The 129,326-nt window shown below is 40.5% G+C and overlaps 1 protein-coding gene across 2 annotated transcripts; it reads right to left on the reverse strand.

Moving 5' to 3' along the window:
- Positions 1-1,391: 1,391 nt before the first annotated feature.
- On the reverse strand, positions 1,392-112,640 carry stxbp1a (syntaxin binding protein 1a). Of its 2 annotated transcripts, XM_043720004.2 has the most exons (20): positions 112,437-112,640; positions 51,267-51,316; positions 48,767-48,848; positions 43,313-43,389; positions 41,137-41,215; positions 40,363-40,466; positions 38,511-38,659; positions 36,567-36,651; positions 33,413-33,543; positions 31,242-31,349; positions 21,312-21,372; positions 19,240-19,305; positions 18,627-18,707; positions 15,913-16,051; positions 14,733-14,842; positions 9,402-9,503; positions 4,718-4,803; positions 4,248-4,402; positions 3,519-3,644; positions 1,392-2,681 (listed from the first exon to the last, which is right to left on the reverse strand). In XM_043720004.2, exons 1-19 carry the CDS (start codon positions 112,471-112,473, stop codon positions 3,535-3,537), a joined length of 1,812 nt encoding a protein of 603 aa, XP_043575939.1. In that variant the 5' UTR covers positions 112,474-112,640; the 3' UTR covers positions 1,392-2,681; positions 3,519-3,534. The 2 variants fall into 2 exon arrangements, with proteins under 2 accessions (XP_043575939.1, XP_043575940.1); XM_043720005.2 differs by lacking the exon at positions 3,519-3,644 and having other exon boundaries at positions 112,437-112,637.
- Positions 112,641-129,326: the final 16,686 nt, after the last annotated feature.

Genomic DNA, 129,326 nt, shown 5'->3' on the forward strand with positions numbered 1-129,326 from the left:
TCACACAGGTGGGATTTGAACCTAGACCTCATGCCTCAGAATCCCGACAGTGTGGAAGCAGGCCATCCTGCACCGACCCTCTGAAGAGCACCCCACCCAAACTCACCCTCCTACCCTATCCCTGTTAACCCTACAAGAGGCTATTTGAAGGGATACTTTTGTTACTCAAATGTAAATACATTAAATTAACATGTTCGGCTGTGTTGTGGCATGTCTCTGAAGCAGGTAGGGACTTTAACATGGACCTCTTGAAGTACCTGCACCACAATAACCCTAACCAATTGGATTAGCCTTTTCTTTTCCTCTTAGTTTGACCATAAATTGGGAGCAAAATGAATAGTCATTTGGACAATTACAGAGCAATTAGTCTGGATTTGTTAACTAATTTGGTTGCGTTTATCTGATAAGGTAGTGGAGGGGCTCTAGGAGGGTTTCTGTTTGGAGAATGTAAGTGGCTGCTGTCAGTGTGGATCCAGGCAGCAGGGATGGCTGAGCACAGGACCCAGGCTTGGGGGCTGCTGGAGGGGGTAGAAGGAGGTGGCTGCATACAGAGGAGATAAAGGAGGCTCAGGCTTCAACTGCAACAGGAAGAGAAGAATGAGGCTGAAGAGGAAAGGCAGAAAGTGAGCCTACTATCCTGTTATACTCAACTACTTGGGAGTCAGGAAAACTTGAAGTCACTGAGGTAATGAATTCTTTGAAAATGAATGTGCTTATCTCTAGCATGCATACGATTGTGAGCTACTATTGGAGGAGAAAAGATGGTGTTGCAAAAGCACAGTGAATTGTTTCATTAAAACCTGCCTTTGGGGTCTGAGATGCAGTAAATAGGGTAGTAACTGTCTACAAAGAATCCAGCATTGTGTGCACGCAGTAGGAGTTCATTGGTTCTGATCTCACCAGCTTGTGGCAGTGTGTTTAGGATGATGGATTTTAACTCCGTAGAAGTGTTGCTAACTTATGTCAATTGTCTTCTACCAATTTAAATATCATAGGGTCTAGGAATTTAATGCTTTCTTCATGTGTTGTGACTTTATAATGTAACAGAGTATTGATAATTGAGACTATTAATGGATTTTTAAAATCCTGGTTCTGTGTGGGTTTATTATGTCAACTGAAATGTTGAAGATATTTCGATTACATGACCATATCACCTATAAATGTGTTGGTAAGAATGAAAAATGGGCCTGAAAATGAGATAATAGCTGCCAAAAATATAAATTATCCCTCAGTAGCTTGGACCTTCCTGCCCAGAACGGGGTCTTTTGAAGATTTGCATAATGTACTGACAAATTACTCCAGGGTGATTGATATTGTAGAAGCTGCTCATTGACACTGTGCTATTTGAGAAAACTAAAGAAACATTATATTGACCGATTCTACAAGCAATCTCATCAGATTCAATTTATTTGTCCGTTTCAGTACCATAACGTACAGTTTGTGCTTGAACACTTTGAATGCAGAATCCGATTTATTTTAAAGAGACATGGGATCAAGACAGACTAAATTCTCAGATAAATAACTTCAATATAAATATGACTTGACACAGTGATCGTATACAACAGCAAAATAAGCTTTTTGCATCACAAAGCAGTCAGTGCATCACACAGCCTTTGCTCTGGTAACTGAACAAGCAGAGACTGGTAGATAATATGCTTTTCAACAAATGGAAGATGTAGCAATGCCCAGAAGAAAAAAAATTCCTCAGTAACTACAAACAAGCTTAACACAACAACACAGATACAGGGCATAGACGCTCATAAATTAAAGGAGGCTACTTCACATTTTCACCAGTGGACTATACAGTAACAAAATGGCATACACACTACACATTTCAGTGCATAATGTTCTCTGTTGATACTAACCAATGAAACGGCATTTTACTAAATACAATACTGAAATACCATTGGCCCTTTTTGCAAGCATGACTTTGACACTACACATTAAAGATGAGGAATACTTCAGTTTGAAAATTAGTGGAGGAATGTGTTCAAAAATTTTGATTCAAATTCCATCTTTAACAGAAAGGCTTCTCAATGATCTCACACCACTTTGTCAAACATAATTTCGGTAAGCCTTGGTCCAAAGCAAATTGGGATGAACTCTGTTGTACCCCTGGGAGGTAGAAGTCTCCAAAAGGTAGCATTGCACTGAATATTAAACAATCAATCTCATGCTGTGTGGTTAAAGACTATTAAACAAAATATTTCTCATTCATAGTCTCACCAATTCTAACTCAGTTTGAACGGTTTATTAATTAAAAATCAACCTCATGCAACTTGTTCCTCCACTAATAAAAATGTACACTAAATAAACAAACATAACTCTACCATTTACACATGTCCTAGCAGTACTCAGAGCATCCTTATAAGATTTGGTAATTACAGTATTATGTAGCTTTTTTAATTGTTTCAAAACGTTGCATCCATTGTTAAACAGGTTTAGCTGAGTTCACTAGCTTTATTTTTAGCTCAATGCATACATGTTGAATTACAAAGGTTGCAACACCAAAACTTCACAGATAATAATATTCTCCTCACTGGGAAGGAAACATTTGTGAATAAGAATTTGTGAACGTCTTGATGTATAGCTTCAGTCTTAACTGCTAGCTTCTTCATCTGGCTTATTCATTTTCTTTAACGAGTTAAGTAACTTCTGGGGAGTGAGAATGTGTGTGGATCCTGCAGTTTTGAGACATAATGTAGTTTAGATTGGTGGAAAATGCAACTTATATTTCTAAACCATATTAAGGTAACTTTTTAATTTCTTAAAAATGCAGTACCTCTTCTCCTGGAGTTTCAAATTCAACAATCCATTTTACTTATGGAAACTGACTTGGTGCTTGTGAAAGCTTTGAATATTTTTATATCATCTAAATAATGTCTTGTCTCGATAAAACAGTCAGTGATACAGCAAGTACTTCTGATGATAGCATTAATATGAGGCAAAGGGATACTGCAGATTTAATAGCATTGCATAAAATCACTAGAAATCGCAAATTTATTTTTTCCCAAAAAAAACTTTGAAGCTGTTAAAATCTAAGGGCTACACTTTTAACAGGAAGAAAATGTTTCATAAGATTATTTTTATGAAAAGGAAGATATTTTTAAACAAGCAACTTGCATTAACCCTTTGCAGTAGCATTTCTCTGCAGAAATATGCATTTTAAAATTTATTTTGTGAGTTTGATTTTTTAAATCAATAATAGTCCTATCAAAATTTTGTCCCAGCATGATGTCAGGAGCTGTATTTTGTATGCAAGAAAAATGCCTGAACCATCTTAAAAGCATTCAAAGGGTTAAATAGAAAAGTTGTAACTGTAAAGAAGTTATATTATCAAATAACAATTTAAATCTTGTTCTTGTTTAAGCCCTTCTGCTTTAAAAGTTACAAGTTGTACAGACAGTTCATTACACAATTTAAAAAAAATAGAAAAATGCAGTTGTGAAAGAAAAGGTTTGGTAGAGTGAACAAAGAAAACCCTTCAAAAGAGAAGAGTTTCTTTTTTGATGTTTTACTTTTTATTTGCCTTTTTCACTCCTCTTTGGGAGCCTGATCCTCAAATGTAACCCTAGAAGACTCCCTGAAGTCCGGGTGTCTCAGATCCATGAGAAATTTTGTAGGAGTGATAATGTGGGTAGAACCTGTGAGAGAACAGAGGCCAGCTAACACCCTTACAACATGCCCATTTATACCCAAGTTAACTTTCCTGGGAAGAGAAGACAAGTGTGGGATAAGTATACATGCAAATTTACACAAGGTTTGTGTCTTTCTGTTCTCACTGGGTTTCCTCCCCACGCTGAAGTCACCGTGAGGAATTCAAATGAACTCTGCCTTGAAGCCCTGGAGTGGGCCACAACTGTGTTAAGCCAGGGCTTCCAGACAGATGACCCAGAAGCAAAGGAAGGACTCAAACAAGCTTGCACATAGCCACAGAACAATCATTGCTAGAGAGAGCAGAAAACATTTGTGGTTAATGGACAACCGGTCTGTTAAAGTATAGACATAGTAACAATAATAAACATGTGAAATGATATTCAAAAGAAAAGCGAAGCTAAACACTACTAGTTAGACAGATAATATTTAGCATCTATTTTAGTTTTACAGCTAAAAATTCAGTGTATATTAGCAAATGAGAGGTTTTAATAATTAATTGGATAACATGAAACAATACTTGGTAAGAAAATGAACTTAGACTGACTTACCACAGTTAAATCAAGTGACGGCTGATGCTTTGCTATGCTTACCTATTAGCACCTCCCACTTTCCATTGGCCTGTGTGACCTCATAAGCACAGCGCATCTCAGAGCATGAGGTCCCTCCAATGATGAAGATGATGAGACGTGGCCCTGTTCTGTACTCTCCCGGTGTTTTATTTTTATGCCAGTGGCCATATCGGGCACTACATAAAAAGCAGTCACAATAATGTCATCAAGTGTAAAATTCATTACAATCATCAGCCACATGCTCAAACATGTTCATCTCCATCATATTAGTATTACAAACCTATTCCAACACCATATCCTTAAACATTGACCTATAGTTCCAGAATTCTTGGGTTCAGTGTTTTAATTTAGCCACATGTTCAGCTCAATATGCCATATTAGTCTTTGCAGGTTGTTTGAGTCATTATTTGAGTGCAGTGAACATTAAAAGATGTCTTATTGGCAAAACAGCAATATGAGTACCTAATTCAAACATAGTACAGAGACAATACCTGACTGCAGTGGCACTGAAAGAGGCAGTAGAACGGGCAGAAATGTATGGGTAATGTTTAGTGTCCAATTTGTCATCAATGGCATCCTGGAGAGGAAACATTCAGAATGAATATTAATCATTGCACATTACAAGTCACACATTCTCTTTCTGCTTTGGTATATAATTATTCTGAAGAAACAATACTATACATCATTGAGCTACTTTATTTAAAATCTCACCTAATTACACAATTGCAGTTTGTCTTCTTTTCATATATTATGTGTATGTACGTTTTTCACAGGTGAACCCCAATAATAAATCGCTGTTAACCTGTGTAATATCTTCTAGCTCATTAACAGAATCAAAAATCTTTATAAAAAGATCAGTATTGCCTACTAATTAAATCATTCTGTGATATCACCCCCCTCAACCCCCATCATTGCTTTATTTGTAAAGGCAGGGTTCAGTATAAGACCAGACAGTGCAGAACATCTCAGATGTAGCTCCAATTTGGTGCTAAATTAATTGCTGTCAACATGATCAGGACTGGGGAGGAAATGGCCACCAAGTTTGGACACCTTTGCAACTGAGTGGCATAAAGAGTGACAAATGGCCACTCAAAACTACCCCGATATTCATATAGAACCCCTACAGTATAGAAACAGGCCATTCAGCCCAAAGAGTCCACACTAACCCACACCTCCTACCTAGCTCTGTAACCCTGCATTTCTCGTAGCTAATTCACCTAACCTGCACATCCCTGTACACTATGGGAAATTTAACACAGCCAATCCACTTAATCTGCACAGCTTTGGAGTGTGGAAGGAAACTGGAGCACCCAGAGGAAACCCATACAGATACAGGGAGAATGTGCAAACTCCACACAGACAGTCACCCAAAGGTGGAATCGAATCCAGGTCCTTGGCGCTGTGAGGCAGCAGCGATAACCACTGAGCCACTTTGCTGGCCTATGAAGCATTGGATTTAAGATTTGAACCTCTGATCCTACTATAATCCTAATAAAAGGAAGGACCAAATAGAGACAAAATCTGTGGGAACAGGAGAAAAGCCTTATAAAAACAGCACTAAGTTAAATGCCTGTGCTACTAACTTAATTGGTCAAGGCTTTAGTGAGTGTGCAGAGTCTGGATGGCTATGAATGTAATGGGGATAATCTCACCCATTGCTACCCTGAGAGTTAAGTACCACAGTACGCAGTTGCAGCAGCTTGCAGTCCAATTGTATAACTGTTGTTGCCTGGCTCTTCTAAAGTTGTACTTTAGTGGAATTGGACATAAATTACCAAGGCAAATTTGGTTAGGTAATTTTCTAGGGATATTCAAAACAATTCCATTAAATTCTCCAACATTCTGAATTACTATTGTTGTCTAAGGGCTTTAGGACCTTAAAGCAAGCTTACGGTGATATTCTGCATCTGCTCAACACTGGAGCAGTAAAGCAATAGAAATAATCTCTCAGCAAAAATATCCTGCAGAGGAGCCACCAAACCAGTAATAAGGAAAACAAGCTTTCAAAGCAGTTCTTGCAAAAACAGCACATTAGCAAGCGAGAGGACAAATCCAGTTCAAGCATCCATGAAAAGACGTCAATGACCAGTCACCCAAATTCAATGCTTTTGAGAAAAGGAAAAACTTTTTCTGACCTGAAAAACTAATTAAAGGCTTCTAATGTTGATTTAGTTAAAAGTCACACAACACCAGGTTATAGTCCAACAGGTTTAATTGGAAGCACACTAGCTTTCGGGAGCGTCGCACCTTCATCAGGTGATAGTGGAGGGCTCAATCCTAACACACAGAATTTATTGCAAAAATTTACAGTGTTATGTAACTGAAGTTATACATTGAAAAATTGATTGTCAGTTAAGCCTTTCATCTGTTAGAATACCATGATAGTTTCACTTCTTTCATGTGTAAATCACAAAAGCTTTTTTTAAAATGTTGCATTCTCAGGTTAGCTGTTAACAATGGTGATAGCTAGACAATATGTTGAAGGTGCAGCGAAATCAACGTTTTGGGCAAAAGCCCTTCATCAGGAATAAAGGCAGAGAGAACACACCAGATGGCCTCTTTCTTTAGAGACCGCAATTTCCCTTCCCACGTGGTTAAAGATGCCCTCCAATGCATCTCGTCCACATCCCACACCTCCACCCTCAGACCCCACTCTCCAACCGTAACAAGGACAGAACGCCCCTGGTGCTCACCTTACATCCTACCAACCTTCGCATAAACCAAATCATCCGCCGACATTTCCGCCACCTCCAAAAAAGACCCCACCACCAGGGATATATTTCCCTTCCCACCCCTTTCCGTCTTCCGCAAAGACAGTTCCCTCTGTGACTACCTGGTCAGGTCCACGCCCCCCTAAAACCCACCCTCCCATCCTGACACTTTCCCCTGCCACCGCAGGAACTGTAAAACCTGCGCCCACACCTCCTCCCTCACCTCTATCCAAGGTCCTAAAGGAGCCTTCCACATCCATCAAAGTTTTACCTGCACATCCACTAATAATATTTATTGTATCCGTTGCTCCCAATGCGGTCTCCTGTACATTGGGGAGACTGGGCGCCTCCTAGCAGAGCGCTTTAGGGAACATCTCTGGGACACCCGCACCAATCAACCACTCCGCCCTGTGGCCCAACATTTCAACTCCCCCTCCCACTCTGCCAAGAACATGGAGGTCCCGGGCCTCCTTCACTGCTGCTCCCTCACCACCAGATGCCTGGAGGAAGAACGCCTCATCTTCCACCTCGGAACACTTCAACCCCAGGGCATCAGTGTGGACTTCAACAGTTTCCTCATTTCCCCTTCCCCACCTCACCCTAGTTCCAAACTTCCAGCTCAGCACTGTCCCATGACTTGTCCGGACTTGTCCTACCTGCCTATCTCTTTTTCCACCTATCCACTCCACCCTCTCCTCCCTGACCTATCACCTTCATCCCCTCTCCCACTCACCTATTGTACTCTATGCTACTTTCTCCCCACCCCCCACCCCCCTCTCGCTTATCTCTCCACGCTTCAGGCTCTCTGCCTTTATTCCTGATGAAGGGCTTTTGCCCGAAACGTTGATTTCACTGCTCCTTAGATGCTGCCTGAACTGCTGTGCTCTTCTAGCACCACTAATCCAGAATCTGGTTTCCAGTATCTGTAGTCATTGTTTTTACCATATGTTGAAGGTGTTAGCCCCCTGAGTTCTCTGTCTACGCCATGATGTTTAGATTGATTCTAATCTAAAAAGTGAGATAACGGAGTTTTACATGAATTCATGCATTTTTTTGAGCAAAGTACAATGTAACCCTGCAAGTACAAATTCACCCCACAAAATATATGTGTGCATGTGGGTCTTTGTCTGTCTGTGTGTATGTGTCTGTCTGGGTTGGGGGATGTGAGTCTGAGAAAGTGTATGTGTGCGTGTAGTGAGTGCAGAATGTCTTAAGTCTGTGAGGGGGTGCATGTGTGAGTGTGGGAAGATGTGTGTCTGCAAGGGTGTATGTGGGTGTCTGTGTGCGCGTCTGTGTATATGTGTGTCCGTGTGTATGTGTGTATAGGAGTGCCTGTGTGTGTGTGAGAGTGTGTGTGTGTGTGTAGGAGTATCTGTGTGTGTGTGTATAGTGCAATGGTGGTCACCTGTAATGTGACATGAACCCAAGGTCCCAGTTGAGGCCCTCCCTATGCGTACCGAACTTACTTACTTATCTCACTATTTAGATTAGAATCAATCTAAACATCATGGCATAGACAGAGGACACAGGCGGCGAACACCTTCAACATATTGTCTAGCTATCACCATTGTTAACAACTAACCTGAGAATGCAACTTTTTTAAAAAAGGTTTTGTGATTTACACATGAAAGAAGTGAAACTATCATGGTATTCTAACAGATGAAAGGCTTAACTGACAATCAATTTTTCAATGTATAACTTCAGTTACATCACACTGTAAATTTTTGCTATAAATTCTGTGTGTTAGGATTGAGCCCTCCGCTATCACCTGATGAAGGAGCAACGCTCCGAAAGCTAGTGTGCTTCCAATTAAACCTTTTGGACTATAACCTGGTGTTGTGTGATTTTTAACTTTGTACACCCCAGTCCAACACCGGCATCTCCAAATGTTGATTTAGCAATTTTAAAACTGTTCACTTAACCAATAAAGTTAACAAATAAGTCAAGAAAATTCTTCAGAAACAAGCTTAGAGTCAATCAATGGGGGGGGACAAAATTGGGAATAAAAATTGTGTATTGGAATTTGAAGTTTCAGAACCCTATCAGTGAAGTTAGTTAAATCTTTATTATTTCAACAGTTTGAGAGAGAAGTATAAGTTTAATTCATTAACAAACAGGTTTTATCGATTTTAATCACAAAGAAAACAAATCAACGATGAAGGAGTGTGACGTTGAATTCAATGCAAAAATATGTCCAATGCAGAAAAATTCAGCACAAATAATGTCACAGCAGCCATATTTGATACAGACAAACTATCATTATGTTATATTGATTGACGTCATTTTGAGAAAGTTGCTACTGACAAGCATTTTAGAAGTCCTACATCAATCTTAGAAAAGGAATATTTCCATTTATCTCTATGCCACGTTAGTAAAGCAAGATGAAACATTACATTTTAAAAAACAATTAAAGTACCAGAAACTTTACCATATTCAATTATTGAGTCAACCAAAGGCCACCAACCTCCATGATGTCCTTGATGAGTGGTGTCCATCGAGACAGTTGATAGGTCTGTTCACTGATACGCTCTTTACGCTCTGGCTTGTTCCTGCGACGTAGGGTTGACTGAGCACCAAGAACAGAATGTAAATCCTCTTTTACTAACATTGGCAAAATGTACACCTTTTTGACAATTTTGTAAATGCTTTAGTGCTGATGATTTGAATGTTTCTGTATATATCTCAATCTGAGAAGCTTATCAACCTATCAACTAGGCCACTAGACTTTAACTCAATAATTCGAGTAAAGCTGAAGGCTTGATTTAAATACTAATGTCCAAATGCTCAAGTAGATCTCTAGGTGTTGGGTCTGATAGATTAGCTTTCAAAACCATCTGTAGACAAAATAGCATTAGCTTATGAACCTATTCCTAGCTTACACTGAATTTTAGACCACAGGAACATGTTATTTAGCATGACTTGTGCGAAATGAAGCCCCTCTCACTTTAACTGTTCTAACTCTGTCAACATATCCTCCTACTTCTGTTCGAAATTGAGATATTCATTTTCCTACTTTCCTTTTGCTGTTAATAAATTTAGCTGAAACAGCTTTAAGCCTTTCTCTATACGTCCAAAGATAAACAATCTGTAACAAACAAGGACAAAAGGGAAGTTAGCACTTTGAAAATTACCAAGCTGCTGGCACTTGGTACCCTCAAGGAAAAACAGGAAAGACTGCACTTACAAAATGTAAGCTGACCTCAAGCTGGGAGGGGATAAGGGGGAATGGCTTTTGTAACTTTGTGAGTAGTTGTTCATTGGATGGAAGGATTCAAATGGATGACAGACATTGGGTTTCTCAACAAGTCCACATCAGGTGACAGGCTTGCTGGACAGCTGCCTCTTTCAGATGGAATAAAATCAGTTAAATACTGGAAAAATTCAGAAGGTAGGATTGAAACAAAGTTGACATTTCCAGTCCAGTTTGACTCCTTTTCAAATGGAAGATGAACTGGGAAAGGGCAAGAAAAGCCAATGAGCCCTTCAGCTGAAGATAAGATATCTCTACCACTTCAATCTGTTCAGGATCAAATTCTGTTTTTGTCTAATTAACTATTGTATCAGATCTAAATTGTTGTTTCTTAACAAACTTATACCAGTATCTGAAATTTTTTTACAAATGGGCAACTGTCTACATTGAGTAGACTCATACAGCATCAAAACAGACCCTTCGATCCAACTTGTCCTTGCCGACCAAATTTCCCAAAGTAAACTAGTCACATTTGCCTGTGTTTGGCCCATATCCCTCTAAACCTTTCCTATTCATGTACGTGTCCAAATGTCTTTTAAATGTTACAACTGTACCTGCATCTGACACTTCCTCTGACTGTTCATTCCACATACAAACCACCGTCCGTGTGAAAACATTGCCCCTCAGGTCCTGTTTAAATCTTTCTCCTCTCACTGTAAAATGATGCACTGTACTTTTGGACTCCCCCCACTGTAGGGAAAAGACTTTTGCTATTCACCTTGTGTATGCCTCTCATGATTTTGTAATCTCTATAGGGTCACCCCCTCAACCTCCTATGCTCCATTGAAAATGTTCTTCACCCTCTCCAATTTAATAATATTCTTCCTATAGCAGGATGACCAAAACTGTACACAATACTCCAAAAGTGGCCTCACCGACATCCTCTGCAACCTCAACATGAGATCTCACCTCCATACTCAATGGTCTGAGCAATGAAGGCATGTGTGCGAAGTACCTTCTTAGCCACCTGTTTACCTGAGACACAACTTTCAAAGAACTATGGACCTGAACCCCTAACTCTCTGTTTGACAACATTCTCCAGGACTCTATCAGTAACTGTATGTCTTACCTTTGTTTGCTTTACTAAATTGCAGTACAGGTACCTCACATTCATCTAGATTAAACTCCATCTGTCAGTCCTCAGCCCATTGGCCCAATTAATCAAAATCCCTTTGTAACCTTCTTCACTGACCATGATACTACCAAATTTAGTGTCATCCGCAAACCTACTAACCATACCTCCTCAATTCTCATCCAAATCATTTATATAAATGACAAACAAAAGTGGATCCAGCTCCCATCCCTGAAGAACACTACTGGTCACAGACCTTCAGTCTGAAAAACCAACTCTCCCTCTGTCTCCTACCATCAAGCCAATTTTGTATCCAATTGGCAAGCTCTTCCTGAATCCCATGTGATCTAACTTTACTAACCTGTCTACCATGTGGGACCATGTCAAAGGCTTTACTAAAGTCCATGTAGATGTCGATCGTTCTGCCCGCAATCATTTTGGTTACGCCCTCGAAAAAGCTCAACTTTGTGAGACATTATTTCACATGTTGAAAGCCAATCTGACTATCCCTAAACAGTCCCTGCCTCTCCACGCATGTAAATCCTATCTCTCAAAAACCCATCCAACAACTTACCCACCACTTATATCAGACTCACTGGTCTATGGTTCCCAGGCTTCTCTTTCAGCCTTTCTTCAATAAAGGCACAACATTAGCCAACTTCCAGTCCTCTGGTATATCACCCATGGCTGTAGATGATACAAATATCCCTGATGGTTTTCCTCTGTAATTTCTTCCCTAACTTCCCACAACATCCTGGGATACACTTTTTTTTTTAGATTACATTACAGTGTGGAAACAGGCCCTTCGGCCCAACAAGTCCACACCGACCCGCCGAAGCGCAACCCACCCATACCCCTACATTTACCCCTTACCTAACACTACGGGCAATTTAGCATGGCCAATTCACCTGACCTGCACATCTTTGGACTGTGGGAGGAAACCGGAGCACCCGGAGGAAACCCACGCAGCCATGGGGAGAACGTGCAAACTCCACACAGTCAGTCGCCTGAGGCGGGAATTGAACCCGGGTCTCAGGCGCTGTGAGGCAGCAGTGCTAACCACTGTGCCACCATGCCGCCACTTGATCAGATCTGAGAGATTCATCCATTTTTACTTTTTTTAAGACCTTCTTCTGTGATGTGGACTATTTTCAAGACATCAATATTTATTTCCCAGAGTTCCTAGTGTCCATTTCTTTTTCCACAGTAAAACCTAACACAAAATATTTGTTTAGTATCTCTTCCATTTACTGTGGTTCCACACTTATACGATCTTGTTGATCTTTAATGTCCCTGTTCTGTCCCTGGTTGCTCTTTTGCTCTTGATGTATTTGTAAAATCTCTCTGGATTATCCTTAACCTTATTTGCTGAGACTATCGAATATTGCCTTTATGTCCTTCTGATCTCTGTCTTAAGAATGCCCCACACCCTTACACTCTTCAAGAGATTCACTTGATCCCAGATGTCTATACCTAACATATGACTCCTTTTCATTCTTGACCAGAGCCTCAATATTCTTATTCATCCATTGTTCCCTACTCCCACCAGCCTTATCCCTCACTCTAATTACAAACATATTGCCTCTGTACTCTTGTTATCTCATTTTTGAAAGATTCCCACTTGAGTCATCCCTTTACCCACTCCCCCATTAACACTTCAGTCATTTGCCCTGCCTTACTATCCAAGCCCTTAACACTCGGGCAGTCCCAGTCCAAGTTTGGAAAGTTGAAATCCCCTACTATTGCAATCTTATTATTTTTACATATATCTAAGCTCTCTCTACATAATTGCTCCTCAATTTCCTCCTGGGGGGCCTATAGTACAATCCCATCAAGGTGAGCATCCCCTTCTTATTTCTGAGTTCCGGCCATATAGCTTTACTGGCAATCCCTCAGAATATCCTCTAAGTACAGCAGTAATGTTTTCCTTTATCAAAAACACTAATCCCCCAATTCTCTTGCCTCCCTTTCTATCTTTCCTATAGCATCTATACCTTGGAACATTAAGCTGGCAGTCCTATCCATCCCTGAACCATGTTTCTGTAATAGTGATGATACCCCAGTCCCATGTTCCCATACATGCCCTGAGTTCATCTGCCTTACCTGTGGGACCTCTTGCATTGAAATAAATTCAATTTAATTCTTCAGAGTTACCTCATTTTCTGACTTGCCCTTGTCTGCCTTTTCCATTTAAATTGATTTTTTTTAATTGAGACCATCCTCAGCTGGCTTTCTATTCTCACTACAACTGAGGATCCCCCTACACCCCCTCCCTACTAGTTTAAATGCTCCTGAATGGAACTAGCTAATCTCCTTGCCAGGATATTGGTCCCGCTCCATTTCAGGGAAAATCTGTCCCTTTTGAACAGGCATTTTCTGCCCCAGATGAAATCCCAATGATCCAAAAATCTGAATCCTTGCCCACTGCACCATCTCCTCAGCCATCGATTTATATGGTTCCCAACAGCTGGTGTAAGAAGTGAGATCCACAGGACAAAAGGTTTATTTAGCTTTAGATTGAATTTAGATTAAATTTAAACACATATGAAATAGTCCTTAAGTGAAAACAGAAGCTACAATGGCATTGGCATATGCTTAGAAACAGCTGAGAGAGTTTGACTACAAAAACTGGGCAGTTGGATCAAGATGTACTTTCGGCGTAATACAGGAACATGATGGAGATTCTGACTGTCTAAGGAGTTTCAGAAGGTTAAGATCAAGTTAATAATAGTCTGGAATAGGCAGTCCAACAGCACCCATAAACTGCCTTATAGCTAACTGAGAAAAAAATAAAATTCAAGAAAACAAGTTTACAAGTGGAAAGTGACAGGATAGCCATTTGGATCAAATGGTGACTGAGTCTCCTGCCAAGCCACACAGAGGTCAAAAAGAATCTAACAACACAGTTGCGATCTGAGAATCCAGATTGAGGGGAGACCTAACAGATGCAAGGGTAGCTGTGAGAGTTCATTCGACCACAGAACTATAACAGATCACACAATGTCATAACCCAAAATCGGGTAACTTCAGACAAACCTGACAACAATGATCAGTGACATCTCCCTTCATTTTTTTTCTATCTAGCTACTCATTAGGACCATATTGCTAGGTTTGTGCTCAAAACACCTATGTGCTGCATTGTACAATTGTGTGCAATGTTTTAATGACAGTGGAGCTTATATTATTTAAGAAAGCTCAATTACTTTTCTCACATGGGAAACCTTCACGATGCTTCATGTTGTATCATAACACTACATTCTGATGGAGTCTTAATATTGGATCATCATAAACACTTCTTAATATTAAGCTTTTTGTAAAGAAAATTGTGATACAGATCTATTTCTGAATGATTGAATTGTAATTTTGAGGGTGAAATGTCTCTCAAAAGTTGAGACGCCAGCAATAAAGAAGTGTTTCCAAGCTGTCTGTTCTACACACAATAAGTGCAAAGTTAATTAAACAGAGTAACATACGTCTGTAATGATGGGAATTCCCAAGTGAGCCATGTTGTTAATGATCTCACTGTCCTCGGGTGGGATCTGAGCATGTTGAATCAGTTTGTTCAGATTCTCCTCAGTGATTCCTAATTTAGAACGAGAAAAAAAGAGATGGTTTCACTTCAAATCATTATTCTTTTATCAGGCAAGTCCAGCATTGCTGCTGTGACTCCCCAGCAATCACACATGATCCAGGTGCAATATATTCTTATTAATATGGGGAAGTATTGTTCTTGCCATCAATTCCCAATTTCAGTTGTGCCACCAAAAAGATATTCTTAGCAGGAACCAGGTGCATCCATGAAAGAAAGCACAACCATTCCCAGGACGTACTCCCTCCTACTCCAGCATCAAAGGAACTTCCCAAAATAATCTCCGGTCCATTACCTGACAAAAGTATGTGGTGTAGAATAGTTTTTGAAAAAGGAGCTACTAGTAAAAATATTGTTCTTGGTGCCCAGATCTGTACATGTTTGCACAGCAACTAGCCACAGTAGAGCAGAGCATATTAGAGGTGGAGTATCTTTTCTTATGTTAGCTCCACCAGCCCTTTCAATTCCAATTCCATGTCTTTCTGCCACTTGCTTTAACACCAGCAACTAGGCTCATATCACCCAAAAAGACCAAGTATGGCTCGCGATCAGAAAATGTGAATATAATAAGGCTGCTTCTCTCAGTTCTTAGAGGATATATTGACAGTGGATGTAAATGTAATCTCCCTTGATTTTAATTTCCATTGCTTTGGTATAAATGAAATCAGGAGAGGGGTATAATTGGCAGCTGATCCAATATCATTCATCTTACACTATTTCACAAAGTCAAAATTACTCCATGCTAAGTTGTACATGGAGTAATTGAAATAATTTTATCTATCAACCCATTTCTTCCACTCCTTTTGCCAGAAAAAGGACCAAACAAGTTCTGATATATCTTTCACCCAGTCATGCAATTTTCTCTTGCATTATCACTGACATCTTTCAGTGAACTATAGGACATCTCACTAAGCAGCCTGACAGAAAACAAGTGAAATGCATGTGTGACATTGGCAGTGTGGGTAGTACTTTAACCTGTGAGGATAGCAGTGCTTGCAGTAACCTCAAATGTTAAGGCTTCAGCCACACAGGCTGCATTTCTGATGTTAACCTTTCTTACTCACCATTTTTAAGGAAAATGTAGAGAAGGATGATGCGAATTTTATCGTAAGTGGAGACATTATTGTCTAGCAGAATGGGAACAATGGCTCTCATTGGATCCTTGATCTTCTCTCCCTCAGCATCAGTCCCCATGGCCAGATCCTAAAAAAATAACATTTGCAACATTTTTAGGATACTTCATTTTGCAAACTTTGCTTGTAATTGCTCAGAATTTGTAAATGACTAAAGTTTCTCCCACATGGCAGTACCACTGGTCACTTGTCAGATGTTAAATCTGACTGAATGTCAAACATTGAGTAATAGATCTGCTGAACTTAAAAGTGTGTCATTGGATGTTGCTGGTCTGTATTGAAATACATTTTTCACTTTAGCTGCTCAATGTATGATGGGACAATACTAGAATAATTGTAGGAATGGAATTAGAAACTTCACACTGTTATTTTTGAAACTTCAATTCTCGCCACAAATAAACTATTTAAAAATTAAAAAAAAGGTTTTGAGGAACTCCATCAGGTCATTTCACTCCTGAACTCATTTGTCAGAAAGACTATCCATCACCATCATGTTGATCCTGTAATATGGTGTTCGTATGGGAACAGGAAAAGGGCTTGTTTTAGTGCCTTCAGTGATTTGCTGACATTCGCACTGTCTCTATTCACATCTGAAGAATGATTCACAAAACAATAACTCTTTATAATATTCTACCCTGGAGGGCAGCATTGACTCAGTGAGTATGTTCAAGACTGAAATTGATAGATTTCTAGATACTGATGCCATCAAGATCACGTAAGGCAAATGATAGTGAATTGGCAGCCTTTTTACTTCTTTCCCAACTTTTATTTATTAACAAATAAACTGATTTGCTATTACATGCATCACAATAATGCACAAAGTCATGAACAAAGTGGGTGGCACGGTGGCACAGTGGTTAGCACTGCTGCCTCACAGCGCCGGAGACCCAGGTTCAATTCCCGCCTCAGGCGACTGACTGTGTTGAGTTTGCATGTTCTCCCCGTGTCTGCGTGGGTTTCCTCCGGGTGCTCCGGTTTCCTCCCACAGTCACAAAGATGTGCAGGTCAGGTGAATTGGCCATGCTAAATTGCCCGTAGTGTTAGGTAAGGGGTAAATGTAGGGGTATGGGTGGGTTGTGCTTCAGCGGGTCGGTGTGGACTTGTTGGGCCGAAGGACCTGTTTCCACACTGTAATGTAATCTAATCTAATCTAACTACCTCAGTTTGTTTAGGAGATGGAGATATGAACATTGGTGGGCTGGAGGGCAAAGGATAGGATGTGTCCAGGGGTGCCCGATTTCATGAATGTTTGACTTACAAATGTGATCCCATAAAGGAGTGTAATTTTAAAGATCCAACATGCAAATATTTCCTGTACTTTTCTGTACTTACAAACAGTTACATTATATTGTCCTGCGTGTGGTCCACATTGTATATCAATCGACTTGCAAACAGATGCAGGAATGGAATCTATTTGCAACCTGGGGATTGTCTGTATTTAGAGTTACTAGGGCACACTCGAGGGAGTCACTGAGCCTCATAATGAAGGACGCTGGAATTTTACATTTTCCAACTTAAAAATACCAGCTGTACTTAGCTTAGCAATGTCGATGTGACCTTAAAAGCATTAATGCATCCTATATAAAGAGTTACAGTAATATTCTTGTTGAATATTTCATTATTATTAGGAATGTTAACATAACAAAACTTCATTCCTTCCTGTTAAGAACATGAAGAGAAGCCTATCTTCATTATTCCTGAAATTGATCAAATGGATCCTACATATTCACAAATCTGCTCCAAAGTATTTCTGTCCATGTACAGATTTATGTGGTTAATGTATTTCAGGAGTGTCTATCACAATAAGGTGTTAAACAACAGGTGGGGCAAAGACATTAACTCTTAGTCCTGCCTGATGGTTGCCAGATATCCCACAGGTGATCTGCTGTGTGTTTCTTTCTCTCCCTATGGAGAGAACAGCACCCAACTTTTCTAAGTATGTCCTCATGACAATGGTGAACTACAAGGATGTCACACCATGCCTATGTAGGAATGTTAACCTTGAAAGCAAATTCCAGAAGGTGTAGACCTTGATTCTGAGCTTATGACGAGAGTGTCATGTCCTACCAAATAGTTCATGCTGGCAGTGGAGGCAAACATTCAGCTTGGGCTGGCAGATGGGCACAAAATGGGTAGTCAGGAAGGCAAGGCCACTTTAAGGTTCAAATCCCAGTAACACTGGGGGCAATGTTTAATTACCTTGGCTAGTGCAAAACTGGTAGCATCAGCCACAATGTTATTCTTGCTACCCTCCACATTTTATTCTCCATCAAAATCATGGACAGCAATATGGAGGGCAGCGTAAACCCATGATTCGGCCAGATCCCATGGGTTTTCCACCTTTTGGAGTTGATCAAATGGGCTGTTTTTGAGGTGAGCTGTGGACATTCTATTTTCGGGTTTCATCAGATTGGGAGATAAGGCCAGTTATGCAGGGGTGAGGAGAAGATGCCAGGGCCAATGAGAAATGGTCATCAGTGAGCCAAGTGGTTTTAGCAGGGCTCCAAGGTACATTCAACTCTCCGCTAAGGACTGGGAGATCGGCAGTTGAAGATCTTCCCATGTGTTAATGAAGCTGTTGGAAATCTCCGAATCCCCTCTTACTCAACATGAATTAACAATCCCCAGTGTGTTTAATCTCTCACCTGTTCAACTCGGCACAATTTATCCACAGTGCCTTGATAATGTTTCATACAATCCTCAGCAAGATGAAGGTGGGTGGAATACTGCAAAACAAATAAAGGAAATTAAGCATCACATGTAAAACTAACACACTAATACAATTTCAGTTTATATTTAGGGAGGTGACAGCCTAGCGGTATTACCAGGGGAGTGATAATCCAGACACTTGGTAATGGTCTGGGGACCTGAGTTTGAATCCTGCCATGGCAGATGGTGAAATTTGAATTCAATAAATACTGTATTGAATGATGATCCTGAAATTAAATAATGATGACCATGAAATCATTATCAATTATCAGAGAAACCAACTGGTTCACTAATGTCCTTTAGGGAAGGAAACTGCTGTCCTTATCTGGTCTGGCCTTCATGTGACTCCAGACTCTCAGCAATGTGGTTGACACTTAATTGCCCTCTGGGCAATTAGGCATTGGCAATAAATGTTGGCCTGTGAATAAAAAAAAGATAATTCTTTGTACTATGCATATACTTTTATCATTAGCCTGTGAGCTCTAAGGTGAGGAAATCCAAACTACTTACCCTGTTGTCTATAGAAGTAATTTTTCAGAATTATAATACCTTGCTTAGTTCCTTCTGATATTGTGGCATCTTCTTCAGCATCTGAGACAAATCCCTCATGGTTGTCTGAATGAGGATAACATGTAATTACTATTCTTACACTGGATGGTATAGATGTCACTGCTTCACAACTCAGCTGTTGACATAGTGCACAGACATTCCATTCTACTCATTTCACACAAAGCACATAGTGAACAAAATACCTCCATGCATCCCTGTGCATAGACCATCAAAGCACTATTTCAGCCTTGTACAAACAGCTTGCTTGATCGGAATATTTTTCTCAACAAAACTGAAACTTCCCAATCAACGTGTTCCAAAGTCCAACTTCACAGAAGCAGATGTGAGATGTACATACAAAAATACAATTTTTATTTGTTTAATGCTGAAGATAACTATAAACACACTTGTCTGTTATTCGTAAAGAAAGTGATTGTGCCAACTGGAGTTAGATTATCTCACACTCGCAGCTGCGAAGTGAAATGACCGCATATTTTGTCACTCGGCCTTGATCCCATTGTTACATTTTGCACTGACTCTCCTGTTGAGTTGATGTCAACACTACCTGCTTTGCATTTGGTTTCTCTTCAGAGTTCTTGAATGAAACAAAGTAAAAGCTGCAGACACAGCAGTATATTAGACTGCTGCAATGGAGCACACAAAGTTTGTTTCCATTAGAACCACAAAAGCACTGGTCACCAAACCCTTTTAAAGTGCTTTATTTTCCATATTGTGGTCATGCTTCTTCCTTCCTATTGTTCAAACCACCTTAAAATTTATAGGAAGTGATGTTATCTACAGATGAGAGAGGTTGTGAGTGCAAACTCCATATAAATGTCTAGCCCATGAAATGAAAGAATTATCAGAAAATTTTAACAAGGTGTAATGTTTTTCAGAGCCACTGTCACATCAGAATCTGAAAAGCTCAGTGAATATTTGAGGAGTGAGAGTGACTGGTTGGTTTGTAAGAATCAGTGACTTCCTAACTGTTGATATTTTTCAAAATATTTCTGCTTCTGTCTTCCATGAATTTTCTATTGTGTTTCGTTATTAGTTTATGAACAGAAAATGATTCACACACAATAGAAAAAAATGTTCAAAGGTACCATGACAATAATTAAAACTTCAACATACATTTCCAAAGAACTGGTTCAAACAGGAAAATATGAAGAATTCAATTTAAAGAAACATTGAAAAGATCTAGGTCAGTTTAAGAGACAATCGCTTGTATTCAGAGTCACAAAGTAGATCAGATAAATCCATTTCTTCAAGTAATCTACATTTTCCTTATAAAATGTCAGTGATAGTCACAACCCACTGCAGCATTTTAATTTTGAAGTGAATCCAGCATACTGGCAAGATCCAGGGAAATCACCTGTTGATTACTGTGTTCATATTTCTCCCAAATTTTAATGTCCACGCTCCTCAACCTTTGTTACCTCGACTGCTCTGCCAAATCTGTAAATATTGTTTTAGGTTTAAGCTCCCAATTTCATTAATTATCATGGTTACCTCTATAACAGTCCCCCTGGAACAGCTAACTGAGAATCAAATATGTAGGCACTGCTCAGTCACTACGCATTTACATTTTAACTGGACTTTAGTTCCCAAATCATCTGAGAAAGCTGTATGAGGTGTCACTAATCAATCTGTTTTAATTCATTTCAATCAAATGGAAATGATATTTCCTTGCTAGCTTGATGGATACTTGAACTGTATAGCATTGAGCTAGACAGGCCAGTATTAGCTTTCAAACCTTATCAAGCTGATCTCTGTCAGGGCAGTAGGTTTGGATGTTATAATTGTTCTTTGTGCCTTTGAGCTAATGCAGGAAATGAATAAGCTAGGGTGTTCATTCCTGATCACGATCCATCAGGTATTACTGGAAAGTTTAGGGTGGATGTCATGTGAAGACAATGTTAGTTTTCCAAATGAATGATATCTGCTTTGACAAGGTGCCAGAGAGCTGTTGATTTTATTTCCAAACAAGGCTTTTGAGGATTAGGAAAGGAAGGAAACCGAGGATGCTATAAACTGAACAAATTGAATGTAGCAAAATAGTGTCTACAAACCTTCTCACCAGTCGCCATTCTCTTGCTCGAGGAGAAGTCTTTTAAGGACCGCGTAACCTCCCTGAAAAAAAAGGGATGTTTACACAATCTGAGGGGGTTCATGTATTTGATTGAAAATTGAGTCTTTCTTTACCTTCCATTGTCTACTTGGTTCAGAAAACTATTCGGCTTTGAATACACAAATACTATTGGAACATTTGCTATCCATCAACTGGGTTCTGAGGCAAATTTAAGTCCAATTGTTCAAACCTGGAAGCTAACTTTTACCCACTTGCAGCATCTCCAGCTGCCATCCTGAAAAGATTTCTGGGCATTTCCTATAGCTTCATATGAAGCAGAGACCATGGATCCAAAGTAATAATGACATCTGTACAAGTGAGCTAAATAAACTCAACTGTCAAATCATTAGGGTAAGTTCTGTAAGACTCCAGGTCAAGATGTATCAAGATGTATCGTGACATGTAGGCAGCCTATGAGCTGGAGTAGTAGACATCAAATGTACCATACTTCACTCCAAGTGAAAACTAGCCTTAACTTCAAATAAAGAATCCATATCACCCTTTAATCCTCCTGCATGTATGTTTATGAAGATAAATGTGATATGCTGACAGTTAGTGAAAACACTACTTTGAAGAATGTCCGCATACTATAGATTTTCACAAACAATAGAAGAGCCCAGTGAAAATGAAAGAACTATCAATTCTCATTTTGTATACAGATTTTGCAGCTTCATAAGGATTCTATATATACTCTATCTTTTAATTCTGGGACCACACATTGCTCCAGGCAGCAGACATTGGATCCTGGTAAAATTGTTCAAATGCTTAACTTGTCAAAGTCTAACTGCTGTAATGTTAAAGCAGGAACAGACGTTAAAATAGCAGAGTCTGAATGAGGCAGCAATTGAAATTGAACTCTGCAGAAAGGAAAATAAAGCAAAGAATTGTGGATGCTGGAAATCTGAAACAACCAGCAGAAATTGCTGGAAGAATAACGAAGAGTCACTGGACCTGAAACATGAGCTCTTCTTTCTCTCCACAGATGCTGCCAGATCTGCTGAGTTTCTCTAGCAATTTCTGTTTTACTTCACAGACAGGAGATTTCATTACTGCTGGAGCTAAATACTACAGACTTTGGGGGAGGAGGGAAGAAGAATCGAACCAGTATCAGTACATAACAGCGAGACAAAACCTGTAAAATAAAACATTTCTTCGCTGTTTGCTTTCACTTTGGAGGTGCTGCAGACATTTTCTCACCTAAAATCACCTAAAACGCTTTCTCGGTTGGGTTTAGAGCTAAAATCAAGCATAAGAAAGAGCTCAACAGTGCACCATTGTAATCCAACAGTAACCTTTGATCACTTGGGTAATGGTCACTAAAAGCATCACAACCCACAGGTAGAATAACCCTGAAAACTACATGAAACATGCGTTGCAGTCAAACTCTCCAGAGCATTAAAAGTCCTGCAGAAAAAGAAGGATGATTACTAAATCTCAAACACCTAATTGTTGGTAAAGGGTCTTCCATCTGAAACTAACAACAGCATGTGTATTTTGGATATCAATATTTCGAATATCTACATAGCTATGGAGAAGGAGAGGATTAGGCAAAATGGGAGGATATTTAATTGGGGAAGAGGAAACTATGATGCGATTACACGAGTTAGGAAGCATGGACTGGGAGCAATTGTTCCATGGTAAAGGCACTATAGACATGTGGAGACTGTTTAAGGAACAGTTGTTGTGAGTGATGAATAAATAAGTCCCTCTGAGACAGGCAAGAAGGGGTAAGATAAAGGAACCTTGGATGACGATAGCGGTGGAGCTTCTCGTCAAAAGGAAAAAGGTAGCTTATGTAAGGTTGAGGAAGCTAGGGTCAAGCTCAGCTCTACAGGATTACAGGCAGGTGAGGAAGGAGCTCAAAAATGGTCTGAGGAGAGCCGGAGGGGGCACGAGAAAGGCTTGGCAGAACGGATTAGGGAGAACACAAAGGCATTTTACACTTATGTGAGGAATAAGAGAATGGTCAAAGAAAGAGTAGGGCCGATCAGGGATAGCATAGGGAACTTGTGTGTGGAGTCTGAGGAGGTAGGGGAAGCCCTAAATGAGTTTTTTGCTTCTGTCTTTATGAAGAAACAAACTTTGTAGTGAATGAAACCTTTGAAGAGCAGGTGTGCATGCTGAAATGGATAGAGATAGAGGAAGCTGATGTGCTGAAAATGTTGTCAAACATTAAGATTGACAAGTTGCCAGGCCCGGACCAGATTTGTCCTCGGCTGCTTTGGGAAATGAGAAATGCGATTGCTTCGCCACTTGCAAAGATCTTTGCATCCTCGCTCTCCACTGGAGTCGTACCTGAGGACTGGAGAGAGGCACATGTAATTCCTCTCTTCAGGAACGGAAATAGGGAAATCCGCGGCAATTACAGACCAGTATGTCTCACGTCTGTCGTTTGCAAGGTGTTAGAAAGGATTCTGAGGGATAGGATTTATGACCATCTGGAAGAGCATGGCTTGATTAAATGCAGTCAACATGGCTTTGTGAGGGGCAGGTCATGCCTCACAAATCTTATCGAGTTATTTGAGGATGTGACTAGAAAAGTTGATGAGGGTCGAGCTGTGGATGTGGTGTATATGGACTTCATCAAGGCATTTGATAAGGTTCCCGATGGTAGGCTCATTCAGAAGGTCAGGAGGAATGGGATACAGGGGAACTTAGCTGTCTGGATACAGAACTGGCTGGCCAACAGAAGACAGCGAGTGGTAGTAGAAGGAAAATATTCTGCCTGGAAGTCAGTGATGAGCGGTGTTCCACAGGGCTCTGTCCTTGGGCCTCTACTGTTTGTATTTTTATTAATGACTTGGATGAGGGGATTGAAGGATGGGTCAGCAAGTTTGCAGATGACACAAAGGTTGGAGGTGTCGTTGACAGTATAGACGGCTGCAGCGGGACATTGACAGGATTCAGAGATGGGCTGAGAGATGGCAGATGGAGTTCAACCTGGGTAAATGCGAGGTGATGCATTTTGGAAGGTCGAATTTGAAAGCTGAGTACAGGATTAAGGATAGCATTCTTGGCAGTGTGAGGAACAGAGGGATCTTGGTGTGCAGGTATATAGATCCCTTAAAATGGCCACCCAAGTGGACAGGGTTGTTAAGAAAGCATATGGTGTTTTGGCTTTCATTAACAGTGGGATTGAGTTTAAGAGTCGTGAGATCTTGTTGCAGCTCTATAAAACTTTGGTTAGACCGCACTTGGAATACTGCATCCAGTTCTGGTCGCCCTATTATAGGAAAGATGTGGATGCTTTGGAGGGGGTTCAGAGGAAGTTTACCAGGCTGCTGCCTGGACTGGAGGGTTTATCTTATGAAGAGAGGTTGACTGAGCTCGGAACCTTTTTCATTGGAGTAAACGAGGAGGAGAGGGGACCTAATTGAGGTATACAAGATAATGAAAGGCATAGATAGAGTCGATAGCCAGAGACTATTTCCCAGGGCAGAAATGGCTAACATGAGGGGTCATAGTTTTAAGCTGGTTGAAGGAAAGTAGAGAGGGGATGTCAGAGGCGGTTTCTTTACACAGAGAGTTGTGAGAGCATGGGATGCGTTGCCAGCAGCACTTGTGGAAGCCAGGTCATTGGGGACATTTAAGAGACTGCTGGACATGCATATGGTCACAGAAATTTGACGGTGCATACATGAGGATCAATGGTTGGCACAACATCGTGGGCTGAAGAGCCTGTTCTGTGCTGTACTGTTCTATGTTCTATGTTCAAACTGGATGACATTAAAATTGCTACTGGCAATGAAGGTCTCCACAAAGTACACATAGCAAGTCTTTCCAAACAAAATCTTAAGCATCTAGATGAATTATAGTCAACACCCAAAGATCAATTACAGATGAAAAATTCAACTCCCATATAAACCATCTGGAATTCATGTCTTTTAGCCAACAACTAACAGAAATCATTAACGGATTGATAATTAGATGCAGCAACAAGTAGCTTGATTGCCATTTTGTGACTGCCACGCTGGTTGGCTGAATAGAGTTGAAAAATGTGATGCTGGAAAAACACAGCAGGCCAGGCAGCATCCGAGGAGCAGGAGAATCGACGTTTCGGGCATAAGCCCTTCTTTAGGAATGAGGTTGGTGTGCCAGGCAGGCTGAGATAAAAGGTATGGGGGAGTTAATTTGGGGGAGGGGCGCTGGGAATACGATAGGTGGAAGGGGGTGAGGGTGAGGGTGATAGGCTGGAGGGGGTGGGGGCAGAGAGGTCGGGAAGAAGATTGCAGGTCAAGAGGGCGATGCTGAATCCGGGGGTTGGGACTGAGATAAGGTGGGGGGAGGGAAAATGAGGAAGCTGGAGAAATCTACATTCATCCCATGTGGTTGGAGGGTTCCTAGGCGGAAGATGAGGCACTCTTCCTCCAGGCGTCGTGTTGCCATAGTCTGGCAATGGAGGAGGCCAAGGACCTGCATGTTCTTGGCGGAGTGGGAGGGGGAGTTAAAGTGTGTGTGGAGGTGCAGGTGAGTTTGCGACGAATATGGAAGGATCCATTGGGGCCTTGGAGGGAGGTGAGGGGGGAGGTATGGGACTTCTTGCATTTCCTGCGGTTGCAGGGGAAGGCGCCGGGAGTGGAGGTTGGGTTGGTGGGGGGTGTGGACCCGACGAGGGAGTCGCGGAGGGAGTGGTCTCTCCGGGTCGCTGATAGGGGTGGGGAGAGAAATATATCCCTGGTGGTGGGGTCTGTTTGGATGTGGCGGAAATGATGGAGGATAATACGATGTATCCGGAGGTTGGTGGGGTGGAAGGTGAGAACCAGTGGGGTTCTGTCCTGGTGGCGATTGGAGGGGAGGGGTTCAAGAGCGGAGGAGCGGGAAGTGGAGGAGATGTGGTGGAGAGCATCGTCGACCACGTCGGAGGGGAAATTGCGGTCTTTGAAGAAGGAGGCCATCTGGGTTGTACGGTTTTGGAACTGGTCCTCCTGGGAGCAGATGGGGTGGAGGTGAAGGAATTGGGAATATGGGGTGGCGTTTTTACAGGGGGCAGGGTGGGAGGAGGTGTAATCTAGGTAGCTGTGGGAGTCGGTCAGTTTGTAGTAAATGTCTGTGTTGAGTCGGTCTCCTGAGATAGAAATGGAGAGGTCTAGGAAGGGGAGGGAGAAGTCTTAGACGGTCCAGGTAAATTTGAGGTCGGGGTGGAAGGTGTTAGTAAAGTGGATGAACTGTTCAACCTCCTCGTGGGAGCACGAGGTAGCACCAATACAATCATCAATGTTGGCTGAATAATCAGGTTTATGACAGTATCTAACACAGCAGAAGCAATTCAAACGACATCTTGGGCCCACACAAAGTTGCTCGTTGCTGAATCATAGGAGCATTATACAAACCAGACACAAGTAAGATGCCATTCTTATGAGAAGGCAGAGTTTATGGGTTAAGTATCATTTGTTCATCACTGGAAAGACAGCCGGTGCAGGTAAACCTAGACATCAAGATAGATGCTGCAGTCTTGTATATGGACCTAGAAATAGCCTGGCTTTCAACGTTACATGCAAAGCGTGCAGCACTAATGCAAGCATGAAAGGTCAAAACCAGTGGTCCAATGTCATGGGAAGCCACAAACAGAGGCCAGAAAGACACCGCAATCCAATCAACCAAGCCTGTGTGCCAAACATTGTAAAATCAAGATCCACCAAATCTCTCGCCAAGAGATTCTGGTCAGACGATGAGGGAAACCAGAACATCAATGTGCAAAAGTGAGTCGAATTCAACACTACAAACATTAAGAAATGTCCCAATAAAACCCTTTGCCACTGTGCAGATTATAGGGTGGCAGATGCTAGGTTAGCATAAACTAGGGTGGCTCGGTCACTCAGTAGTTAGCACTGCGGCCTCTGTGTCAGGAACCTGGGTTCGATTCCAATTTTGGGTGACTGTGCAAACTCCATTCTCCCAGTGCCTGTGTGGTGTGCTCCGGTTTCCTCTCACATCCCAAAGGTGTGCAGGTTAGATGGGTTGACCATGCTAAATTAGAGGCATAGAGCATGGAAACAGACCTTTCGGTCCAACTCTTCCATGCTAACCAGATATCCTAACTTAATCTAGTCCCTTTTGCCAGCATTTGGCCCATATCCCCCTAAGCCCTTCCTATTCATATACCCATCCAGATGCCTTTTAAATTTGGTAATTGAACCAGCCTCCACCACTTCCGCTGGCAGCTCATTCCATACACGCACCACTCTCTGCATGAAAAAGTTGCCCCTTATTTCTTTCTCCCTCATCCTAAACCTGCACTCTAGTTCTGGACTCACCCACCTCAGAAAAGACCTTGCCTGTTTATCCTATCCTTGCCCCTCATGATTTTATAAACCTCTATAAGGTCACCCCTCAGCCTCCAATGCTCCAGGGAAAACAGCCCCAGTCTACTCAGCCTCTATCTGTAGCTCAAATCCTCCAACCTGGCAACATCCAAGTAAATCTTTTTTTGAACCCTTTCAAGTTTCACAACATCCTTCCGATAGGAAGGAGACCAGAATTGCACGCAATATTCCAAAAGTGGCCTAACCGATGTCCTGTATAGCTGCAACATGATTTCCCAATTCCTATACTCAATGCTCTGACCAATAAAGAAAAGCATACCAAAAGCCTTTTTCACTATCCTATCTACCTGTTACTCTACTTTCAAGGAACTATGAACCTGCACTCCAAGATCTCTTTGTTCAACAACATGCCACCGGACCTTATCATTAAGTGTATAAGTCCTGCTCTGATTTGCTTTTCCAAAATGCAGCATTTCACGTTTATCCAAATTAAACTCCATCTGCCGCTCGTCAGGCCATTGGCTCATCTGAGCATGATCCTGGTGTAATCTGAGGAAATCTTCTTTGCTGTCCACTACACCTCCAATTTTGGTGTCATCTGCAAACTTACCAACTATACCTCCTATGTTCACTTCCAAATCATTTATATAAATGATGAGAAGTAGTGGACCCAGCACCAATCCTCGGGCACACCACTGGTCATAAGCCTCCAGTCTGAAAAACAACCCTCCACCATCACCTTCTCTCTTCTACCCTGAGCCAGTTCTGTACCCAAAAGGCGAGCTCTCCCTGTATTCCATGAGATCTAACCTTGCTAACCAGCCTCCCATGAAGAACTTTATCGAACGCTTTATCGAAGTCCATAGAGATCAGATCCACCGCTCTGCTCTCATCAAACCTCTTTGTTACTTCTTCAAAAAACTCAATCAAGTTCGTGAGACATGATTTCCCACACAAAGCCATGATGACTATCTCTAATCAGTCCATATCCCTGGATTGTCCCATGGTGTTCAGGGATGCATATTAGATAAATTAGCCGTGGCAAATGCAGGATTATGGGGATAGGTTGGGGGACTGGATCTGGATTGGATGTTCTTCAGAGAGTCCATGCAGATACAAAGGGCCAAATAGCCTCTTTCGACATTGTAGGGATTCTATGATTCTATAAACCAAATGCAAAATTGGATATTGGTCCAGGTGTAAATAGTGTTCCACTTTGTACACTGGAATGTGTATACCCACATAAGTAACAAATGAGGATCTAACCAAGCAAACTTAAACAGCTTGGAGATTCCATCCTTGGGATTCACTACACTTCAGTAGAATCATAGAACCCCACAATGTGAAAGCAGGCTATTTGGCCCATTGAGTACACATTGACCCTCCGAACAGCATCCCAGCCAGATGAACCAACATACACTATTCCTGTAATCCTGTATTTCTTCTGACCAGCCTACCTAGTCTGCACATCCCAGGTCACTATGGGCAATTTAGCATGGCCAGCCCACCTAACCTGTGTCACTATAAAACTAACTCTCATCACCTCCAAATTATGTACGTCACAGGTCTAGTGATCATATCCCTTGCAGCACGCTGTCACTGGTCACCATCAATGGTACTGTGACAACAACGATGAGAATCACAGATCACAAAAAGCACCATTGAAATCACTGCCTGTGATTATACTGGCAGAAGATCATCTAACGCTACAATACGGATCATTAGTTGAAAGTGATGAAGTCTATATCCATTATGAAACTGTAAACTTCATAGTGTAGAAACAAATCGAATTTGCCAGTTGGCAAACGGGTGGATAAACCCTCCCAACCCCAGATATTGCTCATCGATACTCCCAAGTGTACATGATGCACTAATCAAGAAACGGAGTAAAATGAAAAGGGGTGTCCAAGTACAGCCAATTACCCAACCTGAACATCAATCAGAAAGGACAGCATGCAACTGATGACACCTGAAGCCAGGAATAGTCAACACATGTCCAGAAGCTAGAATGCATCAAATACAAATGACACAACAATGACAAAAGCCTAATCTACAATGCAATACAAAGTAACCTGAACCAGTATTCTGAAAATGTACATCGCCTCCAGCAGAGATCACTGCAACTAAAGCTGTATGGATAAACAAACTGCCAATATGTTTTAGAGGCTTAAATTTATCGCTCTGTTTTAAAGTACATTAAGCAACATGAAGTAATTCATACTAAAATAGAGCTCCTGAATTCTTAAAATGGAAGCTGTACCTCAATACTTGAAGATGTTGTTGAAAATTAAGTTGTAACAAGAAGAAAACTGAACCTATAATTACAATTCCAGTATAAGTAAAGTGGCAGGGTAAAATTCTAATCTACTGGATCACCCATCCCAGCTTGCAGTCCTCACAGGATGCTTGGGAATCAGAATATTTGCAGTCTGTGCTGTCACACATTATCAGCTGGAATACTGAGGTCTGCTGTAGTCAGTGACTGCACTATCTCAGTTTTCAAATGAGGTGACATAGACTTCTGTGGGTTCTGAGATCCTCAAAGTTATTAAATAGTTGCCCAACCACAAGTGGCATAATTTGTCTATCTAGCTTTCATTTCAATGTTACCATGTAAAAAGAAATGCTCTATTTGCAATAGTTTTTTTTATTCTTGTAGCTGACACCATCTTTTACAATAGCGACTGGTTTAACGAGAGGCTGCACAGACCTATGGTTCTGCCTCAGTTGCCGTACTGTGTGCAGTTCTGCTCTCTGCATTACAGGAAGGCTGTGATTGCACAGGAGGGAGTGTAGAGGAGATTCGCCACAATTCACCTGGGATGGAGCATTTCAACTACCGAGAGAGGCTGGGTAAGCTCACATTGTTTTCTTCAGAGCGGAGAAGGTTGAGGGTGGACCTGAGAGCAGTGTGGAAGATTGAGGGGCATGGACAGGGTGAATAGAAAGCTGCTGTTCCACTTCATCAAAGGGTCAACAAGAAGGGGTCATCATTTTAAAGTAACAGTGGATTCCAGACGTCCATTACCTTCTGGGTGAAGGTCAAGGTGGGAAATCTCACAAACTTAATAAAAGTAATTAGATGAACACTTGAATTGTGATGACATTCAAGATTATGAGCCAAGTGCAGGGAGTGGGACTTACGTAAGTAGTAAGCAGTACAGACTCGATAAGCCAAAGGGTCTCTTCTATACTGATTGTATGATTCTTGAGATATGTACCAATACATGTAGAGAATTACCATACGCAGGCAAATGTACATTTCTCTGTACCTAGTTTATCTGACAAACCAGAAGCAATCTGACACTTCTCCTCTTAAGTTTGCAGCAAATTGCAGCAACTGTGTGAAGATATGCAAGTCTTTCTATTTGAATATATGAAGTAACCTTTCCACATTCATGGCAGTAGGAGACTTTAATGTAGTCACTTCTGCAGCATCCATGAAAACTATTATACATGAAATTATAATCAGTTCAACCTCTCCAAATGTGATTTACAAATGCCAAAGATGTTAATCTGTAGGGTTTGTTTTCCCTCCTAGTAACTAAATAATTTAAAATGAACATTCTACAGTGGTACAGAAATGCAGAATGAAGCCTGGGACATACTGGGACACTTCTGCGATGTGCTTGTGACGCAGGGTAATCCAGAGATCATCATCCTCATCCAGAAGGACCTCCTTGACCCGATTTTCTCCAATTCCACTTGTTTCATACCTGAGGGGGAGAGAGAAATAAACAGATTAACATAAATAGAAAATCAGATCCAATTCAATGATTCCTCATTAACAACATTTAGGAACTGAAGTTGATCTACTTATTATTTTGACCACACCAAACCTTCCCATGTCTTTTTGCGCTACATGCTATGCCTAGTCAAAATGCTCAGGGAAATTCTCCACTTCCATGTCCTGAAAATATACAAACAACCGAAAGATAAACCACTCTGTGATGCGCAATAATTCTTGGGGTTTCGATTCACGATCCCCGTTTTCCAACACAGTGGCACTTTTGTGAGTGGGAACTCCATATCTAATGGATCAAGATCCACACCCTATCACTCCTGGAGGACAGCATATCGCTCTTGGAAAGTACAAGACCACCAACACAATATTTGTTTGGTCACTTACATGGTGGCTTGTGAAAAAATATGAACCACAAAACAACATTGGTTAGACTACTTTTTTTGGAATATTGCGTGCAATTCTGGTCTCCTTCCTATCAGAAGGATGTTGTGAAACCTGAAATGGTTCACAAAAGATTTAAAAGGATGTTGCCAGGGTTGGAGAATATGAGCTACAGGGAGAGGCTGAATAGGATGAGCTTTGAAGACTGAGGGTGACCTTATAGAGGTATATAAAATCATGAGGGGCATAGATAAGGTAAGTTATTTTCCCTGGTGGAGAGTCCAGAGCTAGAGGGCATAGGTTTAGGGTGAGAGGTAAAAAGGATCTAATGGGCAACTTTTTCACACAGAAGTCAGAGCGTGTATGGAATGAGTTGCCAGTAAAAGTGGTAGAGGCTGGGACATTTACAGCATTTAAAAGGCTTCTGTTTGGGTATATGAATTGGAAGGATTTAGAGTAATATAGGCCAAGTGCTGGCAAATGGGACTAGATTATATTAGGATATCTGGTCGGCATGGGCGAGTTGGATCAAGGGTCTGTTTCTGTTCTGTACATCTCAATGACTCTATGCTTCTATAACAGTGAAGTATTCTGCAGTTCACCAGCTGCAGTGGCAGTTGTTCATGGTTATCAGTAGCCACTTTTTTACGCTGCAAACAATGGTGAGATAAAGAGCAGCTGGAACAGTTTCATAACCTGGACGGACTATTTACTTTACAAACCTTTGGATGCCTCTGGTGCAAATGTGTGTTACATGGGCATTAGAATATCAAAAACATGGTCAGATGTGATATTATGTAAATTAATTGTGCATCAAAGGAGATCCAGCACGTTTGCTTAGAAAACATGAAAGTGTTTGTGAAGTTTTTATTATGCTTTTACAGCTGAACCTAGCACGCTAAACAGGATATTGAAGTAAATGAATTCAGGAAAATGTATGGCGTATTACATTAGGGTTTTAAACCCAAGTTGGGATTGGAATGAAATTGCTTCTTCTTTGACTGTTTCCTTTTGCTTGTTAAAGTACTTACATAAGATGAGTTTGTGGGCTGTTACGGCACAGTGGTAGTGTCCTATCTCTGGGCCAGAGGGCCTGGGCCCATGCCCTATCTTGTGTCAGAATTCTGTAGGGGCTTGAAAGACATGGCACACTGAGGGAAATGTGGCAGAATTGATGTCCAGTGAGGCCTATCCTGGCATCGGGAGTAACTCAGTCCATCTTTTACATCATTCAGGCCCCTGTACAGTTCCACTCACTCTAACAAAAGGTAGGACATGATCCCAGACCGTCTGTCCCAGAGAGAGGGACATTACCACTGCACCACAACAGCTCACAGACTCATTTTATTTCAGCACGATACTGTCACTGAGGCAAGACGCTTACTCAGGAGTACTGTGTTGTCTGTTATGGTGGGATATTGTTTATTAATTACCTTGTCAATTGCACATCTCAACTCATCAATATGCGACTTCCCATCCAACCACTCACCACAAGCAAACAAGAATTTTTGATGTGGGGAGTCAGGGTGAGTTGCTGGTGGCTTCGTGTTGCTCACCATACAACAGATTTCCAGGTCTTAACTAAATGTCTAGTCTGAGCAATGGTAACATTTCCAGGTTATATGGAAAACTAGAAAACAAGGAGTCACTCACTTGTATACATCATTTTCAACAGGCAGCAAGTCATAGGTCATTGCCTGGAAGGTCAGTTCATGGAGAACAGGGGATACGGGGTCAAATCCACGGTCAATTATCAATAGCTGCGAGCGGGCTTTGTCTGGTCCCTGAAATCAGAAACATCAATTTACCAAGGAGTCACAAACCAGTTCATTCCATCTCACATAAACAATGATACAAGCTACAAAATAGATCTCGGAGCAGGAGTGCTTCTATACAATATTCTTTGACATTTTATCATTTCTCATCCAATAAAAATACAGAGGTTTAATTAATTCTTTTAATCCAGCTCTTGGTTCACTCAGCTCTTTTACAGTAATTTGTACCATTCTCCAATTAAAAGTGAAGGCAATCGGCCAGGTTTCAGTGTATCCGCAATCCCAAATGTTGGGAGTATTACTGGATGGTTTCTCCATCTGCTTTCCACAGAGATTGGAGCTGGCCTACCCACCTAAAAGAGGGAAGCCAGATTGGAATCAAGTGTGTAAACAAGTCTCCTGCTGTTCTATATAGCATGACCCTAGTAAGTAGCCACTCACTTAAATAGCCACAGAACCTCAGAGCTCGCTGTCCTGTTGCAGCTGCTAGGCAAGATGTCACACTCGCTATTTAATGCATGCACAGAAAAATCTGAAAGGTGTCATTTCAGCTGAGCCGTATTTACTGCTCATCTGTAATTATGCCATTAACAATCCCAATTATTAAATCCTACCAATTTTAAAAATAATTACTAGTGTAACAAATAGCTACAATTTAATTTCTTAATAACTATTTAATGTCCTGTTTAATGGAGATGAAAATAAAAGATCTGTGCTCTATTGTACTACATACCATATCACTGCTTTAATGTTTTATGCACTAACTTCAGTTCATTCATAAGTTTTGATATTTCTTTCAACACTAAACTCAATTTCTCAACTCTAAAAAGTTTCTTACTGTCAAAGTTTGTTTATCCAGCAGTCTTCCTGCACTAGATCGACCGGTAGATACACTTTGGATCAAAGTATAGGAAACACAGGAAGTCGCTAACAGGTTCTTTGTGACAAATCCCACCTGTCAAATGGCAACCTTTGATCTTCCACAAGAGTTGTTCTTGCTAAATAGGTTCAGGACAAGCAAGGCCCCTTTGTGGCCATCACCCATCACTGGGACCTGCGTACAAACCTTCTATGTATTCTAGAGAATCACAAACAATGCTGCACTTTCCAGAGACATGTCTCTGCTCCAGGCTAAATGCCAGACTAATTACCTTAAACTCAGCAAATGAGAAGGTTATGACTTAGCTCCAGAGATTTGTATTATCTAAATGATTAAAATAACTTGTCTTTCAGTACAGCATACTGTTTACTGAATCAAAAAAATCTAAATTAAAAATATTGGCAAGACACACAATCCTTTGATACAGAAATTCCACAAATTTTTGAAAATAATTTATAGATTGCCTCAACATAATTTTAAAGTTTTCAATCAGTTTTGCTGAGATTTGCTTTTCTCTTTGAAAGGTTCTTCCACATCTGCTCTTCCACTGGGGAGCAAAGCTTGCTATTTGCATTATCTGTAAATTACTACATTCATGTGGACTTTTGAGGGGGAGTGGGGATGAAGTTTGTAAGCTGGGATCAAACCTGCAGCAGCATTTATAATTCTTTAAAAGACTTGCTCTGGGACAGCACAGTGGCTCAGTGGTTAGCACTGCTGCCTCACAACGCCCGGGAGCCGGGTTCAATTCCACCCTCGGGCGAATGTGCAAACTCCACACAGACATCTTTCCCTACGTCTGCATGGGTTCCCTCCGGGCCCTCTGGTTTCAACCCACAATCCAAGGATGTGTGGGTTAGGTGGACTGGCTATGCTCAGTTGCCTATATTGTCCAGGAATGTGTCGGTTAGGTGGATTGACCATCAAAAATGCAGGGTTACAGGGATACGGTAAGGGGGATCTAGGTGGGCTGTTCTATAGAGGATGAGTGTGGACTTAATGGGCCAAATGGCCTGTTTCCACACTGCAAAGATTCTATGGTTTGTGCATTAGCAGAAAGCTCAGAGCAATCAGTACCACATTATTAATGCTCTTAACAAAACATTAACACATTCAAAATGCAATTATGTAAACGTTTGAAGGGTAACAGGTACAGGGCAATGGGAAAGAGTAGGGAAATGAGATAATTGAATAGTTCTACCAGCTGAACGGTGTCCATCAATGCTGTGTCTATCTGTAATTCTAGGGCACTCCTCAATAGGGAAAAACAAACATCCAGTGGAAAGAAGATGAATTCACATGAAAAAAAAATCAATATGAAAACACTTTGTGTAATTTTATTAAGGTGTTGTGTTGGGTTGCTAACTAAAGACCTAAAATAACACATCAATGCAGAGATGAGACATTTGTCCTCTGAAGAGAGGTTGAGCAGTTTAGGCCTATATTCTCTGGAGTTTAGAAGAATGAAGTATAGAAGGTGCTAAAGGGGATTGACACTGTAGACACTGTGGGGCAATCTAGAATGAGAAATCATAGTTTTAAGATAAAGGGTAGCAGATTAAAACAGGAGAAATTATTTCTCTCAAAGGGTCATTAATCTCAGGAATTCACTACCCCAGAATCCGATGAATGCTGGGGCAGTGAGTAAATTTAAAGCATAATGGATTGAAGGGTTACAGAGAATGGGCAGAAAAGAGGAATTGAAGCTGAGATGAGATCAGCCATGACTGTATCAAATCTTAGCGCGGGCACAAGGTGCTGGATTGTCTAGTCCTGCTCCTAGTTCTTATCTTCTGAATTTTACAGACTGGGCCATGCCATCTGAAGATATGCAAATTGAAATTTGCATCTGATTTTCTTTAGTGGATTTCTACTGAAGTATAAGCAGTTTTATTCAAGAAAATTAAACCATTCTCAAGAAAGTTTATATTTAAATATATAACATTTTTTTTTCTGGCTGACTAGATTGGTAATTAACAATCAATAATGGTTTTATTCTGATATTGACGGAATCAGAACCAGGGGATTGTTAGGCCTCTTCTTTCCAATGAAAGATAAACATTATCACAATACATTGAACCCACTGGATGTGACAACTCAACCAGTGAAACCGAACTAGCTCTACCCATCTTGTTCAGTGTGAAACACTTACTTCACCCATAGTTGGATCATCAGCTTTGTATGCATCAAGTTTATCTTGGACCAGCTGTGCGAGCATGGCATTTTCTTTATAATCCCTGGGAATGCAAGAGACAGCAAATTACTGGGAAAAGCAATAGCACAATATTTAGGAACAGGGTTTTAATCACTGACTGACTTCTCCTGTATTAAGAATGACCCAACCATAGAACATCAAAGCAGCAGGACTGCAGGTGGAAATTTACGTAACAAACATTTCACTAAGCAGCAAATTTTCTTAGTGACTGCGCCTCTCTTTTCTTCAAACATTGACACAAATTGTATTAGATATTATAAATATGTGTGTGTGAGACTTACAGAACCTCATACTACCAGAAGTGTAGTTGAGTCAGTCAACTCATATATAAGATTAATGGACAAAACATTGTGCTGGGTACACTGAGCATCTCTGACTTGCATTCCTCTCACCCAAATTTCTGCGCCAACTTGTACAGGCTCCCAGATGACTCACCAAAGGGTACATCCTGACTTTATACAATCATGTAAAATGTATGATCCTGAGCTGGCAGTCCATTTTTGGATCACTCCATTGATACCAATGAGAAAGAAAAATTGGGAAAGATGTGAAATGAGCTGCCAACTCCCCATCACACAAGGCTGATAGCTACTTCACTGGAAGGTACCTCACTCACAGAATAAGATCCTGGCTGAATCTCGGATATGCACTGTTAATGGAACTCAGACAAAGTTACTCTGTATTGTGACAAATGGCTCTGGTATCTGTGGAGAGGGAGATACAACTGAAACAGGAAGTTAACACTGCACAGGAATGTCTTAGCCAGATATAGGAACAGAGGGTTTTCTAAAAAAAAACATGAAAAAAAAATTACAAAAAAAAAGGCTTTAGCCCAGACTATTTTTATGCCAATCTGACAACATTATCATTTCACTAGTAGCAGGAAACTTAAATTATCTGCTTAATCTGAAGCTAGACATTTTTAGCTGGAACTCATCATTCTAATGCTAAGGTCATCATTAGTTTATGAACATTTATTAAAATTACATTAATTCTTAAGAGCTATTGATGTCATTCCATTCCTTTTTACCATTTTTATCCCTCAAAAGGAAAAATAAAAAGCAATGTGGAATCCAAAGATTTATGTCCAATGTTAGCACATTGTATCGATCCAATACTCTTCCTATTTTATTCTGTTATACATCATTTCTTAGCCCTCACAGTGACTGGAAAGCGAATTAGTTATCTGCTCTCAGCAACTGGCCAATGTGAGTGAGTATGTACCTGAATGTCATGTACCTGTGCGTATCTCTGTGTAGGTCTGTGTATAAGTGGATTGCAGTGATCCTTTTCACTAAATCGTACATCCATGATAGTGTTTGCATCTTCTTAGATCTTCCTGCTGAGTGCGATAATGTTGCATGACATAAAATGTCAATACATCAGAGCAGATCACATAGACTTTCAAATGAAGTATAGTCATGATCTTCAGGTAACCAAGATATTTGGATCCATTCACAAGGATCTACACCTTTCATGTGATTAATTCATTCTTGTGACATGAATACACATGGACCAAGAGAATATCACATTGGCCACTACTTCTGCACTATGTGTCCAGTCTGACATTTCATGGGCTCTGCTGTATCGCAGATCCTGATGAAACTAACTGCATACATATTCACTGATCTAAAAAGGTATTCAAGTACAGTTGCTCACCCACCTTTTTTTTTATTCTAGCATGGCCAGCTGTCCTTCAACAATATTCTGTCAACCCCTCCCTCCACTTCTAGTTCCATGAGAAATGTTACATCTGAGGACAGTCCCATTTCAGGTACAGTTTAGAGATCATTACATGACAGTGGTACTGCCGTCAATGTAGGAAGTGAAAACCTTCATGGAGAAAGGAGAGCCCGTGTCCTTAAAAAAAGGTGCTCTCACCCCCTGTATCTGACAGCAGGATATTCTTTCAGCGTGGCACACAGGGTTGCAATCTGCTCCGCTAATCGTTCCATGAGGGGGTTTCGCAACTGTGTCTTGTGGGGGCTGTAAAAGCTCTGGAATGCATCTGGTACATCCAGCGAGTAAACCTGAAACGCAGAAAATAATTACTACAGTGCTCATTTATTCACGACGAGTGTTCTAGTCTGCTCGATTATTAATTTGTTCATGAATGGTATTGTACAAGAGGTCTATAGGCATTAAACAGTGACAGAATTCAGTGCCCCTGTCTGCTGTTGATCACCCATCAACATTATAATCCACAAAATGCCAGCTGAGTCAGAGCAAGTGCATTTAGATGGTTATCTGAATGCATTATCCATTCTAAGCACACTGCAATCTATTCTAAATGCGAAATGACTTGACCTTAACAGATTTTTATTTAAATCTGACCATTTTATTTCCTGTACTATCTGTGTTTAATTATCTGAAGAATTACAGAGCCAACCTATCAGAATGTAAGCCATTGTAGGAAGAATGAAAAAAGACTGCAGTACCAGCTGTCTGTGATCATGTGACGAGTCTCCCAGTCAAACTGAAAGCACCTTCTGTTTGACAGATGGGCCTCCCAATCCTCGGGACTGTGCTTCTCATTGGTCATCTGGCTATAATCACTGATATTTGTTGCAACTCACCATCCCTGAGTCACTCAGCAGAGTGAGACAGCCTTGCACTAAATTATACATGACGTGGATTGTGAAAACAACTCAGCAGGGTTAGGAGCATTAAGCGATTGAAGCAAATCCAGGAATTGCAGTGAAGCCAGTCCTCTAAGTTCAACTCCCGAACATTCCTGCCACATTGTGTCACATTGTTGTGGATATTGTTTAATAGGAAACACAAATAAAAGTGGACAGGAATGTAAAGGATCAGTAGACAGTGCACTGCAAGGTCATTCATAGTTATTATTAATCCAAAGCTTGCATCCATCCAAATGCAAGATTGCAAATAAGCCTTTCCTCCTAAAACTTTACTTCATAAGAAACGCCTGGAACTTTCAGCCTGGGCAATTCACAAAGTCATTTCTCCTTCTGACTCCTGGTTTTACTGATAGTTAATGGGCGGAAATGGGGTAAGTTCCAATCTGAAAGGAGTTTACATCCTGATGAATAAAGTGCTGACCCATTTCAGGTTCTCTTGATGTGGAAATGGAGGCTCAATGGTAAACAGGACCATGACTGCTGTCTGGTTTCAGGATATATCAGTGCCTGCAGTGTTCACACTCCAACCAGTTTCACAGGCAATGACGCTAAAGAGGTGCTTCAGATGCTATAACCAAAATTCCTAAGAGGATGAGAATAGCTACAAAGTGTAATGAAATGAGTCATTAAAGCTTCATTTAAACATTTTTAAGTTATGCCCACATTTGGAACAGAACAGTTCCTAATTTGTACTTTACGATTCCATCTCGGCAAGGATGAACAAGTGGAGATATACTTTATTGCAAGGCAGTGCTTGAATTGTTTCGGTTAGGTGAGTATCTTGGCATAAATAAATGTCTGGCAGAAATGCCAGCTGAGTCAGAGCAAGTGCATTTTGACTGTTGTCTGATGTGATGTTATTCCAATTAAACCCCAGCATGTGGCAAGTGAATGATTCTCTTCCTTCCCTCTCTCCTTCCTCTGTCACATGGGCTACTGTTGTTCTGACATTGAAATTCAAGCTCTTCAAAATACAAAAGCAATTAACAATTACTCTTCCATTTAAAAAAATATCAAGAATTGCAATACTGGAAAATTCCTTTGCACCAGCATCCCCCTAGCCCCAGCGGATGTTGGATATAATGTCTTACCTGTGACTCATATGGAAGAAAGGCAATGTTGATCTCAGTAAGGGTTTTGATGACTTTTGATGTACGAGACTTTACCAGCTCATTAAATAATGGATCCGCACAAGCTGTCAAACATAAAGGCAAAAAATCTTATTCCTCATTCCTTCTAAACAGTTGCATCAATGACATAAAAAGGCACAGATACAAATTAGTGAGGCGTGTGACTGGGATATTTACAGCCAACTTCTTTTTTCTGCTGTCTCCGATCTTAAACTTTCTCCGAAGTGTGGGATTTCAACAATAAACAAGTTAAAGCAATACGTTCACTCAGATACAATTTATTCCATGAAATGATTGAAATTATCTGACTGCATTCATGTGGCATATTACTTAGCAATGATCGTTTGACTGGATCATTTTTTTTTAGAAATTCAAATTTATCACTAATGATTGGGTACTTGCTTCTTTACTGTGAAATAATTACTTTCTTCTACCTTCTGTGTTCATGACCATTATTCGGCAACAATGTTACAACAGCAGCCTATCAATCAGTGACATTTTAAGCCAAGCATTAAGACTGAGTCAAACTCCCACAATGTTGCACCAGAGGAGTTAATCTCAATACTCAGTGTCAAATTAAGGTAACCAGCATTTCAAAACACAAAGCACCATATTGTCTGAGATGCTTCAGCTTTGTAACTAACATCAAAGTTGACATTATCTTCCTCAAGGCTCACAAGAAGAAGCACTTCACTTAAGTAGAACACATGTCTCTGTAAACATATGTATACTCACAGTCGGTGAAGAAGACATGAGCTGCCCTGTACTTTGAGGAGGGAGCATCCTTAAAATCATTGATCAGTGCACGGACAGACTGCAAAGATAGAATCCCAATTAAGGAATGATCGTTTCAACAGCATGAGTAACACTTCGACAAATATCCACTAACTTGGGAGGTCATGTTGTGGCTCTACAGGACATTGGTTAGGGCACTTTTGGAATATTGGAATATTTGGAATATTCTGGTATTCCTGCTATACGAAGGATGTTGTGAAACTTGAAAGGGTTCAGAAAAGGTTTACAGGGAAATCGCCAGGATAGAGGGTTTGAGCATTAGGGAGAGGCTAAATGAACTGGGGCTGTTTTCACTGGAGCATCGGAGGCTGAGGGATGACCTTATAGAGGTTTATAAAATCATGAAAGGTTTGGATAGGGTAAATAGACAGAGTCTTTTCCCTGGGGTAGATGGGGGGGGAGTCCAGAACTAGAGGGCACATGGTGAGAACGGAAAGATTTAAAAGGGACCTAATGGGCACCTTTTTCATGTAGAAGGTGGTGCATGTATGGCATGAGCTGCCAGGGGAAGTGGTGGAAGCTGGTACAATTACAACACTTAAACTGTATCTGGATGGGTATGGTAATAGGAAGGGTCTATAGGGATATGGGCCAAGTGCTGGAAAATGGGACTAGATGAATTTAGGATATCTGGTTGGCATGGACAAGTTGGACTGTAAGGTCTGCGTGCTGTACATCCCTATTACTCTTTGACTGTTGTTCCATTTTTGCTGTTCATTCTAACACCAGGTTATTTTTATATGTGTAGAGTTATGAAAATAAAGTTGTGTGAGAAATGCAAATGTGTTGCTATTCCCTACTGGCTTTTGGTAAGCTGAGTTAAGTGGCTTTCAAACAATGCTGCATTTCACTCAACCCGCTAATAACAATAATTTCTGACTGATAGAAGTGAGGAAACCTGAAGGAGACAACAGCAGATGAATACAAAACAAAGGTGCAATCAGATACATTTCTTCTAATGTTGGCATTGTATCATTAGAATTTCCGGTGTTTCATTTGAATATATACTTAGGCTTGACCAATTGAACTCGCAATGTTAGCAGAGATTTTCATCATTCTCATTCCATGTGACATTTATTAATATGTAGCATTTCCAAATCACTACCTTAGTGACAAAAGACTCTGCAACCTACTTTCTATGTAACAAGATACATCCTTATCTGACCTCAGTCCATATGCCCCGGAAACAATTATCTGTTCTTTTATCACTTCCAAATATAATTACTCTAGTACCTTTGTACCCAACTCCCACTGTTCACCCTCCACTGCTCACATCTTATCACTTAACATTCTCTTATCGCATGTCATCAACTGAACTACATTCACTCCCAGTAAACCAACCTCAAAATGATTATTTTTATTCTTCCACAGCCCCTCTCTTTCTTTGGAGTATCCAGTACCATTACAGGAACAAACAAGAAAGGATCCCAAGACAGTGCATCTTCAACACCCAGAGGATTCGACAAGAAAAGGACTCAAGACAGGCAGTCAGAGACAGAGACAAATTCCAACAGAACAAGCAATGTTGGCTTGAAGGATCAAATGGTCTAAATCTGTTCCTATTTCCTATGCTCAAAAATACCACACCTAAATTTCCATTCCTTTTCTCCACACTTTTGTGCAGCTGCATTCTTTTGTTTCACCACTGATGGCTGTTGCTTCAGATGTGACACAACCTGGTATTTCTTTCCTCGATCCCTTTATATCGCCATCTCAAACTCGGCTCCTTAACCACATTCCATGAATCTTCCAAATTCAGTTTTTAACCTGAGTTTAAGAAGGGTTAATATGACCAGTGTTATATATTAATATGGCCTAACATCAATGCTCTGGCAGTGCAATGATATACAAGGGTCAGATGATCACATGATCCTATACCTTCAAAGAATTGCCTGTGTTTAATCATAAATAGTTTGTAATCACTCCGAAGCTAATACTGTCACTGCCTCCAAGACATTTTATGTGACATTTCAATAGTTGCAACAGCAAATCTCAGTACTTGTTGTAAGCATTGACATTGGTGGCAAGTGGCACCAAGCCAAAATGTTTGTCCTTCTATGTGTCCGTGTTTGCATGTACTCATCAAGCTGTGAAATCGGTAAATGCAATAACTTACTTCTTCAGAGGGTGTGATCAGATAAACTGCTTCCAAACTGGGGAGCGGTTCTCTCCTTTTATTTATGTCTTCCACAACTTCACATAATTGCATTTGAAACAGAACAAAAAGACATTCAAGTGAACAATGGTTACCTCAGACAGTAAAGACATTTTGGCCAACATTCTGAATCCACCCACTCATCCCACCACATGTACCATACCCACATCCACACCCCTTCTCCAAACCTTGTCCAGGTAAGAGTATTGTATGACAGAAAGTTAATTTCAGATTTAATTTAATTTTCAGTTGAAATGTCCTACAACTGAAAGGTGTTCTTTTTATTCTCCTACACCAGATTGGATTCCAGGCCTACAAAATAAATTATTTTGTCAAATATAGAGTACTAATCTGGGCTCAATTGGAGTAAAGTCTCCAGTTCTGGGCAGCACAATTTAGGGCAAATAGATTCACAACAATTGCTCTAATGTTGAGGGACTTCATTACATTGAGAGAGTAAAGAAGTTGAGACTGTTCTCCTTGAAGATGAGAAGTTTGAGAGGAGATTTGATAGAAATATTCAACATCACAAGGAGACTGAATAGCATATGTAAGCGAAGGCTGTTACTCTTGGCAGAGGATTGAGGAACATGGGGACAGATGGAAAGAAATTGGTGACTTGAAGAATACCTTTTCAATACCGTCAATAGTTAGGATCTGGAATAATCCACCTGGGAGTGTGGGTGGAGGCAGATTTAATTGTGATGAATTTCCCCTTAAAATGTCATTATCTAAAAAAGAAAAAAAAATTGCAGGGCTACAGGGAAAAGGATACAGGTTGGTATTAAGTAAATTGCCTTTGCAGAGAGTCAGCACAGAAATTATGGGCCAAATAGCCTCTTTCTGAGCTGTAACTATTCAATGATTCTATGACTGCATCAGAAATGGAAAGAGTTGTAACTTTTGGAAAATAAATTTGATTAAATAGGAGATGCCTATCCTTTATTACATTGAAATTTCAATTATTTGTTTGCTAAAATTTGTATTCCAAATGTGTGTTGTTCCTTAGTCTTTTAAACTGTTTCCATCCAGCTCAGCTGTTTGCTGCATATAAACCTTCTACTGAATCAGGCTGAGACTGTATGTTCGTTCACTTGTTAGCCTCACAGCACAGTTGATTTCACTGACCGACCCAGTATAATACATTCATAACAGGTGAGATTATTATATTGCCATGTCAAGAATGTCCCAACAGGGAGAAATGACTGATAGGTTACTGTGCTTCATATGGTTGGTAAAGATCAGAATGGGCATAACTCTGAGCATCACCTTTCAGGCTATTTTGCTAAAACTGATGGGGGAGGTGACATGACCTCAGAAAAGAGGGGTGAAACCTTAAACATGTGATCCAAAAGTCTCAAAAGAAGAAGCCAAATAAAGTTGCAATTTTTAACAATCCACCAAATAATTCATGGCCTTCAAATAGAACTGAGATAGAAACAGAAGGCATAGATTTTTCTCATCACCTCTGTCTATGTCTTTCGAAAACACAAGATTTAGCCATCTCATAATGGCGGAGCTCCATGCACAATGTAAACATATCAACAAATGAAGATCTTCACTCTAGCATAGCCAGACAAATAGAAATCTGCATTTGTCCTTAAATGCTGGCTTTAGTGCAATCTTAAGTGTTCAACCTGCACAACTTCATTATGTTGTGACAATACTATGATTTGAGAAATGTATTTTATCCTTTTTTTGCGAAGAGAGGTTTTGAGACAGAGGTGTTGTCACTTTCAAACCAGCAAAGTAAACAGCTTGTGAGACACTGTTTTTTTTTAGAAGTTAGAACAATAGAAGCAGCATGAATGGGTGGAGTCAGGCTCCCACAGAACCGGGGTTTGAGTTTAGTTTTTGAGTTGCTGGGGTTTTGAGGCTGGCTGTGGAAGTTGTTACACATCTCCCTCAGCCACAGTAAAAAGACAGAGTTCTCTCTCGCTCTGCAAGTTTTCTCCTGGAATGGAGAAACACTGCATGTGAATTTGCCTTTGAAGCAATTGGAACAGTTGCAGTTTAGTAGTTAAATAATCCATTTTCCTGTTAAGTTTTCTAATAGAGTTAAAGTTATAGCAATCCTTCTTTCATTCATTTGAATTTTAACTATAGTATGTATTGCTCAAAGTTAATTAGTGTAACCGATCGAATTATATCTGGAACACATATCTGAAAGTTCGGGTCTAGGCTATCTCCTTGATATATTTAAAAGGGGTTTGGTTCCCCTTGCATAGTTGTGGGTCACAAAATATCAAAGCTGGATTCAAGTGTACTTGCAACACAACCCTTGGAAACGTAACCTTAGAGTAGAACAATGGTCCTTGACAAACTTTCACACACACTGATTCCTGTTCTGTTCAGTATGTGGAATTGGAATATATTTCCTGTTACATTGCAATTTTTCACCAATACATTCTAACATACAACCTGTACCGCTTAACTCATCAAAAACTCACAATTCAACAGAATTAAATTTAGCATGGTGTATTAATGCAGCTTGTGTCTGTTTTCCAAGCCCTGGAAGAGATGATAAATTGTTTTCAAAGCTTTACTTGCTTGATTTCAAAATGGACTACGGACTAAAATATGGCCATTGGTTGTATGATTCAATTGACTGCAATATTTGGAAAGTTCCAATGAGCAATTACCAGGACACAGCTTAGACATCATGCTCCTAGAATCTCACACCGTTACATTATGTGACCTTGCAGTCTACCAGCTCAAAAGAACAATAGATGATGTGTCACTCCAGCAGGATCCAGTAAACTACGAGAGCTATCAAAACTTAACGTGTTTATGAAGGCTTATTTAGATTATACAATGAACAATAGTTTGTCCAGGGACATAGAAGTTGAAACAGCCTGCTAATTAAGGTGATTTCACCAGAAACCTATCACATGGCTAAAACTCCTCATGTGTCTGAAAATATTAATTGCAATTTCTGAACCCCTTTGCCTAAGTCTGGAAATAATCAATTTGCCAATCAATCTATAATTGGCTGATAACATCCATTCTGTTTAATTTCTTCCCATTCAAGTGAGTTGAGATGACAAGAGCATCTTCAGAAAAGTCAGACTCCAGGTTAACAGCTAAATTAACAGCTTTAGCTGTTAACAGCTTTAACAAGAAAGCATATTCACTGAACACAAACTTTACAAGCTCGAAAATGCATTTGAATTAATTCTTTCATCTTCTTAAATATTCTTTTAAAGTTAGATTACATTACAGTGTGGAAACAGGCCCTTCGGCCCAACAAGTCCACACCGACCCGCCGAAGCGAAACCCACCCATACATTACCCCTTACCTAACACTACGGGCAATTTAGCATGGCCAATTCACCTGACCTGCACATCTTTGGACTGTGGGAGGAAACCGGAGCACCCGGAGGAAACCCACGCAGACACGGAGAGAACGTGCAAACTCCACACAGTTAGTCGCCTGAGGCGGGAAGTTGTTCTTTCTTGTAAATTCTTTTTCTCTTCTACATTAGCTTGGTTGTATGTCCCACAGTTTGATTACATGAGTTTTGATTTAAACAAAAAAAACTCTTTTGCGCGTCACTTTAAAATCGGCCTTTACAAACAGAAGGTTTGGGGGGAAAATGCTACGGCCTATTTCAGAAGAGAGAAAATGAATTAAAATGCCTCTGCCTTCGACAGTAGGAGATGGGAATAAAGCAAATTCAACTTAGCTCTCTGTCCTGTCTGTAACACTTATAACAGCATTCTCTGACTGCAGGATCAAGCAGAATGAACCAAATACCATTTGGGTAAAACAAGATTCACACTAGAAGAAAGAACCCACATATTGTGACAGCAAACCTGCCAGCAACTCTGAAGTCTGTGCATGTAGTTAGAAGTGAAAATCCAGAATTGCTGTCAGTGATTTTATGCTTCATTATTTTATGTGTCTGGTACCGAAGTTGTTGCAGACTGCAATCAATCTGATTCCATGAAGGGTTTTGACAATTCATTTGTCACTAACAATGGCAGTTGTGTTGAAGCAGATGTCCAGTATTCATTTAGCAGAACAATACGTGAATTCTAAGGGTTAAATTACAAGGTGAGATTGCATAGAGTTTCCCTGAATTAAGACAGTTATGGGATTGAGATTTCTCAGATGTTAACAGAAAAAGATTGGATTGATTGAGAGAAACTATTCCCACCAATTAGGAAGTCCACGACTAGGGGCGAATATTTAACAACTGAAACCATATCTTTCAAGAATTAAATTAGCAAAGATTTTTACAGTGCACATAATCAGGTGGTGTAAGTTTGGAACTCCCACAAATGACAAATGATGCAAGGCCAACTGTTACCTTTAAATCTGAGATTGAGAGATTTTTCTTAACCAAATGTACTGGGGGATATCAGGCTGGTATACGGGGCTCTGAAGATCAGCCATGATCTAATTGTTTGGTGAACAGATTTGAGCAACTAAATGGCCTCTTAAAAAGAATTTGCATTTATATAGTACCTTTCACAACTTCAGGGTATCTCTATGTGATATATATCCAGTGAGATCTCTTGAAGGGACTTGATGTAAGAAATGTAACCTATTTATACACAGTAAGGTCTCACAATAGCCATGCGATAATCACCAGATACCCCTTTGTAAGCGATATTGGTGGAGGGAGAAATATTGGTCAAAGATAATTTGTAGGAACATCCCAGCTTTTCTTTCAATATAGTGTTGTGGAGTCTATGAATGGTTTGGTGTCTGATACAGAAGCAAACACCTCTCACAATGTGGCAAATCTCCCTCCTCACCCAGCTTTTTCACAGAAGTATTAGTCTAGAGATTTTGTCCAAGCTGCTGGACTGGGACTTGAGTGCCCAATCTTCTGAATTTAATGTAACTACTGCTAAGTCACAGCTGACACCTGAAGACCCTTGCTTGCCCTACAACTACTCAAAGCCCAACAATGAACTGTTACTTCCTCATCTTTGCTTATTGCTCAGTTGGTGAAGCATTGAAATAGAAAAATGTACTCTATATTTCACAGGACAGTTGAAAACTTTCAATATAGACAGAATGCATCTGTTGCAAGGATTGTCAAAACCATTTCGTAGGAGACACAATGCGAAAGGGCAACTTTGCAAAGAAGTTGTAAACGAGTTTTGAGAAGATTTGTAGCTCTGGTTGAGGTTCTGGATGTCGGTTTGCTCGCTGAGCTGGAAGGTTCATTTTCAGACTTTTTGTCACCCTACTAGGTAACATCTTCAGTGAACCTCCAGACGAAGGCTCCGTCCAGAGGCTCACTAAGATGTTATCTAGTATGGTGACGAAATGTCTGAAAATGATCCTTCCAGCTTAGTGAGCAAACCTACATCCAGAAGTTGTAACTTTTCTCATTAAAGACCATAGTAAATCAGTCTGGTTCCAAAGCTAAGGATATTAACAGGAACTGAAATACTCACTTGTAACACCCTCTGTCATAATATCAGTCATCTTGCAACAGGACGACAGCATTCGCATGCTGAGCTGATCCACCACCAGCACCTAGTAAAACACCAAATATAACCATGTCATGGCTAGCAATACTGTATTTAAGGGAAATATTCTGATGTCCTTATTAGTCACCATTCTGCTTTTCAGTTTACTAGCTTCTGTCATTTTCAGATAACAAACAATGAGAGATCAATGTGCTTTGTGAATGAAGACCTCAGTCTCACATGTGGCAAAGGAAAAGAGAATTCAGAATTTCTTATTACAACATGGTACATGATGCTTTAGTAAATCTCCTTTGACCGTGTAATGGGTAGCAATAATCAGGTAACTGACCTGTTCTCAGTGACTTGCAGGAGACTAGCAAGGCACTCAGAATAACGCTTAGTTCTGCCACCCAATTGCAAAACAAAGAGTTCAGCATCTTCGTTAAACATTGTTTCAAACTGGTGTATTTTGCATATATTTTTGAGATCTACTGGAATTAGAGTAAATTCTTACATTCCATGGAACTAAAGTTTTTTTTTGGGCAATGTCCCTTTTGCAACTTGTAGTCCAGCTCAGAGCCTGATGTTGAAGCCTCCTCTGTCTCACCACATTTTATACAGGAAACCATTGACAGATCTGCTTGTATCCAGATGGAAAATGTAACTCTCCAAAATCATTCCTTTCCAAAATTATTTGTTGATTTCCCTACTAAATTAAATTATCAAACGAATAAATAAGTTGGATGACCGGCTTTTGCTCCCACTTAGAAATAAAGGAAGTTGTGTTCCCTTTCTGTTGAATTTCTCTAGGATTTTAAATTGAGTCAGAATTCAGTACAGGAATTGATCCAAAAACAAGGTAGATTTACTCTTGGCCAAGAAATTAAGAACCAAATAAAAACACAATCTGCTGGAGAAACTTAGGTCAGATAGCATCTGCACAGAGAGAAAGAGTCAACGTTTCCAGTTCAAAGACACTTCTTTGGAATTTCAGACCACATCAGTTCCAAGAAGAGTCTTTCAACTGGAAACATTAACTCTGTTTCTCTCTCCACGGATGCCACCAGACCTGCTGAGTTTCTCCAATATTTTCTCTTTTATTTCAAGTTTTTAGCAGCTGCGATATTTTATATTTATGAAGGAGCCAAATTCACTTCTAAATCCCACTTGTCTCACTCCTGCAATATAGGTGGAACAAATTAACTGAATTTTATTCAGTAAGACCAAAAGGTAAAATCCCTGAGATCCTCCAATCTGTCTTCAGATATTAGACACCTGAGATCATCCTTATTTGTCTTGAGCTCCTGTTACTAACTGTGGACATAATACTCCAGATGTAGTCTACCCAGTGCTCTGTACAATTTCTGTATTGTTTGCTCTGACTTGTATCTATCTGTGTTGGATATTGTTTAATATTTTATTTAGTTGGTCAATTATTGCTCTCCAGTGCATAATATTAATTAAAATTAAAATTGGAGGCTCAAAACTAAGGTATGTGCACCTCTGCCCCTGATTTTCTGATAGGGGGAGTAGAGTGGTGCTGGAAAAGCACAGCAGTTCAGGCAGCATCCGAGGAGCAGGAAAACAAGGATGCCTGATTTTCTGATATGTGATCCTACGTGCAAATTTCAACAATGAAAGATCCTTCATCCATCCAAGCTAATTGCATGAGTACTCCCTATGCACAGTGCCATGTAATCCCAAGGAGAATCCTAGGGTGCACCACAATGAGGCATTATCTCCCAGGTGTTGCAGAACCAGCAACAGCCATTGTTCTTGGTGATATTGCCGAGGCTTTGATAGCCATCTGATTGGGTTGGCAGCTCTTGATGATCCACTACCCTTAACTGGACAGTAACAGCCTCGTTACTTACTGTTGCTGGCAATTTCCATCCCCATGTCCTGCCTATGTCAATGGGGATCATCTCCTTGCTTTCACTCCAAACAGGGAAACATCCAGACAAGCGGCAAAATTCACTTCCGTCTCCTGCAGAAGCTCCCTGACCTCTGCTGTCTAGATGATTATAGACAGCATTTCTTACGAGCACTTCTAGAATTGTACTTCATGCTGGTGAAACTATTCAGTTATGAGTTTCCTGGTTCCGCCTTCCCATCATTTATGAATATTAAAACTAGATGAGTATTCTTCCAGTCCAAAGGAACTGTCCCTCCAGCAAACTGTTACAGAAATGAGCAATGATCATGAATGGAATATTACCAATTCTTCAAAACTCCAGTTGTGTGAATGTTAGCTAGAGTTGGCAGCTTGATCTATTTTGAGATCCCTTATTCTATCTATGTAGTTATCTTTATCGATACTATCACTTTCAATTGATGTTCAACGTACCTTATTCTGCCTTGCAAAGCCTGCAACAGGATATTGAAAATTTAACGAGCAATTTTTTTTGTCCCTTTTGCTCATTAAACTCCTTGACTCAGAAAAAAATCAACATAGAATATCATTGAGAAATGGACAGATTCCTACCTTCCATTCACCCTTCTTCTTCACCTTCTTGATGACATCATTCATAATCTCTGCAATCAAAAATAAATTTGCATTAACTTTCAAACCAGGAGGAGAAATATTTTGAATACCTAATTGAATGTGGTATCGGGTAAAATAACCTTCTGAATACAAAACCCGCATCAGGTTCAATACTTTTACATGGAGCAGCTGACTTTGCATGGGACTGCCAGGTACTAGTCTCCTTCATTCTTAAGAGCATTCCAAAGAACTGAGCAATAATAGATTACCTTTGAAATAGACTCCCTGTTTATATGTGAGTATTTTAACCAATGCATGCAGCAGACTGCAAATGAGATGGAAGATGTGATCGTATGTTTCCTGGAGGGAGGAATGTTAACCAAGACACAACATCCGATATGGAGCTCTCTGACTATGCAGCACTTCCTGTAAAACTGGACGGATGCACTATCAGTGACAGCTTTATCAGAGCTTAAAACCACATCTCAGAGTTCAGGATGACAATATCTGAGGCAAGCCAAAGATAAATAGAGATGAATGAGTTTTAGATTAGATTCCCTACAGTATGGAAACAGGCCCTTCAGCCCAACAAGTCCACACCGACCCTCTGAAGAGCAACCTACCCAGACCCATTCCCCTACACCTAACACTATTACCTGACCTGCATATCTTTGGATTGTGGCGGGAACCCGGAGCACCCGGAAGAAACCTGCACAGACACGGGGAGAATGTGCAAACTCCACACAGTTTCCCAAGGTGGGAATTGAATCTTGGACCCTGGCGCTGTGAGGCAGCAGTGCTAACCGCTGAGCCACTGTGCCGCCCCTGGTGGTAACTGGTGTAAAATTACATTACCACTGGTGTAAAATTACATTAAACTGAACTGCATTTTGCATGTGAAAATTGGGACTGTTACTGTATTGCATATGTATAAAATTTGACACCTACACACTGCTTTCTCATAATATGGTGGTCAGTAGGTGCTGAAATCAATAGCCCTCTCACCCTTTAAAAAAGTCGACTTCAACGGGCAACTGAGCTCATTCACAAGCCACTGTATCTGAGTATCACATTTCCCATGTGATTGGCAGGAGAAAGCAGGTGACAATGAACAAACCATTTTTTTTCATCAGCCAAGATGTCCTTTGCACATTGGTATAGCTCACCCAAGATGGTGTCATGTGTCTGCCATCTTAACCTCCAAAGTCTGTGCCCTTCCACTCTCTCCCTAGAATGCCCTATCCTACTCAGTTCAAAAATACGTGAGTCTGGGATCCATGTTATCTTCTTAGTGGAACTGCTTGTCATCCCAGTAGCAGCCACTACTGGGTTCAGGCATCACTGGGGCTGCAAGAGCCACTGGGTAATCACAGTGATCAGTAACTCTCAAGGCCAGGAATAGGAGCAGAGGTCCCATGCTGAAGTTGTTAAGGCTGCCAGCTGCATCATATCATTCAAGGGCAGTCTTCTTTGTAAATCAGAAACTCAGACAGAAATTGCAGGGAAAGCTCAGCAGGTCTGGCAGTGTCTGTGGAGAAAAATCAGAGTTAACGTTTTGGGTCAAGGTGACCCTTTTCAGAACAGACCTGTTGAGCTTTTCCAGCAATTCTGTTTTTGTTGCTGTCTTTTTTCAAAATGTGGCAACTTTTCTCAAACGGAAATGATCAATATTCCCATTTCTGTTTAAAAAAAGTCTACTGTTTTCTTTCATATAAGAATAGTCTTCAAAACACTACAACACAAAGTTTTATGAGGAAGATCTGCCTGTTGTTTACATCACAATGATATGTGGAAGTGAAGTAAAAATAAATTTCATTGAGCTTCATTGAGCATTAATGCGCTTTGCAAGGCAAAATGGTTTGGTGTCCAATAACCCTTTCAATCTCAGTGTGAGGAAGACACCATTCTTTGTTATTTAAATGTGTATTTAAGACAGATGTCACCAGAAATAAACAAAGACTTTCCCCATTATACCTCTTGCCAAGTTAATTCTAAGTTTATTCTTATTTTTTAAAAAATCCAATTTAACCTTTACATCATTAATTCTGGTGAATCAAGTTTGAATCTGATGTCCTTAGAAATTAGTTTTCAAGAAACCTCTGGATGCACAGAGAAGGTAAATGAATTATGCTACATCAGCTTCGGGAGATAGTTTGAAGGAAAAATTAATCATTAGACCAATTTTAAAAAGGTACTGAAATGTGAAGCCTTTGAAATTGAAGGTCTCTTTGAATATGGATGAATAAGGCCAAATATGCTGTTCCTTTTAAAGACCGAAAGTCGTATCAAGTTTGGACACTAGGGGACTTGTGATGCCTGGTAAACTCAACATGAAGAAAGAATACAGCTTTTTACAACCTCAAGATATCTCAAAGTACTTTAAAGCCAAAGAGTTACATGTGAAATATGGTCACTGCTGAGATGTGGGAAATATAGTCTCTCTGTACACAGCAATTTCTCACAAACAGTGATATGATAATGATCAGATATTCTGTTTTAGAGACAGGTTGTAGCATAAAATATTACATAAAGCAAAAAAAAGGGTCAACCTCTAAGCCTTTCTTTGAAATGGTGCTGTGGCACCTTTGATGACCACCTGAGTGGATAGGCTTCCAAACTGAAAGACAGAACTTCCAGCAATGCAGCACTCCCTCAGTATTACACTGAGAAAACCTAGACTTGGCTCTCAAGTTTCAGGAAGTGAGTTGAACACTCAAAACTTGAGCCATTATTGGGAAATGCTGACAACTGAACTATGGCCAACACTCAGCCATTAATGAGAACTTCAACAAGTCACAGGACATCAACCATCAAGAGCCTTTGGCTTTGGCTAGAATCCAACATTTGTAGGGAAGGAGCCTTGGGGGTTTGGCAGGCTGAAGTTTAGTTGGAGGCTGAAATGCTTAGTTCAGCAAGTACTGCAGACAACATCAAATTCAGGGCAACACCAAATTATGTCACTTGGATCTAGCACTCAAGAATTACCACAGGAGTCCTTACATATCAACCAAATAATGTATCAACAGCAACCATGTGAGATCATGACAAACATGTAAAAGTGTTTGTCTGGGGTGGTTTGTTTTTTGCTATTACTCAGGAGTGTGAGAAATCTCCACTGTCCAATTCGTTTATATTGGAAAGAAAACAAAGTAGTTTTTTCCTGGGATGGAGCACAGGATTTTTATAGTGTGTACAACATCCAAGAACAACATTCAATGCAAGGACATATACCATGGTTGGTATAAACTGGCACTGACAACAGACAGGATGTTTGTCTCCCTTTTAAACTCAGAAGCCAGAATCTTTGCTTTACCTTCAATTAGGAAGGATAATATTGTTAGTGTAAGTTGGAGGAAGTGGGAGGGAACGTGATAGCTGAACAGCTGCCAGTCACAATTGCAATGACATCAAACAAAGGTGATTTTTGTAAACTCATGAATTGCTTGGAACAAACCATGCCATTATATTGTTGTGTTTGGCAAACAAGAGGAAGAACAAATGTCTGTAAAACAGATTTACAGTCGTAGAAAAACCTAAACTGACCATTTCAACTTGGATCCCAGTAATCTAAGTAATCTAATCTAAAAAAAATATCTATCATGCGAAACTAAAGCCAGCGAGTAAAAAGTAAAGGCTTCAGGTTCTCTGATCTAAAGTTAGAATGCTGTCTATCACAGTCTGAGAAATTCATCATAAACCGCCCATAGATTCATACCTGCTTCATACTTGGCTAGGATTTGATGATTGTCATTCCCAAGTTCAAATTTTCCTAGATTTGTGAGCTAAATAATTGTCCAAAAATACAAAGAAGTCCTGCATTCTACAGTAACACAGTTTGTTAAAATAGTACCAATAAAGCACCATTAACTAATAAAGCAAAATTCATGCAAAAAAATTACAGGCAGAAATGGATACCTGAGATGTTCTCAGCATTAATGGTCCCAATTGCCTTATAAATGCAACCTCTTTCATTCCTCAATGAAAACTACTGTCTAAAGTTTTACACAATACTGAAATAATTAACAACATTTAACTCTTATTCAGAGCAAATGTAGATCTGTATTAATGATTGAGCGAACAGAAATTAATCTTACAAATGTTTAGTCTTGGATCTGTCAGGTTAACATAACCAGCCCACAGGGATGGTTATAATGACCGAGGAATTTAACTTCCGCCAAATAGCGTGTTTAATTTTAATAAGCATTGGCTTCGCCACAAATATATGGGATTTCTCTCTTCAGAAAAGATAGTTTTCCCACATCAGAGAGTACATTGCAGTTGTAACAGAAACCTTAAAATGAAATAATGTATTCATTTTATGATATTATTGAGTCACAGAGATGTACAGAACGGAAACAGACGCTTCCGTCCAACCCATCCATACCAACCAGATATCTCAACCCAATCTAGTCCCACCTGCCAGCACCCGGCCCATATCCCTCCAAACCCTTCCTATTCATATACCCAACCAAATGCCTCTTAAATGTTGCAATTGTACCAGCCTCCACCATTTTCTCTGGCAGCTCATTCCATACACATACCACCCTCTGCGTGAAAAAGTTGCCCCTCAGGTCTCTTTTATATCTTTCCCCTCTCACCCTAAACCTATGCCCTCTAGTTCTGGACTCCCCAACCCCAGGGAAAAGACTTTGTCTATTTACCCTATCCATTCTCCTTAAAATAACAGCAATGCATTTTATATGAATAACTAAACTGCAATGTCACAAAAGCTGTCACAAGATATAACACCAAATCTAACAGGATCCAGCTTGAAGCTATTTATCACTATTCAATGATTTCTTAGGTACCCTTAGCTCTACCTAGATTAGACTATCTATCAACATTTAAAGTAAATTTTTACCTTCTCTAAATGGAGAAAAATATGCATTGACAAGGACAGATACTAGTACAGACAGCATAGTTTAATCACTCTGTGTTCTTAATGTAAAGGAAATCAAAATTAGATTAGTGTATTGTCATATTTCAAATAACAGGTTTCAAAGTAGTAACTGGAGAGTTTCATTCTTTCACTCCTTTTGAGGACACCAATTATACAAGTGTAGCATCATAAAATTGTATAACATAGAAGGAGGCCATTTGAGTCATCAAGCCTCTGCCAAGAGCAATCCACTTAGCTTCATGACCCCCACATTTTGTCCACATCCCTGCAAATTATTTCTCCTTCATGTATTTATCTATTTCCCATTTGAAGGCCATGACTGAATTGTTTCAAGTAATACATCTTAATCACTGATTGCATAAAGAAGCTTTTCCACTTGTCATCTCTGATTCTATTACCATTCACCTTCATTCTCTTAATAACCTTCTAGTTATTAACTCTTAAGCCATTAGAAACAATTAACACATATTAACTTCCTGTCTGATGTGTTAAGGGACTTGTCAACTTTCAACAATTTCAAATGTCAGAGCCAGGAATTCTCTCAAAAATATATTCAAGAGAGCAGAGAGAATGAATATATGGGAAAATTTATCCATGTAAAATGTCCACTGTCCCAGTGTCCGACATGTAGAAAGCATTTGAAAAAATTCTTTTTTATATCAGTACTGAAGACATATAAATAGCTATGCACTGTAGAGCCTAAATATTATTTTATTTTTGAATTCTTTCTGATAAATAATTCTAACTGTATGCCTCCTGTACTACTCTATGTATTAGTTGTATTTATTGCAGAAAAACATTGAATGAACGTTGACCCAATGGAATACCAAGGCACACCCCAGAGCTAAGGAGCTAAATGGCTATCATCACAGGACTGAGTCAATACTGCCTTGTGATACCAGGCTCACACTATGAAAATACTACTTTAATTTAATAAAATGTTACAACCTCTTTTCAATTTCACAGTGGAAAGTTAGATCATTATTATTTAATATAACAAGTAACCCTGCATCTCTGTACTGTGGCTCACTAACATACACATTTTACATATCAGTATATTCAGCAGAAATTGTGCCTGCACTATGAATGTGCCTTTGTTTCTCACCACTCTATGTAAAAGGATGGCTTGTGTTTATATAGAATCAAAGCACTCATGCACAATACAACCAATAATGTACTTTTGACAAACGGCCCATGTTGTAATGCAGAATATGCAGCTACCAATTTATGCAAACACACAAACAGGAGTGAGATCATAACCATGTTTTTTAATTAGTGATGTTAGCTCAGCAATAAATATTGGTCTGTCCTCCTTCAAAAGGAGGCCATGAAATCTTTTACATCCACTTGACAGAGCAGTCAGAGTCCTGAAGCAACAACACTGGAATTTCAGCATTGCATCAGCCTGAGTATTTCTAATTGTGTTATCCTTTAGCAAATGAACTTGCTCTCGTTGAATTGTCACACTGTCAATTGAGCGTCCTGAAGTCACATGTACCACAACCATACAAACCTCTTCCAGACTGTCCAATCTGCAGTGCCACAAAATGCAAAGTTGAGGGTTTCATTCACAATCTCTTGGCCAATATATCACAACTCTGTGACTTTGAGGCTGAATATTTGTCCATAGATCAGAGAGGATATTAGACAGGCACACACAGTTTGTGATGGCATTAAAATGCTTCCCAAACCCACTGGTGCTATCTTTTAAAGAATTACTACATCAGGAAAAGTTTGTGACCTCTTCTCTTCATCAAGGTTGGAAGGGCAGGGAGCGGAAAATGAAAAATAAAATCCCCTTGAGAACATTAGGCACAAGTAGCAAATGCTGGTGACACTCAGGGGGTCATAAAAGAGGAAGGGTCAGTTTATCTTATTGGTGTTTAAGAATGCTGTTTACCAAAAGGCAGCTTTGGAGTTTACTGGAGCAGCTTTGATGATGATGAACTTTTCCCGAGAATTCCAGACTCTCATTAGAAATTTTTTTCTAACAAATGATACATCAAAAGTACACCTTTGACTTTGGAACCATCTGAAGGGTGCTATATAAATGCAAATCTTTTTCTCAATTAAGCATCCACAGGTGTTCAGTCTAAGTTAATTTCTGCATGCTGACTTTTGTGCTGAGATTTTCACTGATGTATGTTTCAGCCAAAAGTTATGCTCTGCAAGTTCCTGACTCAGTGTTTGTGATCACTTTTGTGAAGAGGAAATACAACAACTACTGGGATAATTAATCAGCTATCCTTTTCCAAAAGTCCTGATGCTACTGTCAGCAGCTTTTATACAAGCTTTCCTTTCCAAGTCAGAGCCTGCCTTATTAAAATTTGCTTTTCAATCTTGCCAATCAGGCTGTTAATTAAGCAGCTACAGGCCTTCTCTGTAATCAAGGATTATGCAGACGAAGGTGATTAACCACCATCGCCCCCAAAAAAAACAACAAATACCTGTGACAAGGTTCAGTCTATCCAGCTTCCCACATGACAAGCCCCCACTCATGGCCGGGTGAATACCAGCAGTGGCAAAAAGAGCCCTTTGGTATATATTAACTGTGCACTAAAAGCCTTAATTAGCAGTGGGATGGGACCAGGTAATGACCAACTCAACAGGAGACAATCTAACCACCACTCATTGGCATTCAATGGTGTTACAGTTAAAATGTGTGGTGCTGGAAAAGCACAGCAGGTCAGGCAGCATCTGAGGTGCAGGAGATTCGATGTTTTGGGTATAAGCCCTTCATCAGGAATGTGGAGGGGTAAGAGGGCTAAAAGATAAATAGGGAGGTGGGACTGGGGGGAAAGGGAGCTAAGAAGGCGATAGGTGGATGCAGGTAGAGGGGTAATAGTGATAGATCGGTGGGGAGGGTGGAGCAGATAGGTGGGAAGGAAGATGGACAGGTAGGGCTAGTCAAAAGGGCAGTGCCGACTTGGAGGATTGCAGTTGAGATGAGGTGGTGTTACCATCATTGAATTCCCTACTGTCAACACAGAGTCATACAGCACAGAAACAGACCCTTCGGTACAACTTGTCCATGCTGACCAAGTTTCTCAAACTAAACTAGTCCCATTTGCTTGCATTTGGCACATATACCTTTCAAACTTTCAACTAACACTTCCTCTGGCAGTTCCATGCACAAACCACCCTCTGTATGAAAAAGTTGCCACTCAGCTCCCTTTTAAATCTATCTCCTCTCACCTTAAAATTACACCCTTTCGTTTTTTTTAAACTCTCTTACCCTATGGAAAAGACCTTTGTTATTCACCTTATCTATTCTCCTCATGAATTTAGAAACCTCTATATGGTCACCCCTCAACCTTCAACAATGAAAAAAGTCTCAGCTTATCAACGCTCTCCTTATAATTTAAACCTTCCAGTCGCAGTTACATCCTTGTAAATCTTTTCTGAAACCTTCCAATTTAATTATATCTATCCATTAGTAGGGCAACCTGAGCTGTACACAATACTCCAAAAGTGGCCTCACCAACACCCTGTACAACTGCAACATGGTATCCCAACTGCTATACTCAATGGTCTAAGCAATGACAGCAAGACCCTAGGGTTTTCATTGATTGCAAACTGAACTGGATCAGTCATACAAATACAATGGCTACATGATCAGAGATTAGGAATACTGTGGTGAGTAACCCACCTCCTGACTTCCCAAAGCCTGTCCACCATCTGCAAATCAGGAGTGTGATGGAATACTCCCCACTTGCTTGGATGGGAGTAGCTCCAACAACACTCAAGAAGCTGACACTAACAAGGACAAAGTAGCTGATTGATTGGCAACACATCCACAAACATCCACTGCCTCCACCATTGAATACCACGACCTGCAAGTTTCCCTCCAAGTCACTCATCATCCTAATCTAAAAATACATCACCATACCTTCACTGCCACTGGTCAAAATCCTGGAATTCCCTCCCTGAGGGTGTTGTGGGTTTACCTACAGCACACGGACAACAACAGTTCAAGAAGGCAGCTCACCACTACCTTCTCAAGGGCAACTAGGGACAGGCAATAAATGCTGGCCAGCCAGAGACACCCACAAGTTAATTTTTAAAAAGGAGGCATTCAGAGTATATTAGCTGTAGGGAAATTTCCCTGCAGACTCTTTCATTTTCAATTCCATTAGAACCTGCTCTTTTGGGGATTCCACAGGATCCCCAAATACAACTCCTATTTACATTGGAATAACAATTGGCCACTGGAAAATCCGGCCAATATTTACTCACAAAAATGGGGGCACCACATTTCTCCACAACATACCCAATTAAGAAAAGTACAGCAGGAGACCTAGCAGGCCAGAAGACCAAGTACACAACCAATCAAATCAACATAACAGTAAAGTAGAGAAGTCAAGTTATAAACTCACACATGTGTATATGTGTGTGAGAGAGAGAGACAGAAAGAATGAATTTGGGGAGATGGAGAATGAGCTCAGTGAGAGAGGTCACAGAGCAGAGGGAGTGATGTGGAACAGGAAACAAAGAGCTGCTGTCATATTGAGAACCACATATCATTGACATGAAGGAATGAGCCATAGCATTTAATCCAGAGACAACACTCCAGAGGATAAATTATAATAGGTAATAAACAGATTGAGACCCCTCCTGATTACTTCATTAAACAAAAGAACTCGGTGAAATGCTAAAATCTGATCAAAACAGATAATGCAGCAAATACTGGTGCTACTTCTCAAACAGTTTTAAAATGTCAATGTTAAAATAACTGCTTTTGCTTACTTCCCTGTCGAGAGTGGTATATATTTAAACAAAACTTCTACATTAAGTTTTAACTTAGGGGCTGCTGTTTAAACCCAATTAGTCCACGCAAGTACTTGAAAGAAACCTGACTGTCATTGCAGTCTTCATGTGAAAACTGTGCTGAAATGTTTGTACTGCAGCAGGAATAATACTTTCTGCACAAGTTTTCTGCCACAGTCAGGCTGACAACTTTCATTTAAGGGCTTGGGATAAAAACACAATTTTTCCAAAAATCTCCCCGCAAAGATGAGAACTCACTTGCTATCTCCAATAATTATAGTTAACATATGTGAAAATCAGCAGGTTGCCCAAGATCAGGGAGAAGCTTTCCTCTGGTGGCCTTTCATACATTATTTGTTTTTTCTTATCATTGCTGTTTGAAAGCAAGCAAAATAGCTGTTGTGCTGTTTAAATGAACAACTTAAATCGAACTCTGGGGTAACAATAAAATATTACATTGAATTGGCAGCAGTGGGCCGCTGTGAATTTTTGTCAATATTGCTGATCCTGAGATGATCCTCTTATTGGAGATGATCATTGCCTGGTATTTGTGTGGTGTGAATGTTACTTGCCACTTGTCAGCCCAAGCCTGGATAATTGTCCATTATTTCCCTACCTCACTTCTAATCAAGGCTTTTAGTGGACAGTTAATATATACTGAAGGGTTCTACAGCTCTCTAACTCTGACTCTACCTGAATCTCAAACACAACCACCTGAACAAGTCAACGAAGCACTTCTGAAGTCTATGGGATTCTATAGGAATCTGAATGGCTCCATACAGCAGTTGACAGGAGATAACTGGTACCAACAAGAATGCTTTGATTTCTGAATAAAAACGGTACAGAAATTGACAAAGGTTTTACTACAGCCAAGTGTTGTGTCTGAGCAATTACAGATAAGTGATTCTATCCCTTCTGTCAACAGAGTCAAAGCAAAAACCACATTTTGGCTGCTTTGCGTTTATTCAGCTGATTGGGCAATTGAATGCGGTTTTGTCTGTCATGACTGAAATTAGACAAGTGGGACACAGTTAATGATTAGGGAGTTGCTGGCATAATAGAAAAATGTATAACAATTGATGTCATCTGTTTTATCATTCAGTGATGGTTATTCCAGGACTGTATGTGTATTCATCTGCATTTCCCAGTTAGTTTCTGCTCCTCACTGACTCTAATCAGACCCTCGCTCTCTTCAATTGTAATCCACAACTCAGAGAGAAGAAAACAGGATTAAATCTAATTATAGAACTAAAGACATGAGCCAGTTTCTTGATCCAAGTCCTGAAGCAATTCTTCCTTTCAACTGAGAAATCCCCTTCAATCCCAACTCAAGCAGTTTGTTCATCAACAGGAAATGAGACCTACAAATCACAAGAGGACTTTACTTTTAATGGAAACAGGAAAACATGACTGTTTAAAGTTTGTTGGGGAATATAGGAAAACATTTAATACTCCAAGTCATTTTACTTAATATCTGTGAAATCCTCACTTCAACATTCTGTTCCTGTTAATCATCTTCATTTTTTTTAAATTCCAGCCTTTTTACCAATGTTTGGTGTTTAATTTTGCTTCCAAATGTAACTCAATGAAGTTAGTTTTTCATAGGTGAATCTTTTACATTTAAAGAAAATTGAGTAAAATATGACAGCGTGATTGTGCATTTAAAATATTCAGTCCCATTAATCAAACATAAGAACATAAGAACTAGAGGCAGAAGTAGGGAATTCAACCCCTCAAACCTGTTCAACACGATCATGGCTGATCCCATCTCAGCCTCAACTCCACGTTCCTGCCCACTCTCCATAACCTTTCAACCCATTACTAATTAAAAATCTGTCAACTCCTCCATAAATTAACTCAATGTCCCAGCATCCACCGCACTCTGGCATACTGAATTCCACAGGTTCACCACCCAGAGAGAGGTAATTTCTCATCATCTCTGAGGAGAACAAGTGAAACTGCATTATTTTATTCAGTCACTGGAAGAGGGCGTGATTGGCTAGGCCAGCATTTATTGCCCATCCCAGAGGGCAGTTAAAGGTCAACCACATTGCTGTGGGTATGGAGTCACATGTAAGCCAGACCAGATAAAGATGGCAGTTTCCTTCCCTAATGGACAGTAGTGAACCAGATGGGTTTTTCCAACAATTTACAATGGATTTGTGGTCATCATTAGACTCTTCATTCCAGATTTTTATTGAATTCAAATTCTACCATCTGCCATTAGGACATTACCAGGTCTCTGGAATAATATTCCAACGATAATATCACTAGAACATCACTTTGCGAATTTTGAGAAGATTTGTAGCTCAGATTGAGGGCCATGTATCCTGTGGCTAGTTTTCTACAAACTAGCTAATTTGAACACCAACTAGCCACAAAAATACATGACTTTCTCTCACTAGTATCCTTACATACAGATGAGGAAGGACACCATTTCAACTAGGACAACACATCCATCCTCGGACAAGCCAACAAAGACATGCATGAGAATTCCTAGAAGCATGGCATTCCAACCAGAATTCTATCAACAAACACGAGTTGGACCTCATTTACCACCCCCTGAGAAAAGGACCAGGAAGTGACTTCACCACAGGAAATAACATCACCACAGGAAATGACATCACAATCCAAAGAAACCAAACATACAAATAGAAAGCAGGAATTTTCAGCATTGCTTTGCCCGAGGCCCAGAGAAGATGTTACCTAGTAGGGTAATGAAACATCTGGAAATGAACCTTTCTGCTCAGCGAGCAAACCTACATCCAAAATATCACTTTATATATTATTCTAGTTAGTAGTTCCTTAAATAAACTGAACTATTCCAGGCTGCTTCGTATGGGTGCTACAAAACAAAATTTTCCCCAAAGTCTTCATTACGAGACATTAGAGCATACAGCTAATATCAATACATAATTTACTCAAGAATACTTATGACTAGACTAATTGCTTTTGTTGACATAAATCAAAATCTTGCAGATGTGGAAATTGAAAATTGAAGATTCTGGAAACACTCCAGTTTCTGCTAGCATCTACGCAGGTCTAGGAGATCCCTGAACACAGGCCAGAAAGCTTTATACTTTCTCTGTCCACAGCAATAATGGGCGATGGTGCCACTTTTCCAATGTTATCCTCCAAACTAAACAAAGGATTTAAAATGGGCAGAAAGCAGCCGCAATTCCTTCATAAATAAGATTGTAAGATAGCTTTCACTAAAAATTAAATTCTGTCAGCTGTTTATCTCACGTGAAGGTGCAGCCTATTCCAATTCTGTGTAACCAGCCCAAGTGTCATACTCATTTCAACCAACTAGGATGGCACAGTGTATCATAGATAGAATCCCTACAGTGTGGAAACAGGCCATTTGGCCAAACAAGTCCACACCGACCCTCCAAAGAGTATCCCACCCAGAACCATTCTCCTACATTTCCCCTCAGTAATGAACCTAACTTACACATCCCTGAACACTCGGGGCAATTTTTGTAGCATGGCTAATTCACCTAATCTGCACATCTCTGGACTGTGGGAGGAAACTGGAGCATCTTAGGAAACCAACACAGTCATACGAGAATGTGCAAACTCTACACAGACAGTTGCCCAAGGCGCTGTGAGGCAGCAGTGCTAACCTCTAGGCCACTATGCCGCCCTTCTAGCAGTGGTTAACACTGCTGCCTCACAGAGCCAAGGACCCAGATAATTGATCCTACCTCAGGTGACTGGATGTGAGGAGTTTGCACATGCTCTCTGTGTCTTTGTGGGTTTACTCTGGGTGCTCCAGTTTCCTCCCACAGTCCAAAAATATGCAGTTTAGCTGAATTGACCATGCTAAGTTGCCCACAGTATCCTGGGATAAGCAGGCTATGTGAGTTGGCCATGAAAAATGCAGAGTTAAAGTCCACTTTACACTATTACACCAAATTCAAATGTGCCAATTTATGTTTAGGAAATGGTATTAAAGTAAAGCTGTAAGCCACATGATAAATGTTCACTCTACAGTTACCGTGCCTGTAACAGCACAAACTTCTAGCATTCATTTCTGATATTCCTGGCTGGATCAAGAATTGATCATCCAAAATTCTTGAATACAGAGATAGTCTCGACATAACAACTGTACCACAGCATGTTTCCAAATATTGGGATCACCAGACTCTGGTTAAATTTGCAGAAGCCACAATTTAACACATTCCAGAAATATACAAGGTAATGCTTCCATAAAAGACCCTGTAATAACATAGCGAGAGTCTTGATCCATTGCAACATAATTGGAACAAAACAAGATTCAGTTGAATTGCTGAAAACAAGATTAATACAAGCTGAAATTCTAGCCTCTCCACTACAGAAAATGAAAATGATTGCATCTCTAGCTTTGCATACAATCTCACAATGGGACATGCACCTATCTGCAATGTCCCATATTGACACTGTTTCTGTGGACGAGAGATAGCTGGAGCAACTAATCTACAACCAAACAAATAAAAAAAAGTTTTTAACAATACCAGCTTTCAAGAATAGTAAAGGAGAAGTAGCAAACCATATTCTGTAGACTTGCTGATGCCCTTTGCATCTGTCCAGCAGAAATATTTTAATGTCTATACAGTGAACCAATATTGGCAGTGCGAGACTCATTAGTTCATCCAACATTTTTCACTGATTTGCCCCTGGTTTTTATCAATTGCAAAATTGAAGGGTTCAGTATATTATGCAATATAAATATTATATATGTGCAGGGCTTGCTGTTGCAGAATACAAATTAGATGGACCATTATCAATACCATTCTCAGCCATTGCAAAGTTTAAATAGGGGAATCTTTTCTGTTATTCAGATTAGGGATAGTTCACTGAAATAATGTCTAGTCGATGTTGTTCTTCATTTTTCAGTAAAATTCACAAAAAGTGAAATCTTGTCACGTGATTATTTCAGTCATTAATGGGAAGTTTGAATTTCTTTCTAAACGTTATCGGTCTCCATCAAAAGCAGATTTATTGCAAATAAGAAAAAATAAGGGTGAATGACATTTCCTGTAATTGGGCATATTTCAGTAGTGAGGGTTGTATATGTGTTTCAAAATATAAATCAGTTCAATTTCTACAAAATGTGTTAGTTTTTATCACCATGAGCCACACAAAGCCACCAAACAGTGAGAAGACAAAGCAAAATGAAAATTACTCACACAGTGAATTTATGGCATATTGTGCAGTGCTGAATTTTGGAAAAGTTCAGTTAAATTGGTGAAAAAGGCATTATCTTTCTTGACACAAAAAACGATTTCACAGTGCTCCCTTCCTCATGAAATGTGGAAATCAAGCACAGAGCAAACCATCGTTAGTTAAATCTATGTTCGTACTTTTTAGATTTCTAAACATTTTTAAACATGTTGAGGTAGACTTTGATTTTTTTGTAAGAAGATAAAACAGGTCACAGTGAATCAATGATCCTTTACATCTCCGTCGAGAGTGTGGTGCTAGAACGACACGTCAGATCAGGCAGCATCCAACGAGCAGAAGAATCGATGTTTCAGGCATAAGCTCTTCATCAGGATAGGATTATGCCCGAAACGTTAATTCTCCTGCTCCTCAAATACTGCTTGACCTGCTGTGTCTTTCCAACACCACACTCTCAACTTTGATCTCCAACATCTGCAGTCCTCACTTTCTCCCTTTACATCCCCCACAATCTGTATTTGCTGCCAATTCAATATCAAGTGTTTTGGAATTGCATGTAAAAGCAGAATATAACCCCTTATCTTCATCAGGAGAAAGAATACTAGAACTAGGAAGTATGACATCTTTGCATTCATATAGCTCCTAACCATTCGCAAGAATTGCTCAAAACAAATTCATGTACAATTGGAAGTCTACTTTTGTTGGAATAAAGATCAGGGGATGACTTAAATGAGATATTTCAGATGATGGGATCTAACCAGAATGGTTAACGGGTCTGGAATGAGTTAGCATAAATATTTAAGATTAGAGATAGGAAATGTAGGAGAGAGAGCAGGATTAACATTTTTGTACAGTGCTGTGAAGCTGCGGAATACACTAAGAGCAAATTCCTGCAGATGCTGGAATCTGTACTGAAAATAACAAATGCTGGAGATTACAGTGGATTAGGCACAACCATGTAGAGAGCAAGTGAATGTTTTGAATCTAGATGATACTTCATCAGAGCTCTGAATGAAGCCTAAAGCATATGGAGACTCATGAATAGGTTTGACAGGTAACTGAAAGAGAGGAAAATAAAAGGATTCAGTAACAGAACAGGCACAAAGGTTTAGAACCGTTGACTATCAGCAGGCTGCATGAGCCAAGTACTCTGCTTCCATGTTGTTAGTTTGAAGTAAGTCTGCATTATTAGACATTCCTAATGAAGGGCTTATGCCCGAAACATCGATTCTCCTGTTCCTTGGGTGCTGCCTGACCTGCTATGCTTTTCCAGCACCACGCTTTTCGACTCTGCATTATTAGTCTGACAATAAAATACTTTTGTTTTGAAGGGAAACAGATTTTTTTCACATTTTTATCCTATTATCAGCTCTTAAAAAAATCCAGATCAGATACCATGTGTTGAGTCCAGAGAAAGCCTTACATTTGCGAAAATTGGAGGATAGGAGACACCCTACACCTTAATAACCTCAAGATATGTTATGGTAGATTCTAGATGGGCTTCAAGAAAACCATTTATGAAAAGTGTTGTCACAAAGTCATAGAGACATAGAGTCATACAGCACGGAAACAAATCCTTCAGTCCAACCAGTCCATGCCGAACATAATCCCAAATTAAACTAGTCTCACCCGCCAGCTCCTGGCAAGTATCCCTCCAAACCTTTCCTATTCGTTACTTATCCAAATTACTTTTAAACACTGTAATCGTGCCCATATCGACCACTTCCTCAGGAAGTTCATTCCACACATGAACAAGTCTCGATGTAAAATATTTGCCTCTCATTATTTTTAAATTTCCCTCCTCTCATCTTAAAAATGTGCCCCCTAGTCTTTTCAACTATAAATATTATATATATGTATGTGTGTGTATTTATATATATATAATATATACTTAAAATCAACCCCCAAGTGTGCAGCCATTGTCTGATTAAATTAAAATGCACATTGTAGCATATGAGAAAACAACGCAACCATCCAGCTGCACTTTGCAAATAATCAGATTATTCTAACAAATATTTTACCAATCCAGGGCACAATTTCCTCTCTTTTGTAGTGCCTGGAAAAAGAGGATTTGACCAAAGATGCAGGGCTAACTATAGACCCATTACAGTTAGGTCAAGATAAGAGTCGAGGAGATTGCATTCAATTGAACTGAAACCCGAATGCTTTCAGGTTTCTTTTCTTTTAGCTGAAGCGATGTCTTCAAAATGTCTGTTCTCTAAGATATGTAAGGATGTTATTAATCCCTTTGTAATTTACTATGATTCCGCCCAGACTGCAATGATTTTTCATGTTTTTTAGACAAAGTCGGTTTTACTGGCTGTGAAAAAGTTCACTGGATCAATGCTCACCTATTAAAAATGGAAAGCATATCACTTCACCAGTGACGTGCCCCAGATCATAATGTTGACTTCTACTGCTGTAAATAGCACTATCTTCTCTCTGATACTGCTCTCACCCATTCTATCTCAGCTACTGCACACATCTCCCAGCAAAGTTCATGCTGTACCACGCTTATTATTGCTTGCAACATCTTTCCCACTCACCAGCCATTGCAAACCCCAGGATTACTAACTCTGCAATCCCTCAGCGCTACCTATTCATTTGCTAGGGACATTTGTGTCAGCAAATTTCTTCTCTTGTAATACCTGCCTCTCTTATCCCATGAAGAAAACATCCCATTACAGGGCAGAAAGAGACAAGCTGAGTGGTTGTCTTTCAGCTCCTCACTCCTTGTAATGAGAGGATCCTGACTCTGGCCACACTAAACAGGGCTGGGCTGGTACTGGAGGCTGTCCTTGACTTACTGTGCCAGGACCCCTTCAGCAAAATCTATCCCCCTTGACGTAATTGAGGACTGCTGATAACAATGACAAATGTTCTATGTCTAAACTAAACAGCAAGGCAAGACAGTAGTAATATGAGCCTGGTATCTCTGGCTAAGGGGGTTAAAATGCAAACAACATAAGGCAAGGCAATGCAAGGCAGCAGTGCTGAGAGCATTCAGTTAGGCTCAGTGAGATTAAGTGCGTGCTATGGCAGTGAATGAAGAGCCTGAGGGTGTGGCCTGGTCCAGTCCATGAGCCGGGCACACATCCCTGAGTGTGCAGTGTACTTGCTGCAGCGTTACAATGAGAGTTGCTTTGAAGTTGTGTGTCATGAGCATTCTTAGAAGCTGGCATATGTCAGGTGCCAATGACCACGGGCATAAGTTGGTACCCATGCAGAGTGCCCTGAGATGTTAATGCCTGGTTTCTAACATGGAGGTTGTCAGGTCAAGCGGTGAGTTGAATCCATAGGGGCTTGCTCTGGGTTCCTTGTGGAGATTTCCTGATGTTGAGCTCATTTGGTAACTGGAACCCTGAATATTAATAAGTCAGGTTGTGTCATTAAAAAGGCATTTAACTAGCCTTAAACCCCATCAACTGACACCATGCCATTGTCTAGTGAGAATCTCACCATGCCACTTCTGAAAAGTATATAAGATGACCCAAGGTACTCTCAATATGGAGACAGACCTCACCATATTTGCCTGCTGCTTCTGCCACACCATAGCCCACATCATGTTGACCTCTGTAAGATTCTGTCCCAAGTAAATGATTGTGTCCTACTCTCATACATTTCACAGCAACAAAAGGCTTAACATGGGATATCCTTCTGTCTTGATGATTAACCTAAAACAAAAACAACTTCTGAACCAGGGAAGATGTGTTACACATGTTTACATCCATAACTTTTAGACTGAACACATTTGAAAAGATTACTGTGCCAAATTGATATAGAAACGTCTGTTCAAACAAAATGTGAAGCTTTCACTGCAGATTGAGAAACTGCTGAGTTTGTTGTCTTCTGTAGTTACATTCATTGACATGGAGTGAAACCAAAAGCATCCCAAAACTGAAACTCGATGCAAACAACCACGCAGAGGTATCTAGCGAGTATTAAGTTACTGATTTCAACATAAATGTTATTATTTTTGAAACATTATTAATGCACCATACTGCCTAAACTAAAACAGGTAAATGTAGCTCTGATTTTAATTTTCTTTCAGCATGCAATGACTTTGTATGAATTGCAGGAGAACTGAACCTACAGAGAGTCAGACATAAATCATTACAAGCAATTCTACATCGTTCTTAAGACAAGGGGAGGCTGTGTCAGCTGGAGTTCAACTATGATATTGTGACAATTCTTAAATGTCCAGTCTCGTTCAGACACAGACTCAACTGCTTCTCCACAGGACAGGAACACACGGTAGAACTTCACATTGCTCCCGGGGACGGTTTGTAAGAGGGGAATAGAATTAAGCATGATGCCATGCCAAACATATTGAAATAAGTTTAGTTCCAATCTACACATATATAGTGGAGACATGAACCATTTGGCTACACAAAGAGACGTAACTATGATAATGCATTAAAAGTTAAAAATTACTCATGTTACAGAGAGATTATTGCTGTAAAAGGAACCTGTTTGCATCTTCAAGAGACATTGTCATAAGACATGTACATGGCAGAAGTTTGTTGAGCCTTACATTGGGAAGTAACCAGGGTCTGGTCCAGCTCTCTAATGTGACATTGAATTTTTAATTTTATTGTGTATAGTCACATAACAAATAATATACTGCAAAATGTATAAGCAACCTTCGTTCTTTGAGTAGAATCTCTTGTGCTGAATCCCCATTTACATATAAAGTCTGTGCCTTGTTTGGACCCCTAACCCTCTCCATGTCGAGTGTAATTTGAAACACTGCAATAAGTTTTCCAAGATTAGGGTTTACCATCTATGATGGACTGACGAGAGCTCACAGACTTGAAACATTCACTCTATTTTTTTCTCTCTCCACAAATGTGGCCAAACCTGCTGAGTATCTCTAACATTATCCATTTTTATCATTGAACTGCTCCCTTAAATAAAAACTGTTTCATTGATTTGTAACTGAATCTTACTCACTGGACAGCTTTCTATATTTGTTTTACTAAACAGACAGTGCCACGTTGCCAAGCACTTACAGAAAGGTAAATTTGTTAAAAGACCACTCGGCAACATTTTGCTGGTAGCAATAACTGATAATTGGTTGTTGCCTTCTTTGTGATTTGGAACAGAAGGATATATTTGTGAATATTTTCAAACATTGAAAAAGAAATTATTTGCTTGTTGTTCTCTTGTTTGGTGCAGTAATCTGACAGAATGCTGGCCTTCAGAAAAACTCATCAACAGCTAACAAGCTCAAAGCTATCTAATGGAACCTTTATGATGCTATAAAATAATTGTAAAGAAAATTAAGACGATTAATTCAAGATCACAATTGATTCAATTTGAGGGCAGCACGGTAGATCAGTGGGTGGCACTGCTTCCTCACAGTGCCAGGGACCAGGTTTGATTCCCACCTTAGGCAACTGTCTGCGTGGAGTTTGTACATTCTCCCCATGTCTGTGTGGATTTCCTATGTTTGCACCAGTTTCCTCCCCCAATCCAAAGATGTGCAGGTTAGGTAGATTGGCCATGCTAAATTGCCCATAGTGTTAGGTGCATTAGTCAGGGGTAAATATAGGGTAGAGGAATGGGTCTTGGTGGGTTACTCTTTGTAGGGTCAATGCGGACTTGCTGGGCCGAAGGGCCTGTTTCCATACTGTAGGGAATCTTAGAAAATGACATATTAAACAAGTTTTCATGCGTATATCCTTGTCTGACACAACTAGGGGAGCAGAATGATTATTTTTTCCATTTTGATTATTCTCGATCTGTACATAAGATCATATTTTCATTGAAATGGTGCGGGAACCATTGTTTTGCCATTTGAAGTACAATGGCTATGATGTTAAAACACCTTGCTGCAGTTAACACAGACTAGAGATCCTTGAATACACATTTTAACCTTGACCATTGATCAGCTCACAAAGAACCATTCTAAAAATAACTGGTTATAGGCTCTCACAATCCAATTTCAGTGAGAAATTAAAGAAAATTCTTTACTGAGGCCTCAGGCCAACTGAAGTGTTTCGGACATGGCTCAGCTGATACACATTGGTGAAAAATGATTAAATATTTATGTTAAGAAGTTGTAAGGATGAGGTTTCTCAAGATTTTATCACCCCTTTTCTTGGAATTTAGTTCTCCCATCCACCATTTGTTGACTAAGATGGCTGCCTGTGAGCAAGTCACTCCCATTCTACGAGCAATGACGCTGTAAGAAGATGTGCGTGAAGTAGGGTGTCACATCTTGAACTGCTATTTTGATTTTTATTTCCTTGTTGCCAATACAGAGGAACCTCGAGTATACGAAGGACACAGTGGGGAAGTATTTTGCTTGGTTAATCGAATTCCAGCTGCATTGACCCCTCTCCCACTTGACTATAGTTTGAAATACTCCCTCTGTTGCAAAACTCAATCCCACCAGAGTGTCTTTTGTGAGCAATAGTTTAATCTTATCAATAAACACATGCCTGCTGTGCTGGCTGTTATAGACTGTCCTCCAGTCTGCAACCAAATGCTGAACATCAGATAGATTTATCATACAATATGGCCTGTGCCTCCATCATTAATAGATCCCAAGGACTCAGTCTGGGATAATGAAATAAGTAACCACTAAAGTTCACTGACACATCCTGATCCACTGCATTTTGTTTCAGTTATTTAAGGGTTGATATGCGTGGTGCTACTCAATCTCTTTGATATAGATTATTGTCTGAAATAAATGACGTAATTGAAAAGAACTCAGCAAAATGGCTGAAGTTCCAAATGCATCAAAATGATCTTCATTTCACCCCTGTTACAGATGCTGTTACATCAGGTACTTGACCAAGCAAGGACTGTGCAAAGGTAGCCTGTGGCCTTGTGGAGCTGGCTGTTATATTTGCTCTGTTATAACACAATGACCATTCCAAATTTTTTCCAGATTTACAGAAAAGATGAGAGCATTTTCAACTTGTAGCAAATATACTGGCTTCAACATAAATTTACCACATCAAGGTATCAGAACTTTGAGACCTTGGTCCTCAAATAATTGCCGTTGACGTCAGACGTCATTCTCAATATTGGATTGTGGAGAAGCATAAACACACACCATGGGATTGTGGCTTTAACTACTTCAGCTCTAAGGTCTATCATTCTCTCCCTTCACTTTTCTACCTCTCTTTCCACTTTAAAATCTTAGTTTTAAAAACTTGCCACCAAAAGACATGATCCACTATCACTAGTTTCTGTACAGACAAAGAAGGACACCACTTTGACTGGGACAACACACACACACCTTAGGACAGGCGAAACAAAGACATGCACGAGAATTCTTAGAGGCATGGCATTCTTACCAGAACTCCATCAATAAACACATCAATTTAGATTCTATCTACCTTACCTTGAAAAAAAACTCTCACTGATGATGTTACCTAGTATGTTGACGAAACGTCTGAAAACAAACCTTCAAACTCAGCGAGCAAACTTATGTACTTATCATCAACCTGAGCCACAAATATTCTCAAAAATCGCTAACCTTGGTAACTTCTCTGAGAGAAAATACCCTGGACATTTTAGTAACTTATTTGCTGCAGGGAATTCCTTTTGGGAAAGACTTGAAATAATGTTGAAAATAAATGAAGACAACAACACATTTACTATTTTTCTGGCTCTTGATCATCAATTCCATTATGGCTTGTTGTTAATTATTTCTGCCTAGTTCATCTCCTTGAGATTTTAGATATATTTAAAATATAACATACCAGTAAGTTGTTATTAATGTTATGATTTTAGTCCTGCCCTCTTTATTCCTCTGAAATTCAAAAACACTGTCTTCTTGTACAGAGTTTAATCCCATCACCATTTTAAATACATTAATCCACTCTCCCCAAAGGCTGTGCTTTACTATTATAAAAAAAGACTGAATGCCATGAGCTTATTGGGATAATGAAGAGTCGAAAAGTAAAATGGACAGCAGTAGTTCTATTCATTCTCACATCTCTGCCTAAGCTGCATACCTGGTGCAAAAGTACTTATGTCTCACAGCATACACCATCTCTTGGAAATTCACTGTGTTCTACTCCATTCCACAGAAAGGAATTTTTCTCCTTGTCCACGTTGCATTCCCTCAATATCTTATTGCACTCAGATACCTTCAGGATAACATTTTGCCATTGATTACGAGGGCAGCTTCTCTTTTTGACTGGTCCTTTCCTTAACAGTTTATTCACAAAGGGCAGGAAGCTCTGAAGACCCCTCAGAATCGGTACAGTGCAGATAGAGGCCATTCGGCCCATCAAGTCTGCACTGACCCTCCGAACAGCACCCCACCCAGATCCACCTCCATCCCCGTAACCCTGCATTTCCCATTGCTAATTCACCTCGTCTGCACATCCCCGGACACTACGGGAAATTTAGCAAGGCCAATCAAAGTAACCTGCACATCTTTGGACTGTGGGAGGAAGCCAGAGCACCCGGAGGAAACCCTTACAGGTTACTCCTACAGGGGCAAATGTGCAAACTCCATACAGGCAATTGTCCAATGATGCAATCAAAACTGGGAACCTGGCCCTGTGAGGCAGCAGTGCTAACCACTGAGCCACCCTCACTTTGCCAATATCCAAATTACATATTATGGATACCAAAGAATCAATAAGATCTCTGTTTCTGCTAAAATTGTGACATTTATTAAATGGGGGCAGGAGGTGGTGTGGTTTGAAAGCATATTCCCCAGACTGAAAGATTGAACCTGTATGTTTTGGTGCATTTATTGGCACTTTGAGAGCTTCTAATGTAAATCTCTACAATTATTTGTAATTGAGGAAAATTCAACACCACTCAAACCTCATTTTACATTTTATTTCCGGATCCTGACATTTCATGAGTGCAGGAGCAATCAAGACAGTCACAAAATGATTTATTCTCCTTATTTAGAACCAAAATGGTTGCAATCAGTTTTGGTGAAAATAAGGCTTCACATCAGAAAAAAAATTATCTGAGAGGAAATAGCCTAGATATTTTAGTAACTTCTTTAATGTAGGGAATTCCTTCTGGAAAAGAAATTAAATAACATCATTTATTTCTTTTCTCAACTCACACATGACTTAAGGGAAAGGAAGGTGGGCCTAATTGCTGTCAACAGCCTCCATTTTGCTCTCCATTCAATCTCCTGTCCTGCCCTTGAATTGACCCTGCTCTTCAGGTGATAATATGATACTAATGATTAAACCCGAACTGGGTGGGGTGTGTTGGGGTGCAGAGATCTATTACCTATTTCGTGTGAACTGCAGACTATCAGCTTGAAATGCTGCATGTGTAATTATTGAAGAGCATCCAGCCTTGTAATGTAGTGAGCTGCTTCAGATATTCCTCATTTGAAGAAGAATACAGATGCAGCAAATACAGCTAGACAACATACATTTTACAACATTACAACTTGTATATTAAAGTTTTCCCACACCCATTATTATTGCTGTATGATGGATGGTGCCACAGTTTGTCAGGGGTGTACAGGGAGGTTAGAATGCTTTCTTAAAGCGGATAATGTCCTTTCAAACTGGTGTTTTACTCTTTCCAATCTCCCACCATTTTTCAACGATAATCTTACTTCAACTATCTGGAGAAGTCATTGGTTATGCAGATATCATACACGAAGGCCTTCATTATAAATGTTGGCATCAGGCCAGTGGAGTTGGGCCTGTATCAAGTCTCAAGGATCTATTTCCGAAATTTGATATTTTTAGTGCCCTTTTCAAATTTTTTAAGAGCCCACGTGGGGCTGCACAATTTCCAGGCCATTGATAGAACGGTGACAAGGGCAAGATATGAGCCTGCTATTTCTGTCCCGCTCACTACCCAGAGGTTTGCAGAGGGGAGAGGAGTCCAGCACAGTTATATGCTGTAAATGGGCCAGGCACTTTCAAGAATAAGATTATTTTACCTCAGTGTATGGTCTTTTCTTTACAAGGTCAATTCTAGTGATTGGGTGGGGGTGATGCTCCATCGAGTCTAGCCACCATTTAAAGCAGAATCGTGCCTGTGGTGTAATCCTCATCAAATGTTAATGTAGGGGAAGCATGCTTAAGGGCTTCATTGCTCCAATCACCCAAAGAATAAAAACAACAAATTGCATCTGTATAAGGCCTTTAATATAGTTAAGTAGCCCAAGGCAACTAACACGATCATGGTACCCAGATCTTGCACCAATTTCAGGCACAGAGCCAAACATGTTCTGAACATTACGGACAATCGTCAGTCTGTGATTTGATAACGCAGCAGAAACAATCGACACCCAGCGTCTTTAACTGTTAGAACACTGGGTATTTGCCAGGCAGAGTAATTGGGCTAAGAATAATGATCGGAAAAGCAACTGCAAGGACGTTGGGTTGCACAGAAATCATGGACTTCTTATCATGTTTCCTACAAGCTGGTATTTTTAGCAACTGTGCTCACATTTGGGAGCACACTCAGACATCCGCATGATGAAACAGGCACAGAGTGAATTCTCCAAACCTGTGCTCAACTCACACGACTCACAGGGATTTAAGAGAAACTCAACAAACTCACAAAGACTTTATTTCTAGTAGAACTGAGGAGTGCTGCATTTCATTACATTTAACAGAACAATTAGAGTAATATATCCAAAGATTACACAACCGCACAGAGCAACAACCAGCAGAAATGATGGAGCGATAGAATACAAGCACATGTTTATAATTCCCTGGATGAGTCCCCAAACTCAATTGAGGATGGCAGGAAAGGAGATTTCCCACCGGAAAATAAGACAATAGTTGCCCCAAAAAATAAACACTGGATCTTCTTAAACATCTCCTATTTGTGGGTCAACAAATAGAACTGGCAGAACATGGTTGGTTCAGATTTGGTACCCAATGTTTGCCCACCTCTGCTGGTACTGAGCACTGGGAAGCATGGCCCATGATCAATCATCTGCTTTGCTTTCACTTCAGACCCTTAAGTATTTAATTAAAAGCTACTTAACAACTATGTAAGTGCCTCTTCCTGCTTTGGCTGCAGTTTTCCCAGTTTCAGGTGGATCTACCCAATACCTCATCTATGGCTGGAATAAGGCCATTAGGGATAGTATCAAAGTGAAAGGAATATGTTACAAGACTGCAAGGGTTGCTGGAAGGTCAGATTTTCAAAACAAGTAAAATTCCACACTGTAGGGATTTTATGAAGTAATAAAGAATGAATAAAATAAAAAGGAAGACTGTACACTATGAAATAAAGCTCACTAATCATATAAGAACAGATAGTAAAACCTTCCATAAGGAATTGATAATGGAAACAAGGAGGCATTGACCAGATATTTTATGTCTCTCTTCACTACAAATGATTTAGAAAACTTCCTAAAGATACTTGAAAGAAAGAGGTGACCCTGAGGGAGAAAATTAAAACAATCATTAACACCAGGAAAAGGGATCCGGAAAAAAGTCTTATTGAATTGAGGGCAGAGGGCTGACAAGTCCCTAATACCAGATAGTCTGCAACCTAGGGTCTTCAAGATAGTAGATGCATTGGTTGTATTTTTTCCAAGTTCCTTAGATTCTGGAACTTCCAGCAGATTTGAAACCATCTAACCCAACAACTTTAGTCAAAAAAGGAGAGAGACAAAAAAACGGGAATCTATGAGTTGGTTATCCCAACATCTTCAAAAGGAAATTGACTAAAATCCATTATAACAAACGCTACAGCAGGATACATAGAAAATCATATGTGATCAGGCCAAGTCAGGTTTTGTGAAAGGAAAATCAGGCGTAACTAATTGATTAAGAGTTATTCAAGCAAGTAATAAATAAGGTGGATTAAAAAGAACCTGCACAAGTTGTGAATTTGGCTTTCTAAAAGTTACTTCATACGCTATCACCCATGCTTTGAGGGTATGATATTAGCCGGGCCAAAAGATTGATTGAATTACAGGAAGGAAGGTGTTGGGATAAGTGACTTTTGGATTGGCAAGTTATAACTAATAGAGAATCATCAGGATTAGAACTGGAGCTTCAACTATTCACCATCTGTATCTGTGACATGGATGAAGGGACAGAACATATATTAGCTACATTTGTCAATGATATCAAGATAGGCAGATAATTGAGTTGTGAAGAGAAGGTAGAAAGTTTGCAAAGGCTTGCAGACAGATCGAGTGGGCCAAAACATATAGATGGAGTATGATGTCGATAAATGTGAACTTGTTAATTTTAGCAGGTAGAATAAAAAAGCACAATAGTAATTTATTTTGAGAGGGTTTTTAAAGTCCAAGAGAGGACTGCAGAGCTGGAAACCAGAGTTTACATCAGAGTGGTGCTGGAAAAGCATAGCAGGTCAGGCAGCATCCGAGGAGCAGGAAAATTGACGTTTCAGGCAAAAGCCCTTCATCAGGAATGAAGGGCTTTTGCCTTTTTAAGGACCAGTTGTACAGTGATCTGGATATCCTTGTACATGAATCATGGAAAATTAGTATGCAGGCATAGCATATGGAAGACTTGTGTTTATTGGAAAGTGAATAAAATATATAAATAGTGAAGCTTTACTGCAGCTTTACAGGGCATTGATGAGACCACACTTGTAGCATTGTGTACTGCCTTGTTTGAAGAAAGATTATGTTGGAAGAAGTTCAGAGGAAATTTGCTTGTATCATTCCTGGGATAGAGGGTATATCTTACAAAAGAAATATTGAACAGATTTGAGCTTATATCCATTGGACTTTAGAACGATGATTAAGTTGAAAGGTATAAGATCCCAAGGAGACTTGGTACCATGGAAATTGGGAGGATATTTCTTGTTGCTGTTACCAATTCTAAGGAATGCATTGTAAAAATAAGAGGTCTATCTTTCAAGATGGAGGTGAGGAGCTATGTTTTTCTTTCCTCAGAGGGTATCTCTTTCCCCAAAAAAGGTGGAGGCCAGGTCACTGAATTACTTCAAGGCAAGATTAGACTAATTTTTATGATGGAGCCAAGGGTTTGAAGAGTAGTTAGGAAAGTGAAGTTAAGACCACAACCAAATCAGCTATGATCTTGCTGATCATGATCATGTAACCCATCATCTTGTCATATCTTGCCTTGAATGAGGGAACAGGTTTCAAAGGTCAAATGACCTCACTCTGCTCCTAAATCCCCTGTTCCTATGAAATTACCTCAGAAGTTTAGAAATTACCTCAGAACCTGTCAATTTCCTGATGACAGCAAATCAAATTTGAAGATGGTGATCCTTCTGACTATCTGAGGAGTAGTCAACATGGATTTGTTTCAGAAGGCAATCTTTAAGCAGAAAATGAACCTTCAGAGGAGGTGGATGGTACCCAATCAATTTGACAGAAAAGAAAATGATTAATTGAAATATAGAGGTTATGGATAGAGCTTAGTTCAGATTCTTCTAATCATTATTTTGCAGGCTACTGGTAGCATGTTTCACTGGCACTAGCCATAATCACCACAGCAACTACCTTTCTCACTTAAGAACTGTTGAATGTTCCACTAAAAATCCTTGTATAAATGCACACTGATCGGGAAACGTTATAGTAACAGGTGCCCAAAAGCTGACCTGGATGCTTTCCCATGCAAACATGCTGAGGTGCTACATATTGAGCCACTTGTGCAACACCAATTAGGCTTTTCCAGCGCTACATCAATCCAGCATGTATGGTCTAGTAACTGAGCTATTTCTGCAAAACCTAAATGCAGTGATGCAATCCACATGGTTGATAATCAAAAGTAATTCATTTTGAAAATTGTTTGAGATGTTCACTAATTTTTATTCAGACATATTCACATAGGACGAAGTGTATTTAAGAAATGTCTATGATACATTATATTCCACAGTCCATGTTTCACAAAATGATTTTTTTAGAAAAGAGTTTCCCTGTAGCAAGGGCGATATAATTTTATCTACGTGAGTGAGAGTCATTAAAGATCAGCCTCAACTTAGGCAATGTCAGAAAACCCACTGGCATTACATTCATTCCTTGAACATCGGTTAAAATCTTGCATCCAGGTGCTATGTTTTTTTGGATGAGTTTCCCTGCATTCCAATTCAGCCAGTAATCAAATCATTTACGGAATATTTTACCACAAAAACATTTTTTAACTGTTGCATGGCTAATTTTGAAATATTCCATATTGATGTGATCTACTGAGATGAATGGAATTTTCAGGGTACCACATTTATGGTCATAGATCATAGAATACCTACAGTGCAGAAAGTGTACATTCGGCCCATCTAGACTGTTCCAACCTTCCGAAGTGCACCCCACCCAGACCCTGCCCCCAGTCCTGTAATGCCACTTTTTATCATAGCCAGTCCACCTAGTCTGCAAATCCCTGGACACCATGGGCAACTTAGCATGGCCAAACCATCTAACCCGCACATCTTTGGATTGTGGGAGAGAACTGGAGCACCCAGAGAAATCCACTAAGACATTCGGAGAATGTGCAAACTCCACCTAAACAGTCACCCACGGCCAGGATCAAACCTGTAATCAGCTTGAAGCATGTTTAATAAACTATTAGCCTGCCCTTGGGCAAAGTTGGTGACTTGCAGTCTAGAGGATTATGGATAACTTGAACCAAAGCATGGAGTTTATTTTCTGTGGTCTACATTTGCAGCAACATTACCAACAAAGGTAGACCAGTTTCCTCTAGCAGTGAGCAAAAAAGATTTAAAGATGAAAGAAAAATGGACTAGATGGATAGCTATTTGCCCCAGTAGGCTCCTTCTTCTGCTGTAAAACCCTTTGATTGCATTCCAGGCTCAATGCTTTTAGTCTATGTTTATTTTTGAAAAAAACAGAATTATTCTCATGGAGTAGAAGTGTTTTTTAAGTTAACCAGAAAACCTAATTAGAACTAACTTTCATTAAACAATATTCTCCATCTAGCTGGTGAGGAAATCCCACTATGAAAAGGTTATTCCTGTATCTTAATTATAATGGCTCAGATACATATAAATGGGTAGGTATGAAATGATGAATAGTATGTTTGGAATAGCCTCCTTCACATTAATGCACTAAAATGTACTAGAATCTATTATGGACAACACATGTTTTCTGTGCAGCTTCAAATCCACAATTACATGATATTTATAAACTGTGAAAATTTACAAATGTGTTAAGAATGTCAGTGATTAGTTGCTGCATTGCAGCACTGCACAAGGCCTCATGGTGTTACTATCTGGGTCACACAGAAGTTGGAATCCACAGAAATTAAGCAAAGGCATATCCTCTCATTCAATTTGTCCCAACAAGGGGACCAGAGGTCGTAGGATGGAGAATCAAACCCCAATGTTGTGCAAGTCTAAATTCCAAAGACATTCTTTCAGTCTAATAAAAGGGGGAATAAAATTATTTCTCTACTTACATTTTTAGTGGAGCTTTTAGATTAGATTTCCTGCAGTATGGATTACAATGTAGCATTATATAACAATTGGCCAATGTTAGTTTTTGTTACTACGCATGTTGATGTTGCGCCAAATGTTTAGTGAAGTTATTTTTGGAAAGGCTACTAACAACAAATTACATCATCCTAGATTATTTTAATTTGCAATAACTGATTTTATTCTTTGAATTTTTTTCTGATAATTTTACATTTGATATTACATTTGATAATGTTGCTTCATAATTAAAAAACAAGTCTTCTTTTGAAACTGTGATCAGTCAATTTAACATCTTGACTAATGACAAGATACTACAAAGTTTCAGGATTATATTAGATTTATACAATTAATGTAAGATGGAATTCAGACAATTTGTGAGAGAGTGATAATTTTGGTTCTGGTACGATATGCATTCATAACACTGAAAAATGTGTGTGCCTTATTGTATAAAGCTTTTGCAGCCATTTAATTTTGATAAGTTCAGTGGTTGTTTACAATTCCACAGAGTTATAGAATTCTAACAGAACACACTGTTGAAGCATGAGAAGATCACTGCTTTGTTTTACTGCTGAGATTCCCAAATTGATCATGGAGTCACATACTAACTCTTAAAAAGATTTCAGGAATCTAAATACTGTAACCATCTTAATTCAAGAGATGTTGAAGGGTCATTTGAAAAAAATGTTAAGGTTGACAAATATAGGTCTGGGAAGGTCCCATAGCATACACAGCCAAACCTCTATGGTTGAACTCATGAATACTTATCATCATTTTCAACAACAAACTATCATTCAGGAACAATCACAACAACTGACAACGTTCAGCTAATACGGGAGAAAATTGTGGCTAAGTTGTAAAATCACCCCATATTGTCCAGGATTCTAACATTTTACTTGTGAATATTTCTCATCATATTTCACTTTATCCTTTTGTGTTTCAGCGTTACCTGCTGATTCTAACTTAGCCAAAGAACTAAATGCCTCATGGTTAGCATACATTGATGGTCATAGGAGATTTAGGGACATTTACTTTATTGTGGAAGAAACCATGTTGTGTTTTAGTGTTCACTCTTTTTTTGAATGTTCTTGTTAGTCTCCACAGTGTCCTTGTTAGGTGGCACGGTAGCTCAGTGATTAGCACTGCTGCCTCACAGTTCCAGGATCAATTCCTGCCTCAGGTGACCGTCTGTGTGGAGTTTGTACGTTCTCCCCGTGTCTGTGTGGGTTTCCTCTGGGTGCTCCAGTTTCATCCTGCAGGCCAGGTGAATTGGCCATGCTAAATTGCCCGGAGAGTTGGCTGCATTAGTCAGAGGGAAAATTGGTCTGGGTGGGTTAGTCTTTGGAGGGTCGGTGTGGACTGGTTGGGCCGAAGGGCCTGTTTCCACACTGTAGGGAATCTAATCTAATCTCACTTTTACACACACTACTCTGTGGCACATGACTGAACTTGCATGCTCAGCTGGCCCTCTCCTCATTGTAAAGAACACCATCAGAGATCACTCTCATTAAATAATTAAGGGATAATTAAAATATTGTCAATGAACTCAAAGCTCTGTAAGGATTCTGCCAGCCAACACCCTGAGATAGATACAAAATTGGACAGTACTGATATCGTCCTTTTGGCTCCTCATTTTCTTTCTTTGACAGATTGGCCCCATTACCTCACCAACCCAGGATGCCAGGCCCACCCAATTTCAGTTATTTTTCCCCCACAAAACTCCATCCTTTGTCTTTCCTGGATCCCTTTTCTATTCCTCCTGCACTTGATTCCACTGCGCAATGGTCCTCAGCACTGACTCACTCTTTCTGGTCCCAAGCTTCCATGCTTCTTTTGTGCCCTAATAGCACTGAAAAGTGAAACAATGAAAACTGCTGATATTACACATAAATACACATGGCCAAATGGCATATGCCACTTTTAAATTATCATAAACCATGTGCCATAAGATTTTCTTCCATCACTAACTTCATAAAAATTTCACTCGAAAATATTGTGTATTACATTGGTTTCACTTTATTCATGTTTATATTGAAGGCAGACTTTTGTACTTGCCATAACTTTACTTGCCATGAATACTTATTAACACAAAACAGCTATTACTAATGTGCCACATGCGAGTACAATGCTCAACACTACAACGACGGTCTGATTTCATCTCAATTCATCGTTGAAAAATCAAAATTTTGCAACCCATCTTCTTAAATCACAAGGCCTACTACATTTCCTGACTCCATAAAATCTCATCCTGCACACCCACTCAAACCCCTAACCTGGAGGTCTTTGCCATCTCAAAATGTAATAATAATAATAATTTTATAACAATCAGACCTTAATAAACAGGAGTAGGAGTAAACCATTGGCTCCTCGAGCCAGCTTTGCCATTCAATAGGATCATAGCTGATCCAACATTCCTCACATCCATTTTCCTGCCTTTTCCCCATGTAAAGTGATACAAATGCATTTTGGAAAGGCAAATCAGGGCAGGACTTAAACACTTAATGGTAAGGTTCTGGAGAGTGTTGCTGAACAAAAAGACCTTGGAGTGCTGGTTCAGAGTTCCTTGAAAGTGGAGTCACAGGTAGACAGGATTTTCCTGCTCCTCGGATGCTGCCTGACCTGCTGTGCTTTTCCAGCAACACACTCTCAACTCTGATCTCCAGCATCTGCAGACCTCACTGTCTCCGAGAATAGTGAAGGAGGCATTCAGTATGCTTTCTGTTATTGGTCAGTGCATTGAGTATAAGAGTTAGGAGGACATGTTGCAGCTTTAAAGGAACATTAGTTAAGCCATTTTTGGAATACCGTACGTAATTCTGGAATCCCAGCAATGGGAAGAACGTTGTGAAACTTGAAAGGATTCCGAAAAGATTTACAAGGATGTTGCCTTGAGTTATAGGGAGACTGAAAAGGCTGGGGCTATTTTCCATTGAGTGTCAGAGGCTGAGAGGGTGACCTTATAGAGGTTTATAAAATCATGAGGGGCATGGATAGGATAATTAGCCAAGGTCTTTTCCCCAGGGTAGGGGAGTCCAGAACTGGAGGGCATAGGTTTAGGGTGAGGGGGAAAGATTTTAAAGGGATATAAGGGGAAACTTTTTCATACAGAGAGTGGTGTGTATATGGAATGAGCTTTCAGAGGAAGTGGTGGAGGCTGGTACAATTACAATATTTAAAAGGCATCTGGATGGATATATGAATAGGAAGGGTTTAAAGGGCTATGGGCCAAATACTGGCAAGTGGGAGTAGATTAATTTAGGATACCTGGTCAGCATGGATGAGTCTGTTTCCATACTGTACAGGTTTATGATCCCATGACTCTAATGTTCTCTAATGACTTTAAGTTTGTGACACCCATGTCGGACAAATATTTGCTGGACCAAAATAACTTTCTGACACCAGTTGCTTTTCTATGTTTGCTGGTGCTTCCATGTTTAGTGTCCTCTTCTCACTTTTCATGTGAAACGCAGTTTCTTCAGATGCCAGTGCTAAAGCTGACTGTGCCTGTATGCGTGTGTGTGTACACATGTTTAGGGCAGGGTGAGGCAAAGAATGATGTTAATTATGTGGTTTGGCAACGGGGTATGGAATTAGCAGGATGCAGGGCTGCATATTGAAAATGTAGTGACTGTAACAAGGTCAACCTAGTGGACCTCATAGAATATGAGTTCCCTGATTGGAGCTGTTAATCTGGTCCAATCAGGGAGCCCTAGCTGACAGATATAAACAGGAGTATCAGACATCCTTGTTCACTCTGAGAGTTGGATCTGAGATAGCCGGACCAGTGTCAAGGACTCTCGGTGTGTAGATAAAAGGTGACTTGGTGAATGGATACCAGTCTCTGTGAACTTATTTCAGAAAACATTCAGTAACTTTCCCTATCTTTGAGTAATTAATTATGAGCTGAATGTCTTTTTTAAAGCCATTAAGTATATTGACACGAGAGTAGAGATTTCTTCTCTGTTTCAGTTTTAGCACAAAAAAAACGAGTTGGAATATAGTTCAATTTTCTCAGCTTTGAAAGTGAACTGTGTTGAATACAATCTACAGGGATGTCTGTGTTCTCTTGTGTTTTACTTAAAAAATATACAGCAGTCATATCTGAACACGAAGATATTACAGCTCACCAGCTTTAACTCAGAATGGTATCCTGTGGTGTGTGGAGAAAGGAAAACCGTAACTATCTGAAACAATTTTCCCAAAGCCAGATTTATAATTTTCATGCATTGTTTTTAATGTCAACACATTGACCTTAAGTTTATCTATTAAGCACCATTTGAATTATAAGTCCAATTGTGAATCAATATAGAAAGAAGTAGCTCTTTTGGGAATACTGCTGTATCAAGCTCCAATAAAGACAGACCCAATATTTTCCTTCAAATCTTGCAATGCAGGGAGAAAGCTTCACACTTTGGGAGCTGCCATAGTCGGCATAGTTAACATACCCTGGGTGCTGAGCGACAACTTCCTGCATCATCAATCGCCCATTAAAAACTTCAGACTGAGGGTTTGCCTGAGAGCTGTGGTTCACAGCAAGCCATCATGTTATCAGAAAGGTGAAAGAATTTGTAATTGTCTTCAGGGAGATCAGACTGATGCAAATAGTCAGTCTTCTGTCTTACAAATTAATCATAATCAAAAGACTGGGTACAAGATTCATTTCACAGAGCATTTCACAAAAGCTGGGAACCTAAGTTAAATCTTTACAAAGCTTTGTTTGGGTGACAACTGAAGTATTGTGTCTAGTCCTAGTGAAGGCCCTTAATAGGGTGCAGTAGAGATTTATCAAAACAATCCAATGAATGAAAGGATTTTAGCTACAAGGTTTAGCTGGAGAAGCTGGGCTTGTTCTTGTGGATGCAAACGAGATTGAGGGGAGATTTGATAGAGATGTACAAGATTATGGCTGATTTCGATAACATAGACAATGAAAAGCTGTTCCCTAAAATAAACACAAAGAACATAGATGCAGGAAATCTGAAACAAAAAAGGTCACGAGATTCGAAATGTTGACTCTGTTTTTTTCTCTCAACAAGTGCTGCCAAACCTGCTGAGTTTCTCCTGTACTCTGTTTCTGTTGGTGAAATATTGTTCCCCTTAGTTGACAGTACAAGAATTGGGAGTTAAGGTTTTAGGTAGGAGATACAGTGGAATGGGAGGAAGAAATGTTTATGCAGAGAGTGATAATAACTTGGAGCTTGTTAACTATGAGGGCATTGAAAATGGTGACGGTCAATTATTTGAAAATGACATTAGCTTGTGACTTGAGGGAAATTAAGCTGCAGGGCTGGATGGAGATAGGGTGAGGGAACAGGTCTGAATGGTTGCTCTAAGGAATGCTAGCAGGAGCTCACTGGCTTAAATGGCCTCTTTCTGTGTCATAATGACTCAATGATTCATTTGAATACAAGTAAATGAAATATTTGCATATAATTATGAACATTGATAAACTTAACGTCAAAACAAATATTTCTGCCAATGTACCATGCTGTTATTTCAGAGGCCTCGATACAGCTTTAAATCATGGCAGTCCTCAAATCATCTTGAAGGCTTTACCAGTAACACTGCAACAAAATCAAACTGCTTACACAGAGAGAGAGAGAGAGGTCACCTGGACACAGACACTGTGCCAGGAGCTGCTGGAACATCAGGAGGTGCAGAACTCAACAAACCTGGGCTGTGGCTGCCCAGATACTGTGGCCAGATGAGTTCCTCCAAAACACCAGCATTATCTTTCCCCCATTGTGCTCAGCTGGAAGGTTATGGGGGTCGACGCAATGTGGGCTGGAGCAGGATGCGTGGCAGAATGAGGCCTCAAGCGCAGCCAGGTCCACCTTGATGTCAGCAGCAACTCTTTTAGGTTTTCTGCCTTTTGGAAGCAGTGAGATGAGGTTCCCTCTGGGCAGTGGAGAGCTGCCAATTGATAGGTTCATTGTTTTTAAATTCTGGATTAGTGATGCTAGAAGAGCACAGCAGTTCAGGCAGCATCCAAGGAGCTTCGAAATCGACGTTTCGGGCAAAAGCCCTTCATCAGGAATAAAGGCAGTGAGCCTGAAGCGTGGAGAGATAAGCTAGAGGAGGGTGGGGGTGGGGAGAAAGTAGCATAGAGTACTACTGCCAAGGGCAGCCTCCATTATCAGGCCAGAGTACTCTTGGGGTCATCAGAGTCAGAGTCAGGGTCTTCTCCTCATAACGGGTGAGGAGCAAAATGATGGACTGCATATCACTATTCTTGGCTCTTTCTATACTACTGAATGCTATTTACTCCATGGATTAAGAGAGACACAAGGATTACAGGAGATGGAAGTGGGTGGCACGTCTGCTACTATTGGTGCAGATGGGGAGGTGCCCAAGCGAGTGAGTAGGCAGCATAAAAGATATGCAGGGTTAGTGGTGTTAGACCGTGAGGTGGGTGAGAGTGACTGGGGAAGGCGTTACAGGGAATAGTGAGAGTGGTAGAGCTCAAGCTTTGGTGGGAGATGGAAAGAGTAAGCAAAGATAGAGTGAGGGTGAGCTATCGCCAACAAGATGGTCGCACTGAGCTGACAGCATGGAGAAGATCACTGGCCACCCTCCTACACCGCTGGGCTTTCCTCCAGATGGCCAATGTCGCTTTAACCCAGTGGCAATCTCAGACCAGGCTGGCACAGTCTAGTGTTGTGGTCTCCTCTGCTGGTCCTGAAGGAGGAGGTGGTCCCATGTTGACACTACTCCATCCAGCAGGACTTCCAGGCCCTTGCCCACAAAGTGGAGTGCCAATATCTCCCCCAATCGGCTATATCTGGGGCAAATCTCAGGAACTGTGCAGAGCAGTTCTGGACTGGCAGTGTTTGTCCGGGAACAATACAGGCTTTTCAAGCTGGCACAGGTGCAGGCAATGCTGGTGAACTCTTGGATGTCCAGGGAACAAGTTATTCTGGGAATGACACATAGTAAGATGGGGGCTAACATCAGGCATGATACAGGCTATAGGAGGGGGGTAGGACATCAGTGAAGAGGGGGGGCTTGGTAAGACACAGCGAGAGAGCTTACCAGGCCTCACAATGACAATCCCTCCAAAGATCCTGATGCAACTTTTACTTAGCCAAAAATCTTAAGATTCAGCCTGATGTGAATAATTAACAGTGTCACCTCAAAACGTATTCTGTCACTGCTATCACAAATGGCATGCTAACTTCAAAGTTGGCATTAATAATTATTAACTTGGTCTACCAATTTCGGTCATAGAGATGTACAGCACAGAAACAAAACCTTTTGTCCATGCTGACCAAATATTCTAAATTCATTGTAATTATTGCTATTTAATCTTATGTTTCTCACTTCTTCCACGAACCCTACAATGATATCAGCCAGGTTAGGATGTCTAAGCACAAATAACAAACTGCAACTGCCTTGCTTATAAGATTAGATTCCCTAAGGTATGGAAACAGGCCCTTCAGCCCAACAAGTCCACGCCCACCCTCCAGAGACTAACCCACCTAGACCAATTTTCCCTCTGACTAATGCACTGAACACTATGGGCAATTTAACATGGCCATTTCACCTGACCTGCACATCTTTGGACTGTGGGAGGAAACCGGAGCACCCGGAGGAAACCCACGCAGACACGGGTGAATGTGCAAACTCCACACAGACAGTCACCCAAGGGTGGAATTGAACCCAGGTCCCTGGTGCTGTGAGGCAACAGTGCTAACCACTGAGCCAGCGTGCTGCCCCCACAATAGCTTTGAAGTTATCGCAAGATGTCCTAAGTTGCATCTAAAGCTTCGTCAAGATGTAGGTCTTCAAGAATATTTTTGAGGAGCACAGAGGAGTAATATGTCAAGGAGATTTGAGGACGAACTTCCAGTACTTAGGGTCAGGGCAGCTGAAGGCATTGTCACTTTTACTGAGAATAGAGTAAGGGATATGCAAGGGGCCAGAATTGGATAGGTGCAGAGATCTCAAAGAGTTGTTGCACTGAAAGATAGAGAGAGGTGAGGCCATGGAGGATTTCACCGTAGGAATAAGAATTTTAAAATTGTCAGACCAAAAGCCAATGTGTCTTGCAGAATCTAGTCCAATCATTGGCATTGTTCCTTATCATTGCTACATTTTCAAGGAGAGAATGTTACTAACAGCAAATGTGAAAATATCCCTATACCTTCCAACAGTCCAAATCCTCATTTAAATTTAAAATCCTTTCACTTAGTAATATTTAGGTTGTTGTGACTTCAGAAACATTCTCCCAGATTTTTTTCACAATAGTTTCTTTTTCTGACATCACTCCTTTTGCTGGGTATTTGAGTGTTATGTGCAATATTGGCTTCAAGATGAGACCTTGCACACCAAAACTACAATGGCATACCTCAATCAATTCACACTGTTACCAAACAGTTGAATACAGGCTTACATAGATCAGTCATTCTATGAGAATAATTCAGCATGTCCCTGTTAAGATCTTTCAAGTCTTTGTGACTGCATTTATTTGTATACACTTTCACTGTATACTGGCACATCCTTGCTGGTTCCATAGCCAGCTCAACTCTCATCTGAAGGATGGCAGCTGGGTGAGGTGCCACTGGTATGACCAGCATGGTGGCACAGTGGTTAGCACCGCTACCTCACAGCACCAGGGGCCTGGATTTGATTCCAGCCTTGGGTGACTGTCTGTGTCCAGTTTGCACATTATCCCCAGGCCTGTATGGGTTTCTGTTGGGGCTCCAGTTTCTTCCCACAGTAAAAAGATGTATATGTTAGGTAGATTGGCCATGCCAAATTGCCCTGTAATGTGCAGGGATATGCATGCAAGGTCGATAAGCCATGGTAAATGTGGAATTATAAGAATAGGATGGAATGTTCTTCACAGGATCTAGTGCAGACTCGATGGGCTAAATATCTGCACTGCAGGCATTCTGTTATTCTGTATACATAGAACATTGCACATTTTTAATAAATGGATTGTAGAAACACAGAATGATTGGTAGCGTATTGGAGGTGGACCTTCAGATATACAAAGTGTATCTTTCCATAACGCTGCGTTTAGTTGAAAACTCGTTGCACAGCAGAAATTTCAGCTCCAATTTAACCATATGCTCAAGTGTTGTTTGAATTGTACATAAAGTGAACTATTTACAAAGTGTTTCCCCACAATATTTTGGTACCAGACAACATTAGAAAGACACCCAACAGCCAAGTGTACTCTCAAGATGAACAGAAATTAGTGATCACTGCATAACAGCTTGCAAACTATTTTCATTCAGAATGTAAGGTACTACAATTACACAAAGTATTACATACAAAAAGTAGAAATGAATCAGCAAAAGCATGGGAAATAACTTTCTGTAAAATAATATTGATGTTATCCACCACATCCTGTCTATCATGCTCTTGGCAAGCCTTCCATGTTACTAGATGTTGAGTTGAGAAAAGAGTAAATTAAACTGAACAAGTTTATAGTTTCTGCATTAAAATGGGTGCCTCAAGCTAATCAGGGCCTGAGGCTAATTTTCTATTCTCTGCAATGAGAATTAGGATTTCCACATAATTCCCATACAATTTCCGGTCAACTAACCTAATATCTTCTTATTTTGAGACAAATTTTGTTTAATACCACTTGTAAAGTACCTTGGGAGATTTTATTGTGTTAAAAAACACTGTGTAAACACAAATTACTGTAGAATCATCAGACATTAAATAAGTGGCTTAGCAAGCAAAACGGTCAATGTGTCATTCCTAAATTTAAACTGAGACACTCAAATCATACTTTTTCAATGTTTATGTACAGGTGCTGCAGAATAAATAATACCCTAATGGATGCTTTCTCTGTGGGTTGCAGTGCTTGACTTCAAGAAACCTTGTAGAAATAAAGAATGCACCCCTGACTGAGATACCAAAGAATGCTTTTCTTGCACGGATATGATTGAAGTGCACCATGTGTTACATTAACTAATGTCAATTCCTCTTGTCGGCCTGTGACTGCAACTTTTGTCAATGAGGCTGCTGGCACTCTTGCTGCTGTCACTGAATATAATCTAAGGCGAAAGTGGGTACTGCAGATACTGGAGATTAGAGTCAAGATTAGAGTGGTGCTGGAAAAGCACAGCAGGTCAGGCAGCATCTGAGGCATCAGACAATATTCCTGATGAAGGGCTTTTGCCCGAAACGTCGATTTTTCTGTTCCTCGGATGCTGCCTGACCTGCTGTGCTTTTCCAGCACCACTCTAATCTTGAATATGATCCAAGCAGAGGAAAAAAGTTGCAAACATATATGGTTTTTCAGAGGTGATTCCACAAATGATTTGTGGAAGATGTACTGAATAACTAACATTCATATATTTGCATATCAAATGGTGCTGTCACTGCGGTCATGGAGTTCTAGAGATGTAAAGCACGGAAACAGGCCCTTGGTCCAACTTGTCCATGCTGACCAGATATCCTAACCTAGTCTACTCCCATTTGCAAGCACTCAGCCCATATCCCTCTAAACCCTTCCAATTCATATATCCAGATGCCTTTTAAATGTTGTAACTGTACCAGCCTCCACTGCTTCCTTTGGCCGATCATTCCATACACACACCACCCTCTGAGAGAAAGAAATTGCCCCTTAGATCCCTATTAAGTTTTTCTCCTCTCACCCTAAACTTATGCCCTTTAGTTCTGGACTCTCCCAACCCAGGGAAAAGACCTTGTCTATTTACCCTATCCATGCTCCTCATGATTTTATAAACCTCTATAAAGTCACCTCTCAGCCTCCAATGCTCCAGGGAAAACAGCCCCAGCCCATTCCGGCTGTCCCTAAAGCTCAAACTCTCCAACCCTGGCAACATCCTTGTAAATCTCTTCTGAACTCTTTCAAGTTTCACAACATTCTTCCTATAGGAAGGAGACCAGAATTGCACATACTATTCTAAAAGTGGCCTAAGCAGCGTCCTGTACAGCAACATGACCTCCCAACTCCTGTACTCAGTGGTTTGACCAATAAGGGAAAGCATACCTTTGCTGCCAAAATGTGAAATTGCACTATATTTTAAATGATGAGCCAGAGTTGGAACTATATTAGGCAAAGTCAAAATTATGTGAGTATAAATATGATAATTTAATAGTTTGAACTTCCACAGGTCTGATGCTTTCCACCCTGCAGTTACTCACATGCCGAGACAGGCCACAGCTATAAGAAGAATCCTCCAAACAGAATCCAACAATAGAACCCAAAGCACAAGCTTTGGTAGTAGGGTCCATGAGGCACAATAAATTGGAAGAAAAGAATTGAAAGACTTACCTTAGACATAACACACAGAAAGTCACTCAGAGTGTCAGCACCTATTGACTAGTCGCTGCCTCTTACATCGCCTTTTAAGAAATTTGCTGATCCACAGAGAGACCACTCTTGGAAGGTGTGCAGAAGACAATTCCATAAGGATTGAAAAGTATTAGGTTTGTGTACCAAAGGACAGAAGCTCCAGGTTTGCACGTTCCTTAATCCAGTGAGATCATCTTTGAGGATCCGAGGATAGACAAGACTACCACATATTCTGAAACCATTCTAAAAGCATTTGATGCATACTTCAATCCAAAATGGGTCTTCATAATTGAAAAAACACAGTTCAATCAGAGATTCTGAAGGCTATGATAGGCCAGTGAATCATTCCTTACCAACTTATATAAACTAGCCAAGTTTGGTGCAGGTGTGGTACATTGAAAGGTGAACTAATTCACAACTGATTTTCAAACTGTCTGATTTTCTACAGACAAAAGCCAAATTAACACTCGAGCAAGCAGCCTAATATGCAAGGCAGGCTGAACAAAAGGCCCAAAACTAGGTCATAATCCATGGCAACACAAAGGCATGAGTTTGTTAGATGGGTAGGCCCAAAAGTGCTGACTACCCACTCAAAAGATTGCCAGAAATAGGCAAAGAGCAGGAAACTCTGCACCAGCCATTTTAAACGTTTCACTTTGTGGAGTCAAAACCCAATAGCAAAAGGTGGGCATCTCCAGCGAGATGGCACTTGCAGACAGGTCTAAAAATCTAAACCAATAAGCAAAGGGAGGAAGTCAGAAGGAGAATTTGAAAATGAGACAATTCAGGAGACTGATGAGAATACAACTCCCTAGCTGAAGAATTAAGAACAAATTTCTGGTCAGTTACCTTAGATGTTAAAGGATTCAAATAGTGTTAAAACTTGACACTGACCCCAGGTATTATGGAGTTGGACAACTGTTGGAAAGACTCAAAATATCAGGGAATAAACTGAAATGACCCGGTGGCACAGATCTTCAAATGAAAGGTCTGATGGTATCCACACGGAGCCACAGGAGGTGAGACATCAATGAGATTTTCTACATCTTGCACCGTCAAAGAACACCTTCACTGAGATGAAATGCTTATATACAGCTGGTTCTTCTGCTAAAGTCTATGAAGTCCAGCGGTAGGATAACAGGACAGCATTCCACAAAGTATTCCCATGGCTATTTCAGGTTGATAGGCTCAAATATGAATATATTGTTGCTTCACAATGTTGAACCTCAATGTCTACATGTTGCCAAGAGGCGGCCACACTCGTTGCGAGAGAAGTTTGAATAAAAGCACAACAGATAGTTACATAGAGGAGTGATTTCTCCTGTCACAGAGTTAACAAAGTATTGTTTAGGGTTCATGATGGTTCTCAAGCTGACTGGCTCACTAAGGTTCTGTGTAGCTCTGACACAATTAAAACAAAAAGACCAGATGGAAACCTGTCCACACTGGAAGACAACTTGGCAAAATGTGCCAACAACATCTTCCTAAAGAAGACTGACTCTCATAGTGTTTTTTTGACAATTACTATTCAACCAGGAACCCAGACAGTTATTCATTACACCTTTCAGGCAATGTTACTTTAAAAGCCTTCCCTTTGTGGTATTTCATCTGCTCGAAATATTTTCCAGTGGACCCTGTCAGACATTCTGGAATTGAAAAAAATGAGTAATTTGTCATATGGATGACATACTTACACGTGGCACAACAAACCAGGATGGTGAACATAAAGTCTATGAAGTTCTGAAAGTGTTACTGAACACATCTCACCTCAAGTGAACAATGTTAGTTTGTGAAACTATTAAATGTCTTGGGGTATAACATACAACAAAAAGATTTAATGGTTGATCCGCAAACAAAATCTATCAGTGACTCTCTACATCCAAAATGTGTTAATGATGTCTAGTATTCATCTAAATTGTCAATTAGTTTGTAATATTCATTCCAAATTTGCCTACAATCACTGGAGAGACCTTTTGCAAAATGTTCAGCAGTTCCTTTAGGTTTTTGAGTATTATGGCAGATAAAGGAGAGTCTCATCTCTTCAGATGAGCTGGCAAATTATAATCCCAGATTACATTCAATGCTAACCATCTTCAACAATCCTTGGGGCTCAATTTATCCAGACGAGAGAAGAGAGATAGTCTGTTTTTGATTATTTCAGGCTAAGTCGGCATCGCTGGTAGATCAGCATTTATTGCCAATCATTAGTAGCCATGGAGAAGGTGGTAGTGAGCTGCCTCATTGTACCACTGCAGTCTATTTGGCCTAGGTACACCCACAATGCTGTTAGTGAGCAAGTTCCAGGATTTTGACCCAACAACACTGAAGGAATATGGTATTTTCCAAGTCAAGAGATTGTGTGGTTTGGAGGGGAACTTGCAAGGATGTGTTTCTAAGGATCAGCTTTCTTTGTTTTTCTAGAAGATAGAAATCACTGGTTCAGAAGGTATAGTTGAAGGAGTTACAGACAACTCACTGGTGTTGCATTGCAGCGGGTAGACAATACACTCTGCAGTGCTACAGTGGTGGGAAGAGCGAAAATTAAAGGTGGTGGATGTAGTTCCAAGGAAGCAGGATGGTGTTGAGCTTCTAGCATGAGTGTTGTTGGAGTTGCATTCATCCAGGCAAGTGGAAAGTACTCTATCATACTCCAGACCTATGCCATGTAGATGGCTAACACGCTTTATGGGAGACAGGAGGTGTGTGGCCATTGCCAGGCACTTGTGTGACCTGAGTGTTACTTGTCATATATGAGTCAAAGCCTGCATGTTGCTCTGATCTTGCAGCATTTGGACATGGACTGTTTCAGTATTCGGGGTGACAAATAGTGACAAACATTGTGCAATCACCAGCAACCATCTCCACCTCAGCCTTGATGATGGAGCAAAGCTGAAGCCGTTAAAGAAACAAAATCAGAAATCGCTGGAAAATCTCAGCAGATCTGGCAGCATCTGGAGAGAGAAATCAGAGTTAACATCTTGGGTCCAATAATCCTTTTTCAGAACTGATGTTAGCTAGGAAAAGGATGGTATTTATTACAGAAGATGGGGTGGAGGAGTGTACATGGTAAGTGGAGATAGAGCCCAAGAAGTGAGAAAAACAGTTGGACAGACAAAGGAATGGATAACAATCAGCCTGGGAGAATGAATAGCTGCTGATGGGGACTATTAGTGTCTGACAATGGGCCATGTGTACGAGCAGCCCATGTGATGACAAGGCCTGGAGTGTGGGAGTGGGGCAAAGCATGAGAAAATTGTTGTACTTGATATTGAGTCCAGAAGGCCACAGGGTTTCCATGCAGAAAATGAAGTGCTGTTCTTCCAGTTTATGCTGAGATCTGCTGGAGCACTGCAGCAAGCCTGAGACAGAGTTGTTGGCCTGGGAACATCATGGTGTGTTGAAAAGGCAAGAACTGAAATTTCCGGGTCTTTTTTTGAGGACAGAACATAAGTATTCTGTGAAGCAATGACCCAATCTACACTTCGTTTCCCCAGCGTAGAGGATACCATATTGTGAGCAACGAATGTAGTAGACTAGATTGAGTGAAGTGCAGGTAAAGCACTGCTCCATCTGGAAGGTGTGTTTGGGCCCTTAGATACTGAGGAGGGAGGAAGTAAACGGGCAGGTGTTACATCTTCTGCGGTTGAGGGGGAAGGTGCCATGGGGCTGTGGGACAGTGTTAAGAGTGAAGGGTGCTCCCAGAGGGAATGGTTCTTGTGGAAGGCTGACAGGGGAGGGGAGCGGAATATGTGATAGTGACATCTCACTTGATGTGGCGGAAATGGCAGTTAATGATCCTCTGGATCTGGATGCTAGTGGGATGGTAGGTGATGACAAGAGGGACCCTATCACTGTTGAGGGAGGAAAGAGAGGAAATGAGATCACAGTACGAAGACGGGTCAGACCCGGCTGAGGGCCCTGTCAGTCATGGTCATGGGGAATCCACAGCTGAGGAAGAAGGTGGACATTTTGAAGGTTGACATTATCAGAGCAGATGTAACAGATACAGAAGAACTAGGAGAATGGAATGGAGTCTTTCCAGGAAGTAGGGTGTGAGGATGTATAGTCAAGATAACTGTGGGAGTCGGTGGGTTTGTAGTGAATACTGGTGGCCAGCCTATCCCCAGAAATGGAAAGAGAGATGCTGAAGAATAGAGGGGAGCAGTCAGAAATGGACCCAGACTGTAGCTTTAGGGTGCAGGACCTGGAGTGTCCAGATTGTAGCTTTAGGGTGCAGGACCTGGAGTGTAGGGAGGTTAGTAACATGGCATCAATTTCAAAGGAGGGTGCCTGTAAACAGGAAAGTGGCTTGAAGTGTGTATACTTCAATGCAAGAAGTATACGAAATAAGGTAGGTGAACTTGCAGCGTGGGTTGGTACCTGGGACTTCGATGTTGTGGCTATTACGGAGACATGGGTAGAACAGGGACAGGATTGGCTCTTGCAGGTTCCAGGGTTTAAATGTTTTAGTAGGGTCAGAGGTGGGGGTAAAAGAGGGGGAGGTGTGGCATTGCTTGTCAAAGATAGTATTACAGCGGTGGAAAGGACGATGGATGAAGACTCGCCATTTGAGGTAGTTTGGGTTGAGGTTAGGAATAGGAAAGGTGAGCTCACCCTGTTAGGAGTTTTTTACAGGCCTCCTAATAGTCCTAGAAAGGTAGAAGAAAGGATTGCGAGGATGATTCAAGAGAAGAGTGAAAGTAATAGGGTGGTTGTTATGGGGGACTTTAACTTTCCTGATATTGATTGGGAAAGTTATAGCTCAAGTTCGTTAGATGGGTCAGTGTTTGTCCAATGTGTGCAGGAGGGTTTCCTGACACAATATGTAGATAGGCCAACAAGAGGTGAGGCCATACTGGATTTGGTTCTGGGTAATGAACCAGGCCAGGTGTTAGAATTAGAGGTAGGTGAGCACTTTGGGGACAGTGACCACAATTCGGTGACTTTTACTCTAGTGATGGAGAGGGGTAAGTGTGCACTACAGGGCAAGACTTATAGCTGGGGGCAGGGAAATTATGATGCGGTGAGGCATGACTTAGGATGTGTGGCTTGGAAAGGTAAGCTTCAAGGCAAGGGCGTAATTGATATGTGGAGCTTGTTCAAGGAGCAACTATTGAGTGTCCTTGATAAGTATGTACCCGTCAGGCAGTGAGGAAAGGGTCGTGTGAGGGAGCCGTGGTTTAATAAGGAATTGGAATCCCTTGTTAAATGGAAGAGGGCGGCCTATGTAAAGATGAGGCGTGAAGGTTCAATTGGGGCAATTGAGAGTTATAAGATAGCCAGGAAGGACCTGAAGAGAGAGCTAAGAGCAGCAAGGAGGGGACATGAAAGGTCCTTAGTTGGTAGGATTAGGGAAAACCCTAAGGCTTTCTATAGGTGTGTCAGGAATAAAAGAATGACTAGGGTAGGAATATGTCCAGTCAAGGATAGTAGTGGGAAGTTGCGTGTGGAGGCTGAAGAGATTGGGGAGACATTGAATGAATACTTTTTGTCAGTATTCAATCAGGAACAGGACATTGTTGTCAATGTGAGTACTGAGTCACAATTAAGTAGAATGGATGGCTTTGAGGTATATAGAGAAGAGGTGTTGGAAATTCTGGAAAGGGTGAAAATAGATAAGTCCCCTGGGCCTGATGGCATTTATCCTAGGATTCTCTGGAAAGCAAGGGAGGAGATTGCAGAGCCATTGGCCTTGATTTTTATGTCCTCGTTGTCTACAGGAGTAGTGCCAGAAGATTGGAGGCTAGCAAATGTTCAAGAAGGGGAGTAGGGATAACCCTAGTAACTATAGGCCGGTGAGTCTCACTTCTGTTGTGGGCAAAATCTTAGAGAGAATTGTAAGGGATAGGATTTATGAACATCTGGATAGGAATAATGTGATCAAGGATAGTCAGCATGGTTTTGTGGAGGGCAGGTTGTGCCTCACAAACCTTATTGAATTCTTTGAGAAGGTGACTAAGGAGGTGGACGAGGGGAAAGCGGTAGATGTGGTGTATATGGATTTTAGTAAGGCATTTGATAAGGTTCCCCATGGTAGACTACTGCAAAAAATACGGAGGAATGGCATTGAGGGTGAGTTGGAGGTTTGGATTAGGAGTTGGCTGGCTGGAAGAAGACAGAGGGTAGTAGTTGATGGCAAAGGTTCATCTTGGAGTGCCGTCACTAGCAGTGTTCCGCAAGGATCTGTTTTGGGACCATTGCTGTTTGTCATTTTTATAAATGACCTGGAGGAGGGATTAGAAGGTTGGGTGAGCAAGTTTGCGGATGATACGAAAGTCGGAGGAGTTGTAGATAGTGAGGAAGGATGTGGTAGGTTACAGCGGGATATAGATAAGCTGCAGAACTGGGCAGAAAGGTGGCAAATGGAGTTCAATGTAGCTAAGTGTGAGGTGATTCACTTTGGTAAGAGTAATAAAAAGATGGGGTACTGGGCTAATGGACGGATACTTGGTAGTGTGGAGGAGCAGAGGGATCTTGGTGTCCATGTACACGGATCTTTGAAAGTTGCCACCCAGGTAAATAGTGTGGTGAAGAAGGCATATGGCGTACTGGCTTTTATTGGTAGAGGAATTGAGTTCTGGAGTACTGAGGTCATGTTGCAGTTGTATAAGACTCTGGTGCGGCCGCATCTGGAGTATTGTGTGCAGTTTTGGTCGCCATACTATAGGAAGGATGTGGAGGCACTGGAACGGGTGCAGAGGAGGTTTACCAGGATGTTGCCTGGTATGGTAGAAAGAGAGTATGTGGAAAGGCTGAGGCACTTGGGGTTGTTTTCATTGGAGAAAAGAAGGTTTAGGGGTGACTTGATAGAGGTGTACAAGATGATTAGGAGTTTAGATAGGGTCGACAGTGAGAATCTTTTTCCACATATGGAGTCAGCTATTACAAGGGGGCATAGCTTTAAATTAAGGGGGGGTAGGTACAGGACAGATGTTAGGGGTAGGTTCTTTACTCAGCGAGTCGTGAGTTCATGGAATGCCGTGCCAGTAGCAGTGGTGGACTCTCCCTCATTATGGGCATTTAAGCAGGCATTGGATAGGCATATGGAGGATAGTGGGCTAATGTAGGTTAGGTGGGCTTGGATCGGCGCAACATCGAGGGCCGAAGGGCCTGTACTGCGCTGTATTCTTCTATGTTCTATGTTCTATAAGTGGAGGTGAGAGTGGGGTGGGAATCGGAAGCAAAATCAATAAACTTTTCCAGTTCCGGAGACGAGAGAGGGAAGCAGCACCAATGATGTCATCAATGTACAAGAGAAAGAGTTGTGGTTGGGGGGCCAGAGTGGAACTGGAACAAGGAGTGTTCCATGTACCTCGCAGACAGACAGGCATATGGGGCCCATGAGGTTACCATGGCCAGCACTTTGACCTGAAATAAAAAACCATTGTTTTCTAAGCTCCCACCAGTTCTGAGGAAGGGTCACTGGACCCAAAAGGTTAACTCTGATTCCTCTCCACAGATGCTGCCAGACCTGCTGAGATTTTCCAGCAATTTCTGTTTTTGTTTCAGGGTTCCAGCAGTTCTTTCAGTTTTGGTCTGAAGCCACTGAAGACGTTGGGCTGAAGACATTACCCTGCAAAACTCTTGTAATGGACTGGGACAGAGATCACTGACCTCTTAGAGCAAAAACCACCTCCCTTTGTTTCAGGCATGACTCCAATCAGTAAAGAATTTCTCCCAATTCCCAAAGGCTCCTGTTTTGTTAGGGCTCCTTGATGTTACACTTGGTCAAAGCTCCTTGATAGAACTGTGCGATAACAGGGAAAGAACTACTGACACTAACAAGGACATATGAGAGATTCTCTGATTATTTGATAGATTTGCAGCTTCAAATGGTGACAGACCATTTCTCCTTGATCAATCTGGTGCATTTCAAAGAGTTTGTCAAATTGTACAATGTTTCAGAGTCAGACTGATTCATTATCTCCATAAAACAGTGTATATTTGAGGCAAAACTCAAATCACAGCAGCTAAATCATCAAGGGTTATGTTAGATCAAGTAAAAACCAAAGACTTTGTGCTAACCCAATGTGAAAGTAATGTCATCGGTTAAAACAAAACCTTTACCTGCTTCTAAGAAAGAGCTTCAATAAATTACGAAAGCATAAAAAGATGTGCAGTGTCCCAAATTAGGATATTCTGCCAAGAAGGTTAGTTAATATATATTCCAAATCATCAGCTCTTAACTAAGTGCCATCAACAGAAGGAACATCAACTAATGCTGGACAATTTTCTAGTCTTTAACCACAGATTAGTAATTTCCAAGGCAATAATGGAGAAAATTCTTCATGACAAAATATTTAGATCACAGACTGAAAATTTGAAGGCACAGTTACTCAACATGCACAATGCTATACTCTTGAACTCACTTTGAAATATTCAGGAGAAACAGAATAGCTCACATCCTTAAAGACTACAAGGAGAACTGAGTTTTCATATCACAAACTCTGTGATTATGACACAAAGCCAACATTAGTTGTGTCTCACAGAATGGTGATCCAGTCAGTGAAACAACTGAAGACTATCATCTTCAATCAGTCATGGTAAGTCCAAGATCAGAGAGAGCTGTCAAAGCATTACAAGGACTTGCCTTGTGAAGTTCAGATTTTGAGAGAAATTGTGGGAATGCAAATACTTTAAAGAAATAGCTTAATAAAATGACTTAATAACATCATTAGAAAATTGAGATTATACTTGGTGAAAGATGGAGAAGTACTGAGATAGTCAGCTATACAATGGTGTAACCATGACATCAGCAACCATGTGCTGGAGCCCAAGAAGCCAGAGTTATTTACTACCTTATTGTACAGCCTTCATTATATTGAAAACAAAAGATATTGCAAAAATCTACCAGAGTCAAATAATTGTCACAAAGTAGAGACAGGTACAGTTATGAGAAGACACATCCAAAAATGATCCAAAAGTAGAACCAGACCATAAACCATAAAGGTATTGCATAACAGCTATGCTTTTATATTCTGTGCCCCCACTTTTAAGGCCAGGAATCCTTTATGCCTCTCTGACAGTCTTCTTAACTTGTCTTGACACTTCAAAGATTTGCGTACCTACAGTGTCTCTGCCCTAAAATTATACTGTTTATATTACCACCTCTCACTCCTGTGACCAAATTGATTCACCTCACTCTCCACTATCATGTATTTGTCCATTTTACCAGTCTGTCTAGATCCTCCTGGAGTTTGGTATTATGCTTAATTGACTAGATTTCTAATTTCATGTCATCTCCAGAGTTTAAAACTGTACCCTATATGCCAAAGTCCAGACTGACAAAAACAGTAGCTGTCCTAATAGCTGGAGAATACCTCTGTGTAATTCACTGCAGTTTGAAAAACAGTTCCCCACTATTTCTTGTTTTCTGCCTCATTTCCATTGTTCCTTTAATTTCATGTGCTTCAGTTGATCATGTGGCACTTTATCAAACCCTATGAAGATTCAAATGAACAATATCACCACCTAATTCCCATTGTCCCTTAGTGTTACCTTATCAATGAACTTAATCAAGTTAATCAAACATAACTTGTTTCTAAGTAATTCATGTTGGCTTTCATTTCTTAATCCATATTCTTCTGAGCGCTAATTAGTCCAATCCCAGAATATTTTCTCCAAATATTTCCCATCACTTATAATAGACCAAATGGCCCATAGTAGTTGGGCTTATTCATCCCAACTTGCTCCCTTTTTAATTGGGGTGTAACATTTTCAATTGTATATCCTCCAGCATTGCTCCCACTTTTGAAAAACATTGGACAAATCACCTCTCTTACATTTCCTCACTTTCCTCAACAAGTTCAGACTCAGTTAATTGTTGATTTTGAAGGACTTGCTATTGACCTATTTTATCCATTCCAAATTCTTTACCACCTTCATTGTTGCAAAGTTGACATTATCCACTTCTTCAGTGAGCAGAGGCAAACAACTGAAGCATCGATGTCCACTGTCACCTCAAGAAGATTTTATTTTGGTCACTAATTGGTTACAATCTATCTTTGCCTATTCTTTAACTACTTATGGGCTCATAGAAGTCTTCTGGATTATTTTTATCTTAATTATTAACCTATTCTCATACCTTCTCTTTGCCTCTCATTTCTCTTTCAGTTCTCCTCTGTATCTTTTGTCTTCAGCTTAGTTCATTACTGAGCCTGACATTTATCATAAAATTCCTTTTCCTGTCCCTTTCAAACTCCAAACCTTTAATCATCTAGGGAATGCTAGTCTTGGACTGATCTTCCTTTCCCATATCCCCGGGGAAGTATCTAGTCTGTTCCTGAACTCCTGCTTCTGAATGCAATTAATTTCACATTTACAATTTTACCTGCCGATGTTTGGTTCCAGATCCCACTTCAACTCATTTACGTTTGTTCTCCTTTAGTTGAATACTTTTATTTTTGATTGTTCCTTTTTTGGTTCCCTAGCTACTCTAGATCTAATCATAATCAAAAAGAGACCATCAATAAAACATTCTGCAGAACCACCACTGTCGTCCTTGCTAAGCTGGACACACAATAATCACGAAAGTTCTGGTATACATATTTCATGAACTCCTGCCCCTCTTTTCTCTTTAATCTGTTACTATCCAAGACTTTGTCCAGGTAAGTGAAAATCCCCATTATCACTACTCCAAGTTTCTTGTATTTTTATGAAATATGACTGTAAAGTTATCTCCTTCCCTCTGTTTGCTAACCTGTCCTGTAGACCCAACAGTGTAATAGTTCTTTTGTTGTTTTTTATCAAATATATTCTCTCCTTGAATCCTTTAAGTACATCAGTACTATCCAGTGCTGTCTTGGTACCTTTGATCAATATTGTCATCCATCTCTTCCCTGTTTTTCTTGAACACCATGTAGCTAGGAATATTGAGTGTTCCTGTGCTTGCTCCTCCTTCTAACATGTCATCCTGGCCCCTCCTCCTCAACCAAATTAGCTTGTCCTGTTAATGTCCCTCCCTCAGCTACACTACTGACCAACTAACACTGCCTGTTTTGATTGGTCTTGCAGCCAGTACCAACAATGTTTGCTACTGAATTTCTCACCATTGTGCAATTCAACAACAAAGGGATGTATTGGCAAACGTATCTCTGCCTCTCACTGAGGATAAAAACCCTTCCTGCAAATCCCAGTGTTTGGCACATTTTCATCCAATTATGCCCCATAAATGACTGGGCGAAATGATAATGAGTTATGGTACTGTGACATAATTCGTAGAAAATAATATTTGTGGCAAGATAGAGCAATGCCATGCTTTGAAAATTGACATTTCCTTACGTATCTTGTAATTTCCTATAGCAACTACTGCTATAATTTTACCAGGGTTTTGAAAACAGAGATGTAGAAGAGCTGGTAAAATGGTGTCAGAAAGCATGAGAAGGGAAGTCTAAAGTCTACCTGCTAATTGTGGAACTTCCCATTTGCAGGAATCATAGTGTCTCAGCAGATTACTGACCAGAGTCCGATGGCCAATTTAACCAACTAAGAGGTCAAATGATGACCATTCAATGACATCCTAACAGCTTCCCAGAAGGGACTTTCTTTCCTGGCTGCTCCATGGCTCACAGAGGAGACCTCCAACAGAAATGCTGTTCCTGGTCACTGGGTTCCACCTACCTAGCCATGCCAAAGAAATAAATGTTACCTCTAATCTGCAATGGCACTTTAAATGGAAGCACTCTCTCCTGCTCCCTGCAGTCTTAACCATAGTCACTTCTGTCCATGGTGCTGCAAGGATGAAAATTACCAGCCCTCTAAACTGGGATTGAAGAAAAATGCCACATTCCTTAATTGGACAGTAAATCCAGCCTTTTAATTGGCCACCACTAGTAAAATCACCACACAGTTGACTTTCAGCTTGGGAAACCCCTTTAGTCCTGACATCAGGTCCAATGGAGGGCTGGTCAAGTTCTAAACTACATATTGAAAAGTACTTACTTGGCTGGAATGCACTTTTGAGATCCTTGAAAATGCTATATAAATGGAAGTCCTTCCTTGCTCATTAATTTTAAGAGATTTGTACCATTCCAACATTATCCTCATAATGACTTCTAAGATTTACACTGTGCGTGTTACTTATACATGACAGCACAATATATTTGTTTGAAACGCTCCCACTACAACAACTATTACTCCCAAGTTTTTCCATTATTTTGGCTAAGACAGCAGAAAGGAAATTCAGATTAATTCATCATTAAACATTGTTAAACTGATATATCATGGCATAACTTCAAACACAGAGGATGAATGGGGAATACCGTCATGTCAAATCAGCCATCACATCATTCTCTATATGCGCAAATTTATAGGAATAGTGGTTTGAATCAACAGGGATGAAACAGAGTTTCAATTCCAAGTGGAACAAGTAGTTTGATTGTTGTTCCTTTCAAAATGGCTCCAGTTGGATGCATCATGGGTTTATACTGGCCTTTCTCATGTTAAACGTAAGTGGTGACACCTGAGTGCACAGGTATTCACAATCCTCTTGCAAGCTAGTACCATCAATATGTGCATTAAATCTATGTTTTCCAGTTGTCATACAAGTGGATAAACAATTATTAACCGTTGGGCTATTGCAGAAAAGGGTTTGATGGATATATTTATATCTTTTGTAATAAATAAGTACCTGCAAATTAACAATATAGTTGAGAACCTACCAATCTAAGCAAGGTGAAGGCAAAACTAAGGTTGTCTTTTATTAAATAGTTATTATTTATCTTCATTTTTCTGGTAGTCTAGTAGGATTTGTGGTTGTCATGCATAGTTTGTAAATCTCTGAACAAATTATTTCAGTTATCCTATATTTATTTTGTGGTGATGTTACAATTACTAACACATCTACATCATATTATTATGGATGGGGAGATTACACTGGGGCAAAAGTCAAATTCAAGTAGGCCTAATTAGTAATTATTTCTCCAGTTAAATATAATTCAACTGCTGTGGACATCATTGTTTGAGGATACAAATGGTTGTTTGGCTGAAGTATAGAATAGATCCTGGGACAAAGAGAACATATGATCAGCAGAATCCAGTGAAAGAGAAAAAGACTTAGAGTTATGGAATCATAGAGATGTACAGAAGGGAAACAGACACTTCGGTCCAACTCGTCCATGCCGACCAGATAACCTAAACTAATCTAATTCCATGTGCCAGCACTTGGCCCATATCCCTCTAAACCCTTCCTATTCATATACCATCCAGATGTGTTTTATATGTTGCAAGTGTACCAGCCTCCAACACATCCTCTGGCAACTCATTCCATATTTACACCATCCTTTGTGTGAAAAAAGTGCCCCTTAGATCCCTTTTAAATTTTTCTCCTCTCATCCTAAACCTCTGCCCTTTAGTTCTGAATTCCCCCACCCGAGGGAAAAGACCATACCTATTTACCCTTACAGTTATACACTGTTTTTCATGACCACTGACATCTCAAAGCCCTTTAAAACCAATAAAATGCTTTTGAAAAATAGTCACCATTGTAAAGTAGGAAACAATGAGACACCAATCAGATGTGGAGGGAATTAAATGAGTTAATACAAAGATGTGACCTTCAGCTGAAAGCTGCAAATTGACCATTGTATCTCAATTCATAGGCAAGTATTTTATTTCTCTACCTTGGTACAACCAAGCTCCAACTTTCAATTTGTTTTGTATTTATGTTCATGTTGTAAACTACCTTCAATGTCTCTTTAGTGTATGACATTGTGCTTTGGCACAAATAGCATGTGAATTTAATTCTTAATTCCAACCAGCAAAGATTTTTATGACACTGCTGCTTGCCTCATGTGAGTTAGCTGACTTGACACATTGACGAGTGTTATGGATGACAACTTCAATGGAACATACTCTTGAAGGCTTTGAATCCAACTCTTGGTGCCCTGCCCAATAAAACAGCCTCTATTTCTTCAATAAAAACAAGTGTTTAGAGAAAATTTTAATGAGAGTTTTTAATGTGCTTATGATTGTCTCCTAGTTGGAGTTTCCAGGAAACTAATTCCATGGAAACTCCTGGGCGATCCTAAAAGATTGGCAAGACTAGTTACATCACTGTCTGCAATTAACGTTTTGGTACGGAATGTTGGAAAAAATTGGTACTGTTTTTAATTGTTGAACAATTTTATATTCAGTAAAAGAAACAGTGGCTAATACATTTCTCTTGCATTTTGTCATAACTCTCTTCCCTCACCCCTCAACACCAGAGTGCTCTTTAAAACCAGAAGAAGATAGTGTTACATATTTAGCTGGGTCAAGTCCTTTAAGAATTGTACAATTTGTTAACATGCACAGTGATTTCCACAATGGAAGATCAGTGAAAAGTGATGTTGATCATTGTCACTAGTTTATAATGAGAACTTAGTAAACAATGTTTCTTGATGATAGAGTACTTGAATATTGCTGAATAATGAGAAACCGAGTTAAAGCTTTTTCTCTCGTATTCAACAAATGCAAAAATGTCAAATCTCAAATGATAACCAATTATTCCACTGCAGAAAAGTTTCATATTGTTGGCAAGTCAACACTGCTTGACTGAGGCATTGCCTTGAACAGAACAACAGGGAAGTATAGGTAAAACTCCTGGATAGTTTAAAACAGGTGCAAGGCTTGAGCATGTTCCTTTTGTTTGCAGAGAATAGACTCTGCATTTCAACGTATGTCAATTCCAGCAAGCATGAGTGAGACACATTAACCAATTTACATGAAATTGTTTGTTTGTGTTCCTTTTTATGTACTTGGTAATCTGCGTTCAAAAGGGAATTGTTGAAGCTTCATGCCATTTTGAACTGCCCATCAGCTTGGGGAGATGACGGTTTTGATTATTAGGAATGTGAAATTTCTACATTTGCCCTGTAGGGTGCAAGATGGAAAGCTGCAGCAACAATTCAATGGGCGTTATAAGGCTTTGAATCAGGTTGCTATTTATGTTCCAAACTTCATTCCCCACCTCCCCCTTTCTTCACAAGATCATCATTCTTATTTTGTATTTTGATCAACTGATTTTAACTTTCTTTTAATGCTTTTTGTTCTATGTGTTCTATTTCGAACCCACGACGTTAGAACAGCACCATGACCTTCCATACTCTCATCTTTATTTCCCAGTTTTCAATAATAAACCTGAACAAGCACTAAGTGCTCCTTCTGAACCAGGAAAGATCAATTCATATGCATCCAAGTGATTAATGGTATTACCATCATTACCAACAGCCTGGGATTGGGATGTGGTTAAAGGGGACATTCAACAAGGAATAGGAGAAATGAAAATGCTGCAACTTTTCTAAATGCAGGTATATTTTTTGTAAGATATTTCTAACTTGAATATCCTATTTGTACTTAGCTCCTCGCATTTCATGGTGCCTTCTTACATCCTGTATGATTTTCTGATTTCCTAATCATCCAAACACACAATCTGCTCCTTGCCTTCAGTAACCAAAAAAATGCCCATGCCCAATATTGATGCCCATTGGTTTTCTCCCCCTTGTAGTCAAGATATATCACCCTTGGCCATATAATTGTTTTTCCTTGTGTTGTGACAGATACAAATGTAACCAGGCTGAACGATGGGTACATAATCCTGCCCAACACCCAATTGTGTTGTGCAGCAGGATGCAAACACATTGCACCCATAAATGTTTTGAAAATTCCTGCAGTCAGGAGTACACTCATTATAAATAGCAAGTTCTGTGGACTATTTCTTTATAAATTTTGTTATGGGAGAATAGTACAATCTTTACAGTGACATTGAATGAGTTAACAATGAGCCCAGGTTAGACCTCAAGGGAGGTAAATAAATAATTTAATGTCACTAGATTGAAAATCCAGAATACTGAGCTCACGTTCTGTGGAAATGTAATGTTTGAAGTCAGTTAAAAAAAACTTGAATTAAAAGCTAGCCGAGTGTCATAAAAACCATCCAGTTTTCTAATGTCATTTAGGGAAAGAAATCTGCTGTTCTTACCTGATTTGGCTGACATTTGGTTTCAGACACATATTAGTATGGTTGATTCTTAACTACCCTCTGAAATGGCTTAGAAAGCCACTCAGTCCAAAAACAATTAGGGATGAGTACCAAATGTAACAATGTCTACATCTCATGAATGAGTTTTTAAAATTCCACTAGGTGATGAGAATTTAATTAAAAACCACTGGTGTTTAAGACAGTGCATGTAAACCCTATGATAATGGAAAACTTTATTTACAAAAACTCCAATACTTGACATTACAGAATAGCATTAGTTAACAGTAATAATTCAAAGTTAGTCTCAACATAAATCCACAAATGACTCCACTGCTTTTAGTTTCCTTACAAATTGAACATATGGCTACTACACATCAATATGGATTGCACTTATCATCAACTTATGCCCAATAAATATTCAGGATAACTGAAGGGCAAAAATTAGTTGATCCAATTCTGCTCTCTGCCTTATGCAAACTTATTCTAAGAAGCTTACTTTTGAGATCTGATCCACTGTAAACAAAAACAAGGAAAGATCAACACATTGTTGATTATTATAAAGGATAGGGAACAGAAATAGTCCATTCATCCCAAACAGCTCAGGCTGGTATTAATCCTCCACTCAAGTGTCCTCCCATCTTTTCTCATCTAAATCTCCCACCATAACCATTTACACCTCCTTCCCTCAAATCATTGCCCTGTTTCCCCCAAATGCATCAAACTACTTGCTTCAATCATTCCTGATGGCAGAAGTTTCACATTCTCACCACTCCCTCTGTAATTGTCTTTGATTCTCCTGCTTATTTAATAACACTGACGTCCTCTAGTTATTCTCCTCACTACAAGAGCCAACTATCTCTGCATCACCCCATCTCAACCATTCCTTGACTTAAAGATCTCCATGAGTTCTCCCTACAGCTTATTGAGTCAAGAGGGGAATAAAAAGTCTTTCAATCCTTTCCTGATAATTCCTAAACACCCAGACATTTCTGGTTTCATCCTTGTACATCCTCCCTGCACTCTTCCTGGTCCTTCTGGAATTTTTTTAAAGTAATATAATGATTAGCACAAGGTTTCAAACAGATTTAGCACAACGTCCCTTCTATCCCTCCAGAAAGAATGTCACTCGCGTTATGCTGTTGGCAGAGCTTCTATAGAATTCCCATATCAATGTGAAATTGCAGTGAATCATCACTTGCATTTCTTCTGTCTCTCAGGCCCCAGGGTCAGGATTCTTTGACAGTATAAAGTTGCCGCAGAGCTCTATCTCCAGGTCTGTGCAATGGAGGCCCTACCTTGGCTGGAGCCTTCCTGATGCTTTCCCACACAAAACAAATGCACGCCTCTTGTCGTGCACACAAGCCAGATACTAGTCCAATGCAGTCAAATTGCTCATTGCAAGATCCCACCAACAGCAATCAGTGAACGTTAGCCAGTGCCCCTTGGATAGTTCCTGGTGACTTTCAGCATGTACCTGAACAGCCGAATGCATCGGTCAGTTCAGGGCGGACAATGCAGCAATCATTCAAGGAAGATCCTTTCAAACCTTACAACGGGAGCAGAATCTCTGAGGTGGGATTGTGATAATCAGAGTGGGGGAAGTATGCTATATAAATGTAATCTGTCGCCTGTATAATTGCACTGCAGAAAACAACCTAAAGGACAGGCAGACAAGAGGCGAAACGGACAGTAATTACATCTCAGTTCTTCAGCAATGTCATTTTGCCCAAAGCCACGTGTTTAGATTCGGATTTTAAATCAAACTTTCTACGTACGACCCGCTAGTTCCGAAACGAACCTGGCGAAATGCAAAATATGATGGCACACTGTGCTGGCGATACATCTACATTCACTGGGATTTCACTGGAAACAAACCCCTGAACAAACAAAAAATAACCAAAGCCACAAACTGCGGTCTTTTCTGGTCTAAAGCCTGACACTGAAGTAGGAGCTGCACCCGAACAGTAAACTCCCCAATAAAGGACCGAACCCAGTCTCCCTGTCATGCTGTTAATCAGGCGGGGCGATATTTACCGAGATGTCAGTGTTGAAAACCAAGCCACGGGCTGGACGGTAAATATACATTCAGACACTAAGGTTCACTGCGGAATTGAAGCCTGTGTCACGCTCGCTGGGATGTAAAGGCAATATTTATCAAACCCCGGATAGCGTCAGCCCAGTGTTTAATCTGATTGTAACAGTGGGAAGGGCCATATGTTCTAGTCCCTGTGTCGATACCGCATTGTGAAGATAGCTCCTGGCTGCAAGTGAACCTTACGGTTCCAAATGAACCCGAGGGTGATCTAATTTACCCAATGGGTGGGATTATTTTCAGCACCAGCTCCAGGGCTTTGTACAACACTCCTTAACCTCAGTCTGTCAGATATCTGAACTCCCCTGTCAGTGCAACCCCCATCGCCCACAGCTCCTGAGAGGGTCAATATAGAATAACCCTCATGTAGTGAGGTGGGGAGGTGACAGCTTTGAGTCAGGGGGCTTGTGAACACACAGGCGCAGCGGTACCCGAGTGGGATCGATCCTCACACCCGGCAAAGCTGGGGCTGGGGTAGAAGAGGCTCCCTCTCTGTACCCTCTGCAGTGTCCCTCCACCCCCTCAGACAGCTCCCCGCCACACCCCCCACCCCTCGTCCAATCAATCTGGGGCGGAGTCTCCAAGAAAGAAGAGTTGGGATCTTGCTGTGCAACCGTGACCTCCTATTTTCGCCCTTGGCCAGGGCTGGGTTGCAGGGACTTTCGCTCTTGTTGCTTATGAGGCGACATCTTTCCTTCACCCCCACCACCTCCCCCTCCCCCTCCCCCGGAGGCGGGCCGCTGGATGTCACCGGGAAGTGAGGCGTGAGAGAAGCCAACAGCAGCAAACACAGAGCTCCCTCCCTCCCGCTGTCTCTCTCTCTCTCTCTCTCTCATACACACGGTCCCTGTCATTCTCACTGCACTGCAGAAAAAAAACAACACGCCGTTTTATTCACCCCCATCCACCCCTCCACACACGCACACCTCCCCCCAGACACACATACACACCCTAGCACCATCACCCCCACCCCCCCACACACACCCTGACCCTCACCCCCCCACACACACACGCCTACATCCTGACTCTCTCACACACACCCTGATTCTACCGCCTTCACACACAGACACACACACACAGATTCCCCTTCCCCACACATACACACACATACCCTGACACAAACACACATACAGACTGATTCCCCTTCCCCACACATACACACACATACCCTGACTCAAACACACACACACAGACACACACATACTGACCGGCCCCTTGCAGACACACACCCTGGCCCACACACACACGCACACACACAGCCTGATCCCCACCCCATACACACACCCTGATTACTCCCCACACAGGTCCACACACACGCACACACCGCCTGAGCCCCCGCACAAACACACACGGACTCCTTTTGCAAATGACAGCACAACACGATGCATCTATTGTCAGAGACAGATGCTGCACCGCTCTACCAAATAAAAACAAAAACAAGCCTCATCTCCCTCCCTCCCCTGCCTTTCCCTTTCAGGCAGCTCCCTTGCAAACGATCAGAATCCCCATCCATCCGTACATCCCCATCATCCCATCGGTGTTCACATCTGCACTGGAGCCGAGCCGCGTCCTCCCGCGGGCAAGAGGCGCTGCCGCTGCGGACCGACACCCCGCGCTCTTCCCGTCCGTTTCCACCTTGCCTTTCCCCCAGCGCGAACCGCTCTTACTTTCTCCGACCACCGCTTTGAGCCCGATCGGTGCCATGATGTCTTCCACTCGCTCTCAGGCTTTTTTTTTCCCCCTTTTTTTTATTTTCCAATCAGCTGACTGCAGGAGACGGCGAGGGGAGGAAGCGCGTCACGGCCGAGAGCCAATTCCTCAGTGTATTCTCCAGCTGCCTCCAGCCTGCGCTCGGACGTTGCCTCCTCAGTCAATGAATACTGAGATAGCAGAGGGGAATAAACTGATCGAGAAACAGGCACATACAGGATGGGGGGAGGGCTTGGAGGAATCGGGAAATTGCAAATGATGTAAATGTCATGCTTTGTTCATTTCAGCTCGAACGATGCACCGAGGAGGAGCTTCTGTCACAATGTTCAAATAAATATTGCACGGGGTCAGGGAGATTTTAAACAATCCAAACCCACCGCCGGGTAACCAAATTGGAGCGGTCAATATCCCCGAGCACCTTTCATCATGGATAGCATGCAACCATTTAGATATTACGTTTATATTTCAAATACCCGCAGCAACTCCCATAGGAACTGGAGGACTTAAATTATCCTGAACCTTCGGGATGGTCACGCTTCCATTGATCCCAATGGGGCTCGCTGTATTACAATCGGAAATGATTTTTTTTTAATCATCTTGCCTCAAAATACTTCTATTTTTGATTCGACATATTCACCCCAAGTTTAAATGTGACCTATCCTTGCATTTTCAAAAGTACAACTCGGAATGTAAACCTCAAAACGAGGAAGGTGAAATAAAATAAACTTTATCAGATTTTTTTTTAAAGACATTGAGGGAGACATCAGCAACTCTGTCAAGTTCATTCATTTAATCATGGGTGCTCAGTTTGGCTACCGACTGGAACACCTGGCTCTGGTCTTCATTTCATCGGCCCCTACATGGGCACCAGAGCTGAATGCCAGAGTGAGGTAAATGTGGCCTGGTCTTGAGGGTCAAGGCAGGATTCAACCAAAAGACGTGCCAACACCCACAGTAAAACCAAGGGTCTCTGGGGACCTGTGAAATGAAAAACTCTTCAGCACCTGGGCTCATCCACAAAGGAAGATGGCTGATCTTTAGGAGGACAATCTTCTCAGTCCCAGGGCATCAGTACAGGAGGTTCTCAAGACAGTATCCAAGATCCAACCATCTTCAGTTGCTTCAGCAAAGACCTTCCCTCCATCATAAGGTCCAGTACACATGGTTGTACTGTCCATTCTCAATTCCTTACATAATAAAGCTGCTGGCCCATGTAATCAGATGGCATGCCTTTTATGATCTTGATCAAGTTCAGACTAAATGACTAACAGCACTGCGAGAGTTCTGTATGCTTTTATTGCCAGGTTTAAAGACACTAAAGTGTACATTTATTCCAAATGTCTGCCTTTCCACTCTGCTGCTGAAATAAGATATTTTGGTGTTTTATAACATGCTCCTCGCTTGCTTACTTAATCAACGGTACCCATGTAACTTTAAAAGAACATGCTTTTAGCCACCAACTACTCCCAAGGTCCTATAAAATAGATCTACAATTCATCTTACTATATGCAGCAAGAGATGTTCATGCTTGGGGACAATTGTCAAACTTCCATTATCACTCTAAAAGGTCACCATTGTTCAGGATCAGACATCAGAAGCAGCTCAGAAGCTGAATAGTTTGCACTGAATGGCTCACATCCTGATTTCCTAAAGCCAACTCCCTCCCATCAGTGACAGTGCATTGGAATGGTGCCGCTTGGCTGGATGGGTGAAACTGCAACAATATTGATTGAACTTGATAACTTCCAAGACAAAGTAGTTCAGTTAGTTGCCTTCCCTGCCTAACCAGATTGCGTCATAGATTATGTGTTTACTAGCAAAAAGAGTGCAATCTATTAAAATCTCTTCAGCAGGATCTTCCAAATTCACTACCTCCATCACTTAGAAGGATAAGGAGAGGCGCCAGCCTAGTGGTATTATCGCTAAACTGTTAATCCAGAGACACAGGTCATGTTCTGGGGCCCCGAGTTCAAATCGTGCCATAGCAGATGAATTTGAATTCAAACTAAGCCCCCCTCTCTGCAACTGAATCCTCAGTTTCCTGACCTACAGGCCACAATCAGTGAAGACTGGGGACAATATTTCATCCTCACTAACACTCAACACTGGAGCCCCCCAGTGGTGCGTACTCAGCCCCCTACTGTAGTCACTGTATACCCAAGACTGTGTTGCCAAATACCAGACTAATGCCATTTACAAGTTCGCTGATGATACCACCATAATCGGTCGAATCTCAGATGGCAATGAAACAGACTACAGGCAGGAGGTGGAACACCTGGATAAATGATGCACTGAGAACAACCTAGCTCTCAATGCTGGCAAAACCAAGGAACGCATTATTGACTTTCGGCGGTGAATCACTCATGTCCCCCTACACAATAACAGCACAGAGGTGGAATGAGTGGAGAGTGTCAAGCTCCTGGGAGTGGTCATCAACAACAAGCTTTCTTGAACTCTTCATCTGGACGCACGAGTTACAAAGATTCAACAACGTCTCTTCGTCCTCAGGCAACTGAGGAAATTTGGCATGACGGCGAATACCCTTGCCAACTTTTATAGGTGCGCCATCGAGAGCATTCTGTTTGGATGTGTCACTACCTGGTATGGCAACTGTACCATTCAAGATCGGATGTGGTTACAGAGAGTGGTGAACTCGGCCCAGACAATCACAAAGGCCATCCTCCCATCTATAGAATCCATCTACCAGGCCCGCTGTCAAGGAAAGGCCACCAGCATTCTCAAAGATCATTCCCACCCTGGCAATGTTTTTCTACAACCTCTACCATTGGGGAGAAGGTACAGAAGCATGAACACATGCACCAGCCGGTTTCAAAACAGGTTCTACACTACTGTTGTTAGAATACAGAATGGACTCACAAACTCTTAACATTCGCCTGCACCTGTGTTTTAGTTTTTGCCGCTGTTTACCTATTATTTACTTATCTATGCTACTTAACTCTGTGATCTGCCTGTATTGCTCACAAGACAAAGGTTTTTACTGTGTCTCAGTACATGTGACAATAAATTCAATTCAATAAAATCTGGAATTAGGTGTCTAATGATGACCATGAATTTATTGGTCGATAGTTGGGAAAAACCTATCTGGTTCACTAATGTCCCTTGGGGGGAAGGAAACCGCCTTCCTTACCTAGTCTGGCCTACATGTGACTCCAGACGTATAGTAATGTGGTGGTTGTTTACTACCCTCTCAGCAAATAGGGATGGAAAGTAAAATGTTGCCCTCATCCATGAATACATATCAAAGATTTAGCTGATGCTTGAAAAAGACACTCATAAGTCCTGCTTCAGATCATGCGCCACACTTTGCTGTTGGTTGACAATCATTAAGTGGCTGAATCGTGTTTCTCCATTTTGTGGTAAGATAAACCAGAACAATTTCTCCCATTTTCTGTTAGACATTAATATGATCTCTCAACTGGAACAGCTTGGCTCAGATACAGTTGGTGTGAGCACAAGTCTTCAGTACTTGAACCAAGCTATATCTGGTGTCTTCTGCCAGTTCTTCATATCATAGGGAGTGGATCTAATTTCTGTAGTTATATCTGTGATGTTTAGGACTACAGAAAAAGACCCATCTGGACTATTCTAGCAGTAGCAGAGTGGACTGGTTCATCCTTGCACTAATGTGCTTGTCTTTGCCATCATGGAGATAAGGAAGTTTGATGAGTCTCCTATTCCTGTTTGCTGTTTACCTTAAACATGCCACTGAGAGGACACTGACATGAGAATATCACCTAAAGAATATTTAAAAATAAGTTTAAAATAAGTAATATTTTATAGTGGCTTCAAGATGGAGTTTTCTGGCCCAAACTGTTGTTGAAATTCTTTCGAAATAGAAGTAGTTGCTTAAGAATGAACAATATTGAACAGTATGGGAGTGTGCAGGAGACTAAGAGATTAACTATATGGCTCATGTGGAGTAAAAAAGCACTAGCATGGCTGAGAAGCCTGTGTTTAGATTGTAACATTCCATAACTCTATTTAAAAAGGCATCTGGGGACTGATAATATCTGAGGAAATTGTGCTGCACTATGGGCCATTTTTGTTGAGGGATACAGGGAGTGGAAAAAAAATCCAATGCTTTGGATCACTCAATTCAAAATGAAACATTAAACAATATGAAAGGAAAAGGATTTCGTCAATCATGCTTCATGTAAATACAATAATAGCGATTAGATGAGATCTAAATTCAATAACATTGATTAATATATTCAGTTCAAGCTTGCATCATTTATTAAGCAAAGGCTCTTTTTCTCATAATTATACCACAGAAGTATAAAAGTGTTGATATGTTTTGATAGTAATGCAATAAAATACATCAAATATTTATCACTGTAATATAATTCAATCCCAACTTTACAAATATTATGGTTTTTACCACAAAATGTATTCTGTACAACCCATAAGATGTAATGATAGCTAACACCAATTGTTACAGTTAACCTAAGAATGCAACTTTTAAAAAAAAGTTTTGTGATTAACACATGAAAGAAGTGAAACTATCATGGTATTCGAACAGATGAAAGACTCAACAGACAATCAAGGTATTTTTCAATGTACAATTTCAGATACATCACACTGCAAATTTTTGCTATAAATTCTGTGCCTTACAATTGCTCCCTCCACAACCACCTGATGAAGGAGCAGCGCTCCGAAAGCTAGTGCTTCCAATTAAACCTGTTGGACTATAACCTGATGTTGTGTGATTTTTAACTTCATAAGATGTAAAATCAAGTGCAAACCCAGAAACTGCGGTCTAGTAAAGATAGCATTTTGTCAGAAATCTTTTGAATGAAGATAGAGTGTATTATTGAATATTTTCCAAGATTTGCATACTAGATAAACTCTTCATGAATGTCCTGTGCATGAATAGGCTTAGAACTTTAAAGCATTCATGAAATGACTGTTAGAGAGGACTGACTTGTTAGTTTTTATCTATTTTTGTGTTGATATGCTAACTTTGGTTAGCATGAGGCAATACAAGAATGTGTGCCAGTCATTGGAGTTAACACAATTGCTTCTCAGAAAGAAGCTTTCATTTTTAAATGTTAGAGTGTTAAATAATCTATTGTATTTATTATTAAAGTTCCACCATTCACTAACTACCATTTCTACAAAAAGTGTATGGTCAAAGCATAAAACTTGTACCAAAGTCATTGAGTGAATGAGTCTTTTCAATGATTCTGAATTGAGGTTTTCAAAGACAAGTGAGTCCATGTAAATGGTACTCAGCCCCTGGAAACTGATACCCAAGGGTGGGGTAGGGTTGCCAAATCTAGTTGGGTGTAATCCTAAAAAATGTCATGACATTACTTCCTATCACCAACCTCGCCATCCCAGGTTTCTGGCAATTGTCATACAGGATTGAATATAAAATAGCACAGCACAGGAACAAGACCTTTGGCCCATCATGTCTGCACTGACCATGATGCCATTCCAAAATAATCCCGTCTGCCTCCACATGATCCACATCCCTCTGTTCGCTGCCTGTTTATGTGTCTGTTAAAATGCCTCTTAAATGGTGTATTGTATCTGCTTTTAACAGCTCCTCTGGTAGTACGTTCCAGACACCCTACCCCCTCTGTAAGACATTTTGCCTCACATATCTCCTTTTAAACTTTCCCCTTCTTCCCTTAAACCAAAGTCCCATTATAGTGGACATGTCAGTCCTGGGAGAAAAATCTCCGACTATCCACCCTATTTATAACTCTTATATTTTTAACAGATCACCAATCAGACACTCTTGCAAAAACAATCCAAGTTTATCCTTACAGTTCATACACTCCACTCCAGGCAGTATCCTGGTAAACCACTTTTGCACCATTTCCAAAGCACCATCCTTCCTATAGTCTGGGAGCCAAAACTGTGCAGAGCATTCCAAATGTGGCCTAATGGAAGCTCTATACAGCTGCAACATGACTTGTTAACTTTTGTATTGAATGCTTTGACTGATGAAGGCAAGTTCATGTTATATGCCTTCTTTATCAGCTTAACTAAATGTCCATGCAGACAATATCCACGGCCTTACCCTCATTAATCATTGACTCATAGAAAGGTACAGCATGGAAACAGACACTTCGGTCCAACTCATCCATGCTGACCAGCTATCTTAAATTAACCTAGTCCCATTTGCCAGCTTTTGGCCCATATCCCTCTAAGCCCTTCCTATTCATGTACCATCCAGATGCCTTTTAAATGCTGTAATTGTGACAGCCTCCACCACTTCCTCTGGCAGCTCGTTCCACACACTCACCACCCTTTATGTGAACAGGTTGCCCCTTAGGTCCCTTTCATATCTTTCCCCTCTCACCCTAAACCTATGTCCTCTAGTTCTGGATTCCCCTAACCAGGGAAAATGCCTTTATATTCAATCTGTCCATGCCTCTCATGATTTTATAAATCACTGTAATCTTCATCACTTCCTCCAAAAACTCAAGACCCAGCAATCTCTTTCCTTGCCTCTCTCAGTATCCATGGATAGAGCCCATCAGGTCTTGATGACTTATCTATTTTAATGCTTTTCAAGACACCCAATGCCTTCTCCTTCTTAATAATGGCATACTCTAGAATATCAACATACCCCATCCTATTTTTTTTCCTCATCCACATCCTTCTCATTGTTGAACCTTGATGCAAAGTATTCATCAAGGAACTTACAAACTTCCTCTTGCTCCATGCATGAATTCCCTCCTTTGTCCTTGAGAGAACTGACCCTTTCCCTGGGTGCCCTCTTATTCCGAATATACATATAAGATTCTTTGGGATTCTCCATAATCCTTTTTTTACTAAGAACATTTCATGGCCCTTTTATCCCTCCAAATTCCTTGTTTGAGTTCTTCTTTGTTCCTTTTATATTTCTCAAGGGCCTTGTTGGATTTCAGTTTCCTAAAGCCCACATACACTTCCTTTTCCTTTTTGACTAAACTTTTAGTGTCTCCTGTCATCCAGGGTTTCTGAATCTTGCCATTCTTATCTTTCATCCTTACAGGAACATGCTGGTCCTGAACTCTGACTTTTAAAAGACATCCACATATCAGTTGTGGATTTACCCTCAAACAGCCCTTCAATATATTTTTTGCAGTTCTTGAAACTTACAGAATTATGATCACTGTTTCCAAAATTCTCCCCAACTGAAACTTTAATCACAGGCTTATTCTGCAATACAAGATCTAGTAAGGCCCCTTGCATAATTGTACTGTCTACATATTGTTTCAAGAAACTCTCCTAGATACATGTACCAAAGTCTGCCCCATCTAAGTCCTGACACTAAGAGACCCCCATTCAATATTGAGGAAGTTAAAATCATTCACTACAACAAACTTCTTGTTTCTACGTTTTTCCGTCATCTACTTATGTTCCTCTGTCTCCTGTTGGCTATTGGGAGATCTATTGTATAACCCCATCATAGTGATTGCACCCTTCCTATTCCTGAGTTTTACTCATGTGGCCTTGCTGGATGAGTTCTCTCTTAATGCAGCTGTGACATTCTCCTTAATCAGTAATGCAAATGCCCTACCCTTTTATATCCTTGTCTATCATGTCTGAAACATCTAAACTTTGGCATATTGAGCTGCCAGTCCTGCCCTTCTCTCGACCAAATTTCTGTAATGGCTACAACATGTAGTTCTATGTACTAATCCATCTGACTTAACTGTTAAAGACCTTGCTTTAAAATAAGTACATTTCAGACCATCAGTTCTGCTATGGTCATAACCTGACTCTAAATGTTCTTCCTATTAGATTTATTTGAGTAAACCTCTACCTTTTCCTCAATTACTCCACATGTTGGCCTACTGCTCTATTTCGCACCTTCTTGCTACATTAGTTTAAACCTTCTCAGTGGCACTAGCAAATGTCTCTGCAAGGATATTGGTGCCCCTCCAGTTTAGAAGCAACCCATCCTTCTTGTACTGACAGGTCCCTCCTGCCCTGGAAGAAATCCAATGATCTGGATACCTGAAGCCATCCTTCCTACACCAGCTCTTTAGCCACACATTCAACTGTATTATCTTCCTATTTCTGGCCTCACTAGCATGTGGCACAGGGAGAAATCCTGAGATTACAACCTAGAGGTCCTGTTATTCAAACTTCTACCGAACTCATTTAATTACTTTTGCAACATATTCATTCTTGTAGTACACCTCATTTCCACTACAATTAGTGATCAGACATTCAATACCTCTTTGTCTGTAGTATCATGACAGAGATCTTTAGAATATCGCCTGTGATGCAGTGGTAATGTCCCTACCTTTGAGCTATCTATTGGGTGTCCCTTCTATTCTGGAGCTGTGTCATAATACATTCAAATAGATTGGTTAAAAATGTTCAAGATTCCTGCATTTCCCAATGTACGCTAACTAGGATTGACAACATGAAGTGAGAAACAGGTGAAGTTTGAGATCTGCCAGGGAGCAGGAGGACTGTGATGAGAACAGCACTTTATCATTGAGAGAACCAGAAAGGGAAGGGCATAAAGTGGAAGTGTGTGGAATTTTACACTTGAGTTGGGTGGACTGTAAGCATTTTAATAATCTCAAACACAAAATGCCGGCATTTGGTCTGGGTAGCAGGGGAATGGGTTTTGGTGAGTAAGGAGGTGACCCAGGACTATGTTAAGTGTTCACTTAGATATTGAAAGCATTCTGAATGTCTCAGATTTTATACTATTTTAACTTTTAATGGGTGCAGAAAATCTATAACGAGGCAAGGTATAAATGCTTTCCCAACACTGCTGCTAGTGTTCTGAGAGGAGCAGAAATATTTTTTCTAAACATCCCCATCCTCCTGTCCAGTCAGATTCCCAGCTTCTCACCTATGTTCAGATTTTACCCCTATGATCACTCAACTTTCACAACATTAGAAAATGCCTCCTTATCACAACACTCTGTTTCTTATTTGTCAGACAATTCTCTATCCATGCCTCTAATATGTGTTATCTTATCAAATGCCTTCTAAAATCCAAATTACTTCTTCTCTTTTGTCTATCCTGCTTGTTACCTCCTCAATGAATTCTAATAAATTTGTCGGGAATGATTTCCACTTTGTGAAGCAATGCTGATTCTGTTTGATCATATTTGTATATCTAAATGCTCTGCTATTACATCCTTTATAACAGACTGTAACATTTTCCCAATACCAGATTTTAAGCTAACTGGCCAAGAATTATCTGCTTTTTCTCTCCTTCCCTTTTTAAATAAAGGTTTTCAGTTTTCAAAAAAAATGGGACTTTTCCAGAATCTCAGGATTCTTGGAAGATTATTACCAATGTGACCATTTCCTCTGTAGCTACTTCTATGAGTATCCTCTGATGAATCCATCAGGTCCAGAAGATCTATCGGTCTTTAGCCCCATTCGTTTCCCTAACAGTTTTTTCTCTAGTAATCATTACTGTATTTATTTCCTCCCTTGGATCACATTGGTCATGGCATGACCATCATATTTGATTTCATTTATAAATTATTTAGTTGATCTTTACAGTTTGTAAAATAAAAACAAATTCACCAGTATCAATCTTGTACCCAAGCAGCTATTTTCTTTTAAAGAAAATAGAGAAAAGAATAAAAACACTGGAGAACTCAGCACAAACTAAAGATCTTACTTTTACAAGTTTGATTCTGGAGTTGAGGGGGTTGACCTATGAGGAGAGATTGAATAGACTGGGAATATATTCATTGGAATAAGAAGAATGAGGGGGGATCTTATAGAAACATATAAAGTTATGAAGGGAATAGATAAGATAGATATAGAGAATATGTTTCCACTGGCAGGTGAAACCAGGACAAAAGGCCATAGCCTCAAAATTAGGGGGAGCGGATTTAGGACTGAATTGAGAAGGAACTTCTTCACCCAGGGGGTTCTTCACCCAGGGGGTTATGGAATTCCCTGCCCAATGAAGTAATTGATGCTACTTCAGAAAATGTTTTTGAAGCTAAGATAGATATTTATTTGAACAATGAAGGAATTAAGAGTTACAGAGAGAGGGCACAAAAAAGATCAACCATGACCTTATTGAATGGCGGAACAGGCTCAATGGGCCACACGGCCTACTCCTGCTCCTAGTTCTTAAATTCTTATGCTAAAGGCTGAAATATTTACCAGCTCTATTCAAACATCAGCTTCTATCATTGCATTTGTGAGATCTGTCCGCCATAGATCTCACTGAAGGTTAGCCTCTCGATCTACACCATTTCATATTCATCTCACACTGTGGGAAGTTTGCTTCTTGTAGAAAACTTCAGTTAATGTATCCCGCTGCACTGAATTGCAGTTTGGACCAAGTTCCCAACTCTGCCTTCATCTGACTCTGCTGAAGTCTTGTACACACTGACCATGCCCCTTACTAAGCCTGTATTGTAGCTATACTAGTATGCTAATAACACTACTATTCACAAAAATATCATAATTTTATACAATATATCCTCAGATGATAATCGATCCTTGATATTTATTATTAGCATACTACAAAGTAATCATCAATCTTACATCCAAGTATTATTTAAACCCAAATGCAACTAACTCACAAAAAAGGTATGTTTTGAGTAAATGTAAGCAGTTTGTCTGATTATGCATGGAAATGCAATGTACAAGTCAGAGATCAAACAGATACATAGGTGAAGCAATTTGAACAAAAGAAAAATGGAAATACTTTTTGTAATTTTATAACTTGGTGCAAACTTTCAAAATTACCCCGTGGTGTCCTCATATATCAGCTAATGAGGATAATATGAAGGGCAACATGATCAAATACTCTAGGGAGATAAGAAAAATCTCAGCTGCATAAATATAGGTCGCTCTGGCAAAGATACCCATGTCAAGTTTTCCCAATGCCCTGTTCCATCAGCAGATGTGCAAGAGACATGCTTTCCCAGCAGGCTTCCCTTGGTTTGACTGGAAATGTTAAATGCCCATGGCAACACAAGCAGAGGACAAAGAATGAAAAGCCAACAAAATGACTTTCTGAAAACTGTAAAGTAAAGCTTGTTCTCAATAACATCTGACGTTCTCACATTCTAACTATGCCAACAATTCAGTGAGTGGAGATTGCAACAAATTATTAATGTGAAAGAGTCTACTTTCTCTTAGTTTCAAAGACGTATACCACATTAGACAAGTGAAAGCAGTGACTGTGGTGTCAGTAAAAATTATGAAATTGCACTTAATACCCCTGCATTTTGTGTTAGTAACAGAGTATGCCTTGAGATCAAAATCAAATTGCAATGTCACAGGAGCACAGTCAGCCAATTAGTGGGTACTTCTCTCTTGTCATTTGTGACTGGATATTGTAATGTCTGTACTAGGCCATCTTAACCAGAAAGGAGGTCCCCTCTGAAGGGAGGAAGAAGCCTTCCCATTGAACCTGGGTGTCAAGACATAGGTTACACATAAGGTCAGCACCAGCAAGACCCCAGTATAAGAAGCAAATGAATAATCTCTGCATCTTGCAAGGCTAAGTTCCAATATCTTCTCAATACAATCACATACACATAGTCTAATTATGCCTCTGTGTTGCCACAGGCCTGACCACCTCACCATCACTTGCATGATGTGCACTGAAGGTCTCAGCCCCAACATATGCTGACAATGTTCTAACTCCTCCCAGAGACTGCACTTCCCACTCTCTGTGGAGGGATCATTAACTGGCAGAGCCATGCACGATCATCAAGTTTCCAATTGTCTCTGTGCTCAAAGGCTCATGCATACATTCCCATAACATGGGATCCTTCACTGTCTCTCATAACAAGGAGAGGGTGAAGGCTAGAGGAAACCTTCCTGACCTCAAGATCCTCAATGCATTCACAGAAGATGAAGTCCAATTGGTGGGTGAGAACTGTTATGGTTCCAGCTGATGCTATTACTGGCTAGGTTAGATCCCAGATGAAAATCTAACTTAATGGACTATATTTTGTTCTTTCTAAATTTATCAAGGTGGCTTTCAATAAAACACAAGCATGCAATGTTGCAGATTTGTTTTCAATAATTAAACAGAAATATATTATGTAAAAAAATTAAGATAGAACAGAATAGACTTAACTAACTACTCACAACACAATTTGAAAGATTTCTACACACTGCTGAGGATGCATCCTGTGAATATACAGAGTTTGTACAGACAAGGTGCTGAACTGCATTCTCCACCAGAACAAATACTGTCACCTCACTGGGTACCTGAGCCAAATAGATTCACAGTCTATTAAGCATTTCAATGATGTGTCCACGGCTGTTGGAGAAAGTAACTCCTAAGATCGTCGACACTCAGAGGATTGTCAGAAACCAGACACCTGTTCAAACCATGCAATAGATGTGGCTCTCCACTTATCCATTACTAAAATGCTCAATCCGCAGAGAGAGAGGCAGGGGAATGGCAGACAAGAATGCCGGAATCCTCACCAGATTAGAGCGAACATGGAGGAGTGTCCCATCTTCTGACTACTATGTTAATAGGCATGTGAGCACTTGGCTGTCTCACCGGAAAGGCCATTCAGGTCCAGTAGAACACCCAGTGGCTGCTGGACCTGCACTCAATTGCTTTAAGCTTGGATGCTCAACATCAATGATCAGGTGGCAGGTAGACGAGAAATTGCAAACTCATTCCAGTGCCTCTTCTTCTCAATGAAACAGGGTGGTACCAGTAGGCACCCATAGGGAGAAGGAGCAACAGACTGGCACGATGGGCATCTTGGGGCACTCCAGAGGTACCCTGCCTCTCCATTTCTTCTCTGCCAGTGACTTAATTGCAGATTAAGCTGAGGAGGGCACCTATCAATCTGTGCAGGAGAATGGGGCCCAATGTTTTCACAGTCACCTCAGTGTATCAAGCAGCAAGCTGCATCCACCCCAGCTGTGACAAGGTGATAGACAAAGAAAGAAGAAATCTCTTTAAGGGCACCTCAGTGGCTCATGTGTTGATTGATTTTAATAAATAAACCTAGAACTCAGATAGATAAGTAGGCCCTTACACTGTTCTAATACTTCCTGTAGTCTATTTTCTTCTCTAGATGCCTATGTAGTTAGCTGAAATGAAATCAGCGCAGCATCTTCCCTCATTTCAAGAAGACTTTTCCCTTCTTACATGACAACTTTGAATGTCTCACTGCATCATTAATGTATGTGCCTGCTCTACCTGCTGTAACTGAGTGAAACATGGACAATAGCATTTGGACAGTCCAATCGAAGCTGTGGAGGTAATGTTTCAGGACTGTGGTGTTGAGTTTAAAAATGATATCTCCAAACAGGACCATTAAGTGGTTATGGTTAAGGTTAAGTGGTCATGGCAATGAGCAATTGAAGCAAAGTGAAAATAGGCCTGGTGTAATAGAACAGTCTGTTTTCACTGGGAGATAACTACGTAACCTTGATTGTGAGAAGCATTTTTTATGTAGTTAACATAAAGCCACCTGGAAATGTTTACAACTTATTTTCTGCACAGTGGAATGTCTAGAAAAGTGCTGAATGTACTAAAAATGTTAATACAGCACGTTACCAGAATAGCATTATTACCAGAGACTTTGTTCCACTCATTGGATTTCCCCAACAGACTGGGATTTGTGTAACTTGGGCCTTGGAATCTGTGGGAGAGAGCTCTCACAGCCATCCATAGTACCCAGCATGAAGACAAGACACTGAGACTCATTCGTTTGCACATATATCAAGTAGCTTAAGAGAATAGATTCCCTCATTAGTTTGTTACATATATTAAGTAGCTATACATTGAAGTGCATGTGTCTTCTTGTAATCATTTTGATCAGACCTTAAAAAATCCAATAGGCACTTTCAGCCTACCATACAGGGATTCACACTGTGTCCCATCAGTTCATCAACAGGAATTTGGGCCTGGGGCAGCTACAAAGGCAATTCAGGCATGTCATGCTGCCTGGTATTGAACCAAAGTCTTATCCATGTCCAGAGTCTCCATAGCTAGGCTAGATATTCTCAACATGTGAACTATGCAAAATACACCTGAGAGGTGACTGTCACTGTTCCAAGATGGGGACATATTGGGAAGTTGTTGGAATTTGTTTACATCTCTGTTACTGGAAGGTCAGTAACTGAGAAGGCATTGCCACTGCAATGGGACACCATTTTAGGGGACTGCAGGGGAGAGAGAAAGGGCAGATGGGACTAAAGCTATTTAGTATTATCTGGGGAGCTTTCCTCAGGTTGAGCTCTCTGTTCCTCTATTTAGTGGAGGGATGTCCCGCATTATCACAGCCCTCTCTGAGTCTCTGGTCTTGGGAGTACCCATTGTGTTACAGCTTTGGGGGATTGCAGTTAACACAGAGCCTAGAGGTTGTTTCAGCTCAGCTTTCTGCCCAAAGTTATCATATCACAAGCAAATAGATGGAAAAACTTCCCCTTTAGATTAGATTCCTTACAGTGTGGAAACAGGGCCTTCGGCCCAACCTGTCCACACCGACCCTCCGAAGAGTAACCCACCCAGAATCATTTCCCTCCTAACACTAACAGTAGTGGGCAATTTAGCATGGCCAATTCACCTAACCTGCACATCTTTGGATTGTGGGAGGAAACCGGAGCACCCAGAGGAAACCCACGCAGACACAGGGAGAATGTACAAACTCAACACAGACAGTCACCCGAGGCTGGAATCGAACCTGGGACCCTGGTGCTGTGAGGCAGCAGTGCTAACTACTGAGCCACCATGCTGCCCTTATTCTAAATAATATTGCAAATGCAATCTAGTGAATAGAGAATGCAGTGACCACCCAGCCAGCTGGACCATAGAAACAGAACAGCAAAAGCAAGGTGTCCATGTCGCTCAGTCCTCCTGGAAGCAGGTGGCGAAGAGCTGTTCCGGCAGCTCTGTGGTTCATCAGATCATAGCCTTGATGACTTTGTGTCAGTGAGAGTCCTCCTGAGCCATATCTGCATAGTCAGTGTCAATTTTCTCCTTAGAGGACATATCTCTCACTTGTGCTGTCCCAAGACAATCCCTCACCCTCACTACCATCCCAATCCTTTGTCGAATCACATTAGGGAGGGTACAATTTAAGATGTAAGACTCTCTGGCTGGAGTGTACAGGATTGGATCATCTGACTGATCCAGAAATAGAATTACAGTGTCACACAGCGTGAAAACAGACCTTTCAGTCCAACCAGTCCATGCCGACCATAATTCCAAATTAAACTAGTCCTGCCTGATTGCGCTTGGTTCATATCCCTCCAAACATTTCTTGTTCACATACTTATCCAAATGTCTTTTAAACAATGTAACTGTACCTGACCATCACTTCCTCTGGAAGTTTATTCCCACAAACAACTCTTTGTGTAAAAAAGTTGGCCCTTATGTCTTTTTAAAACTCTTCCTACTCTTACCTTAAATATATGACCCCCCTCCCTCACGCAAGGGAAAAGACACCTGCCAATCACCTTACAGATACCTGAAACTCATCTTGAGGAATGCTAAGATCTGCTCTCTAATAAACCTTGTAGAAACATGTACAGTGTTAATCCTCTCATCAGAGTCAGCCTGTGAATTCTTGACAGGGGTCAGAAGCTACACTTCAAATGGATAGCCTCTGTTGCTGAGCAGTCATCCATGTGTGTGCCATGGGTCCTGAAAGAGTGTAGGCATTATGACTGCTCCCAGGATAACACATGGAGACCAGAGTTATTTGGTTGGTGTGGTAACTGATGACCTGTCTATTCATCAGTGGAACCCTTTGCTGCTGGTTGCATGAAGACTGATGGTTGCTGCTAGCCTGTTCTGATGGCTACGTGAGTACAATCAATTGTACCATGTATATGTGGGCATCCTGCAGTGGCAGCAGATTCAACCTGCCCTGACTGTTAAATGGCAGCATTCAAGGGCAAATTAATAAGCAGATCAACCTTAGCAAATAGAACCTCTCTAAGAAGTGTAACAATCAGACTGAACCCGTTTTGCTCTATCTTATTGAGAACATCAGATTTGCAGCAGGAAGGATTCTTTTACATTTCCAACACTGGGACTTGCAGTCACAGGGCACCAAGAGACTAGGAGGCATAATGCCCTTCACGCTGTGTGGCTCACAATAAATGTACAGTGTAAATGAAGATTTTTGCAAATGTTTTGAGGCATCTCAGAGTGAAACATGTTGCATTGAGAACTACATATCGATGGCACTTTATGTATTTGTAACATGAAAGGGGTTGCTGCATGCCTGATGTGGAATGCCTTTGCTAAGTATTAAAATGTTGTCTAATATTTTACAATTATTTTTATGAATAAAGTATAATATTGGAAAGAAAATGCCAGAAAATGCACAACTATTCCTGAAAGCTTTGTTTTATTCTGTGATTCAAATGATGATTTTATTTTATGGAGGTCAACAGTATGGATGCTGAACTTTGAAACTTAATGGATCCTTATTAGTAAATAGCACAATTATATTTTTCAGGATATCCATCTGGGAACAATATTTAATTAAATATTGTGTGCTCATGCAGTTCTAAAACATAGATGATATTACATTGATGAAGTTTAATTACAATAAATATTATTACACCCACCTTTAGTAAAGGAGGAATGAACTAAACAAATTTCCCTTCTGTATTGAGTCGACTGTAATCTGACATATAGCAGCACTTTAATATTTGTACAATGAAAAGTTCAAAGGAAAATGATTCATATTTCAGCAAAGTGAAGTTGAATTTTTTGAATTAACAGCAACAGTGAGCAATAAGGTGAGTTAGTAATTATTCATCTTTTGCTTCCTTGCATGTCTAATCTGGTAGTGCAGCCTGGAGAGATAATATTCTGTTACAGAGAAAGATGAGAAAGTGGCAGTTGTGGGTTGACTCCAGTTAGACAGCCCACTTCATTTGCTTTA

The sequence above is a fragment of the Chiloscyllium plagiosum genome, unplaced genomic scaffold (assembly GCF_037043375.1).
Source record: "Chiloscyllium plagiosum isolate Xiang-an unplaced genomic scaffold, Cpla_swu_hap1 HiC_scaffold_21, whole genome shotgun sequence".
NCBI classification, from domain to species: domain Eukaryota; kingdom Metazoa; phylum Chordata; class Chondrichthyes; order Orectolobiformes; family Hemiscylliidae; genus Chiloscyllium; species Chiloscyllium plagiosum.

Excerpts from the sequence above, each read along its gene's own strand:
- stxbp1a (XM_043720004.2), bottom strand. The coding sequence starts at position 112,473 with ATGGCACCGATCGGGCTCAAAGCGGTGGTCGGAGAAA. Across the intron at positions 48,849-51,266 it reads AGAAGAAGGGTGAATGGAAG|GTGCTGGTGGTGGATCAGCT; the intron begins GTAGGAATCTGT and ends GTGTTTTACTAG. Across the intron at positions 43,390-48,766 it reads TATGACAGAGGGTGTTACAA|TTGTGGAAGACATAAATAAA; the intron begins GTGAGTATTTCA and ends AATTATGTGAAG.